Below are 103,426 nucleotides of genomic sequence, written 5' to 3' on the forward strand. Positions count from 1 at the left end.
TCAAATACCATAGAATAATTTTTTTAAATATTATTTTCTTAGTACTTTATAAAAATGTTTAGGTCATGAAAAATATTAAGAAAATGAAAAAACTATACTAAGAAAAATAGTTTTCTTTTATTTAATTCATTAAACTTATGTATTTTGACCGCCTCCCTAGAAAAGGTCTTATCCATTCAATCTATTAAAATACCAAGCTATCTATCTACCTATCTACCTACAAGCCCACGGTTTCATTCCAATGCTTTGATTAGTTACTAAGACTTGAACCTTTAAATAGAAAAATTCAAATAAATGAATATAAAAATAATTTATTAATTTAATTTCTTTTTTTTTTCTTTCCAATATTTTCTCGAGGAATCCAAGATTATTTTGTCGCATAAAAATACAAACACTGCCAAATGCATTGTTTCTATTCGTCATGGATTTAGTCTATGTCAGGTCACCGTGGGCAGAACGGCAAGGTATTTTGCAATCAATGGACCAACTTTATTAAATGTGATTTGGTGATTGTTGCATCCATATTTTCAATGTCTTCTACTATAAGCTTCATTCTTATCAAGACTTTATGAAATTATTATAATTTTTACATTTTATTACAATGGTGTCCAAAATTATGAAAAAAAAAAAAAAGCATTGACTTTGACAAATGAAGAAGTGAGAAAATTACTATTTTCACCGATGTTTTTATTTTACATGTTAGGTGAATAGTAATAGAAGTGGGGAAAAAAAAAAAACCAAGGAAAGAATATCACACTAATTTAGCAAAATTAAGAATCCCAAAAGAGAGTTTCAAAGCTGATCGGATCACCGAAATATGCACAAAAGTTTTCTTCCGCCGTAGCCGGCGGTGGATACAACCACCCCTCCACGGAGTCGGCCAATATAAACTCGTTCCTCGACTCGTCCGAGTCAAGCTCGCCTTCTATATTGGGCAACTCAACGATCTGACTCAGTTCATCCGACGTGGACTCCTCCGACGAAGACGACAACGACGATGACGTTGTCGTTGTCGTTGTTGTTGTCGAATTTAGCGTCTCCATTGCCGCAGCTTTGGCCGCGGCAGCCTGGACGTCGCGCGGGGAGAGCGTCACCGGCCGGGGAAGCAAATGGGCGAGGTCGGGGAAGTTTAGGATCGCTGAGTCTCCCTTGATGCTCAAGGCGGCGGAGTCATGGGCTCGCGCTGCCATTTCCGGGTTCGGGAATGTGCCGAGCCAGATTCTCGATTTCTTGCGCGGTTCTCGAATTTCGGACACCCATTTGCCCCAGCTCCGCATTCGAACCCCTCTGTACACTGGGTGTCTGTTGCAGTCTCTCCCTCTCTTGGTGGCTGGGTTCTGAGCTTTGACTTGTTTGGATGTGTCAGAAACCGAGTTGGGAACAGACTGAGAAGACCCAGATGAAGATGGCGAAGATGGAGAAGCCGAAGCAGTACTGTTACTAGTACTCTCAGCTTCCGAACTTGGTCGCTCCCCCATTACCAAAAGGATAAACCCACCTCGAATCCTTCCAAGAAAATGAATACAGCAGTACAGATGATAATGTAGAGACGTCTCAAAGAGGCCAGAGGTGAAGAGATGACTACAGCAATGGAGAGAGAATCAAGTATGTATTGAGAGAGAGAGAGACAGAGAAACAGAGAGAGAGATTTGAGGGATTGTTGGTGTGTATTTGAGGTGGGAGAAGGATGGGGTTTTAAGGGATGGAGACGCTCCTTTTCACAGCGACACCCAACCTACCAATTTCATGTCACTACACTACCAAAACCAGAGTCTTAAGAGTACATACAAGAGAGAGAGAAAAGGAGAGAGAGAGAGAGAGAGAGAGAGAGAGAGAGAGGGACCCATAGGAAGAATGGGTTGAGCCAAGAGAACTGTGGGACCAAGGCTGTGGCACAAGGCAGACCCCCACCTCATTAAAACGCCCCTTTTCTAACTCTTCACCTCCACTGCCCACGTCCACCTCCATTTGTCCGTTAGGGCATTTTCATTTGTCTCCACCCATCTCAGTTGCTCACCACCCTCTCTCCCACTCCCATATACCTACAAAAGGCTACAAACGTGGATCAACCCATCCTCACTGCTGCATTTTCTTCCCTTTTCACTTATTGGGAAAGAGATGGAGGTCGCTAGAATTTACTTTTTTTCAACCTTTTTCCATACAAGAGCTACCATATCTCTCCATCAAATCACTTCTCCTTCATCTCTTTTAGTAACAAAATCTCCATGATTTTCCCTTCTTTTCTTTTCTATTTCACATTGTTTATGTTTCTCGGGGAACAACGTATCTTAAGTGTACTATTGAAACTTTTGCTAAATATTTATTTTCTACCAAGTCACTTGCCTTGTGTTGTCATTTTCAGCTTACAATGCTTATTTTAATTTCCGCTTCCATTAATTTAATGCCCAATTGCCTCCATGATTTGAACTCCAAAGGTATGATTCCATACGTTCATAATTCTCTTGGAGATCCATCAAGTTTTAGCATATTGGAAGATCAAGGGTCAATTTAACTTCAAATGCCCACTCTAATAATTCAACCAACTAATAATTTAGTTCATAATTTTATTCATTTTGCTTAATAATACCAATGGGGACAGTGAAGCTTAGTTTAAGTATCACTTCAATCACAAAATCATAATTAAATAATGCTAATATTTTTTTTTTTTTTCTTTTGAAAATTTCAACTATCTTGAAGTTTTGGCCAATTTTGTTTTTTCATCTAAAGAGTATTAGCCTTCAAAATATGCTTTATGCCATTAATATTTTAAGTCAAATCTTATTCCTAAATATTTTGTATCATGATAAAAATAGAAAGTTTTAGATTTTGTTCGGTAATTGTCTTTTAAGAATAGTTTTCTATTTGTTAATATAAAAAACAAAAATCATAACTAACAAGTAAGAAACAAAAAAAGAAGAAGTAATTTTATGTATTTAAAAATAGAAAATAAGGTATTTTTAGGTATTTTTTTTTTTGTTTTTTATTATTTTTTTAAGATTATTTTAAAAATAATTATATAATATAAAAATAAAACATTACATATAAAAATTATTTTTAAAACATAGAAAATAAATAAATTAATAATATTTTTAAGAAAAATATGCTTTCATACACTGATATGAAAAAAAAACTATCAAATAGAAACTCAAATTTATAATATACAAATTTCAAGTAATCGTTTAGAAATAATTAACATTTCATGTATTTTTTTTTTATCAAATGGATTATCTTTGAGCATTTAAGTACTATCTTTTAATGATATAAGTACTATTTTTAGTCATCCTCGATACTATTTTTAGTCATCCTAGATACTATCTTTGACTATTGAGTCATAAAGCTTGAATTATTTCTAAAGGGTTTCTATTTTATGATCATTTTATGAAATCACACTTTTCGTAACATTTTTTTTTTGAAAAAAAAAATATATATTTTATTACAATGGAGATGTACATTATACCACAAATGAAAGAGAAAAAAAAAATATCTTATTACAATGGAGATGTACATTATACCACAAATGAAAGAGAAACGAAGAAAATGGAAAAGAAAAATGAAGCCAGGGATGGAGAAATTGAAGGTACACACACATGGTCAACAGGCTCATAGCACGAGGACTGTATTGATTCGTCCCAGCGCATGGTGGCAAAAGAACAACTCAGAGATTTCATCGATGGGTCCATTTTCATGAATTATGAGATCTGCACACGCCAACACCACCCAACTGAGATAGATCTTTTGTCTTTCTATTTCAATTTTTTAATGGGGTTTTTTCTTGATATTTTATTATTTTATTATTTTTATTTTTTGTTTCGATCGGTCGTAGCTGGCACTGAAACCGCTGAGAAAGTGAAATCTGTTTTCCCAAATTACTTCATTGATCCATTTTTTTGTTTCCACTTTTGCTATGGTTTTCTCATATGATTGAATCACATGGTCTTATTTTAAGTTTGATGTCACGTATGCTTTCACATGATATACGGTTACAAGAAAAACAACAAATTTTTTTTTTTTTAATATATTAATGTTTTATTGTTTTAAATTTATACGTGATTATGTCATCCACCACTAAAGTTAGTTGTAAAATGAAAAAAAAAAACACAAATAATATATTCATAATAAAAAATATAAAAGAAAAATCATATATTCACTCTTAAAATTTTTGAGAAAAATGGAAAGAAAAGAAAATATGTTGGAATTGAATTAAGATGCCAAAAGGACTCACATGCCTACTCAATAAATGAGAGAAATAAGAGAACAGTTTCTCGAAGTTTTAAAACTATCTAAAAACTGTTATTATTAAAAAAAAAATTTCTATGAGAGCAATTTCTCTTTGAAAAACAAAAAAAAATGAATATGTTTTCTTCTTCTCTCTTCTTGAAAACAAAAAAATAAAAAATACGATTCTTCTTTATAAAAAAATAAAAATATTTTCTCTTAAATTTTTTTTCTTGTTTTCACTATGAGAACGAAGGTCAAAACTCTTATATTGTGAAAACGATTAATTCTCGTATTTATTGTTTAATTCAAAACGAGAAACAACTCATTGAAATTCCTTGACATCTCAAAAGATAACCCCAAAGCTTTATTTTATATTAAAATAAAAAAAATAAAAGAAAATTATTATATTTTTTTTAAACCCATTTAACTTACTTCAATTATTTTATACAAAAATTAAATAATTTGAATATAAGTTTCTCATTCATTTTATTTTTTATTTTTATAGAAAAACTAGATATACAAAAATTCATTTTTATCATCTTTTTAATACTTTAAAACCAAACATATGTAAAAGTTGTCCCTCTTTTTGTTTAAATTTTCCTATTTATGATCGTATTTTTCCTCACAAGAGGTTGTACCAATTTATTAGGATTATATGACTCTCAACTATCGTATACTTTTCAAACCACTCTTTTTGGTATGATAATCCACCTTTCTTACTCAAACATGTGCAATTTGGTGCTAAAACTTCAAATATTTCTAAATTTTCAATTCTTTTATTCAATAATTTTTTATTTTTCTATTTTCCTTTTGTCCAGTTTTTCTTGTCGTCATCCCTTTTGGGATACTTCCCTCCCCCCCCCCCCCCAGCCATCCCTAATCCATGTTAAGGCAAAAGGCTTCAAGAAATAGACTTTCTAGAATGGATGACATAGAAAAGATTAGGTGGGTAGGGAATTGAATTAGTCATCTCAATGACTCATCCAAACACACACCATTATCTCCTCATTAATTTAAACCTTTTCACAAAGCTTTTACACCAATTCAACATGTCTAGAACACATCAAAATAAGCTGTACAGCAGTCCTTTTAGCCCATTATGATGATTTCAAAAAGTGCTTACAATTAAGCTTTGGGGTTTGCAAAGTGTTGTGCAAGCAAAAGCTTTGATGTCAATAATGTTAATTCAAAAACACAAAGATAAAATAATCACACATACGGTACATGATGTTTTAACATGGTTCGACCAATCATACCTACGTCCACAGATGAAAGAAAATGATTCCACTATATAATAAAGAATATTACAGAAGACAGAACCGATATACAATTATTGGGTTTCTGAAATATCTCATGTTTCCTCACTCCTTATATCCATATCTCACTACAAACCCTTTCGCTCCACTAGCTACCTCCCGTTCTTCCTTACATATCTATCCATCTCGTATAGTTTCTACATGTCTATCTCCATCTCATAACTTTTTTCCCTTATGACCTATAATGTTTATAAAGATATTTCCAATAATATTCCTTATTATTCTATAAGGAAGTCTAATATTATAATAATATATCAACTTAGAAATATTCTATATAATATTCTTTACAAAAAGGAATTTATACTAATTAGGAATTTGGGGCACTTTCTAACACAAAGCGAAACACCACATGAAGATGAAGGTTGGGGGGTGGGGTGGAGGCGGGAGTTAATGTGGATGCAGGTACCCAGAAGGCCCAAATCTAATCATGCAACTTATCTGTCAAGAAGAAAATGGGCGATGGACCCAAAAGCTTTAATCATCTCCAGGATATATGAGCTGTAATGTACAGTTAGATTCACCTTATAACTGTAGCTCTTAAAGACCCATGATTTGATCTTCAAATCTGCGTGCAAAGCTGTGTTTGTACAATGAAATGAAGGGTGAATGAGAAACATATGGTCTGTTCATGACTCTAAATCTAGCCCTTCTCTGCCACACAACTTTGGTTTTTTTTCTACGTTCCTTTTTTGGCGTGGAGGGAGTGGCCATGATAAGATGAAGAAGAGACAAACTAGTGATTGGAGTAAGGAGAAGGGTGCGAGCATTGAAGGTGGTGCGGGATTAAGTCGGAAAAGAGAGAAATTTGAAGACGTAATTCGTTAGTGGCCTACTTTTGCTTGATGTGGATGGAATTGGGGACGTGGTGTGTGAGAGAAAGGACTTCTTTCCGTACCTATTTATTTTAGACATGTTCTTTCATGGTTTCCATCTTTCTTTTTCTCTCCCTCTTTCTTTTATTGTCCTTTTTTGTTCTTGTTTGTTCTTCTCCTTCTTTATGGGAATATAATTTCATTTTTTTATTCATTTTTTTTCTATATTAATGATTTTGTAAAACAAGAAATTTTGTATAAGTTTTAAATATTTCAATTAAAGAAAAAATTTACTTATTAATTATAAATTGTAAAATGATTTTCAAATAATATTAAGGCATTTTGTATTCCTTTAATAACAAAAATTGAGATAAAATATATTTTTACTTTTAAAAAATATCAAATATCTAAATATATTAAATATTAACATCTTTGAAGATATATTTATCTTTTATCTTATTCTAATTTCTATCCCATTTAGCAAAAAAGGGGAGTTCCACAAACCGACATCTTGGTGCACGTGTCAACACGAACGGGTTTTGGGCTTCGTTCCGGATTCTGGAACCAGGCCTGAATCCTGATATTGGAGCAGCCAAGCCCCTGGTTGGATAGTTGGGACAAGAGTGAAATGCCACCAAAAGTCTAGGCCCAAGCTTTGTTGTCTACCTTTTGGGTCAAAAAGGCCCAGTCCAGAACCCATTGGGTGAAAGAAAAAGCCCCATAAAGATTTGCAGGCCGGTAATGAGTCTTACAAAAAAAAATTCAGTCAATACGTATACCATGAAATTTCTGAAGTTTCGGTTTAGTTGTCGGGATTTACTTAATTCTTGGAAAGAAATTCTAACTACTATTAAAGGTGGTGTTTGTTTTTGTGACTGAATGCAAATTTACTTTACTTATGTTAGTTTATATCAATATGTTACTTTTAATTAAATAAAAAAATCAAATATTTTAAATTTTTTTATTCAGTCAAAAAACAAACACCATGAGTGAAAAGTGATGTTATTAGATTTTCAACTTTTTTTTTTTTTTTTTTTCTAATATACATAGTCCATGAATTCTCTAAACCTCTTTCGGACCTTTAAACATATAGTTCGAACTCCGGTGTTAGGGTTCAAAAGAGGCTCTCAAAGGGGCATTCAACACAATTTTTATGTGAACTCACCCTTGAAAATCGACTGTCAAAGATCAGATGTCAAAATGTTTACAAACCCAACCATTAAGCCTTAGTTTGGTGGTGTGGGACTCAACCGGATTGTTACAAAATGACGGACCCAAAACCATGAAACTTGGGCGGGTCCTTTGCCAAAATGAATGACCCAAATCTAACATATTTTGAGTATCCATTGATTTTGTAGAAGGAAGACCTTGATGCAATTTTCTTTTAGGGATTTGCACTTCACCATTGCATATAATGCTATTTTATAAGCATGAGTCCAAAATTGAAATTTTAGGAATTTCTTCCAGGTGAATGGAGTAGGGTTGAAGGAAAGTAATCTTATGAGTGAGTTTGGTCACCTAATGTACATGTTCCGTTCTTGTACTGCAACTAAATCTCAATCCCTCAATTTTCTAACAGAACAACTTCCCCCAAACAGCCCTCAAGAATGTCAATGTCAGATAGCCCAAAACTTGCTTAGTAGTTGGTCATGTTGAACACCAGCTTCACCACATCCCCATTTTTATTCACATTCAATCCAATTTTCTTTTCTCCTCTTTCTTTTGGTCAATCCCATCATAGGAAAACAAAGGAATGTTGTTGGGTTGGGCCTCCTAAACCTCTTCCCTATCATAGGACCCACAAATGCCATCCAAGTAGTTTGTTTAAAAAAACTTTTGATTTTTAGAATAAATTTGAGGTATTTTCAATTATTTTTATAAAGTATTTTGAATAATAATTAAAAATATAAAAATTATTTTTATATTATATTTAAGTGCATAGCACTTTTATCGAGAATAAACCCACAAAAAAAAAACAATTTTTCATATTTGATCTCTGAAGCATGATTTTATTTCTAGAAACAATTAAAAAAATATTATTTTTAAAAACATTATCAAACAAACCATTAAACATTATCGAGCTAGACCTAGAATACAATTGTTAATAAAACGGAGATTCCTTCCATGCAACAAAATCCAATTTTGGATTTCCACTTACATGAACATGGGTGCTTTCAATGGTAAATGATCTTTTGATGATTGAGAAGATCTTCCAAAATTTGGGCTAGATATGAGGAGAGCACAAGGGAATGAGTGGTTGTGTTGCATGACACCATCATCCACTTCAATACCTACTTGCTTCATTTCCTCTCCCCCACGCCACAAAACCAGACCCATCATCTTTCCATTCTTATTAAATCATAATTTAAAATCACTAAAATTCCCAAAATTCTTACCACTTGTCAATAAAATAATTAACACATATATTTCTAATTTTTTTCTCTAAATAATTGCTAAATTTTTCTAATATATTTGTAAATATTTTTATATTATGATATCATATTATTAAAACTTTATCAACTTTTTTGCCTCATGTAAGTAGTATACACCCTTAACATAACATACTAAAAAGACCATAGCATAGGCAAATAGATTTTTTTTTATGCCCTAATCATATAATTAATTAAATATTTTTTTCATGAATTTAATGTTAATTTTGTAATTACATTTATGGATTCACAAAAATATGAAAAAGAAATAATAATAATAAAGACACGTTTGCAATGTGTGAGCAGTATATATAAAATGTGTAGGCAAAAACACACCAACGTAACTGAAACTGAACTCTCTTCTTCGTCTTCTTCATCTCAGAGTTTGGGATTTGAAAATGGACGTGTCAGAGAGTTTTGGTGGATACCGTATCGGATTGGACGAATCGTATCGGCCTCTTCCTTCTGTGTACTTGGCTTTCCTCTCGATCTGGTTCGTCTCCGCCTGTTCTTGGACCGTCAATACCTGGAAAAACCGCCATTTTCAGGTCATTTCTCTTCACTCTTTGTTTCTTGATTACATGTGGGTGGCCTGTTTGTTTTGATGGGAAATTTTTTCTGGGAAAGTTAAGTATTTGTTGGAGAAAAAGATGAGTTTTTCTGAGAACCAGAGGGGGGTGAGGAAAATTGAGACTTGCATGTTCAGTGATGGGTTTGATCTGATGATTCTGCGCCTTTTATTTTGATTAGACTTGGGAAAGTTGATGGTTTTTGTATTTTTTTTAGGGGTTTTTATGTTTTTTTTTCTTCTTTCGAAAGAATGCTCTTTTTGGTTGCTGAGAAAATGGAGGAAAAGAAAATAAATTCAAATTCTTGGTTTCTGAATTTTCCGTTGCTTCAAACCCCTCCAATCCACTGAATCCATAGAACTACTGGGGTAGTGGTGAATTTTTTTTCCATTTTTGGAAACCAGAACAGAACAACATGAACTCAAATTGCATTCTCTTTTCTTTTTCACCATTTCTTCTCTCAATCAAAAGGAGGGTTTAAGCGATTTCCTTCAAAATTATTAGCCTGGATATTTCCTGTTTATAATTTTCATTTTTTAATCACCTGTACTGTGAATTAGATTTTCATTTGATTGGATTCTGTTTTGTAATTGCTTCATTTTTGTGTCATTGTTATACTAGAGCAGACGAATAATTTGCAGTGGACACTTGCATCTGTTCCATTGATTAAAGCTCTGCAACTCGCCCTTTCCTTTATCTTCTGGTAAGCCTCATGATTAAACTGAAACGTGGTAGTGCCTATAATGAAAAAATTGAAAAGAAAAAAATGAAGTTTCAAGGTTTTTCATAGTTCTGTATTTTGGATGACAATAGCTTTTGAACCGGTTCTTCGCTGTTTTCGTTTCAAATTATCCGAGTTCGATCATTTACCGAAACAATCTTAATATTGCATTAACTGTTTTTCATATTTCAAAGCACTGGTCTTGCAGGTATTCATGCTTTAATCTTCAGATATGCTCAGTGTGGATGTCATTTGGGGTGTATGTAACTGGGGTGCTCTTTCAGACTGCTTCTTTCGTGTCTTTCTTGCTCATTTCTCATGGTTATTGTATCATGTGTGAGCGTTTATCGGTCCCTGAACGACGCACTACAGCTGCACTTGGATGTGTCTTTTACTTGACTCTTGTTGGTTACCGAGCTTCTGTACCTTACTTTGCAGTAAGTTTCTAACTATCTAATGCAATATGATCTTGAATCTGTGGCCGCATCCAATTTTTGTCGATGTCAATTTTAAAGAGTAATCCCCATTTGCCTAAATCTATTTTTTCTACCTGAAATAGTAACCCCTTTTCACTTCCTATGATCCAGGTCCTTCTTCTGCTTAATTATTTTATTTCCTTCTATGTGATCTTCCACCATATATCCCGAAATTTATTATTGTTACGGGAACAATTGAGTTTCATAGAGGATGAGGAGGTTCATGCAATGCATGATGCGGTTTACACAAAGTATATCATGTTCAAGTATGTGTTTCTGGTACTATAAATGGTCTAGCCTTTTCTTCATGGAAGAATATTATGGTCTGAATTTGATCTGCCATTTTCTTTCGTATATATAGAAAATTTCAGGGTGCAATGCAGATAGTAGCCATGGCAGAAACTGTGGTATGAATTTCCTAATCTGTGGATTCTAATTATATTTACTAATATGCTAAATACCGAAGCTCGATCGATGAGACAGTTGAGTGTTTTTCTGGATGTCAGATATACATTAACGTGGATGACTCATCAGAAAAATACTGGCTTCGCTTGTTAGTTCGAGAATGGGCACAATTCTGCATCTTTCTGTACATTGGGTATGTGTTAATCACATGATATAGTCAAAGTCTTCAATAGAAACATTTTAGTTCTTAACGATTCACGAAGTTACTAATTATAGGTGTAGACAATGTCTAGAAAACACGACAAATTTGCTTACTGGTTTTAATCCATTTTGGTTTTGTAGATGGACCTTCAGGTCACAAGACTTGGCGCCACGCTTCTCTTTTATGCCATCCTTAAAATCTAACATGGAAGTATGGTTGCCTCCAGTGTACAGCATTGTAAGTTCTTAGTCAAATTTGAACACTTCAAGACTATTGAAATAACATTTTGGACCATGCCTAACTGATCAGTCTTCCTTTTCATAGCCATATGAACCCATCATGCACAATCATCTTTTGAGGATTTGAGAAATGACGTTGTTTATGATTCTTGTTGTCGGTCTTTTTGTGGAGAGTGGGTAAAACAAGTATCATGATCAAACCATTCTCAGTCCCCAACTTCTGATTCTTAATTTCATCATCCATGGATTCTAGTTTCATCGAATATGAGGATGTATTATACATCAATGAAACTCCTATTTTTGTATTTGCCATTTCAAACACCTCGACTCAGACTAGACTCTGCCATATCTTACAGTTCTTAACTCAAAATTGTATTGGATTTCATTATTTGCTTGTTGAGCACTAACACGTCTTAGTAGTCGGTTGATGGCAGACCTGCTGAGATAGGCAGGGTTGGTTCTTATAAACAGAACCCAAGATGCAGGGTTTCTCTGTATACCTCTAGATACACAGTTATGAAATTAGTATTCTTTTTTTTCTTTTCTTCAGATAATAGTAACTCATGTTCCTGCAGGAAATGGATGCAACAGCTTTCAAAGATTTTAGCAGTCATGAATGGCATATTGGGGTGGTAAGTGATGTTAAACTCGAACCCCTTGCCTGTTTATGGTCTCATTTATTCAAATTTTTAGTAGTTTCTCCATGGATTGATGAAGCCTAAATATCAGTTATCCTATGAGCTTATTTTTTCCAAATGGCTGCCAGCATCCTTTCACAAAAGCTCTCCATTATCCTGTTTAGGTTCTTAATTTTGTGCAGTATTCAGTTATTCTATACTAAATCTGAGTTGGTATTGTTACTGAAAAAGCGATTTATGCTCTTCCAGCCATCTTCGCTTTCCTGCAATGAACGATTTAACGATTCCGTTCTAGTAGTAATTCAGCATCCACATGCACATAGGCCAACTTCAGCAACGCCCTCTTCCCCAACTCCAGCTGGTGTAGCCTCTTCTGCAACTGACTCCAGTTCAGATTCATGTCCAAGCAAGAATCACGAGTAAAATTTACTCATAGAATAAACTACTGCAATATGCTCGCTAATGTTCTTCACAAAAAATTTCAGCAGTAAACGTTGATCTTCCCTCGTGCCTCCGATACCCGTAAACCTGACAGCAAGAGCTGCAAAAAGGGTGGATGGTGATTCGTTGGCTTAAGCTATAGAACTTGCAGTTGATTGATTTAGTAACTGTATATTCCTCTCCCCTTTGTGTTGTTTCTTGTTTGAAGTTGTATTCCTCCTGTAAATGTAATTCTGATTTTGGTTGATGTTTAACTACTAATTTTTCTAAAAAAAATCTTACCCACAAGTGAAGAGACAAATAGAATTTGCATTTATATTTAATAGAGACAAACAAAACCCGAGACTTCTCGTCAAACCAAATTCTGACATCATGTTGAACTACTAATTTTTCTAAAAGTTTAAGTTTCTAGGGTTCAATATACATATTGTGCTCCTTAAGGTCAACTATTTTGGGCTCAAGCCCATGCTTGCCAACAAAGCTAAAAAACCTTGAGATTCCTTCATGTTTACTAATAAATTTTCAAAATTTAACTTTCACGATGTTTTCTTTAAGTATTAAAAATGGTAAAAAAAAAAAAAATTTAATTTAATTTTTATTTTCAAAACTAAACTTACATAATTTTAAATTATTTAATCTTTATATAGAAAAGTTAAAATAAGTGAAAATTATTATAAAATATAAAAATTTATCAAATTATGGTACTTGTAGATGATATTCCATATTGATGTATATCTTTTTGTAACTTTCAACAAAAGACAGATATTTGTAATGAAAATTTATTATGTTCTTTTCTACATTCAATTTTATTTCTTTTTGAGGATTTTTGTTTATTCTTCATTCTTTCTTTTTCTCATTCTTTTATTTTACATCAGAAATGAACTAAATATTATATAAAAATAATTTATTGATTTTATTTTTTTTTTAAATTTCCTTATTTTTCTTTACTTTTACTTTTTCCTTTTTATTTTTTCCCAAAATCTCCTTAAACCAAACATAAAGATAACATAGTAACTTCAAATAATTAAAATATCTAAGTTCATATAAGATATCTTGATTATTTTCTAGAATTTAGAGGAGCTTTGAAAAAGAAAAAGGAAACAAATTTAGAAGGCCAAAAAAGGGAAAAATAATTTAGAAGAAAAAAACATTAATTAAGTAAGAGGAAAAAAATGTTATCCGGGGGGATTAAGACTACAACTTGAATGGGTTAAAAGACTAACGTGCCAAACCCAATCTAAGATCGAGTTGAAAATTAGCAACCCATAACCAAGTCCATGCCCAATGCGGGTAATTATTTTAAATGTTCAAGATTTAAAATAAATAATTACCCACAAACTCAAATTTCAACTCCAAAAACATTCTAATAATTAAACAAAAATGATAAATATATTAGTTTTTAAGATGATTAAGAATTGACAAATCTTGATATTTTTCTAACCCATTCAAACCTTGGGTGGGTTGAACCCATCTAAGTTTCAGATGGGAGACAATATCCAGGCCCAAAAATCTATCCTACTCTCGAACCTGGGCCAACTCTATTGGGCTGGGTGTGTAGAGCCCCCCCCCGTGAATGAAATCCACCGGGAGAGCTTTCTCTCTTCTTCTCCGCAGCATTCGGGCTTTCGTGGGACGAGCAGTGAGTGCAGAGACTGAAGTAGCGTGACAGAACAATCCAAAGCCGACAAATATGAGTTCAGGTACCCTCTTATGGGGTTTGATTTTGTATTTCCAATGATTACTATGATCATGGTGTTTCGCCTTCTAGTTTGATCAAAATGCAAAAAGCCTTAATTTTTGCTTTTCTAATTCTCTGTTTGGTTGCCCAGAAAACGGAGGCGAAAGAAAATCTGAGACCCATAATTTTTTTTGGGTTTAAAAGAAAAAACCGAAATAATCAATAAAAGGAATTCCCTTTTAACTGTTCTGGGTTTTCTTCACTGCTTAATTTTTTTTTTCCTTATTTTTTAGCAACCCAAGGGAGTAGTATGATGCACAATGGATGATTTTCTGGATTTTTGTTAATATGAAGAGAAATTTTTTATGAAGGTTCTGTTGAATTGGTATGGAAATACAAGGCTTGTTTCCGTTAGTAAGAATTTAGGGTCTTCGAAACCAAACCCATTTCTAATAATTAGGGTTAACTTAAAAACCACCTGCATTTTGTTCTGGAGTCCATGATACATGTTTACGTTTTTATATTAGATTGTTCTCTTTGTTGGGTGGTTTGATTCATGAACCAGATCAGACTGTAGAAATCATTACTGTCAACTTTTCTTACTTATCAAATCTGTCTATTGAAAAGAAATAAAAATGCAGTCAAGGATTATTTCATTCTTTTTTTCATTTTATTAGAAAGTTTTTGATTTTGGCAGGTGGTGCATTTGGTGGAGCCAGGGGTGCAAGGCCAGTGCCACCGGAAAAAGGAATATTCCCTTTGGATCGCATGCATGAATGCGACCTGGTAGAATTTCCCTCATGTTTTCACTAGAAATGAGTTTTTACTTATATTTATGTTCATATGTTTTTTATGCCCTTATATTAAGCATAACAAGTTCTTGAACATTGTGTGGTTTCAACTTAAATTTCGGGTGTCTTTTGTTTCTTTGGCTATTTTTCCTTCATTTCATAGTTGCTGTTGCTGTATTGATGTGTTTCAGGAGAAGATAGAATATATCAGCTGTCTCAAATCCTCTGGTAATAATTCTGAAAAATGTAGGCACCTCTCAAAAAAGTACCTCCAATGTCGTATGGATAAGTAAGTGGATTTTTGTTTTGCTTTTCTCTTTATTGAGTTCGGAGATAAGTTCCATTTGTTTGGAGAAAATGGAGTAGTTGAAAGGGTGAACCTGTGAATGGGATAAGTGAGGATCATTTTTATTTTTAAGGTGAACTTTGTCATGACTCTACTTGGATGGTTAAAGCTCCATTGACATATGAATGTGGCCTTTCCATAACAAAACCTTGGTTCAAATGTGAAATTAGAAGGCAAACTCTTTGCCTTTCAAGGTTAAGCTGAATCAGCTTAATTTTAATTTAGAGCTGTCTCAGGGTATTAATTTCTGAAAGCAGTGTAGTGACTCTGTGCAGGTCTTAATTTACTCAACCAAGATGTTATTTGATCTCCTAATTGCATTTGGCACTATAAGTAGATTGTCATTTTTTGAAGGGTTCAATAACTAGAACTAAGTTGTCATTGATGAAGTTGCATATTGATTCTTTTTCTCTTTTTCTGTAGAAGGAGCTTTTCTTTTTTTGCAGCACCTTCAGAAAAATTGCTTATTTAGCGATTTTGTAGTTAATTTGAAGGAAAATAAATCCTCATATTTCAGTCTAAAGGATTTTACTTCTTCCAAAAGCTAGCCAATGGGATGCCATTTTGTCCTTTTCTCTTTTCTCCTTTTTTGAGTCAACAGTAGTGTTATTGGAGTGAAAACATGTCTAATTGCTAAAATTTTTAACACCAAAATTTGGATAAGGAGTTCCATATGGATTTTAAAGAAACCCTATTGAGCGGAATATTGGAACTGTTGCTGAGGGAGATTTGCTCATACCTTGTCCCATCTGAGTTTGATACAACTTTCTCTCTAATTGACAAATATAAAAAATGTGTATGTTACAAACTTAGGGTGATAATTTTTCTCTCCACTGATTCTTTATCCTCTAAGATTGAGATGTTAGTTCATGCCAATCTTCCCAACTTAGGGTGTGTCTGTAAATATGTCCAAGGAAGAATAACTTGGATAACCATTAAAGCATATTCTTCCTAGTGTAATACTGCTTTTATATGTGGAGGATTGAATATAATGGTGAAAATAAACATAAAGTAGCTTGTTGGTGAAACTCACTACTCTCTCTGTCTCTCTCTCTCTCTCCCTCCCTCTCTCTGAACACCACCGCAGCCTCCTAGCTTCCCAGTTCAAAAAATATAAAAAAGAATAGAAAAACAAAAACATTTCTCCTGACTAGAGTGGTTCTTATCTGAAATGCTGTCAGACTAAATAATAATCTTTTGATGGGATCTTGCAGGAACTTGATGGCAAAACAAGACTTGTCAGAACTTGGATTCAGAAAGGAAGCTGACACCGTATCTTCTGAAGGGAAAAATGATCTGAGGATTGATTCTTGAAGCCCATCACCATTTGTTTTGAGAGCATGACAGTAGTTTTGCAAAGTGGAAGACCATTTCCCTAATTTTGATTAGTTGTTTATTTTTTGTTCTTTTGATACAAAACCATGTAAATGACCTAAGAAATCTGAGGATTACAAGCTTTTTACTGCGACAGCTATGCTCAAATTTAGGCTAGAAACTACTAGGGTAACCCTTTACTATTTTCTTGAATTTTCCCTGAATTTTGTTGGATCCAGCAACATTTTTGGAAATTGTTATAAATATGCAAATAAAGGATGCACTGAAGCCCATACTCTGGGTTTTAAATGGAAGTGAACTCTTTATTCTTTTATTTCTGGAGGATGATATTGTCTGGGATTGTTTGCATTATAGGTTGGATACTGAGGAAGCTCTTACTATTTTACTTTTGCGCCAATTCTGCTAGCATTGATGGGGATGAAGTATGGAGCAGACTGAAAAAGGGTCTTGTTTTGGGAAACCATTGTGTTTTGAAGCTCGATATGTCATTCTTGATAATAGCCTACTTTCATGGAATTCTTTAAAAAACAGTTTTTCTTCTGGTTTTAGGACAGAAGAGACATATGAGATAGTGTGGGAGATTTGGGTTTGAGCACCTATACACAATAAACTTCCCTTCCAATAAACAAATGACAGTTCGTATACTTCAAAAAATTTTGGGCTGGCGGGAGACAAACCCAAGAAAAGAGACAAATATTTTAGTAATTTCTTTATTATTTTCCAACCATTTCTCTGTGGTCGCCCAACCTCTCCATTTGTTTCTGCGCTTGGTCCTTTCCTTCTCTCTCTCTCTCTCTCTCTGGTTCCATGGCTTTCCTTCTCTCTCTGCAACTCCCCCATTCATACTCGTAATCTCTCTCTCTCTCTGAGAATCTCACTCACTCTTTATATATATATAATGAAAGTTAATGAATAAGTTCACTTTTCAACTTCTATACCAGTAAATGTATGTCTCAATTGATTATCAGCCTTTTATATTTGTAATATTTAGTCTGTTGTGTATCATCCATCTGTTGAATTTTGAGTTAAAAACTGCTCTCAGAACTTTGTTTTTCCAACTGGGTGTAGTGTTCATGAACTTTCCCAAGTTTTTGAGATTGCCATAGAGTTTTGAAATTCTGGGGAAAATTTTAATGTAGCTAGCATTGAAGTAATTAGGCTTGTTCATTTTATTACTTATTTAATTTTTTGGAGAGAGGGAAAAATCATAGGCAGTATGTTGAGATCTCCATTACTTACCTAGTGTATATTTCTTGAAGTTAATTGGTGTACAAAATTTTCATGACTTGCTGATGGTGATTCAGTTGGAACTTCTCAACATCTTGGTTTGGTGTTCCATATCTATATGTAAATCAACTACCCAGAAAGGTAGGAAGGTTGCAAAGATGTTTTTATATCCAAACATTTGGTCTTGGACTTGGAAAAAAAAACGAAGCTTCCATGTATTTTGTGTTAATTGTAGCATTACATTGCCTTCTGAATTCCAGGACTAAAAGATTCATGAATTTTTTTTTTTTGTGCCCCAGAAACTTTGAATCAGAGGACAGAAGAACAGTAAGGAGCAATGCACCTTATTCTTCAAAGTTCAATGGCAAGAAGAACAGAATTTTGTTTACATATTCCACTTATTCATCAAGGTGGTTTTCTTCTGGGGTGCCATCATCCATGGTTTCTTCAGCTTATTCTGATCAAACCAATAATAAGAACGTGCCTCCTCCGGTTAAAGCTATCAGTACCAAAATGGAATTCAATCGGGTGAATTGTCTTGTGTGGGTATTGCATGAGTCTGCTAGGAGCTTTTCCCACACGGTTGAATCTTTTGAATTGGCAAGATGCGGTCCAGAGCTAGCAATGGCTTGGGTGGGAGTTGATGTGCATGCCTGGCATAAGCGCATTGCCCATCAGGTATGCACTTACACAAAAACCATTAGCACTAAGTGATTAGGGTTCTTCCTCCATAAACTGATACAGAGTATTATGCTTGTACTTTTATGACTTTCTTGTTGGCAAGATAAATTTAAATAAGAATTATACCATTGTGGTAGGACAGGTAGCAGTGTATGCTTTGTTAAGAACTGCAATTGAACTGGAATTCTTCCTTTCTCATGGACGCTGCAACAATCCTTCTCTAGTTCGTGAGATGTAAGTTCTAAAATCGTCTTTTAGAAGTCTAATGTTAATGGATTTGCTTTAGTCCTGGAAGTAGTAGTTGGTTAACTAGTGAAACTTGCACATGCTATGCCTGAAAACATCTTTTTGAAGTTTTGTTTGAACTTCCATACATGTTGATATTCCATCACTTGTGGCTCAGTTTTGATGTCTCTTCCTCACTTCAAAGGCAAACGGTGATTGCAACCTTGTATGCTAGGACTAAAATTTTGTTCCTTCATTTCATTCAGCTTGTCCCCAATAATAAACTCGATCGAGCAGAACATAGAAAGCCAGCTGAAGGCAAGGCACCCAAAATTGGTTGAATGGTTTAGAATGGTGGAACTGCCACGTATAGCGGGATTTTTCATTCCATTGTTGAAGAAGTGGTCTATGGAATATGCTGGAAGGTTAGCTCACAGAATTCTCAGCTTTTAGTATAACATTGTTGAATCTTGGACAAATTCCCACTGCTTTTCCAGGTTTATTTTTTCACCTAGTACCTTGAATTGGGAAAATAGTATAAAACACAATAATTTTCAGTGGTGTTGCAGGGATTATTCTGGCTATAAGCTGCTGTGTGGCAGTAGGAAAATTGGGTTCTGGCCATATTTCCTGCCCCTTGTTTATATCGTCTATTGAGGACGCATTAATAGAGCTCATGAATTTGTCACATAGTCTTGTTTCAGTGGATAAATTGCACCAGTTAGCCACTGAGGCAGGTTTTGAACAGGAGTTCCTGTATAATTTTGGTACAAAGATTCTGCCTAGCCAGAAAAGTGAAGATGTAGAATTTTGGATTGGTTTGGCTCAGAAAAAACTCGCTAAAGCAATTCGCAGAGAAAGTGTATTTTCAGGCCTTCAGACTTTTCAAGACAAGGTCAGTTCAGTGATTCATGTAATAACCTCCTGGCCTTTGTCATGGACACTCTTGGACAATCCCTAGATAATTTCATTTTCAATTTACTGAACCATAAGAGTTTGTTCTAAAGGATTCCATCAAAGCTAAGTGTTCAAGTTCTACAGAAGCAAACATATAGTTATCATCCCAAATGTCGATCCCTCATTCGGAATTGTGAATATTTGAATGCTAAGGGAAGTATTTCTCATGTTCTAAGCCCTGGTCTTACCTTTCTCTATTAATGGTTGACAGGTTCAAGAGAGTAATTGTCTGGCTACTCTAGGAATTTTTGCATTTCTGGGAAGAAAAACAAGATTATTTTTGTTAGGAATGGGAATAAAGGATCTTGATGAGCAGGTTAAGGACTTCCTCAGGTACATCACTCTGCATTTTTTTTTTATAACCCTTTTAAACTTCTCAACTTTATCCTTAGACTCCAGTAGGTTCAATGCTTTGATTTCAGTTACTTGGAGTGTGGTAGCCTTTTCATTTACCCCAAGTTTTCTTCACTCTCTGTGTATCAACTTTTCATGGAGGTCAGTTAGTTTCAACACACTTACAATAGGGAAGGTAATATATGAAAATATTCTAATATTCAAACTCTCTTTACAGGTAGTAGCTGATGAAATTGGATGGCTTGATTTTTATGCTGCATTTCCTTTGGGATTCAATCAAGAGAGAAGGAGGTCCAAACAGCATGCCATCCAAGCAGAGAAAGAGATTATTTTACATACTGTTTTTACGGTTTGCTATGATGTTTTCTCTGGGTTTGCACATTTCAGCAGTTCAACTCAGCAGCCCTTAAATGCAGACTTGTTGGCATTCTTGCTCCGAAGGTAGTAAGCATAATCTCAATTTTAAATTTTCTTTCCTGGAGTTGCCATGATTGTTGATTTATTTTACTTTTTATATTTTTTTCAGTCAAAGCCTGCTTACTAGTTGTCTGGAAGACTACTGGGCTGCCTATGATAGATCAGGGTATGATAATGCCGATTTCTCAAGCAGTCAGCTGCAGAAGATTGCAGAAAGAAATGCCCTTGACCAAACACAATCCAGTGGAACTAAAGACACTACAAGTTCATCAGTAACCTTGGATGCACAACAGAAGGTGACTGACTTAATGGCAAGGAGAAATCCAGAAAAAATACCTCAGTCTGGGAATAAACTGAGCAAGGTATGAGTCCTCAGTGGATAGATGGACCCAACAACAACTGTGAAACACCATTCTGAAATTATTCTTTGTAAATAAGTGACTGCACTACACAATTTTAGGCAACAATTACAATAATTTGCTGCTGGCAGGCTAGCTGCAAAGTGGGGACAGAGACAAGAACCCTGGTGGAGGCAGGAAGGACAGCTGAATCAGAGGCTCTGCATCAAAATTTACTCAGGAAATCCAGCATGAAGTTGATATCTACAAGCTCTGTAAGTCCAATGATCATCTGACTCGATGATTAGTAAAAAAAAACCATCTCAAAGTTCAGATGCTAATGCTTCAAATTGAACTGTGTTTAAGGATATATGGATGGGCACTCAGCTGCTCTTCATAGACATCATGGCTTCTCTGGAGCTTCTACTAAAGCAAATGCGTGGCCGCAGGGTTACAGAAAGGGAAAGAAAGAAGCTAAAACAAACACTAGCTGATATTGCTTCACTTATCCCAGTTACAATTCTAATGCTACTCCCTGTAATCACCTACTCATCAACTCTTTATTCTCCAATTTTTTATCTTTCATCATTGGCTGAAGTAGCAGTTGGCTTTCTCTTTTCATATCCATGTTTGTGACTTTTGATCAGACAAAATGAATTATAATTGCCATAGAAGACAATTTATCTGGGCTTGCATCAACTGTCAAAATAATTATAAGAGAGGTGCTTTAAAATCCTTTTATCTTTTTCTGTGATCCAGGTATCTGTTGTAGGGCATGCGGCCATCTTAGCAGCTATAAAGAAGTACATGCCATCCTTGGTAATTCTTGTCACCCTTTCCCTCACATTTATGGTCTTATCCTTTCTTTCTGCTTATCCTGTTTCATTGATGATACCGGATATTAGATCCCATCTCCATATTCCTCCGAGCGACTGGATGTTGTAAAACAACTGAAAAGAAGCAAGAAGATGGAAGTTCAGACACTGAGCAACCAAGAGGATGCATCCTCTGCTATCTCTCAAAAATAAATGGTTGATGCTAACGTGTTGTCCATTGATCACTTGAACATGACATGTATACATTTCTATGAACATGTGGATGCTTACATATATTCATTGGTGATGATCAAATTCGTAGTGTCAAGACAAATAATTCTATTATTCTAAAGTAGATTTTGCTTAAACAAATAACTTTAGGTATTGTTCACTAGGATGACGAATATATTTGGTAATTAAGAAAGAATATCGTGTGAATCGAGATGGCGATGATAAAAAAGGGAGACGGTGAAAAATCATATATGAGATTTGAAACAAAATATATTAATGAAAAAACACTAAGATTTCAAATTCATTAGAAATCAATTTCGATATTAAAAAAGTTAATAAGATGTATAATTTATCAAGTTAGGTTGAACCGTTGAAGACCTTAAAATGTCATCTAAATTGATATTTAATTTAACTTTAAATTTAAATCCATTAAAATCTCAAATTATGAATCTTAATTGCTTCGATCAATTATTCACAATTAAGCTCAATTTATCTTTAATTACCTTCTAATAGATCTTATAATGACTCTTTATGATTTCATCTTATCAATATTAAATATTTGGCAAATTGATTAAGATTATTATATTCTTTATTAAAGGAAATTAAAAGATATTATTTTTCTCAAGTTAATCAATTTATTCAAGACTACCTTTCAATCTTAGTTTCAAGCTATTAATTCATCATGTATCTTGACTCTAAATCCTTCCTCCTTTGATAAAAATAAAATCTAGTCACTCATGTTTGAGAGATTTATTACAAAAAAAATTTATTAATAAAAAGAAAATGTCAAAAAAATTTATTACAAAACTTCATTTTTAAAAGATATAAAAATGGTCAAAAGATTCAAAAAAAAAAAACTAAAAGATAAAAAAACTAAAATGAAAGTTTCTTATAAGCCATTTGATCTGTTAGCAAGTATATGTGAAATTTCCATGATCATATGCAATGATGAAAATATTAGTTTTTACTAAAATATACAAAATAAATATCACTAAGATGAGATTAAATTGATAATAATACATATTATATATATATATATATATATATATATAATATATTTTGTGACTTTAAGTAATAATTTTGTCTTAAAAATATATTTAAAATAATTAATTTGAATATGCTTAAGAATATATATCCACATAGCAAGGGAGATTTGCCTTCAAGTTCTAATCTCTTCCAAATTTGTAGTTTGGACTCCTTTGGCATGATAATAAGAAATTGCAATTTCTTCTCTTTTAAGCATTTTTCAATCTTCACCCAAGCTATCTCTTCTCTATCTAACAATTTTCAATCTTCTTACTAGACAAATAGACTTCAAATCATGAGAACTTAATGCCTTAATATTTGTAAACACGTTTATTAATTTTTAGCATATAATTTGGAATTCAAGAAATAATCCAATTACCACTAAAAAGTACAAACTAAAACTAGTTCAAAATTAATATTATTTCTTCTCTATACTCCATTATATTTGTTATAAAATTTTAAACTAAACGAATGAACTTCAAATAATGCATTAGATCTATTAATGAGTAAATTTTTAAAAATACTTTGGAACTAAAAAATATGCCCAATAAATACCAAAAAGTGAAAGACCAAAACTAATTTAGAATGAGTCACAACTTTATTAGTGCATGTAATTATACTTTTATGAATTTTTTCGTTAAAAGCAAATAAATTCAAAGTGAAGTGAGATTTAATGTTTTAATTTTTTTTAAATAAATCTATTAATTTTTAAAAATAATATGAAATATGAAAAATTTATCCAATTAATTACATATTGAATCAAAATTAGTTTAAAATACTGTGTATGAGCACTAAATATTTATATACAACGAAAATTTTCACTTATGTATAAAAAAGGTTATTGTCAGTTTTGATTTTTCTATTGAAATCTTTATATTTAGTTTGGATCATGAAAATACATAAGCAAAGGGGAAAACACATCATTCATGCAACTTACAAGTCACTGAGTTCAAAAGAAAGGATAAGAATTGAAAATGGAGCTTCAATGATGAAAGCAAACAGTAGGGGCACTAACATGGAAAAGATGAAAAAGAAGAAAAAGTGGTGGAACCCAACATAAAGTAAACATCTCCTTTACAGGCTGTTGGCCACAATTTATTGCCTGCTAAAATGTCTTGCATAATCCATGAAATTAATGTTCGTCTAGTCTCCACAATTATAGCTGCAAAAAATTTTTTTCTGGGTGCCAAAAATCTCTCTTAACAGTTGATGTTCAGGTATCCAGAAAATTAATCATAATTACCAAAAGGAGCAGAGCATGACTGGTCGAATCTTTTCGGGCTAAGAATGAAAAAAGAAGAAGAAAGCAGCATATGTGGGACAGGAGAACCAACACTCCCATCTATCTCTTTGGATTCCCATTACAAATTGTCTACCACAATGACCCACCAACGCGTCTTGCATAATCTACCCACGAAAAAGTTTTGATGTGGGAATCTTTTTTCTTTCTTTTTTTCTTTTCTTTTTTGGTGGGCTGTTAAGCAACTGTTATTCATCAGATCCATTACGGCAACTCACCCATCTCCTCTTTTGAGTTCTTCAGTTGTCTTTCAAACTCATCTTTTTCCTGTCATCCCCTGAAGCAATGGATTGTGTGAGCCCAATCCTGGACGTCGCCACCTGCTTGTGGGATTGCACCGCCAAGAGAGCAGTTTATATTCGTAAGCTTGAAGAAAATCTCAAGTCTTTGGAGAGCTCAACGGAGGAACTGCGCAACTTAAGTGAGGATGTGATGGGAAGAGTCGAGCGTGAGGAGCAACTACAGAGTAGGCGTACGCATGAAGTGGATGGTTGGCTCCGCGCTGTACAGGCCATGGAAGCTGAAGTGGAAGAAATATTGCAAAATGGGGATCAAGAAATCCAACAGAAATGTCTCGGAACCTGTCCTAAGAATTGCAGGTCAAGCTACAAGCTGGGGAAGATTGTGAGAAGAAAGATCGATGCTGTGACTGAATTAAAGGGCAAAGGGCATTTTGATTTTGTGGCTCATAGTTTGCCTTGTGCTCCGGTGGATGAGAGACCGATGGGGAAAACTATGGGCTTAGACTTGATGTTCGAGAAGGTTCGGAGATGCCTGGAAGATGAGCAAGTAAGAAGTATTGGGTTGTATGGAATTGGGGGTGTTGGAAAAACGACCCTCTTGCAGAAAATCAATAATGAGTATTTTGGTAAAAGAAACGATTTTGATGTTGTGATGTGGATAGTGGTGTCGAAACCAATCAACATAGGAAATATTCAAGACGTGATCCTAAATAAATTAACGGCCCCAGATGACAAATGGAAGAATCGAAGCAAGGAAGAGAAGGCTGCAGAAATATGCAAGTTGTTGAAATCCAAAAACTTTGTGATATTGCTTGATGATATGTGGGACCGACTCAATCTCTTGGAGGTGGGGATCCCTGATTTGAGTGATCAAACTAAGTCCAAAGTAGTACTCACTACCCGATCTGAACGAGTATGCGATGAAATGGAGGTTCATAAGAGGATGAAGGTAGAGTGTTTGACACGGGATGAAGCGTTTTCTCTGTTTCGCGACAAGGTTGGTGAGAATATCTTGAATTCACATCCAGATATAAAAAGGCTTGCTAAGATTGTTGTTGAGGAATGCAAAGGATTGCCGCTTGCCCTCATCGTCATCGGGCGAGCAATGGCTAGCAGGAAAACTCCTCAAGAATGGGAGCAAGCAATACAAGTGTTGAAGAGTTACCCAGCAAAGTTTTCAGGTATGGGAGATCAAGTATTTCCGATTTTGAAATTCAGTTACGATCACTTGGACAATGACACCACCAAATCATGTTTCCTATATTGTTCGCTATTCCCTGAAGACCATAAAATTTGGATTGAAGACCTCATAGATCTTTGGATCGGGGAGGGGTTTATGGACAAATTTGTTGATATATATGAAGCACGCAACCAAGGAGAGGAGATTATTAGAAGCTTAAAACTTGCATGTCTCTTGGAAGGTGGTGTATCGGAACACACTTGTAAGATGCATGATGTGATCCGTGACATGGCTCTATGGTTATCATGTGATTATGGGGAAGAGAAACACAAAAGTTTTGTACTAGATCATGGTCAATTGATTGAAGCATATGAAACTGTGAAATGGAAAGAAGCTCAACGGATTTCACTATGGTATTCTAATATCAATGAAGGACTCTCTCTATCACCCTGTTTCCTCAATCTCCGAACTTTGATTTTGAGAAATAGTAACATGAAGTCACTTCCAATTGGATTCTTCCAATTCATGCCTGTCATAAGAGTTTTGGATTTGTCGTACAATGCAAATTTAGTGGAGTTACCTCTGGAGATTTGTAGATTAGAGAGTTTGGAATTTCTTAATCTAGCAAGGACGGGTATAAAAAAGATGCCTATAGAGCTGAAGAATTTGACAAAACTGAGGTGTTTGATATTAGACAATATATGGAAGCTTGAAGTAATTCCACCAAACGTGATATCTTGCCTTTCAAATTTGCAGATGTTTAGGATGCAATTATTAAACATTGAAAAGGATATTAAGGAATATGAGGAAGTTGGAGAGTTGCAGGAGTTGGAGTGCTTGCAATACCTGAGTTGGATAAGTATCACGTTACGTACAATCCCAGCTGTTCAAAAATATCTCACCTCCTTGATGCTGCAGAAGTGCGTACGACATTTAGCGATGGGCAACTGCCCAGGTTTGCAGGTGGTGGAGTTGCCACTTTCAACTTTGCAAAGACTCACTGTGCTTGAATTTCAAGGCTGTTATGATTTGGAACGTGTTAAAATAAATATGGGACTGTCTCGAGGTCATATCTCAAACTCAAACTTCCACAACCTTGTTAAGGTGTTTATTAACGGGTGTCAATTCTTGGACTTGACCTGGCTTATTTATGCTCCAAGCCTTGAGTTGCTGTGCGTTGAAGACAATCCTGCAATGGAAGAAATTATAGGGAGTGATGAGTGTGGAGACTCAGAAATTGACCAACAAAATCTCAGCATATTCTCAAGACTTGTGGTGTTATGGTTACGTGGTCTCCCAAATCTAAAGAGTATCTACAAGCAGGCCTTGCCATTTCCTTCCCTCAAAGAGATCCATGTGGCTGGTTGTCCAAATCTAAGGAAATTGCCATTGAATTCCAATAGTGCCACCAACACTTTAAAAGAAATTGAGGCGCATCGAAGCTGGTGGGAGGAGTTGGAGAGGGAGGATGACAACCTCAAGCGCACTTTCACTTCGTATCTTAAAATATGAACGTGGTGATTCAAAGGAGGAGATGGTTCTAGAGTTGTATGTCATGGAGGTTTGCAGGAATTGTTGGGTTTCCTTCACTTCCTTTAATTTCCTCCCTGTTTTGTGAGAAATCCATTGGTCTTCCTCTGCCAGGTACATTTTTCGTTTTTGCTTCCATTTGTTTAATGTTATGAGAGATGTTTTAATGCAACGAAGAATTGTGAAAGAGGTGAGATTCTCATGATAGGCAAATGAATGATTGTTTTTGTAGGACAAGTTGGTGGTGGGTGATTGGATGCTGGGAATGCATAGCAAGAATAGCATAAATAATTGTTGAAAAGAAAGAACCTTTCGTATGGTGATCAATTTCCTATGTTTCTATTGCCTCATGTGTTTTATCTATAAAATTTGACCATTCTTAGCTTAAGTTTTTTGCATTGAAATATTCTGAATATTATCTTAAGGCAAAAACGTCTTATAGTGTGTGATCGCTTGGGTGGGGTGAATAAATACCTCTCCAATTTAAAAAGTTTTGCATTTTTTGATTCAATTATAAGATTTTGCTTACCCTAAACATAATTCTCTTTTAGAATTTAATATTATTTATAAAAAAAAAAAAAAAAAAACAAGTGTAAGGATTAAATTAAGCTATGGGTGAAAGTAGATGAGTGATTTTCTGTAATTTAATCTAAGTAGATGAGTGATTTCCAATAATTTAATCTACTTTTTATTTATATAATTTTATTTTTTATTTTTTTGGGAAAATAAAATAATAAAAATTCATAATTATATAAAAACAAAATAAAATTATTTTTGATGATTTTTAGTAATTTTTTTATGAGCTTGGAAAATTTCATTACATTATATCAATATTATTGGTTTGGTAAAAAAAATGGAATAGGTGAAAATGAAGTGTCACTTTCCTTCTTCACAATTTTTAAGAAAATTAATGAAGTAAAGAAAATTCATAGTTAAAATAATTTTAAATTGTTTTAAAAGTTATGATTGTAATAAAATCGAAACATACTTCATCTTTTTTCAGTGAAATTTAACATTTTAAATTTATTAGCTTTTATTTACTTACATGTAATAAAATGTAGGCACCACCTTAAAAAAATAATGACTTAAAAAAAGTTAAGATGCTAAAAAAAATTATTATTTCAAAATTTAAATTTGTAAAGGCATAATCCAAATTTGTAAAAATTAAAATTTTATAATTTTTTAAATTGTGATTTAAAAAAATCAAAAATTAAAATACAACCAAACAAACCCACAATCAAAATTGACATTTTTCTTACTTTTTAGTCTCCCTTCCTTTTAAAGCTTTGCATTTGACCTAGTGCCTGGAAGTATACCTTATCTTTTTTTCAGTGAAATTTAATATTTTAAATTTATTAGCATTTAATTACATGTTTGTCTTTTAAAATTTATTTATTTGAACATGTTAAAGCATAGAAAAACTTCTTACTTTAATTTTAATATTTAATTTATGAAATTCAAAATCATTTACAATATTTATGAAATATTTATTTGTTATTATTTAGCACTAAGAAATAATGGTGATTTTCTTATTCTTTATTGTTACCTGGTTTACATCATTTTTTAACTTCAGAAAATATAGACTCTATCTAAAAATTGACTCAACTTTTGACTAATTGTTTGTATGTTATATTTACTTGTGCCGTGATTAAAAAGGTTTAGGGGTGCAACTTGTCTAAATTGACCCAACCTAATTTGAATCTAATTCCCAGGTTTGAACAATTATTTTCAATACTTAAGTTGAATTTGAGTTAGATTTTTTCATCACAAACCAATTTAGATTGAGTTCAGGTCAAGATTCAAATAACTCAAGTCTTACTTACAACCAATTTAATGTTTTTATTTTATTTATAATACAAAATATTTTATATGATAATATTTGTTTTCTTTTTAGATGTTTAAGAAAAAATATCAAATTATATTAAATCAAACTTTCATTTTTTTAGAATAAAAATTTGTCTTTATTTACTATCGATCCTAGTCTAACCCAACCAAAAATATCACTTTTTTATTTTTTTTTTTAGAATGAAATTTTGCTTTATTTACTACTAATCCAAGCCTAACCCAATCAACCAGACCAAATTAACATAAATGATGTTAGGTTGGACTTAAGTTGAATATCTTGAGTTAAAATTGGTTTAGGTAAGACTTAAGTTGAATATCTTGAGTTAAACATTGGTTTTGGTTGAACTCAAATTGATTATTTCCTAATTCAGACTAGACTCGGATTAATCATCAATCCTATCAACTCGCTCAAATTACAAACTAATTAAATTTTATTTTTGGGTAGCCCAAAATCAAAATAGTAATAATAATGACCCATGCCTTTCTACGTAGGGCAAGATGTCCCATAGATAGAACCAAAATTTGTTAGTTACTCCAAAATAAAAGTTTGTTATACTTTGATTGCATAAAAGTATTATCTAATATCTTTTCCCTTTCCTTTTTCAATCACATTTTGAAATTTTAACAGTGATCAAGAAATTTCACCGGTGATTAAGGAATTTTAACGTTTGGATGGCATCAAAATCAAAATAGTAATAATAAACCAATGCCTTTGGTTTGTACGGCAACATGTCCCATAAATTTGAACCAAAACCTGTTAATAACTGCAACATAAAAAGATGATTATGCTTTGATTGCTTCAAAGTATTATCCAATATCTTTTTCCGCTTTTTTTCAATCACATTTGAACCTGATTTACATCGACAAATTGCAAGGAAAGTCGAAAGAAACAAGTGACTCAATAATCTAATCAAATAATAGATTGGGTCTGAAAGTGTGTTGAATCAACATAAAAACAGATCCCTCAATCCAACAAATGTATCTACCACAAGCATTCCTCATAGAAGAAAGGTTATAAAGAAACAACTCTACAAATCCATTACAATGTAAAGAAAAGCAAGGAGTGCCTCCACTTACAGAATACCCAAAGTTGAGAAACCAAACTTACACAACCACATTCTCTCACTCTTCTTCCATCTTCCACTACACCACAAATCTGCAATTTTTCCACTCTCTTTCCTTTTCAGTTGTGGGATTTTCCCCGTTTTATAAGTTACAGTCCTATTTTCATTGAAACATGACTCTTTTAACATCTCCAGATGTCCCATTATTGCAAAAGAATTCAGCTTCTCAGTTGAAAGAAAATAACCAGCTGCGATATACTTGCCTAAAAATAAACATGTCATCATTGACGTGTTCAGCGTAAGAGCTCCAATTCAAATCACCCTCTTTGGATCTCGAGCAGCAGCCAGATGATCCTGCAGAACAGATGGAGAGTAGCACAGCATGCATGATATCAGTAATACAGATCGAAATGCTGCACAATATTTCTCTGAGAAAGTGATGGAAGGATTTCGTCCTTCTAATTTCTAGTGCATGTATCAAGTGCCTGCTCTACTGCAGCATCATCCCAACCCATCCCACTGAAAATAATAATAATAAATAAATAACTGGTAGCGAAAAGGTAGGTCAAAAACTTACAGAGATAAAATCAAATGCTTTTGTCTCCTCTTTCTTTGAACTGGTCATTACTGCAGTGGGACTTTGAGTAGGAATATGTGGATGAAAAATGTCAGGGAGGGGTGAAGAATATCCTCCTTCCATTGTTCCACCAGCATGACCCATGCCAGCACTTTGAGAAGTCAGGTTCCCCAGCTGCTGAAAGTTGGACATTGCTGCTAGGAACTGCTGCTGGGCAAAGAAATTCCCCATGGCACCATAATTCATTGGTTGAGAAGGAAAAGCTGGATTGAACATAATGCCTGGAGGGATATTATAGGGCATTGAACCCAAAGGAAACATGGCATTTGCATTCATGCCAGCCGTTTCAGAACCAAAACCATTCAAAGCATCATTGGAGACTTGCTTGGGGGAGTAACTATTTGAATCTGAGAACACAGTCTCAGAGAGTGCCCCAGGAAGCATTCCTTTCTGTGTCGTATTTGAGACATTTCCATTAATGGATAAACCAGCCATTAAATCATTAACATCCTTTTTATGATTTTCTTGCTCCTGAGGAAGTTCAGCATTTGACCCAAAAATATCAAATAGTTCAGGTTCATTACTAGTTGCTGCCTTAGGAATCTCATTAGCACCCACTTTATCATCAACAGTCATTCCTGAAAAGAGGTCATCTACCTGTTCTCTAGCCTCGCCACTGAGAAATGAGACATCTGCAAAGGGATCGTCATCATTTTTTTGTTCACCAGTGTTCTCACTAACACCAAGACCATCTCCAAATAAATCATCAATTAGAGGGCTGGTTGATGTTGTCAAATTTGGTACACTTTGATCACTTTGGGTTTTTATAGAATCTTCTGCCCCATAGTAATCATCTGGACCACCAGTGTCTATTAAGTCAGGCATCTGAACTGCAGGCACTGTCTCAGTCTTCAGTGGCTTTTCAGGAGGGCTCATTGTGCTGCCTGTTTGCTCTCCACCCAAAAGGCTTAACACCTGTCAATTAAAATCCAAATGTCAACCACAAAATGTACTCCGAGGATTCATGGAAGTGAGTTTCTGGCCCCACTATAGGTTTTCTTATTCAATGTTTTAGATCAGGTATAAAGTCATCAGGAAGACAAATTTTGCCTCATTAAGAAAAAAAGAATGAAAACAAAAATGAAGCATGATACATCTTGCAAGAATGCCCCACCCAGTGTGTGGATTTCCTTTGAGATAGAAAACTTGTACAATAATTCCTGAATCAGACTCAACTTTCAATCAAGAGACTAAAACATGCAAGAAAATTTAGAAAGAGAAGTGGGAAAACTAATTTTTTTAGGAATCTGAAAGACAAAATTAGAAAATAATGGCTTTATCACAGAGGCAGCAAGTAAAGCTAATGCAACATTTTGAACTCTTGATTTTTTTCCCTTAATATAGAACTTGATTGTTGATATTTTCAAATTGCAAATGTGAAATTTGTACAGGCCTTGTTACCTAAAGAGGCAATTGTTAGTCAGTCACTATTTCATAGTCAGCCAGAAACTTTTGTAACCATTTCAATGATTCTGAGCTTTACCTGGTTGAATAGTTGGTCAATGAGATTATCAATGAATTCAAGTTATTCAAAACCCAGTTAGCTTTAGCACAATTATTTTACCATGTTCAATGTCATTCACTGCTATGCATGGACCCCAACTATCATGGAAATTATTATTCCATTTCCTACTACTAATCAAGAAATTCAATTTGGTGATAGAAACTCAAAAGACTGGCATCACTCCCACAACCTACCAATATACTCAACAAAAGACAAGCATCCCTCCTATAAGGATTCATGAAACAACCTCAAAATTTATCAAACAAAGAGGCCAACTGACAACTTAAAGACAGAGAACTAAAGAAGAGAGAGAGAGAGAGAGAGAGAGAGAGAGAGAGAGAGAGCAGATCTAGCCTCAACGATTGATAATTCTTCAATAGCGATTTTTCAGTATAATCTGAATTTACCCCTCCTTCCACTATTATATGTTACTAGTCCTCCAAAATTCTCCATATCTCCCTTTGTATTTCATTTTTCTTTTACTTTTTAAAAATAAGTAAAAATACTTACATGCCTTTAGCCATCATAACTACAAACCAAACAATTCTATCACTAAGAATTCTGAACGCCTAACACCATATCATCTTATTAAAGACATGCAAACATCTATTATTTCCTTTTCCTGTTAAAAGGGAAGAGAAGAAAAATGAACCTCAAAATACATTTCTAACGTAAAGAAATTTACCTTGTTTGCCTTTTCCCTCAGTGAAGCTTGGGGAGACTCGCAACATTTCAACACAACATCTTTGTTTTCACAAAAATAAGATGCTACAGTTGAAAACTGTTCTTCATCCTTTTTCCTCAAAATTGAGTCAAGCACACAAACAGCTTTCATCCGCACCTGACAGGAAGGCAGTACTGTACTAATCAAAAATGAAAATAAAAAAAAATGGGTATGCATTCATTTCATTTGAATATTGATTGCTAGAAAAATTGCACCATGTTTGTTTTAAAATCATTTTTAGACACCAAACCATAGGAATTTCAAACCAGTTTAAATGTTTAATGTTGAATTAAAAACCTCCACAAGAAAATTTTGTTTGTGGAAGGGCATATAGTAACCAGTATATCAATATAAGGAACATACCTGCCACAGAGGAGAATGGAGCTTTGATTCAAGGGCATGACTTAACGCCAAAGCATCCAACTTTGCAGCTTCTATGAGGAAAATCTGAATAGCATCTCGAGTGGGCTGCAGACGTACACCTCCTGATGTCACTATTGTTTCCAATAATCTCTCCTCACGGGTCTTACTCTCAGCAAAGCTTGAACTGGAGTCTCCGTTGGTAGTTTCTGACTTGGTTATTCGTACATCCTGGTTCCAAGGCCCACCAGAAACATTCTTTGAGCTGCCAAAACTACTTTGGGTTTCATTTTGATGTTCAACTCCTTCATATCTATCTTGGTACTCAATTTCTGTAGTCAATGACCTTCGAAGATTTGGACTCTTGTAGCTTCCATTATCATTCTTCCTTAGCGAATGACCTTGTGTGATACTACTAATTCCCTGTTTGATAGATGTACTTCCAAGACCAACTACCTCACTGAGAAATGATTTCTTATCTTCTGATGGCATCTCATAGTTTGTATTCCCAAAACCTTGAATTCGTCTATTAAGATCTTCTGAAGGTGCTGGCTTATTTTCCTCTGCAGCAAAGATAGCAGAGATAGTTTCTTGAGCCGTGTCTCGAACAGCCTTATTAAGGGCATCCCCCTTCAAAGCATCTAACTGGCCCTTGTAATGGAGTAACTGTCGCACAGCCACTGAGTGTCTTTGCATTTCCCTTCTAAACTCCACACCTGACTTTCCCACCGCATATTTAATCAGCCTTAGAGCCTGTACAATATTCAAGAAAAATACAAACCAACATGACTTATAACTCAACGGAAAAAGCCAAAATACATTTCTTATGATGGCTGTACAATAATCCATAAAAACTAATATGGAAAAGAGCACTACTGAGATGAACTGTCACAGTTGTCAGTCATTTTTCTTCAAAGTGAAAAAGAGAAACAATGAGGCATAGGCTTTATGAATTTCCATTATAACTTGTTTGTTTACACTATCCTAAAACTCAACTGCTCCATATCTGCGTGACATGCTAACCCAGAACCAAGGCCCAGTTTGGGTCTATGAAAGTGCAGGCAGAAGGAAAGGAAAATGGTTAAAATTACTAAAAAATTGCTTCATTTCTAAAGACATTTCAGCATTTTCCTTCCCTTTCCCTCATTCTTTTCAAGATCCAAATAAATGCCTAAACTTTTCTGGTTTAAACAATTGTAAAGGGTATAAAAATGAATATATTTTGCAATACCGGTACCCTGTAAATTTTTACATCTTAATCCAGCTTGGCAGCCTAGAAAATGCAGGGAAATCAAAACAGATCAAAATTTTGCATCTTATAGTTTTTTTATTCACAAGCCGTCACCGGACTGAACCCAATGCAGCAATTTGATTTAATTAACATAAGCCCATCAACTTTCAGATACCAAAACAAAACGAAATCCAATACGAAAATTAGAATTCCTTACGGTCCCTGCAGTTTCTCATCACCCAAATAGAAAGCTGACTCTCCATTAATTAAAAAACAGAGTTTTCAACTATCAAGATCCACCAAATCCCAGTTCCCAGCCTATCAATTTATAACAATTAACACGAGGCAGAGAATCCAGAATTCCATACCTTCTGTCTAACAACTGGGCTCTTATGATCGAGCCGTTTCAAAATAAACTCAGAGACTTCCTTCACAATACTAACATGCGAAGACCGAAGGAGCTCGCAAATCTCTTCTAATTTGTAAACAGGCGTGACCTTGTCTTCGTCAGACGTTGCTCCATCAATCATTCGCGATCTCCAGTACGATTCCACAGCTCTCCTGCTCGAATCCATCCCTCAAACCCCCTCAAAAAAACTCTAATCTCTAGAAACTAATGAATCTTGACCCAATTCAAAACCCTAGAAACACAAACCCCAGGAAAGATCATGCATGTGCCAATACAGAATTGGGAGTTTCAGATCGAATCACAACCGTACAAAACCAGGAATATTCAAGAAAAAGGCACCGATTTGATGGAATAATCGAAATGATTCGATGGAATGATCAAAACCATCGGACTATAGGGGCTGATGCACACAATTGGAGGATTTGGGTGGATGAAAATTAGGGTTTATGAGGGAGTTAAAAGAGAGTTTCAGAAAGATATGGAGAGAAATGGGGGTTTGATGATGGGAGAGGGGAAGAAAGGGTTCACAAAATGCAGACAGGTCTGGGAATTGAGTCACCGATCTGTTGTTTACGTCAAGAGTTTGGTTTCTTCCACCCGCGTACGTTAGCACTCGCGGCCCCAAATAGTGGTTTTGGACCTCATAGGTTAGAAATTGAGTCGAAATTTTTATTTACATTTTCTCAAAATAGAAACTTCGAAAATAATATAAATTAAAATTTTATTTTTTTAAAAAAATACAATCAATTTTATACTAGACTTGATATAACATACACACCATTGTGTAATTATACCCATCATTTAAGTATTGAAAATAACAAAATCACATTGATAACATTTTTAACATTTTCCTATTTTATTTTATATATATAATATTTTTTAAAAGAAATTTAAAATATTTTTAATTTATTTTTAAAATTTTTAAAAATAAATTTTATGTTTAATATTTTATTTATTTGATTACTTCAAACTTATTTTACTTATTTTAACTCTTTAATATAAAATTTAAATAATTTAAATATATATAAATTTTAATAAATGCAACCATACTTTTTTTTTTTTTTCTTAAAACAAAACCTATTCTAAAGTGGTAAGAAGATGATCCACAGAAGTGCAATCTCAAAATGTCAAATGCCATTACAGTCAACATCCCACTACCACTCCTGTTGATTGCTTTGAGCATGGAGTCTACTCATCATATATTCATATTCCCTGATATTCATGTTGTGAATGATACCAAATACTGAAAGGCCCCCTACCAAAAAGGGACACAACCCAGATGCAGAGAGAAGTATACAAGCAGCACATAGAATCAAAACCTTACAGAACGCAAATTTCCATCAACATGATGAAGAATACGCTAATTATATTGATGATTGAATCATTTTTCTCTTTTGTTAAGAGGCCAAACCTGCAGAAATTACATCATCCAGTTCGTCAACAGTCATCTCATTCCTAAAGAGGAGTTTAAGGTATGGAAGAACTTTTGGGAGGACAGGCAAATCTGCCATGTTAACACTCATCAGGTCGAAGGCAATGCATGTTTTGTGCATATGGGCATCATCAAAAACTGGAATTTTTGGGTATCTTTGGCTGAAGTGGGTAAGGATGATCCGGTATGCGCCAGCAGAGTTCCCAACTTCGATTGCTTCATTTGTTGTGCTGTGGTTTCTTGCTATTGCCTCATCCACCATCCCCTCCTCAAAAGTTGCCTGCAACAATCACAAGAACAAGGTGGTCAATCATATTTTTCCTTTCTTTTGCCTCCCTTTTTACCAACAAAGGTTGAACATGGTCCTTCACCTTAATAATTAATATTTTAAATCATGTCATAACCTTGTTATGAAATCTCTATAACAAAAAAACCATGTAGACATCGAGAAATCATTCCAAAGCAACATAACTCTAGGTATCAAATCTAAGCTTCTTCCTAGAACCCTAGGTTGACAATTATGTCAGAGGTAATAGTCTTCATAAAATTCTGTTATATTACTTAAAGAAGAAAATGAAATCTAAAAAATATTATATTATGAGATGAAAAAACACAAATTCTTGTGAAAACTTGCCTCGTGTATAAGAACTGTTGCTCCACGAGCTGCTTCTATTAGTTCTGGGCAGGGCCTAGTGTCACCAGAGTACACAATCTTCCACCCTGGTATAACTTTTCCAACACTATTGATTCTCTCTGATGCTTTCAAGACAACACCGAATGCCTGGGGACAGTGCACAACAGGAAAGCTGATCAAAGCCTCCAAACCTGCTTCACAGAGCACTTTCTTCAAGTTCTTTAGGATTGGGAAAGCCACGCTATGGTCAACAGGACTCCCTGGTCTCTTCCAATAGCTCTGCATACGACTTCCTTTAGCAAATAAAGAGGAATCAATATTTTGATTCATTAACTCAACTGTATTTCTATTGTTTACATCCTCAAAACTGACTGGACCTTCTGGAGAAGAGTGTTCCTTGTTTGTTTCAAAACTGCACTCGAAAGCATTCAGTGAAACTTCTGTGGTGTGCCTGCAATCAAGGAACTGCATATCTAGATCTTCAAGTTTTTGGTATGCATCTAGATATCTCTTAAGCTGCCTTGGCCCAATAACAAGCAAAGGTTCATGAGGTACTCCCTTCAACAAATCACGTCGCAAAGTAAGTATTCTTGCCAGACCCGCATGGTGATCAGCATGAATATGAGAAATCCAAATACATCTTAAACCCCTCACAGCATTGTCAGCACCCTCTACACTAAATCTGTTCTCAGAACACATAAAACCATTCAAGTGTTAGGGTAATGGAGAAACTAAAACAACAGTATTGTGCATTTAAAAATTCATAAACAGTGATTTTTACCTTCGTTTCAGTTGTCCCAGGGTTCCTTCACCGCAATCTAGGAGCAAACTTCCCTTTGAGAAAAGATTAATATAAATAGAAGTAACATTTCTGTATTTAGATGGCTGGGAAGAACCAGTCCCTAGAAGAACAATCTCCATGTCTTCTCTTGTTATATTCTCCAAACAACCAGGAAGAGTATTCCAATTCAACCATGGTTCTTCAATCATAACTTTATCATCATGCATGGGAGTTATCTCCCCTTTTGCTTCTCCAAACCCATTCCAAAATTGGCCTACTTCTTGGGCAGCATCTACAACCTCTGGGATCTCTGAAACTAAGTCATCAATTATTTCTGAGGGAGAGCTCAAACTCGGTATACCAGATCTATCCAAACCAAGCTGTGCATATGGGCGCAAATGGAACTGTCCCACATAGGGGAGAATGTTATTACTATCTCATCTGCTCTCATTAAATTAAGCTACCAAGTTGGTCCAACGTCATAAAATTTTCATACCTTTAGAAGATTTTCAGCAGCAACGCTTTCACAAAGCTTTGTAACAGAACCCTGGAGACAAGAAACAAACTGTTCAATTACCCCAAATCATGATAAAATGTAGCTACTAAAAACTAATCATTGCCGTGTCAAAACAATGTGATAACAAACAAACCTCACTTGAAGCAATCAATTCTGGAATTGAGTGGTTAAGATGCCGAAGAGACCAAAAACCTGGGGCTGGAAAGAACCGAGGACAAAGGTAGTTAAGTCGTGCTGCAATTCTTGCACTAGATTTTAGAATCGGAATTTCCACATTCTTCCTGCACATAAAACGAGAAACATTAATTGCTGCATTAGCAAACTAGTAGGAATCACTAATCAAATATAATTGCTGCATGAGCAACCACGTAGGAATCAGTAATCAAACTACCAAAGTAAGGAAATATATGCTTCTGAAAGAAGGAATTACTAAGAAGATGATGATGATGATGATGATAATGATTGTGTAGGCAATAAGTAACGTACATTTCATGTCCAGCCATGATATGTTGGGCAGCACCAAATCTCTTCATCCACACTTGGTAATTGGGAGCCCTTACAACAGATGCAGGACTTAAGTGAATTACACAATTCACTGTTTTGGCACTCTCTGGTGGGTTGCTTGACGAACCAGCATAATAACTACTGAGGGATTCCACGGATAAAAGGTCCTGTAGATATGATTCCGTTGGGCAGTCTACAAGCAATACAAGAGGACCAGGAATAGAAGGTCCCATCACATCACTTGGATGAACCTAAAAAATAAGAAAAACAAAGCTATGGATCAAAACAAATGGTATGAAACATACATAGAACACCATAAGTAAACCCACCATGATATTTTTTCGATCTGACACTACTGATTTCCCAAGCTGTAATTCACGGTATTTTGGCCCAGCTTTCAGTCCAAGAGCCACAGCTTTTTGAGGGTCAAATTTCCCTTTAATCTCAGGCAATTCACAAACATAAATTACAGAAATATCACCAGGCTTCACCATAGCACCAGCTTTGCTGTCTTCACCTGCTGAATGTGGTAAAATTGGTTCCTGAAGATGATCCCTTCTCCCTTCTATGCCTACTTCAGAAGGATATAGCATGTTGGGTTCCTCTGTCACAATCTGAGATCCTTTCAGGCAACTTGGTCGCAAGAGAATGGCTGATATTTTCACAACTTCATCATCAATGAGAACAATGGGATCTGAAAACTCCCTAAGATCAGGAATAGGAGCACCATCAGAACCAAGAGCTTGCCCAAAGCTACGAGTATGGACCATGGCAGCATTTGGGATAAAGGATCTCATTGCATCAACTAAATATTTAAGATCTGAGGGACCCCAAATATTGACCTTTAAGGCAACAGAAAGAAGAGATTATAGTCATACATGTTAAAGTATTAATCTGACCAACTTCTATGGAAGAAAATGAACAGAGATTAAATCAATCTGGTACTTACAGACATTCCTTCATCTCCCATGCCAGCCAAAGTCAAAAGAAGCCCTACGATATAGAGTAACAATGGAACAATTCAGTTTCTCTTGCAGTCCTCACTTTGCATCAAAATCAAAAAATGAAGTAGAGTAGTAATGCTTTTGAAAATGTGATTCCACCCCGAGTATTTCAAATGTTCTCCTTTTATAAGTGGAACACAGTTGCAAGTGCAACTTAAAGAAGACCATGAAGGCACAGACCTGGAAGTCCACCAGCCGTTTCAGAGCAGACACGAGACAGAAATATGTGATCAATCTAAACAAAGATAAAGTGTTAAAATGCCTTCCTGCAATTAGAGGAATAATTCCCTCCATCAAAGATGAAGGAAACTTGAAATATAGACCCAAAAGAAGGAACAAAATATGTATTCTCAAGTATTTATACCTTTGACAACTTAATCTTATGCTCTGTGCAGAAACGTTGCAAGCCCTGGAAAGAAACTAATACGTTAAGAGGTTAGGGATATAATCATTTAAGAGGTTCATAAAATTCTCTAGCAGAAGCTGCCAAATCCAAAAGTAGATTGAGTATCACTTTATACACAATTTTACAAAATATCAAAAGGGTCTTTACATCCTTCAACCTTGCCTATTTTGGACCATCCATATGAGGAATCAGGTTACCAGAACTTGAGTTCCAGTTACATAAATCAACAAAATTTTGATAAGCAAGCAACCAGTGTCTGATAATGTAACAATAATTATTGTAAAGACTAAAAGAAAACCAGGTTACTTGGTTATATGGCAATCATCTATGGACTCTGCCATCAACTGTTGACATTTGAAAAGCATTAAATATGAGGGCAAAACATCTTTCAACGAGGGGCAGTTTCCAAGATAAGTCCTTCACTTATATCAGTTTACAGTACAGTGGAAAAAGACCAAGCAAGCTCAAGTGTCAAAAGGACTCATTTTGGTTGTATGATCCATCTATGCTTTTCAAGGAAACTATTTTCTAAATCCATGTAAAGACTCATTTGGAGGTAAAATAAAGCATAATAGCTCACAAAAACTATTTTCAATCTCGGTTTTGGATCCATGCTTGGCAAATCATTTCATGGGTTTTTTTTTCTTTTTCAAAGAATAAGAAAGAAGAAAGTTAATTCAAAAAAAAAAAATCCATTGATTGGGATACAAAGCGTCAGTAGATAAATCCATCCTCTGAGATTGGAATTGATTAATATGGCCTTCATTTTATTCCATTATGTGAAGAGGATTCTTTAGCCTTACAAGCAGTAACAAAGTAGTTGCCCCATGGATGTAAACAAGAAGAGCAAAACAAAATAAGTCTTTTATGGCTCTTCCTCTAAAATTCACAAGGAACTTTCTTTTTTGTTTTATAAGATAGGACCAAGACCTCATGGTTCAATGCCACAATACAACTGGTTCATGTACAGGTTCAACCAAATGTAAACAAGTTCACTAGGATAAAAGTTTCAACATGAAGAACACTAAGTGACAATGAACAGCATGAAACAACCCATATAAGATGTAAACCCAACAGAAAGGCACATGAATCATAATTGCGTGAATTGCTTCTTCTTTTCTAATCATAATTAACCAATTATATCATCAAATTTAAGCAGTGGATAAAATTCCTCACTGCTGCCAAATGTTTACCTCTCCAGCATTGAAAATAAATCTTTGTTTATCAAAGAAAAGCAAGACAGAAGACGAAGTATCTTGTGTATCCATCCCAGTCCCCAGAATCTGCAATCATAGCAAGTAAGAAGATATCAAATATTTTTAACCACAAGACATCTTGGATACTTCAAACTTTTAAGCTATGTTGGGTTCCCCAAAATTTTGAAAGAAAAAGCAAGGGGAAGAAAATACAGAGGAGAAGTAGAAGGAAAGAAAATGAAGAAAAATAAAAAATAGATTTAAATGCAATAAACTATTTTTATATGTTACTTCAAATTCATTTCACTTATTTTAACTCTTCTATACAAAGACTAAATATTTTGAAAATACAGAAGTTTCTAACTAATTTAACTATATATGATTTTCTTTCAGGTTTTCCACTAACAAACCAAATATGAAAAAATCATTTTCTTTACCATTTTTTTTCTTAATATTTTCCTGGATTCAAACATAGAAATAAATAAAACAATCTCTAAATCCTAGTAAATGCCCCGCCAAAATAAAATAATTTGCAAGTTGAAACATTTTCCAACACCCTCTTCACTAAAAAGTGAAGACAATATCCTCCAATAAACTAGTTCATGGAAACACCATTATGTATCGTTTGATTACAGGGTTTATCTTATGCAAATCAGGGACAGAATCCTAAGGCAATCAAAGTATGTGTTTTTCTAGCATAGTAGTATCACTAACTGAGATCCTGGACTCTCAAAAAAAATTTCCCAAATCACAGCCTTGTCCTAAGTTTACCGCTTCTCAGCACAGCCAAATCACAGTATGCTAAAAGCAAACTTCATAAAATTATTCACTAAACTGGTAGTTGGGTTTCCCCAACTGGAGCAGGGAAATCCTACTAGATGACTTCGGTATGTTATTCCACGCAATAATGACAAACCCTTGTTTAATTTTTGGTTGATTGTAGACAAAACCACCACAATATATTCTTTTGTGCTGAAAACTGAGAAAGCTCTCATCTTTGATATTATGAAACAACTAAAATATATCATTAGAGAATTTATTCAAGCCCGTCTAGCTCAGTCAGTAGAGCACAAGGCTCTTAACCTTGTGGTTACTTATCAAAAAATAAAGATAGAAGAAGCTGATTGATACAGCTTACTTCCTAGAAAGCCACGTTCAAAAATTTGAAAAAGAAGCCAATTTCATCATCTTGAAGATGTGCACACTTGTCCCATTTGGATTTGCTTTCGTATGTGCCCATTTGAATTCACCCATATCCCAAATTAACTAGAAAATTTAAAACTTTGAAATACTCTCCAGTGCAAGGAAGCACCTGTAATTAAACCCCAAAATCCAAATTAGCTACCAAAGTTAACATTGAGAACCCAAATGAACAGGAGAATGGAGACACAAATTACACAGTACACAATAACCATTAAAGAAAGCTCACAAAGACAAAAACCAATTCAGCCAATAATTGCACATAAATTTGAATTTATTTCAAATATTTCAGTAACCCAATCCCAATTCCCAAGTACCCCAAAATTCCATTACTCAAATTAACCACAGAGTAGAGAATTTTCCAAATACCCGCTTCTCCGAGCCATAAAATACAGCAAACCTAGTCCACAACATCACCATTAAAGAATCCCCAATGTCAAAACCCAAAAATTACCTGAACATAGCATATGGTATTGACAGGATTGAGTTTCCGAGCTTTCAACTGAAGGGTCTTGGGCCTGTCATTCTTGTCTCTCCCCTCAGCCCTCCTCTTGTTAAACCCAACAGACCCAGACTCAGTCTCCTCCGTTGACATACCTTTGTCTCTCCTATTAGTCTCCCTGAAAGAACTGCTATTCCTTCTCCTCAGATGGTGGGGGTGACGACGGAGTTTAGGATACCTTCCAGACGAAGAAGAGAGGACAGTGAAGAATGAAGGAGGATTGAGAAGAGGGGACTTGGATTTGGAGAGGGTGGAGAAAGAGAGAAATGGGGATTTAAATGGAGAAAGGAGAGGAGAGCAGTACAGGAGGCGGAAGCTTGTGAGATGGGGCATTGTTTTTGAATTGGATAGGCAGAGGGTTTTAGGAACCCAGCACAAAACCCTCTCCTCCAGTCTCTCCGAAGATTTGCAATTTTTTTTTCCTTTTCATTGACTTATCATCCAAACATGCCCTAAAGTCTAAATACCATGATGTCTCTACATTTTTGAGAGGACAATATTTTCATGGAAAATTCTTCCTAACCTACTTTCCATTTGTTCTTTCACTGATCACAATCTTTGACATTTTTTCACATCATTCCTACAAAGTTATCACAAGTAATCTTAGTAATGTCCATTTGTCAAAAGCAATTAGCATTATGGACTCCCAAATTGTCCTTGGGTCTCTTCATATTAAAATTTTTTAAGTCCAATTTGTTATGAAGTCTAAGTCACGGTAGTGTTTGTTTTTTGGTTGAACATAAAAAGTCAAAATATTTGATTTTTTCAATTCAACTAAAAATAACTCATTAACATCAACCAACATAATTAAACTAAATTTATTGATAATAAGTTTACTTTAATTATATTAATTAATATTAATAAGGTACTTTTAACTAAATAGAAAAAATCAAATATTTTGACTTTTTCTATTTAGTCAAAAAATAAATACCACATATCTCATTCAAAATTTTAGAGCTAAGTAGGGTGTTGTATATTTAACATTATCTTAAGCCAAACCCAACTTATTTTGCAATAGAGGCCTTTGTACGATAATTTTTTTGAGGATTTGGTGAAACTTTTTCTGGTCTCCTTCTCTATCATTAGATAGCTGCCACCCCTCATCTTTTGACCATCTTCTCATTTTTTGGGGGTTTAGGGTTAGTCAAAAGAAGTGTAATTGGTGTTGAGAGAAGATAGGTGTTTATGATTGAAGCGGGGAAAGGGGCATGAAATTAGGATGAAATTATAAAAATGTCATTCTTAATGGTCAATGAATGAACATTGCTTTAAGATTGTGTTGTAGCATTTGGTAAATATTAAAAGTAATAAGGATAAAAAAGGTAAAAAAAGTTGCAACAAAACTATATTTTGGCTTTTATAATATAAAAATTTATGCTATTTAATAAAAAATATTAACATATTTATATTTATTCTTATCATGATATCAAAAATAAATACTAAAATACTATATTTTTAATTTCTCATAATTATTTATAAATTTAATAATATATGTAAATTATATATTTATGAAATCATTCTAACATCATGGTTGTATTATAGTTGAATATTGACATGATCCTTGAATTATGATTTAGTAACTTTTTTTATTTATGTGATGAAAACAAAAGTAACAATCATTTTTTTGGTTGGCTTTAGGGATTGATTTTAAGGCTATTTTCAAAAGTTGCTATGCCTAAGAGTATTATTATTATTATTTTTTGGATGAGTTTATTTCAGTCATAAATATATATAAAATAAAAAAATAATTTATTTTAATAATAGAAGAAATTGCACCAAATTGACGGCAGGTAAAATCAATTTAAAATATAGAGTGAAATAATTTAATATATCATAAATAATAATCAATTAGCACTGCCACCACAAAGCTGGAATAGCTCAGTTGGCTAGAGCGTGTGGCTGTTAACCACAAGGTCGAAGGTTCAAGCCCTTCTTCTAGCGATTTGTTTTCCCATTCCCAACCTTTCATTATGTTGACTTTTTCCCTCTCCTTTCCAATCACTACCTTCCGCCCTGTTGACTTCTTCTCTCCCCTTTCCAATCATCACCTTCCATTCTCTTGATCAACGGTTAAGACCTATCTCCTTAGGGTCCCCCACATCACAAACAGATAAGATAAATATAAGAACCACCACACAAGCCATCCTCCAACCCCAAATGCAAATATCCAATTAACCATTACAAAACAATCTCAATCCACACCCCCTCTCCTCCCTCCACTTCTCTTCAAATGGGTACTCTTCAACTCAACTCATATGGCCTATCTTCTTTCTCACTCACCCAGAACTTCACCTCCAAAACCCACAAAACCCTTAAACCCTTCAACCCTCCTTCCTCCTCTAGACCCAAAATCAAGGCCATTGGGACCATCCCAGAAAGCCAGTCACAGGCTACCCCATCAGATGAACCACCTTCCGTCAACTTTGCATTTGTCAATGTAAGTTTTGAATTTTAACGGATAGTTCTTTTGAATTTTGTTTTACATATGCCCTTAGGCAGTGGCAACTTAGTATGAATTGTGGTTTGTTTTCAGTCAGTGTTGCTCCCTGATGGCACCCCGGATGTACATTTCCGATCAGCATGTGGTGGCCAAAAACTTAGGGACATAATGTTGGATTCTAACATTGATTTATACGGACCGTATGTACGTATTCTTGACTCATATACGGTATATGTATGTGTGTACCATTATGATTTTGTGTGCTTTTGTACCAAGTGGTTTGGTTGTACATTGGTTTTCAGGCTAGGCCTCTGTTAAATTGTGGAGGAGGGGGAACCTGTGGGACTTGCATTGTGGAGGTGATTTTTATGAATTTATAAGCAATTTTGGAATTTATTTTAGAGGAATTATGCAAATACAGTAGTGGGTATTTATGAATTACCATTATTTCATATGATATAAACCCTACATTCAAATTTAGAGATGGGTATGTTACCCTAGGTCCTCTTTTCACATGGTCCCTTTTCCTTTTTCTTGTTTATAGGTTATTGAAGGGAAGGATCTCCTCACCCCACGGACAGACAAGGAGAAGGAAAAACTCAAAAGGGTAATTATTTTGACAATTCCTATAAACTTGAATGATAAACTTTCAGAAGTCAATCTAAATAGGGTCTTATTAGAGTGCGTTTAGGAGTGATTTTAGAAAATTTTTTTAGCATTTTTAATACTTGAATGATAAAAAATTTTAAGTGTTAGAAAGACTAAAAACGTTTTCTAAAATTACTATCCAACGAACTCTTAGTATTGTTTGTCGATAAGGTTAATAATAAATTACCCTAATACTAATATTAACTTAATGATAGCAAAGCTATCTTAATAGGTTGGCATGAGAGCTTGAAGCTTAGAGTGTGAACAAGAACAGTTGAACATGTAGACTACTATCATAAGACCCTTGTTGCATTAGGTTTTTATGGAGTAAAAGCTCTTTTGTGATCTAAAAGGACTTATGTTTGGCTAAATGGGCTATTGTTTGCAGAACCCAAAAACTTGGAGACTTGCCTGTCAAACCACAGTGGGCAAGGCAGACTCAAGAGGCCTGGTTTGTCATTAGACTCAAGCCCACTTCTCAAATCTTAGTTCATGCCCAATCAAATTGCTTACTCCTTTTGGGTCTTATGCAGGTGGTGATCCAGCAACTTCCCGAATGGAAAGCCCATGAATGGACTTATGAAAAAGAATTGCCTTCGGAAACTTGACAACAGTTTTCTTTTCTTCTTTCTTTCTAATCATGTAAATTTAATATAATTTGGAATACAACTTTGAGATTTTTTTTTTTTAAGTTTTTATTTTAGCATGACATGCAATGGAAATATGAAGGGTGAATGGAAGGTTAAAAATGGAAATGAAACAAAGAATTTATATAAGCCCGTGTTGTTTGAATTTGAGAGCTACTCAATGATAGTAATGGAACGAGTTTTTTCAAATACATGTCTGATCCGTCTCCAATGAGAAGAGTTTGGGATAAAGATAAACGAGTTTAAGGTAAGTTTAATAAAATTTTAAAAACCTGGGATGAGTTCAAGATGGGTTCGATATGACTTTGTCTTGTCACATCCCTCAATTATATATAATTTTAAATACAAAATTAATTTTATTGATTTTTTTCATTTTCAACTTTTTAAACATAAATAAAATATTATTTTTTATAAAAAAAAATAAATTGTAAATATTTACAATATTTTTATTTATAAATTATATTTATTTTAAAAATAAAAATTTTGAAAAAGTTCAAAAAATTTAAGTGGGCTAAGGCGGGGCAGGGTGGGTACAAGAATTTCCTATACTCACCTTGCCTCACCCCGTCTCATCTCATTTATTTATTTTTTATTTTGATAATAATGGAAATAAATATAAATAAATGGGACAAAGTTGAGATAAGGTAACCCATACTAAACTTGTCCCATTGTCATCCTTAGAACTACCCCTATTCAAAGGCTTCCAATATCTACCGTTGTTCCTAGAATCAACTTAAGGAAGAAAAAGAACTTGAAGAGAAAATCCATGTCAAAAGGATTCAACTTTGTCTCAGTGAACAGTTTTGTTATAAATATTTGTGTCCTAATCTAAATAAATGTACACATATTGCAAAATTATAAATTAAGCTGATTGCAGTAAAAAAGTCTAAACAAGCACTTGGTTATATTCCATCACATAGCATTATTATCTTTTGGTTCCATTTCAATTGGCTTGTAAGATGATCTATTTGGAGCAAAGACTTTTATACTTGATTAGAAAATTCTCCTAGAAGTTTATTATAACTTATATAATAAGTCATAATCAAACTTAATAATCAAGCAAAAAAAAAAGCTCCACTACACACATCTTTCATCTTATTTTGATGTTAACAATTCATTTTAGATGTGACATGGTGCATTTCCTCTTTCTTTTTATTTCTTTCTTCTTCTTTTTTTTTTCCTTACTTCTAGTATGGATTTTTAATTTTCAAATGGTCTCACTCCTTTGAATAATCAATAGCCACCTTTGATTATTGAAATTTTCCCACCTTAGAAAAGTATGTTTTCCCCTCAATACAAACAAACCTAGCCCATACATCATGGATGGTAGTATGATACCACTTGCTTTAAGAAAGAAAAATTCTTTAAAATATATCATTTAGAAACTATTTTCAAATGTGAATTGAAAATCATCTTTTGAAATGATAAGTTTTTATTTTATTTGTTCTATTTTAAATCCCCACTAGGCTTCCCTGTAGCCATTATTGGCATACGTTCAAAGGAGGTTGGTTACATTATTAGCACATAGGTGGGCCACACTACTCCACTCCACAACAAAACCCACAAGGGAAAAAAAACAAAAACCTAGAAAGCAAAGTGGCTGCACATCACCAACCTCATTCATATGCATAATTGCATCTTTTACACAGCTTGAACCAAAGCAAGGGCTTTACAAATCCAAAAGGGAGAGAATCGAAGAAGATCAAAGAACAAAATACAAGTACAAAAAGAAAGAAGTAGCACAACTTGCTCTTCCTCCTTTTTATTTCAAAGGGAAATGGGTTGAGACAACAACAAACAATTGAGTTCCTGAAAAAAACTCAGCTTAGAATTCGCTGGACGCTAGTGGTTGATGATCAGAGCCCATGTACATAATTGCATAGACAGATCCTCCCATGCCACCTCCAATTAGGGGTCCCACCCAGTAGATCCAGTTGTCCTTGAAGTCGCCGCTGACGACGGCGGGGCCGAAGGAGCGGGCGGGGTTCATTGATCCACCGGAGAATGGGCCTGCAGCCAGGATGTTTGCACCTACAACAAGACCTATGGCAATGGGTGCAATGATGCCCAGTGAGCCCTTCTTCGGGTCAACCGCCGTTGCATAGACGGTGTAGACCAGAGCGAAAGTGATCACGATCTCGAAGACAATAGCATCAATGACTCCAACCCCAGCTCCAAGACTATGGACGGGAGTCGTCTGCCACAAAAAAAAAGAAAAAAGAAAAAAAAAAGGCCATTTATAATTAGGGTTACATTGAACTTCACCAACCAAAACCCAATCTCAAGGAACCTATAGGGTTCAGGAAGGACAATCTTTCTAATTCAAGAAGGAGCTTTAACCATAGCCCCAAACTTACCAAGCCTCCTGTGACAAGTTTGAGTAGGAAACATGCAAGAATGGAGCCAACAAGCTGGGCAATCCAGTACAAGATGCCAGTGAGAATGGTGATCTGACCACCAACAACCAGCCCGAAGGTCACCGCAGGGTTAACATGGCCACCGGAGATGTTGGCGCTAATAGCGACTGCAACAAAGAGAGCGAAACCATGGGCAACAGCAACCGCCACCAGCCCCGCCGGGTCAAGAGCAGCGTCTGATGTCAACTTGTCTGCCAAAGAAAGAAGAAACCCTCAATTATACTGATCCAGTTTATCATTGACTAGTCCTTACAGATGTTTATAGTGTATGAGAGTAGTAGTAGTGCTCACTGTAAGCCATGACTGAACCGACTCCAGCAAAGACGAAGAGTATGGTGGAGTGGAACTCAGCAAGGTAGGCCTTGAAGGAGGCCAAACTGAAGGAATCATCGAAGCGGCCGAAGGCTATTTTAGGCATTTTTTGGAAGCAACTATTGAAGATGAATGAAGAGATGAGGATAGGAGAAGGCTGAGATAGCACAAGAGCCTTTCAGGGTCACATATATATAGAAGAAGACGTATGGCTATTGTATAAGGCTATAAGGCTTATCGTACATATTTGTTACTGTAGTAAGAAAAAAGGAATGTGAAAATGTTCAATATATCCATGCATATCCAATTCGGTTTCTCTCTGGCAATCCTAGCTGTCACTAACATGCTTTAATGGAAGTGTCGCGAAGCTCATCAATGAATGTCCATGTGAGCAGCCGAGAGAAGGTGTTTGATGGGGCCCTCTGAGAAGGAAATGATATAAAAAAAGGGAGGTGATGGAGGCATGACTAGCCCTGGGCCACCAATTGCACCGACCATGTCCGGGAATGGGCTAAACTTTGCGGGATTAGTATAATATGTGGATAGAATTGATGGGGATTATGACTTTTATTAATGTAATTGTGATAATTTGGTGGTCATTACCTGCTTAAAATATGGAAGATAGCCGACTGAGAGCGACAGCTAGGGAGGAATCTTTAGGGCTTTTGGCCTGTTTGCTGGTTTAATTTGGAGGACTTTTCAATAAAGAAAACGGGATTTGATTGTTTAATGGGATCCTTTTGTCTTATGGGATGATGAACCAAAAAGTTGTAGTGAATAGCTATGAGAAGCTTAGTGGCTGGATGGTCCATTCAATAGGCAAATATCAAATTTTTTTAGAGTTGGGTTAGTGGGGATGCCCATCACACTGGTCCATGTCGCTGAAAACCAAAAGAATGGAATAGCTACATTGTCCCCCCCCCCATACATTGTTCCCTGGAAGAACTATTGATCAAGGACAAAACCTTGGAAAATCTGCACCCCGTTGTGAATATTTTGTGGTCACTGGTCACAAGCCTGTGAAGGCCTTAATTAATGGAAAGGGTATAACCACACCCCTAAGGTTTTGATCATAGTACAAAAATGTACTTTTTTTTATATTTACAAAAAGACTCCATTAATCAATTGATCACGTATATATTATTTTTTACTTATCAAAAAGACATTAGTGGTATCACATGCACGTTTTTAAGTCTCGTCCATTACATCCTAATTTTATTTATTTATATTTTTATATTTTGATTTTAATCATTTTTTTTATTTAACGATCTAAATCTCATCATACATATTCAACGATCTAGATATTTTTCAGAGATTTTATTCAATGATATAATACTATTATACCTTAACATTTTCCCAATGAGAAAGTCACATGACAAAATTGAAGGATTATGCTATTAGCCTAATTTTGAATATCACAATTATGGTCTGCATTGGTGGCACGCAACTTCTTTGTTCTTTTAGAGGATAGGGCCAAAGAAACTTCACATCATCCAGGCGGGAGCAGCCATCAATGTTGACAGTGTCAACATATGAATACTAGCCACCTTCCTCAGTGGGTATTGTACATTGTTAGACCCAAGGCTGGTAGAAGACAGAGTAGTTCATGTTTCTGCCACAGTTGAGTACAGACTGACTGATATTACAGAGCAATCCTGCAGTTGCTTCCGGAATCACCCAAGAAAGGGTGGGGGGCTCTTTCCATTATCGCTCAGGGTGTAACCATGCCTCCTGTTTTTAGATCGGATTTGTAAGTTCCAAATTAAGTATATGATGATTTTAGCAATCCCAAATGGTATACCTTGTTTGTCAAAACTATGCATAAATTAAAATGTAGATTGTGTATTAAAATCAATATATATTTTTTATTTTCGTATTGGACTTTTCTTTGAAATTGTGAATTATTTTAGCAAATTTAGTCAAATAAGTACAACAGGTTTAATTAAAATTGAAGAGAAAAAAAAAAAAACCAAACAAGGCCTCCTCCCTTACTGTGCACATGCGTTTCCAAGATGATTCATAGACCAGCATAATGTACAAAATAGAAGTCCGTGGCGGCCAATAGCTGGCATGGATGTTGAAAATAAGTGAAAATGCAGGAGAGGAAGGGAGGCGGACCCAAACAGGGAACTGAGCTCGTCAGATAATTGTCAAGAAATGGTCTGGCCCAGTGGAAGTCGGACACAAACAGGGAATTGAGCTCGTCAGATAATTGTCAAGAAATGGTTTGGCCCAGTGGAAATTAAGGGCATGATAAGGACCAATGCCGGAATGTATGAAAGAGGCACATGGTTTCCGGTTCAATTCCTACAACCATGAGTCCCTAAATTAAAATTTTAAACAAAAGAGAAGTCAGAGAGAGAGAGAGAGAGAGAGAGAGAGATTATATGACTAACAGCCTGTATACAAGACCCTATTAGGATAGAACAACCAAAACCTGAATGTAGTTAAATAAATCAGGCCCCCTCCCCACAGACTCAGAAGCTTAGTGATGACTATGAGTTTGTTTCGAAAACGTAGAGATCACTGAACTGGAAGAGCTTTGGTGAGATAATTAACAAGCTGATTGACAGAGGGAGCATAACCCATAACAAGAGTTTTGTGAACCACATTTTTTTGAACAAAATGAAAGTCAATCTTAATATGCTTCGTTTGGCCATGAAAGATTGAATTGACAATCATATAGTTGGCACTGATGTTGTCATAGTAGAAATAAGGAATACAGTTGATGGCAATGTTGAGTTCTAGAAAAAAAAGGGCCAACCCAACTCAATTCAACAACACTACTTGCAACAACCTTGTATTTAGACTCAGCAGTAGAGCGAGATACAACTTTTTGCTTTGTAGAAGTCCATGAGATGAGATTAGAGCCCATAAACATATAGTAGTCGCTGGTACTTCGATGATCATCAGGGCTGGAAGCGTATTCAACATCAGTAAAACATGTTAAATTGTAATATGGAGTGGCTTGGATTGAAAGGCCATAACGAGAAGTCTCTGTCGGATAGCATAAAATGCGTTTTACAATTTGCTAATGAACGTCAAAAGGGGAATGTATAAATTGGCAGGCTTTGTTCATAACAAAGGAAATGTCAAGCCTTGTTAATGTGTAGTACTAAAGAGCCCCAACTACACTTTTGTATGCAGTGCCATCTACAAGAAGAGTCCCGTCATGAATGAATTAAGCATAATTGGAAGCCATAAGGAAATGAAATGACTTAGAATTAGTTATGGAGGTGTAGGTAAGAAGATCTGTGATGTACTTATGCTGATTGAGATGTAGACTAGAAGCAAAACAATGCACCTCTATGCCTAAGAAATAATGAAGAGGTCCCAAATCTTTAATTGCAAAGTGATGACCAAGTGAAAGGATGAGCTGGGAAATAGAGTCAGAATGAGTATCTGTGACAAAGATATCATTGACATAAATGAGTACTATAAGAAAAGCAAAACTTGACTTGTAGATGAGTATGAAAGAATCTGCAAGAGAACTAGTGAATCCTCATTGAGAAAGAGCTTGGCGAAGTTTGGTGAACCAAGCATGGGGAGATTGTTTGAGACAATAGAGTGTTTTTTCCAATTTACACACATGATTAGGGAATTTGAGATGAACAAAACTTGGTGGTTGCATCATAAAAACTTCCTTGGTAAGGTTGTCGTGTAGAAATGCATTTTGGACATCTAACTGTTGGACAAGCCAATCTTGAAAGATGGTAAGGATGAGAACCACACAAATCATAACAGGCTTGATTGCCAGGTTGAAGGTTTCAAAAAAAATCTAAGCCAGCTATTTGGTGATAGCCTTTAGCTACCAAACGTGCTTTGTATCAATCAATACTATCATCAACTTTCACTTTAAGCTTGTATACCCACTAGCAACCACTGACTTTCCAATGAACAAGGGAAGGAACCAAGTGCCAAGTTTTATTCGTAATCAAAACATCATATTCAACTTGCATAGTTTGTTGCCATTGAGCATTTTTAATGGCCTGGTTGGTTTAACTTGAGGTCCTACAATATTGTTCAAAAATAGCTTAGGCTTGTAAAGTCCAGACTTAGATTGTGTCACCATGGGGTGATCATTGTGAGTTGGTGGCTACTTTCTTTGGAGGGATATGCAAGTCCTCTACCAAGGGAGTTGAAAAGGTAAAAGGTTGTGATGGTGGAGGAAGAGATTGTGTAAAGAGGTTGTTGCAATAAGTGGATTAGGATGTGGTACATATGGAGAGATGGAAAAGAAGAAAGGAAAGGAAGAAGAAGAGAATGAGGAAGTAGGTGTAAAGTTTGAGATGGAAGGGGAAATATGAGTAGTAGAGGAAGGAAAAATAGGAATAATGATTGGAGAAGATGGACAAGCTGTACAAGGAGAAAGAGACTGAATATTAGAAAAAGGGAAAGAGAGTTCATTGAACACAACAGGCCTAGAAATATAAATTTTGCTCAAGATGTGATCAAGACATGGATAGCCTTTATGTTATGAAATATAACCAATGAAGACACATTCATGAGACCGGAATTTCAGCTTGTTATCATTGAAATGTCGTAAAAAAAGAAAATAAGAGCAATAAAAAATTTTGAGATGTGAGTAAGATGGTGGTGTGTGATAGAGAAGAAGGTGGGGAGATTTGTGAGCTAAAATTGGAGTTAGCAGCCTATTGATAAGGTAATAAGCAGTTTGAAAAGAAAAGGTCCAACAACTGAGAAGCATATGAGCATGAGCTAGGAGAGATAATCCCATTTCAACCACATGGCGAATTTTCCTTTCTACCCTACCATTTTGTTGTGAAGTATATAGACATGAAATTCTATGGAAGATACCCTAAGACTCAAGCAATTTGGAGAAAGGCATATATTCCTCACCCCAATTAGATTGAACAGATTGGATTGTAGCATTGAATTAAGTTTGAATCATAGCTTGGAATTTAAGAAACATGGAAGAAGCCATTAGATTGAACAGATTGGATTGTAGCATTGAATTAAGTTTGAATCATAGCTTGGAATTTAAGAAACATGGAAGAAGCCTTATCTTTTGTGTTAAGTAAGTAAAGCCAAGTAGACTTGGTATGATCATCAATGAATAATAAGAAGTATTTAACACCAATAATGGAAGGAATAGGTGAAGCACCCCAAAGATTTATAAGTATTAATGGAAAAGGTCTTACAGCCCAAGATTAAGACAAATGAATAGGAAGACTATGACTCTTAGCAAACATACATGAATTACAAAAATTGAAATTGGAAGCTCTTGGTTTTTGAATATTACAAATATAAAAAAACTTATACCAGATGTTGTATCTTTGGTTTGAATGATGAGGGCTTTGGAGATAGAAAGTGAGATGGATTAGCATGAGGAGGATGGTAGTGAGCAAACTCTGTAGAGGCCACAATCAATGTGTCCTTGGAGGAGGATATTATGCGTGTCTTGATCCTTCACAAGAAAATAATCAGGATGAAATTCAACAAAGGCCTTATTGTCTCTACACAATTTGGACACACTGATAAGATTATTTGAAATGATAGGTGTGTGACATATGTGATTAAGTAGAAGAGAATGTGAAGAATTTGGAAGAGCAACATATCTAACATGAGAAATTGAAATTTCTCACCATCCCCAACTGCCACTTGATCTGACCTTGTGAATGGTGTTGCTGAAGTCAACTTGGAATAATCTGGTGTGAAATGATGAGTTGCCCCCAAGTCCAAGTACCAATTATTATCAACCACAAAATTTGTAGTAATGTTGCCAGACATCATGTTGAACATTAGAGGATTGGTGTCCTTAGTGGCCTTAGTTTAGGGAAAAGAGAAGGTATTGAAGTTTTTAGGGGGATGTTGGGCTGGTTGGTAATTCAGATTTGTCCTGTGATAACAAATGTTAGCTATGTGGCTAAGTTTGCCACATATTTGGCCTTAAGGTTTAGACTTGTTTGGGGTGGATTGAGTGGTAGGTACACAATAGGATGAAAGGGAGTTGCCTAAGGCTTTGCCAAGGAGACTGGGTTGGTTTGGTGAATATTTGTTCTGGTTAGGAAATTTACCATGTCCATGGTATAAGGAATTAAGTTTGAAAGTTTTTTTTGTTCAAGTTGAGTTGAGACAAGTTGGCTTGAAGAGAACTCAATTAGTCATCTGAATTTGGTGAATCCAGCCTAAACTCATAACTAAGCAACATACTATGTATCTCCTCTATGCTTGGTTTATCAGGTCAATTGATTATGAGGTAACAAATGGATTATAAGTAGGGTCAACACCCTCAAACAGGTAAAGAAGAAGGTTTGTGTATGAAACATGCTCACCTATGGTAGCAAGAGTATTATAGAGATGCTTTAATTTTTTTAATATATTCCATAGCAGTCATTCCCCCTTTCTTCAGGTTTTATATCTTAGTACGAATCTTAGGTGGTGTTTGTTTTTTTGGTTTTTTGCTGAAAGCAATTTATTTTCAAAATTTAGGTTGTTTGTTTTTCTATTTTTTCATGACTTATTATAAACTTTTTACTAAAAAAAAAAGCTAAAATATGTAACTTTTTCTAAATAGAAAAAATAACATATTGATTTTTCTTTACTTTTTAATATTTAATAAAAATAAAATACTACAAACACAAACAACATAATATTTAACACTATTAAGTATTAAGGTTCTATTTAGAATTAAGTGAAAAAGCAAACACCACCTTAGTCAGACAAGCCATGAACGCGATAGAGTAGATTTGGTTGAGAGTATTCCAAATCTCTAAAGCAGTTGAATAGCCAACAATTTGAGATAGCATCCTTTCAGTCAAAGAGGCATAAATCTAGCTCATAATGAGCTTATTAAAGTGATGCCAAGTAGTGAAGTCTAGATTAATTGTTTGCATTTGAGCACCAAGAAATCTAGTTGAACAAGGTCAAGACCCATCAATAAAATCTTCCAATCAATTTGCAATGATGGCATTGAGTAGCTGATTTTTCCAAATGAGATAGTTATTTTCATCAAGCTTCACATTAAGAGATTGATTCAAGGAGGGAAGGTTTGGTAATGGAGGAAGAACTGATTGTGTACCAACGAGTTGGTTCTAGGCTTGCTGGGTGGTTTGGGTATTTTGGTGAGTCTCTGGAGCAATGGTAGATGCAGATATGTTATCAGTACTGGTGATAAGCCCAAGTGATGTCATGGATTAGTGATACCAAGAAAACTTTTAAGCTTGCGAAGAAGAAAAGAAAGGAAAAAAAAAAAAAAAGACGGGAAAATAAATAATTTTGGTGTTGAAAATAGATTTATATTTTTCAAAAATAAAAAATAAGATGTTTTTGAAAAACATCTTTTAATTGTTTTTAGTTATTTTTACTTGTTTTTTTAAATTTGGTTTATAAAATAATTATATAAATATAAAAAATGATTAGAAATAAAGTAGTATAAATAAAATTGATCCTAAAAATGTTTTTAAAAACAAAAAAAAAACATATTAAAAATATTTTAGATTCCGGAATAAACTTTTGTTTTATAAAAAAGTTAGAAAATAATTTTTACAAACTATTTTTTGGAACTATTTTCAAAAGCACTTTTCTAACAGAGACGCATTGTGAATTAGAGTATCATTTTCTTAATCATTGACAAGAGGGTAGAAAGAAATAGTGTGCTCTTAAAAGAGGATGGATGCACACCGAAACAGACAAGAAAAGCTTGATTATTATGGTAGGTAGCTGGGAAGCATAAAGCAAAAGAGAGGTAGGAGATAGCAGTCAAATCGAGTTGTTACCTCATCAAGTGTCTTCAAGTCTAATTAGGGGCAGTTGTGGTGGATTCATCTGATTCAGAAACAGTCATATAAAACTTAAATAAAATCAGATTTTGCATTGAAATCTCTCTTATGATTCAAAATCCTGGTCAACATTATACCCACTAAGTTAATTAGAATGTATAAAAAGCCCATTGGAATGACCCCATGGCACCATCATTTAAAGCATACGTTTATTGGTTCATGTGTTGGTAAGGAAATGCTTTATGGGTCAAATCTTGGTTATGAAAATCTCATTTCTTCCTTCATTTTTTTTGTTCCTCAAACTCATCTGATTGTCACCCCAAAATTGATTTCTTACTGTTAGATTTGGTGAACCCTTCAATGCTGTAAAGGCAGAAACTGGCCCACTGCATACAACCACCTTCTCTACAAATTCAAAACATATGCAGAAATATGTCAGCCCTTGTTCACTCTTAACTGTGTACATTCTATTCATATCTGCCATTCCTTTTGCTCATCTACTATGGAGTTCTATGGCAAAGGAAACCTTTGGAACTTCGTTGAAGAAGAAAGGAGGAACATGCATTTTACCAGGAGCCTCTCTTTCAGTACTGATCAAAATGTGTCTGAACCCCATGAATCCCCTTTTGTTTCTCCTAAGGCTTCTTCGGCTTCGGCAACATCGATCCCATTATCGCCCATGAGCCCCGAGACTCCATGGAAGCTCTCCCCCATGCATGCATCTCCCTCCCCATCCCTTCTCTATCACTGCTTAGCTTCACTCCATCGATATGAAGGTAACGTCTTTTCTATTGCTATTTCAAGGGATTTTATCTTTACTGGTTCCGAGAGTAGCCGAATCCATACATGGAAAAGGCCTGATTGCACTGAAGTTGGTCACATTAAGGCTAGTTCTCCTGATGTGCGAGCCATCTTGGCTCATGGAAGGATACTCTTCACAACACATGGTGACTGCAAAATCCGAGTATGGGATGTTTCAGTTACTGAGAAATTTCGACCGAAGAAGATCACTACCTTACCTCACAGAAATCCATTCTTCTTGTTTCCAAAGAAGAACTCTCACCAGCACAAAGACTACATCTCTTGCCTGGCCTACAACGATGGAGAAAAGCTTTTGTACACAGGATCATGGGATAAATCAGTGAAGGTTTGGAACATCTTCGAGAAGCGATGTGTTGATTCATTTGTGGCTCATGAGGGCCATATTAATGCAATTGTGATCAACCAACAAGATGGGTGTGTTTTCACTTGCTCCTCTGATGGTGCAGTGAAAATATGGAGAAGGGTTTATGGAGAAAGCTCACATATCCTCACCATGACACTGAAATTCCAGCTTTCACCAGTCAATACCTTGGCACTGAGCTCATCGCCCAGCTCTTGTTTCCTCTATTCAGGCTCATCTGATGGCCTAATAAACTTCTGGGATAAGGAAAAGACTTCTGGTCGATTCAACCATTGTGGGTTCTTACAAGGTCATCATTTTGCCGTCCTGTGTCTAGCAACTATACGTGAATTAATCCTCAGCGGTTCTGAGGATGCAACTATAAGGGTGTGGAGAAGAGAGGAAGGGCATTGCTTTCATTCATGTCTGGCAGTTATGGATGGACATCATGGGCCAGTGAGGTGCTTAGCTGCATCTTTGGAAATCGAGGGGTTGTTGGTATATAGTGCAAGCTTGGATCGAACTTTCAAGGTATGGCGAGTTAAACTTTTGACACCAGAGAAGGCAGCAATGGAGGAATTAGTAGTAACAAATGATCAGCAGACAGAGATTGAGGAGTGTAAGATGAGTCCAGTTTTATCTCCTTCATGGGTAGAGAAGAAGATTCAAGCCAACCATTTTCAGTAGGGGTGAGGAGTAGAACAATAAAAATTGAGTAGAATTCAACCATGTTGGCCTAGACTTAAAATATAGATGTACTTGTTGGGTTGAACCACTAAATTCACCTAGTAGCTTTTTCTGTGATAGTACAGCCTTCAAACTCTGACTACGGAGTAGCATTTCTCTTGGTAGTTCCACAAACTTTATTGCAATATAGTACTAATGACTAATGAGTTCAAGCCAATACAGATGCTTCATGTGCCCTAAACTTAACAGAATTTCACCTATCAGGTCTTTCTTGCTAAGAAGCTATTGCAAAACTTACCAGAACAACCATGCTCTTTCACAGATAAAAAATGTTCTCATATCACATGCAAACTAGTTATTCGCAGATTATCAAGTATTAGAACTAGAACAGGTAACATGTTCATTGTCATATAAAAATTTCCAAGATGTTTTGCTTGTTATAGACATCTTCAAGCAAGAAGAAAAGACTAACAGGCATCAGAAATGCACACTTCTAATAGAAAACCATGTATATACCGTAATTTTCAAGCACATATCACCATTATTGTTTGTTACTAGGGTTTTGGGGAAAGGGTTTTCTTCCATGTTACTAATTTGTTGAAATCAAGTCATAAGATCCAACCAAAAGGATGTTGGTTGGGCAATTGTCACCTACTGTTCTGGTTTTTGTGTTAATTGATGGCAGTCCTCCATCATGGTGTGGTGGTCCATGGTGTGGTGCTCTGTGCTCTCTGAATATATATCCGGATCTCTACACCAAATTTTACTATTGTGCAGTGCAAAGCCCTTGTGCAATGTCATTGTGTGGTTGACAGGGTCTGGGTTCCTAATATGGGAAACTTTGAATACCCTTAAAAGCCTAAACTGGTCCCCCTGCAAAGGCTCATCTACAAATTAAATACCATGCAGATAAAGCTTAACACTTCGGTTCCATCTTTCAGTCTCTACCCTTTTCATCTGCCATGGAATTCTATAGGAAAAGGACACTTCAGAGCTTGATGGAAGAAGAAAGGAATGGTGTTTGGTTACCTAGTAGAGCCTGCTTTACTGCCCATCAAAATGTGTACGAACCTGAACCTAATTCTCAGTTTGCTTCTGCTAGAGCATCCTCTGCTTCAGTGATGTCCATTCCACTATGCACTACAAGCGCTGAGACACCTTGGACGCTCTCTCCCATACACATGTCTTCCCCCAACTCACTTCTTTATCAATGCTTAGCCTCGCTCCACCGCCATGAAGGTGACATCTTCGCAATTGCAGTTTCCGGTGATGTTATTTTCACTGGCTCAGAGACTTGCCGAATCCATGCATGGGAGCAACCCTACTGCACCAAGATAGGACACATCAAGGCTAATGCTAGTGAAGTTCGAGCCATCCTGGCTTATGGGAAGGTCCTCTTTACCACCCATAGTGATTTCAAAATTCGTGTGTGGGATGTGTCCATTACAGAAGGTTTTCATCCGAAGAAGATCACTACCTTACCTCAAAGAAGCCCATTCTTCTTATTTTCAAGAAAGAATAGCCATCAACACAAGGACTACATCACTTGCCTAGCTTACAACCATGTCGAAAAGCTTCTATATACAGGTTCATGGGACAGGACTGTTAAAGCTTGGAAGGTCTCAGAAAACCAATGTGTCGATTCATTCTTAGCTCACAAAGGTCATGTTAATGCAATTGTCATCAACCAACAAGATGGATGTGTTTTCAGTTGCTCCTCTGATGGCACAGTGAAAATATGGAGAAGGGTTTATGGAGAAGGCTCACATATGCTCACCACAACACTCAAATTCCAACCTTCACCAGTTAATGCATTGGCATTGAGTTCATCATCAAACACTTGCTTCCTCTATTCTGGCTCATCAGATGGGCTTATAAACTTCTGGGAGAAGGAGAGAATGTCAGGCAGATTTAACAATAGAGGATTTTTACAGGGTCATCATTTTGCAGTTCTTTGCTTAGAGGCTGTAATGGAATTACTCCTCATTGGCTCAGAGGACACAACCATAAAGATATGGAGACGAGACGAAAACCATTTTCACTCATGCCTTGTGGTCATTGACAGACATCAAGGGCCAGTGAGATGCTTGGCTGCTGCTTTAGAAATGGAGAGTATCGTAATGTGGTTGTTGGTTTATAGTGTAAGTTCAGATCAAACTCTCAAGGTATGGCGAGTCAAGTTCCCCACTGAGAAGAACTTGCAGGATTCAGAAGTGAACGAGCAGTTGACAGAAAACATCGAGTTCAAGATAAGTCCAGTTTTATCACCTTCATGGGTAGAGAAGAAACTTCAAGGCAACCATTTTTAGCAGAAAAGGGAAGAGGAGATATAAGAGAGAATTGATACTATGTAAGCTTTGATTTAACATAGTTGTTTGTTTAGAAAATAGAATTGTATTCATGATTTCAACATGGTAAGAATGGCAAGGTGAGGGACTCTAGCGTCTCACCCTTTTGGGCAAGAAAAATTCATTTTTTTGCCTGAGTAGTCTCAACAAAGCCTTAATCTCAACTAGTGGAGGTCACCACAAAGCTTTGTACCAAGTACATGAACCATTTCTTGTCCTACTGCTTAAGCCCTAATGGATCAACTTTGATGAAACTCAACGGGTTTTCAATGCTATGGACTGCCTCACCTGGATTAATACCACCCTCTTTAGTTTCTAACCTCAACATATTTGCAACCTGGAAAACCCTTCCTCACCAAATCATTTAATCATCAGTGTTAATAATATTTTTTTTGATAGGCTCATCAGTGTTAATAATATAATCCTCTCAACCTGACCAGACCCACCCAGTTTTCATTAAGTAGTACTAAATCATTGGCGAATTGTAGGATTCACTCAACTAACTGAACTGATTATCAAAGGGAGCAATCAAGAAGCGAATTGTCCAGATTATTAATGGGCACATTTATGAACCAACAACAAGTTTACTGATTACTGGTCCCCCTATGAACTGGCCTCTGAAACTGGCACTCCTACATATTGAATCAGTTTTGTGAGTCACTGATACCAACCCTCTCCATCGCCACTCTTTCAGCAACCATTTATCAAAGGGGGTACAAAAGGCTAAATTTGTGTGGCTGTGATTGCACGTAAACAACTAGAGTGAGCCAACTCGAGTTCAGTTTTGTCCAATAGGAACATAATAACTCAATGTCTTCTAAATCCTCTGCTAATAACACCATATCAACAACAATGAAAGTGCACATACTATTAATGTCCAACTTTGAGCCAGAAAATAAGCATCAAACAAGCAAACACAACCAATAGTATCACACCACAAGGCCTCAGCTGTACTTTAGTCCAGAAATTTGGCTGTAGGCTAGCAGGTTCGCACTCCACAAATTCTGGGATCAGGGGTCTCTTCAAGGACACCCTCATACCCATCCAAGGGAAGCCTGACTTGCAGGTACTATTATGACTAGTGAAAACCACATTTATTACGATGAGGCATAGATAGGTAAACTGCAAGTAGACTTGAATTCTAGTCACTCTTTTCCTCCCCAAACTAAGCTTAAATTACGGTCACTCTTCTCTGTTCTTGATATAAAGCTAGGACAGGGACATATAACCAATAGAAAAGGACTGCTTTGGATTGAACACTATTAAATGAACTTTACAAAAGTTGCTTGGCAACCCAGTAATGAAAGAAGAAAAAAAAAAAAAAAAAGAATATATTTTAGCACTCACTGAGTACAAATGGTACAAATGATGGAAAATTAAAAAAACAGCAGCAAAACCGAACTCTACTTGAACATAACTAAAATTATGACTGAAGTTATACTTGGCTTATCCATTTATTCAATTTTCTACAAATAAAAAAAAAGGGGGGGGTAATGAATGCAAACCGGTGAATCTTCAATACCAAAACTCAATCAACTTGCATGTTTTCGGGAAATGGAATTGAAGCACAACAATGATAGTATCCGTTTTCATCAAACACAAACCTCTGTGAAAGATGAGCCTCACGGATAATATAGTCTCCCCACTCCTCAGATCCATATTGCTTGAAAATGCCACGTGCATCAAAGGAATCAGATTTTCTTGTCTTCTTCTTCCTGAATAAGTACAGTTTTGTATAATTAGTTACACCAGTGGTAAAGAGAAACCAGATGCAACAAGTAGACAGACAGCACATGGGGAAAAAGTAATACGATAAAGAACCACAGAAGAAACAGGAAAGAGAATTACACCTTTTCCTGTGCCTCGCATTCATGACAGTGGCATGCAACTGCATTTCAAGGAAACAACAAAGCCTCAGTATTGGTATTTGTGACACCAAACTGAAGATCTATCCACAAAAGAAGTAAAATGAAGCAGAAGGCAAAACCACAGCAAGACTTGAGTGATCTGGTAGTAAACAGGCTTGCAGAGGTGCAATTTAAGTGGTAGACACCCTTGGAGTAATATGCTTGATACAAAACTTTTATCACAAGAGATTGAATAGTTTTGACATACAATGCAGGTAATGAATCATTTCTAAAGATACAGGGAGGTTAAAGTCATAATTTATTTCCAATCTGCCTCCAACAGAAAGCTAAAAATTTCTTTCTTTCATGCTTTCTTTGAAGGCATAAAATGGGCTTATAGTTGGCCATGCTATACAATCCCTAACCAAAAGTACAATTTTGATGCTACACCCAAATATACAATAATCACAACTGAACCACAGAATCAGTGTTTCAAAACCAATTAGTCCCACACAAAGTACAAACAGCTATTTAATATATGTAGAAAAGATGGTTGAGAGTAGGATACACAAGAATATTATTTCCAATCAAGCAATCCTTTCACTACATATGTAACAGTTTAGAGAGGTGCCTTAAAACCTGAAATCACCTATTGGGTTGACCAGGTCAAATTAGATAAGCCTGGTTAAATAAAGAATCTTATAAAATCTTTGTTTTCTGAGTAAGGCCATATTGGAATAAATAGTTCAAATTTTTATTAAAAAGTCTTCCATTTGTTCTTTTCTAAATATTTCCAGGATCATAGATCATCCAGTTAGGCCAGTTCACTGATGCATTCAGACCTTGATCTCCATCAGTTTTTTTCCCCCTTTTATTTTATTTTATTTTGTCCTGGCAGGCAAACAGAGAAATATTTATGAAAGGCACCAATCAAAAAGAGGGAGTGTGACATAGGTACATTGGTAGCACATAAAGCACACCCAAAAGGAAAAAAAAAAAGAAGAAAAAAGGCAATTTAGTAACCTAAGACTCTCCCTAAACTATGACCCACAACAATGATGGTTCAATAAAAGTCTGAGGTTCAAATTAAAAGGCAAACCAGATGAGCATCTTAAGATGCACTAACTTTAAATGATATAGAAAGAACCTATTATAACATGAACTGCAAGGAAAAAGATCAGACTTTGAAATTCAGGGTATGGACCTAAATGCAAAAAATGTAAAGCTTGAATTGAAAAGAGAATGAGAATAAAAATGTGCAAACCATAAACAAATTGAAATTTTAGACCACCTAAGGTAAGATCAACACTATAGACCAAGTCATGAAGCAAGAAATTAAAGAACAAAAAAGTAACTATTCAGGAAAAAAAATTGCACCACAAAACTTCATAGAGACTCTTAAGAGCAAACAAGGAGTGTTATAATAAGCAAGATGTTAACAACTCCAAAAACAGCATTACGATGCCATCAAAACAAAGTGAAACATTATAATATAGGAGGACTAATTAATAAGAAATGGATATAATCAAAAAGCATATGTTATACCTTCAACTTTTGTCCTCTGTCTTTATCAAGAACAAGACCAGCTTCAACATATGCATCGATAATGACTTCTAAGAAAGCTAAAGAAATTCTGAAGTATAAATAAGAATAAGACATACAACCTAGTTTTATGATACAGATGCAGCATCTCTCTTTTTCCTAGAGCAGGAGAAGTCAAAGAAATAACTAGATGCTAAGTAATATAGGATACGACAGGCAAGTAAAAGTCGGTCCTCACTGCCAATTTCCACAACAGGAGCATAGAGAACACGGGCTTTGGACAGAGAACCTCTCATACAATCCTGCAAGGACATAAAGGATATTGTCCTTAATAGTTATCATGCATGTGGTAATTAGTCAATAAACAAAATGATAAATATCCTAGAGAAATAGGAGTCCATGCACATGCAAAATGATGAAAAAGCCCTCATCCAAAACTAAATAACATAACCCATGATATTACATGAAAAGTGATAGGGTATACATTGATCCAGCTACCCATGTTATGCTATTCCAACCATGAAAACTAATCACAGCACAGAAAAGAACCAGATTAATGTCAAGGTCTAAAGTTCCTAAGATTCTAACTGGACTACTGTACATCTTCTTGTATTCAAGTACAGATCTTCTAAGCAGTGCTTTAACTTAAAAAATATCTTACCAGCCCCTTCAGCCTTATAGAGACAGGCCGATCATCCAGGGCCTCCATTACTTTTGAGGAGATATTCTGGACAGAACCATAACAAAATTTAGCATCAAGCAGCAACAATCTCACCCACTACCATTTGATGTATTGAAAATTTACCTGCAAAACCTTTGCAGCTGCATCAACTCTCTCCTTGTTCCACAGCTTCAGCATGAGTACAGTTAGGTGAAACGTTTTTGGTTTAATAAATATGGATTTTTCAATTCCCAATTCTGTTGAGTGAAAAATACTTAGGTCAGCTTTGGTTTGTTTTCATTTTTGTTTTTTATTTTCAAAAGAGGAGAAAAAAGAAGAAAGAGAAGCTCAAAACAAATACAAACAAGTGAATTTCAATGTTCATAGGAGGATCACTTATGAAAAAAATAATAATGATTACTCACGATAATGTATCCAACTAAAATAACTAAGTAAACTGACCACCAAATGACTTATAAGTAGCAAATGGAATTCAGCATCCAGAAGAAAAAAAAAACCTAATAAAAGAATTAATCCTGATAATGTACCCAACTACAAGAACTAGGTAAACTCACAAACAAACAACTGTGAGGAAAAACACTAGCAATGAGCCACCATCACACCTTGTCGTACTATGCCCCAAACCCCTGCTCCTCCCCCCCCCCCCCCCCCCCCCCAACACAAAACGTCTTTAAGCCATTGCATCCCACATAAATTATAATAACTTTACCAAATGAAACAGAAATTTAGCAGTGGTCCATCACTTGGCAGACAGCTGCTCCACAATATTAAATTGTAAATTTCCTTAAAACCAAAGAATATAATTGCTTTCATACCAGAAGGGGCTGAAGGCTTCGATGTTTTAGGTGGGTAACTTCTAAGAGATATGTTAGTTATGTCCACTTTAACATGTTTGCTATCATCTTCAACTTTAAGTTCAACTGCAACATCAAGTTGTCTGTCTAATTGTTGGTCTTCATCATCTGAAGTCTCTTCATTTGATTCACTATCCAGATTCTCATCTTTGCATGGATTTCCCAGTATGGAGTTCTGAAAACTGACAAGCTTATCAACCAGTTCAGGGTATATAGCCAATGGAAGTGATATGAAGTGAGAGTAGTCAAGATTTGGGCTTTTAACCACCTGTAATGGAAAACGTATATTTGTAAATTATATGCTTAACAGTGCATGTTATGTAGAAAACAAGAGATCTATCCTAAAAGGGAGAATTTCAACAAGGACCACATATAGAAGTAAATAAGAATAAGCTCTAAAATACACAAAATAAAAATGACAACACATACGTCAAACCCAAGTGCATGACATGAATATTCAAGAAGCCAAAGAAAAAAAGGGGGGAAAGAAAGGAAACAAATCTGCATGAGAGAAAGAACAAAAGGAATATTTGCTATTCTATGCCAAACTAGGCTTCATTTCCACACATTTCATGTGACATTTTTCCTTGATAAGCAATAGTTAAGGCATTTAATGCCACCATAGAGTTCCTCTTTGATATTGCTTCACATTCTCTGTATGACAGAAATCATAATCCACTGAGCATCAAATAATGAAAGCTTGAAAGTGGAAAATAGCTTTCCCATTTGAATCAGGATTTTTGTGCAATGATGTAGTTTGTTTATACAAGCTTATAAAACAATGTGTTCATTTACACAAACCACAAGGAATTTTTAAAATTTGCATTGATCAATAACTGACCTCGTCAATTATAACCTGTATTTTCTCTGAGGCTCTATTTATACCTTCAATAGAATCGCCTTCAATGACTGCAAAAAAAAAAAAAATGACCTTAAGAAAGTTACTCCAACTTTGAACATTAAACCCATCAACCTTTAGATAGCAGATCAAAAATTTTAGTTGAATGTAGAAAGCCATATACAGCCAAGAACATGAAATATAAAGCATGCAGGCAGAATCAGACACACACTCCATAACTGGATGTCTCGTGCAAGGCCTCAAAGAGTAATGATTGTTTCAGCTTGCAGGATAACTCTTCAATGCTCAAATATAGTTCATTACATGTATTTTATAAAGTGAGGATAAATCTCAAATTAGATGAGCATTTACTTATTTATACACATCTTTTTTTACTCTTTTTAGTCTTTAAATAATGCAGAACAATGAAGTAAGGAATGTGTATTAAAAATTTTGCAGACTATTTATGTTTTTTCTTATATGCATGAAGATATATTAAGAATGATAATGAGGAGCAAACTGTGAGTGTTTAGCTAGGTTGGCAATTCCGGACAAAATTCCTAAGTGTCTCTTAACTCGATTTTTCCAATCCTTCTACGGACTACTTGGCTAATGGAGATCAATTTGTTGAATTTGCCAAAAGACCAAGGTTTGTAGTTGAGGTTGGAGTTGGATGGATTTGAATCAACCATTGTATTTAAATGTTGTTTTTTACTTAAAATATTTTTTAAGGAGTTAGGAAGGTTTAGGAAGCATTTTTTTTTTTTTTTTACTAAGTGTTCAAAATGCCCTGTTCCAGGATCGATTTAGCTTTAGGTCGGATCGATCCAACTTACACTTTTTTTATGAAATCTCATCTATTAGATCAAGGGCTTCCTTCATTTAAAAACCCAAAACTTGTTTCCTGTGTTGTAAAGAGAGACACAATAGTAGCCATCCCCTTTGGTTATCCTCTCATTTCCTATTTTGGGGTGTTTGGTTGCCAAGAAAATCCAACTTTCCTATTATTTTCCAAACTGTTTTCAATGGATTTTCTTGAGAAAAAAATGGGTTGATTCCTTATTTCATTCATCTCTCAATTTCTAATCTATTTGGGTTTGGGTAAAAACTCAATTTCTTCTTGTGTGGATTCAAGAAGAGGTCAAGATTGAGCTTGGTGTGGACTCCAAGTGTGCTCCAGAAGAAGAAGGTGAGAAGCTGAAAGTGGAAGGTACTAGTCAAGTGGTCCAGGAAGGATTGGTAGACTTGAACTAGGTAAAACCTTGTATTCAGTTTCTCTTCTTCATAGTGGACGTTTTCGATTGGTTGTAGGCCCATGATTTTTTATCTCTTCGAAGGTTTTCCACGTTAAAATTTGGTGTCATTGTCTCTTTCTCTCATTCTCTACTCTTTGATTTATTTTCAGTTTTTGATATCATTGGTTACTTGGGCATATATGTCGAATGAAAGAAAAATGAGTTGAAATAGGTGTGATTATTCATTGGATATCTTGAATAATTTTTCTATTCATTTTGGTTAATGATATCTTGTAGTAAATGGAAATGAGTTTAAGGAGAGAATTGTCTTATGAATTAATTTTGAGGAGTCTTGAAGCATTTGCATGTGAATTGCATTTATAAATTGTTAGGAGAGTGTTGTTGCATTCATACTTGCTTGTGAATTTTATGCTTTGTTGAAAAGTTGTTGGAAGATAAGTGTATGGACATTGAGAAATTGTAAGGTTGGGTAATTTTTGTTGGGAGATTTTTTAAAATTGTTCAACAACACCTATTCACCCCCTCCCCCCCCACCCCCTCTAGGTGTAGTCCATTATTGAGATTCACCTTTCACAAACCATTGTTCACAATAAGTACACAGAAAAGAATACAGCAAACAAAAAGGGCACTAAGCAAGTGCTCAAGAAAGGGGGCCCACCTAGGTATACAGGACGTGAACAAGGAGCAACTGGAACCCAAACAGGAAATTTTTTTTTTTAAAAATGCACACCACTCCTCAATAGAGAGTTTAAACCAACCTATTTGTAATAATAACCTAACAGAGAGAGGCTCCCTTCCCATCAACCACTCAAACAGAATTTCATAAAGAAATCTTCCAGCTTCAGAAGCTACCCCTTCAAAATCCTTTGACTCTGCTCTTTCCACAAACTCTTAAGATACTCAAAGGGCTCCCTTTCCATGCTTTGGATATTAATAGGTTTAGCTTGATTTTGTATTGAAGTGACTAAGATAGTGACCCTGAAACCAAAGCCCTAGGCCACTGTTATAGGCAGTTGTTATAAATGTTTCCCTAGATCAGGCAGACAGCAATGAGAGGGAATGGAAGAAAGGTAACAAACCTAGGACAGGATTTAGAAAATAAATAAATAAAAACAAAATCCCCTAAGACTTTGAAAAAAGTATAGAACCTAGGCTACATCAATTGAACAAGATTGAAGTTTTAAACCAACAATTCAAATAGAATCCACATACAAGGTAAATATTACTTATCAAAGCACCAAACAACATACCAATAGAATCCTCCTTCTTTGATGATGGAAATATAATTGTAACTCCCATCTCCTCTTCAATGTTTTTCTGTGTAGAACCTCTGATGGGTAAAGTTAAAATATAAGTACATAACCATAAATTTTTATTCTAAAAGAGATCACTTGCAGAATGTCGTACCCTTTTCCTTTGATGAATCGCATTAAGGAAGCACCTACCTGCATAGAAAACATAAAAAGTGAGGAAATAGATTTTTTTTTTTAGGAACAAAAAAAAAAAAAAAGGCAACAAAGGCAGAGTGATCAGTAAGGTTGCAAGAAATAGGGATGACAAAGGTATCCAGATAGAGAAGAGGAGCGTTATAGTCAACAGAACAGTAAAGGAGGGTAACTTAAAGGGCTAAGTAGTAAACTGGAAGATGCATCCTATTTGATACCAGATCTACCCTAACTCATATACTACAGATTCACTAATGTTGCATATATAAGATTTCAATTATGGCAACAGCATTAACTCATACATTGATAACTTGTAACAGGAAAGGCTATCCAACTTTTCAGAATAAAAGAATGAGTGATAACTCATAACTAGTGATTCTGCATAAGTCAAATACAGAAATAGGAGAAAAAAGACAGAATACAATCATAGCTTGCAAAAGGTATCACTCCTCAGAGCACATCTTGAAAAGCCCTCCTGTTTGATAAAACAAAATAAAGTGCACATGAAATGATACGCTCATTTTGGTGCAATGATTAACTATCATCAGCAAGCATGATTCAGAAAAAAGAAATGCATTGCAAGGCCCGATATTGTAGTTGAATACCTATGCAATAATTAGCAGAAATTAGCTCATGACTATCATGCAAATGAGACCCGATAAACAGAACTATTCATGAACAGGATAAAATTCACAGGATTCAATGAGCAAATCTTACCTCAACTGAAATTGAATGCTTTAAATCAGAAAGTATCGGTTCTTCTTCTATAGCTTTATTTTCATCTTTATCCTGCAAGGCCCTGGAACTAGTAACTGAGTCAGCTATTTCATTTACAGCTTCAGCATCCTCATTGACACATTGAACATTTGAAACACAGCTGGATGTGTTGTAGTGCACTTCTTGACTTTGACTTCCTTCTTCTAACTTGTCAACAAGAACTTCATGCTGACTTTCACATTCAACCTTCACATCCTTCTCAAAGCACTCTGCAAATTGAAGACAAACTAATTGTGGGCAAGGCTGGATTTTTAATTAGATGAACACAATATTCAATTAGTTGGATTACAGTCTATCAGAACTATCAACCCCATGATGAGAGAAGATCAACTGAAAATTTAAAAAACATAATACAATTGCAGAAAAAGAGAACTACATATACTGCTCTGCATCTAAACCTATTAAACAAGAATTAAAATTCCCAATTGGAACACAGAAATATTTAAAGACATCCATGAGTTGATTAAGACAAGGTCATGAAGGTTTCTAGTTTCATTACTGGAAAAGCTATAAACGAAGATGAACTTTTGGTTCATCAAAAGCAGCAAATATTCTTCCCACTTTTGCTTGAGTTGCATAAGACAAATCCGAAGATTAAGAAACAAAAGAAATACAATGTCCTGAAGGTGTCAGATAACTAATCAAGTATTCTTAACCACAGTTGCTAGGTTATACCTAGTTGATGCTATTCTAATATGCATATGCATGTACCTTTGCTTTGAAAGAAAATAAAGAAGAAGAGAAAGAATAAGTAATAACTAATAAGGTAATGGTATTGCAAATACAAAGGAAATCAACCTTCATAGGAACTTGCTTGTGTACATACAGGCCTCCATACCCGATTAACAGTTCTTCGCTTTTTATTCTGATCAATAGCACCTTGCATGCCTTTTGCCCCACTCATTTTCCTGTTATATCTCAAACCATGATAGTGACAGTGTCCCTGCGGTGTCGGGTGTCTCAAAGATTAAGCAAACACCCAACTTGAACAAGCTTCAAAGCAGCAATAATAAGTTCACATTCATTCAAATACAGTGAAATTTTCAATAAATCATTTCGAGGTTCAAAACATTTCTGAGCATTAAAAGAATCCATAAAACCATAATATAAATATTTAAAACACTTGTTCAAAGAGAAGGATAGGGAGGACTTCTTCTGTGTTTCTAAGATTCTCAAAATTCTTTATTTCACCAAACAACAGATATTTCTCAACAATTCTTAACCCAATACAGTTACTTCAATGGAGTTCACAATGAATTAAAAAATAAAAATAAAAATAAATTTGTATGAAATATATACAAACTCAGAATCATTTTTCACTAGGAACTCAGACACTAAAGCAAAACAATGTAAAAGCTCCAAACCTGAAGAAAGTAATCTACAGCACTCGAAAATTTCCCAACACGATCGACTCTGCAGAGGCAATTGCAGAACGTAATTGAAACCATTTTCTTCCCAAATAAAAACGATAAAAACAGAAAATTTTCAGGTTTCGCAGCTTGAACTGAAATGGTTCAGCAGGAAACTTCCACTACAAAGCCAAATGTTATCACATTTGAGAATCAGTAGAAACATGGGGCTGAGCAAAAGTGAAATTTCTAAAGCTTTCAGGGTCGGAATTTGGGGAAATTCAGGACGATTAATAAATTGAAATTGATGAAACCAAAAACCTAGTACGAGAAGAGAGATATTTAATTGATGAAGAAGTGGGGTTTGAAGTAGGGTACCTGAAGAGAGACCTGCAAGCAATCATTCGTGTCTCTGCTGCTTCTCCTTCAGGCTTTTGGGTCCAATCTCTGCTCTACAGTATCGCCTTCAACGGATTGCCGCTGAAAAAATAAAAACAAAATATAATAAGAAATTTATCGCACAAAATATGTTAATTGAATGATATTTTTAGAAAATTAATTATTTAAAAAAAAATAAAAAATAAAAAATAAAAGGTATTTATATGTTTAAAGAAAAAAATTTTTATCAAATGATATTAAAAAAATTAAAATTAATTAAAATTGTATATATTTCAAATTATTTAATCTTTATTTCAAATAATTAAAATAAACTAAATATATATATATATATATATATAATTTATTAACTTAACAATTAAAATAAATAATATATATATATATATATATATATATATAATTTATTAACTTTAAATCCATATTTTATTTTCTCCACTTTTTCCATTCATCCACTTTTTCTTTTTATTTTTCATCTCAACATTTTTCCTCATGTTAAATATAATCGACTAATATTTTGACATGAGAAATAGGCATTGATATTAAATAAGAAATAATATTGCATATCATATTTATTAAATTAGATTGTTTAGACAGAAATTTTGGTATTTAGAAAAGTATGAACAAAAAAATTATGGGGAAAAAATAGAATATTATAATGTTTAATTTTAGATGGAAAAATAATTCGAATAAAAATTCATATTAAAATTAATAATTCATGGGGTATAATTTTGTGGTAATATTATTTTATAAAAAAAATATTTTCCACTTCATTTACCTTGATCTTCACAATTTAAAAGACGATAACAAAATTATTTTTTGAATTTCGATGACAATTAAGGATTATAAATTATTTATTTTCAAATGAACTTGTTGAATAACGAAAATGAAGGATAGATAATGAAAATATTTTTTTTGTTTTGAAAGTTAATGGAGGACATAAAATAACTTTGTTCCGAGGCAAAAAAACGTTTATATTATAAATACATTTGAATATATAAAATTTTCATTTTTTTTGTTTTTTTGGGATGAAAATCAATATTACAAATCTTTTTTTCTTTTTTTTTTCCACAAAGAGGATGAAAATCAATATTGCAAAAAGTAGTATGGGAGTTCACAAATATCCACAATGGAGGGGCTCCTAATTTTCTTCTTTCCTCCTTTCTTTTGTGACCCAAAAACTCTTACAAATAATGATTCCATACTTTGCCCAGAAGCCAACCAACAGTCTTATCAGAAGGCAAAGAATACACCGCCACCCCCACCACCACTATCACCCTTTCCCAATCCAAAAAAGAAAGGAACCTAGTCAACCTAGTCAAAATTGAAAACCCCTTGGTTCATGTTCCTCCCTCACTGACTCACCCATCTCATCTGATCATGCGTAGTCATGGTCTGCATAGGAGGACTTATCTTTGGCTGCAAACGGCCTCACTCGGCCGCCGCCTACTTCCTCTCGGCCCTTGTGGTCATCAGCATTGTTGTGGGTCTACGTATTCTTTGCTACACCATATATCGCTTGTTGAATTCTGATCATCAACAACCCCCAGGTGACCATCACCACCAGAGTACTTCCCATGATGGGGTGGAGATGCAGGCTAATAGATTTTGCTCTAGGAGAGCTTCCCCAGACACCAAGTTTGTGGCTCTAGGTGGAGATGGTGGAGATGGTGATTCGTCTTTTCTTGTTCTACATTCAGAGTTTCAGGGCACCCAATTATGATTGTTGAATTGCTTTCTTATTTTCTTGCTTGGTCTAGAAGTTCTGCTTTGATTTGATTTCTATTTTATTCAATTTAAATACTATCTGTATCTTTGATTTATCCATATTTTTTACATACGGAGAAGAAGGTTGAATGTTGGACAATTATTATTTTTGTGTCTCTAATCAGCTAAGCATAAGAAATGGGTGTTGAAGGTTAACATAAAATAACTAGACAAAGTTAGAAAAAAGTTTCGGGAAATAATATATGAATAAGTTTCTCTTAATCTTATACAATTGGTAATGAGTGTTTAAAATGGTATAAGCCCATCTAACCCTTCGGGGATATTTGTCTATTTGGTCCGTAATTCTATAAGACACAATGAAGACATTGGATCTATACGAGAGGGAATTATTATAATATATTGAAAAAAAGTTTCTAATGCTATTTATTTGAGTTTTTTTTTAACTTTATAGACAGTTTTAAAACTGTTTGGAGCGGTTTCATGAACCCTAACAAAGACAAAAAAAAGTCTCAAGGTATAAGAACATAGAAAGGTGAACTACTAGTACTACAAGCTTGAAAAGCTCATATTTCACATAATAATACACTGTACAATTGTAACACAAATCTTCAGTCCGTTAGACCTCAAAATACTCAGCCATTCTGTGGAGAACGCCTCCCTGCATTGCCCTTGGGGCTAACATGCCACACCTTTAGGATGCCATCAAGGCTTCCAGTGCAAATGCTGCAGCCATCCTCACCATCATCCCTAGCACGTGCTGGCAAAACGGAAACACACCTAACAGGACCTCTGTGACCTTGCAACACTGCTAGGCACTTGTGCTGACCATCCTGCTCTCTAGTCCAAACCCTACATGTAGAGTCAGCTGAGCCACTTATAACATAATTGGACACACTGGCTAAGCACATCACCGCATGAGTGTGGCCCTGGAGGGCACCACCATACTGCAACTGGCCTGAGAACCAGCCCTTGTGCCAGTAATGTATGTAGCCATCAGTGCAGCCACCATACAAGACTGCCCCATCACCAGTTAGGCTCAGAGTCTTCACGGGCGAGTTCTTGGCAGGGAGGGTGACAGTGAGGGAATGAGGCCTATCCCCGCTGCAAAAATTGCGCCGCCAGACTCTCACCGTGGCATCATCGGAGGCAGTGTAGAGGACTCCATCATCAGCCACCACAATGGCATTGACTGGGTCAGTGTGGGCTTGGATGGTCTCAATGCATTTGTGGTCTGAAATCCTCCATACTTTCACTGTTTTATCAAGGGAAGCTGAGTACAAAATATCATCAGATATGTTGATTGCCAGAGATGTTATAGCCCCCATATGTTTCATCTGTTCAATGGACCTTGAAGATTCAGTTATACTCATCTTTAAATAGTAAGACAACATAAAAGGAAGGCTTTTCTATACAAAGATTTAATGGAGATGAATGAGCTAAAGTTTGATGCAACATCTTTATAGAACCAATGAAGAAGATGGATGAAAGGTAAGAGTAGCTATAAATAAGAGGTTGGTGTGTCTCCATTATAAGGCTGAAGAACTCTTACATGCAGCATTAAGTGGAGCCCTGCAGCTCAAGGATAAAACATTAAGTAGTTATAATTGAGACAGTTGAATCCATTAACGGCTTCCTTATATTGCTTCAACTAATATCACCCAATTCTCACTACAAATTTCATAAAATCTAATGCACCAATCCAACAACAAATATGAAAAGCTTCTGCAATTAATCCCCCACATTTAATTACTATGAACAAGAGTTGGGTATGCATTATATGCTAGTTAGGTCAAGAAATTGGTGGAAAGTTCACTCCTTTTGATCCCAGAGGGTATCTAGACATGCCTTTTTTAAAAAGAAAATTTTAACTACTAATATAGTACCTCTTGTCCTTTACAATCTATATAATAAAATTTAAGTCATTATATAAAGATATAAATAAACGAGACTAAAAATAAATTAATAAAGTCAAACTATAAAAGAATAGAATCAAAGCATAAAACAATGAGCCGTAATTTTGATATAAAACAATAAGTCTAAATTATACATGTAACACATTATGATTGAATTCGCTTTCTAATAAATACTGATTTCTAATGGGATGGTTCCAAAAATACTTCTCAAATGTCCTAAGAAGTCTTCCATTGGATAATAAAAGTAATAGGTGGGTTAGATTTGCTTTTAATAGCTTGGAATCTAAATTTAATTTGCCTTGAATTAAAGCTATCCTATCAAAAATTGAACAGTAGTGTCCCTCCTTAAATTTTTTTATTAGTGATGAAATTAAAACCATATATTATATCTCTATTCAAATTTTGCTTAAGTGTGGACCTCCTTGCATAGAGCCCTTAATCCTTAGCATGCTTTAGGACATTTTGAGTAGGTATAAGAGTAATTAGTTTCCAGTTTCGATCAAACAAATCCAATCACTCACGATTCTCAATTCTTCATGCCAACGTTAAACATGAAGATTGAGACCCATCATGGGCTCATGCAGTGACTGGTTTCAATCATCACGACCTGAGTCGTGTTTATGGCTTCAGCTACCACTTTTTTTTTTTTAATACAAATAAATGTCAAATCTCTCTTTTTTTGGTAAAGGGAAAAGAAAGAATTGAAGAGGCATTAATGCAGCATTACCATCTTGTCTTTGCCGGAGATGTAGCCCCGGACATAGATTCCAGTCCTGGGAATAGTGGCCAATCGGACATGCTTGGGAGCTCCGTCCCAAGTCCGGCGCCAGACCCTAATCTTGGCGTCAGCATAGGCTGCATAAACCCTGTCATTGGAAACCTCAAGTGCAACCACCATGCAGGCCTTGGTCTTGAGCTGGCCGCACTCGGTGAACTCCGGCAGCTTCCACACCCTCACGAGATTGGTCTCGGAGCCGGTGTAGACGAGGCCGTTGGAGGCTGCTATGGAGAGGATCTGCCCGTCTTTTTTGAGGACAGAAGAGACGCACCTGTGGGAGGTGGGTAGGTGGTCATGATCGAGCTTGAGCTTGGTGGGGGCGAAGGAGTGGCGGGGAGATGAAGGGAGAGAGGCGGTGTGGTGGCATGGGGAGGAGAGGGAGCCGGAGCTGAGGCGAGATGGGGTGTGGGGAAGCTCTGAGAAGGAGGGTTCCTTGGTGGAGATGCTTCTGAGGAACCTGTTGTGGGTTTCATCTCTTATTGCAAAGGAAGGACATTGAGGGGAGTTGGGGGAATCTATTGATGAACCCATTTCAATTTTCTCACTCTTTCTCTCTCTTTCTCAGTGTGTTTGAGGGAAAAATTGGGGTTGGAATGGGGTGTAAGTGTGTTAGAACTCAGAACTACAATGTATTGATCCAAGTTAATGCCATTGGGACACTGTTTAAATGCGGACCGTTCGAAGGCTTTAAGTGTTTGGACCAAACATGTGGAGCTCATCTTAGACTTGGTGGATTGGCATTCACTTTCCATTCATTCATGGGATGTTGTTGGGTTCCAAGGGCTGAATTATGAGGTTCATACCTTTAGGTTGCTCTGCCAAAACTTTACATGAAGACCTACCCTAGTGCAATTTTTGAACCGAGTCTAACGTCCTCATGATACTTTGTATGTGGGTGGGTGTGGTATTCAAATAACCAAGCCCAAGCCCCAAGTCCGAAGTTTGGGCTACGCATCCTTTGCCTTGCCCGAAAGCTAGTTTGGGTCTGGTTGAGCATGAATCAGGGGTGATGAGTTAGACACGAAAGCTAGTTTAATCTTTTTTCAATGTAGGATTTCGCCATCAATCATACCTCATATAGACACGAAATTCGCATTGTATTACGAAATTACTTAAATAAATATCTTTTATGAGACCAAATAGATAAAATCTCACTCTAAAGTTGGAGATCGTCATTAATATTATTTTATAACAATTTGCTTCCCCAATATAAATATTATTTGAACCTATAAACTCTTATAACTTATGATACGTTTACAAGGTTAAAAGGATTCTATACATAGATAGTGTTACAAATTTATTTCATTATCTAATGTCAAATATCTTATATCTAACTAAACATCTAAATCAACTTTTTTTTCATTATAAACTTTGTTCGGTTTTGATTTAACTATAAGTTGACTATATTGGTTTGACCAATTTTTTCTACAAAAATTAACATAATCATACCTCTTTGTACCCTTATATATATAGGTATAGTATATATGTTGGTGTTGGTTAGTCGGTTCGTTTAGGTTTATTTGTGTGTATATGATGTTGATGAGAACATGTTTTATTTTTACTTTTTTTTATGATGATATAGGTTTTATGGTTGAGTTTTGTTTGCATTGGGGAAGTCGTCTATTTGAATAAAGGAGTTTAACCATATAAAGTCATGACCCAAAGGGATGAGTTTAAGTAAATGAAAGATTGAAAGAATCAATCCAATTTGTCTCTTGCATAGATTAGTTTACTTCGAGCCTAATTAACATTTGCACCTTTCCTTAAGTTTGTGTAATACAAAATTGTCCTAAACTAGGAATTATTTTAAAACTATCATAAAAAATTGTATATCACCATATTTAGAAATGTAACTGCTAGATGAGTTTAGGACAAATCACTTTAACCTTGATTATTTACACTTTATTTTTAATTTTAATTTGAAAAACATAATTTCAATAGGGACACTATAAGTTTTTTTATTTTAAAAAATCAATAATATTAAAAATAAATATAATTTATAAATAAATAAATATTATAATTTTTATATATATTTTATTTTATGTGTTGAAAGGGGAAAAATAAAAAATTAAATTGTTTTTTACTTTATTGTATATGAGTGGAGTGGGAAAAGCTAATAATCGAACTTTTCCAAATTTTTTTAAAAACTCTCTAAACCATTCCTAACCCGTACATGTTCTTCTCAGATTTATTTGGTTAGGGGTAATATCCATGAATTTATCTTCTTTTTTTTTTTTTTCAAAAAATCTAATGTTTTGTTTTTTAATTGAATGCATGAGTGAAGTTCTAATTTAAAAATAAATAGATAAATTTATACCAAATAACAAATAAGTAAAAAAAAATTATCAACACTATAAAAATATTCAGAATGCGTTTGATCATGATTTTGAAAAAAAATTATAATATTTTTAATACTTAAAAAATAATAATTTTTAAGTATTAAAATTACTTCTCAGAAAATATATTTAATAGTGATTCTAAAAAATATTTTAAATTTTTTTAACATTCTAATTATAAAAATTTCAAATATTAGAAAAATTAAAAATATTTATTAAAATTCACTCTTAATTAGTTATATTTTATTATTATTATTATTATTATTAATTTGATAATGACAAAAATTAAATAAGAAAATCCACAGCAAAAACTAAAAGGGCAATTTACAAATTCTAATTTCCTAATAGAATCCAAAAGTTGAGAGGGTAGATCTCAAGGTGAGGGAAGCTCTCTAGGCCTCAACATCTCGATCATATGACTTCACTCACTGTCCAACCCAGTTTCCAACTCTACTTTGCTTGCAATTCCAAGACTTCTCCGAGCAAAAATGCTTGAGAGAATGCTCTCAGCGCGTAGACCGCCGCTTCACAGCGACGAAGGAGAGGTTGAAGACGACGAGTCCAAGACCCGAAAGCACATCTCTTTTGCCATTAGGGTTTCCACCTATTTGACCCGACTGGGTTACCTGTTGCCTTGTCTCCTCCTTGGTGTTGTCCTCTCCTGCATCATCCTGGTTTCCACCTGGTCCCGGAGACTGGCGTGTGCGCCATCGAGTGACGCCGCTTCTCGATTCAGCTTCTTTGGCTTCGACGGCCCCGACTCAGATTTCGGATCCCTTGGCGTTCCCTGGTGTATGGATTTGTTTATTTGTTTATTTTTTCTGTTTAGTTGATGGGAAAATGTGGGGGTTGGGAAATTTTTTGGTGGGTGTTTATTATGGGGAAAAGGTTATGCGAATGGGAAATAATTAAATCTTGGGTTGGGTTTATTTAGATTTTTTGTGTGGTGGGTTGTTATTGTCTGATTGAGATCTATGAAAATTTTGTTGTGTGGTTGATGGGAAAATGATGGAAAAGGAAAGAAAGTGAATTGTTTTGGAGTAATTCTTTTTGGTCTAGGCTGATCTGTTGCTGATGAGAAAATTTAGGGGAAAGTAAACAAGATTATATTTTCTAAGTTTTTTTTCTCCTTTTAGTCTCCAGAAAACGAAAAGCAAATGCCATAACCTGAATAGTTGCATAAGGCTCAATTAAGTGGAGTTTCGTGTTCTAAATATTGGAGAATAGAAAAGTCTAAGTTTGATTAATGTTCTTAGTTTGCCCATTCCTCAGCAAACAACGAGAGGAGATTAGTATACCCTTGGAGTTGAGTTTTTAAGTTTTCGTTGTTGTTTTAACGTTTTCCCTACCATTTCCACCATTTCAGGCCATTATAAGCATTTTGTTGCAGATGGGTTTCTTTAGAGGAGTATAAATTCTTGGATTTTCGTGATATTGGACTAGCTTTTTAGGCATTTGAACAATATTGTTGATTTATTCTTGTTTTCCACATTTTTTTATATTATACAATCAAAACTCAAGTATTGCAGATAACTGGGAAGTCCCAAATTACTTAAATTTACCCCAAATATTTATGGAATGGCAACATGACCTTATTTACTTCTTAAAAGGCATGATTCTTATTCTTAAATCTGTACATGATTCTCTGAATCACATCCATTTTTGCGTTAACTGTCTTCCACACTCTAATTATTTATGGCTGATACAAATTTGTTAACATACTTCTCTCTAGTATTCTTTGATTTTTGCTATTGCCAAAATTTTGTTCTTGTTAAACTAGATTAGCAACTGGTTATCTAATCTTCTCCTGGAATTTCTCTCTGGTTGTTTTCTCTACATCCCAAGTTTCCTTGTGAGGATTTAGTTTAATATTTACACTTTTTATAATTGCCCATATTTCTTTCCCTTTTTACTTGCTTGCTTGGTGGTTTTGCTTTATTACATTGTAGAATTGGGTAGTCATAAATCAGATCTTAATGAAAACTAGTCTCACTTTGAAATCTGTAACTTGTGTCTGTAATAATTAGTTCTTACAGTCTATGCCCATTTTAATTTTTATCCTTGGTCAAAAGGCAGATCGAAACATGGTAAAACAGTGCAGTGGACATCCAAGGATTTACTCAAGGGCTTGGAAGAGTTTGTACCAATATATGAAATGCGGCCTATTAAAAATAACATGTATGGTATGGGTTTTGACCACAGCTTTGGGCTTTGGTTCATGGCTCAATGGCTGAAGCCAGACTTGATGATTGAGAGCGGTGCATTCAAAGGGCATTCCACTTGGATTTTGCGGCAAGCAATGCCAGATACTCGGATTGTGTCACTTTCACCCCGGCATCCAGAGAAATACTTGAAGAAGGGGCCTGCTTATGTTGATGGGAATTGCACATACTTTGCTGGCAAGGATTTTGTGGATTTTGGAAGTGTTGATTGGCGGAGTGTGATGAAGCAACATGGGATTACCGATCTCAGTCGGGTTCTTATCTTTTTTGATGACCATCAAAATGAATTAAAAAGGTATTGGAGTAAATGAAATTTTTTATTCTTGTTCCTTCATATATTACTTATGCTCCTTGCATGAATTACATTCCAGTATAATTGCTAATTCATGATTTTTCATATTCATGCTTTGATGGGCAGAATAAAGCAGGCTCTGAAAGCTGGATTCCAGCATCTGATTTTTGAGGATAACTATGATACCGGAACTGGAGACCATTATTCCTTGAGGCAAATTTGTGATCAATTCTATATTAGAGGTGCCTGCTCTCCCACTTCGCCTTTTATTTTTTTAGTACATATTGGAATCATAAATCCCTAGCATTTTATAATACTCTAATGTTCTTGCATTGTCCAAAGCAAGGAATTTTCACTTTCTTCTGGAAAGAAATTGTTTTAGGAGTGTTAATGGCTAACATTAGTAAAGAGTCAAGTTTTGATGAAACCAAGCAACAGTATGTTATGGTTGTGGAGTTTATACAAAATGATATTAATAATGAATTACTGTAATACCATTATTTGTGCTCTAGCAAAAAAAGATGGGCTCTACTACAGGAACAAAGTTTTGTCTCAGCTACTTAGAGTTGGAAAAACTAATCCTTTTTTATGATTATTTTGCTTTATTTGCAGTATATCTACTGCAAAGTCATAGGAAATGACATACTTTTTGGTACCCTCGCATCCTATTTTTTACTTCCCCTTGTTGTAGGATCTTAGACTGAACCACATGCTTCCTCGTTAGCAGTCATTATTATTTGTTGCATAAGAAAATCATTTCACTTGAATTCCTTGCATCTTTTGCCTGGGTAATTTGATTAAGGTAAAACAATGTAATTAAACTTTTAGGCCTTTTGTTGATTAACTCATTTGTTCATAATCAATATAAAATAATGATGGATAATGTTGATGATCGGTGTACTCCTATTGTGATCGGAAGTTCACTTTTCCTGCACCAGTTGCCAAAGTTGGTCACAGTAAATCTATTTTTACATCCATTTGTCTTATAGAACCAATAAGATGCTCTGTTTCTGAAAAAAAATAAAAAAATAGAGATGGTAAACATCTTTTGTTCTCTGCATTAGTCCCTAAAAGAATGATGATTAAATAAAATAGTAGGAAGTTCTTTGCTTGTATTTTGAAAATCCATGTGTAAGTTGATATTTCTTATGGGATTGCATCTTGAAGTCCTGGTTTACATTTAGTTTTGATGATATAGACTACTGACCCACACTGAAATTCTTATTCCATTAGTTGAAGAAAGGTCATTGGTGAATCGACTAGGTTTTACTTCAAATCTTGTAAGTTTACAGATTCACTTCATTTTGTGATGGGCTTTTTAATTCAGGAGGTGGGCATAGTTGCTTTAGAGATAGTGATGAAGCCAGGGAGAGAGCAAAAAGGAAGAAATTTTGGGAGAAGGCGGTGGACACCGACGAACTATGTGGGGCGGGTGAAGAATGGTGGGGGGTTAGAGGACAAATGAGGGACAACTTCAACCACAGCAACAAGGATATTTCCTACACAGAACATTTTATGAACAGCAGATTTGTGGAATCAGTGCTTGATGTCTACTGGGAACTCCCTCCAGTGGCTGGTCCTTCACTCACCCATCAGTCAAGATACGACCCAGCTCGGGTATCCAGCCCCATTGTTGAAGATGGCAGGTTTGGGTTGTTCCGGAGGCTGGGTTTAGGTAGACTTGAACCTTTTGTATTTAATGGATACACTCAGATGGTATATCTTCAAATATCTGAACAAGAATCTTAAAACCATGCTCAGAATAGATGCAAAATGTTTTGTTGTTTAGTTCTCCACTTCCTGGAACCTTGAGATTTGTTTATATGGTTCTTTAGTTTGGTGATACTTGATTTTTTTTCCATTCAGCTTCCTGTGACATTCTGAATGAACACAATTTAATGATTTTTTACTGTCAATTGCATCTGCAGAAATTCTCATTCCCTTTACTGTAATTTTATTGAACTAATGAAAAGTTGAAAACTAGAACATTCAATCCTTCATCAGTTGGTATATGTGAGATTTTTAATTATTTTATTTGTATTTTCTCTCATTCTGCCACTCAGTAAGAAATGATTAGAACTTGTCTAGTACTGTTTTTTAAAATTGTTATAAAAAACAATTTTGGAGGATAATTTTTTAAACTATCTGTCAGTTATTTTCAAAATTTTACTTGAAACCCAAATGTAAAAAATATTTTTTTAATTTATTATACATGTAAATACTAAATTTATATACAATAATATTAAAGTTTTAAAGTTTTCATATTTTCAGTTAAACAACCATTTTGTGTTTTAAGGAACAAAAAATTATTTTCAATAAAAATTCTTTATATTTTCTTATTACTTATTTAAGGGCATTTATGTAAAAAAAATGTTAAAAAACTTGAAATATTCTTATAATATTTTTATATTTTCAAATATTTCTTAAAATAATTTTTTTATATAATATTTTATTTTCAATCATTCTTTATATTTATAAAAAAAAAAATTATTCAAATAGATTCTTAAAAAATACCTTACATCTTAAAATAAATTCTTGAAAAAAAAAAAACTATGTCCTACGAAAAAAGATTTCCAAACATTGCTATGTTATGATTCTCAAAAAGTGCTAAAAAAATCTATTAAAAATATAGTAAAAAAAAAAGTCAAATTTATTTAAATTAATAAAAAATTTATATAAAAAGGAAACTTACATATTTTTAAATTATTTAATTTTTATATAATAGAATTAAATAAATAAAATAATTTTAAAATAAAATATAAAAATTTATTAACTTTAAATCTATTCTTTTAATTACTATCACTCTTTCTTTTCTACTACTTTTCTTCTCCATTTTCTTTCCCTCGCATTTTCCTCAAACTTTCCCAAAACCAAACATAGCTTTCAAAACATGCTCATTTTACCTCAAACTTCCCCAAAACCAAACATGATCTTCCAAAACATGCTCTTGGTTTCCCTTTTTCCTAGCCCGTAGTTTCCTTTCTCCTATGAGATGGTCTGCTGAGGAATTTGTGATGAGATCATTCAAGACTAGACATTTCTGAAGAATGAAGAAATGGTCTATACACACACACATACAAATCCAAACCTATTTAAACATCAAACATCACATAAGACAAGTTTAAGTGTGGGACTATCTAATAGCAAAATGAAAAGTTCTGTTTTTTCAAAAATGAAAATAATTTGAGAAAAATTATTTCCTATTTATGATACCAAACAGGACTTTAAAAACACCCCATCTTTATTTTATTTTATTCTTGATTTTTATAATCTTGACAGGCGCATCTCTTTCTTCCTCTCCTTCTTGTTAGGAGACATCATTAGATGCAACAAGACAAAGCTTAGATAGCAGTTCATTTACATTACCATAAAAATACAGACATACAGACACAATATAAAAACAAGCATCAATAATCTGGATAAGCCTCCAGTCATACTTTCTGCCTAGTAGGAAGTTTTCCCAATACATGAAATACAATTTCCAGTACATCATCAAATACACCAAAACTAACATATTTAAAACTATATATGTAGGATTCCGAAACATACTTTCCAAACTTTAAAAACCTTTTAATGGCCTTTCAGTCTTACTCACAAATGCCTCTTCTTTTCTCGGTCCCGCTGGTACCCTTATGCTAGTTTCTGTTCTTGCATTTTTCCATGGCCCTTGGAGCTGCAAGCAAGGAATATCAAATTATTTCCGAGATCACCCACATGAATAACTAGAAGTTAAACATAAACAAAATTCCCACCAAGTCAAGTCGATATGGTTTTTGAACTCCTAAAAAGAGATGAGGAGCTGTGGATGATGCTCAAAGAAACATGGGTTATGTTTGAAATGCTTTAAACAAACATGATGCCCTGATGCATTTTTCTTTTCTTAGGATGACAGACAAACCTAGCCCAATTGCCTCTGAACCCTTCATGATCCTCAATCTCTTGCAAGACTCAGTGAACATCCTGTAACAAGAAAAATCAGGAGGAAACATTTTCAAGATTGAGCTAGCCGATGACAGTTAGGAATCTGATCGCAAAATTCAGACTAAGTTGGCCCTTCCAGGTTGCATGTAAACGACTCAAAAGCAATTTGTTTTGCATTATACAGACTCTGTAGATCTTCTGAGAAATAAGATCTAAAGTGGTGTACAACAGAAGGCCATCCTAAGATTATGAGCATTAGGTACTCTGAATTGGAAAAAGAACTTACTCCCAGGGGACATCTCCAACAAGCATCCAATCTCCATCCTTATCCTCGTATGTCAGCACATATTCAGAACCATGAAGAAGATCCATTAAGTGACTCTCAGTCAGCCCATCTCGCCCTGGAAGTCCATGAGAACCACACTGCCCTGCAGGACAGACACACAAGTCAAACCCTTTTTGAGATATCTTACAACAGTGAATATGCCATCGTGCAACCTTGTGTATGATGTGAAAGTTAGACCAACAAAAAAATTGTGCTGATTTAGAGAATAATTTTGATTCTCTTCACATTCAACAAATTCTTATTTGAGAAAAGTAAAATATAATAATAGAAAGAATACTAGAACTCCTATCCTACATGCACTATTGTTGTCCTTTAGAAAGAAGAGAAAAAGCAGAAGAAACGAAAGAAAAAAATCATTCTTCCTTGCAACAGATCAACAGTAAAACCTCAAGCAACAGAAGCAAGAAACTTTTAAGAAAATGCATTAGTTGCTAAGATTAACAATATGCCTTCTGTATATACTATTTTGTCAGGGGAGTCACTGTCATAGGTGAATTTCTTATTCACAGGGCCCACACCCCAGCAGAAAATTTCAGACTGAATAATAAAGTTGATTTCAGAATTAAAACATTGACTAACCACAAAACTTGATAAGTTTATCATTGGACCTACTTCTACAACAATGGATATTGTAATAGAAGTATATAGGAGAGAGATTTCTTTACCAAAGTACATGAAAAAATTGGGAACAGGTTAAAAGTTTTGCCTTATCTGCAAGAAGAAAATGAAAGTCATAATTCTTCTTGCTATGCAGCATTGCAGATACCTCAATAACATTATGACGCAAAGGTTATCTATGAATGGACAGTAGGTGTGTTTATGAGGAAGAGAGGATACCAATTGTAAAGCAGCTGAACATCTTCTCCAGAGCCGATGAGAGTTCCATATAGTTGCAGTAGATTTTGAGGTCAACCTTCCTCAGGTATGGAGCACCATCCATGCTAACTTTAACATAGAGGCAACCCAATCCTGATTTGCCTTCAGCATCTTCATTATTCTTCGCCGAGCTGGCCATGGTGTTCTTTCGGAAAGACCGAATTGGTGGCCATCCTACCACCTGTGCCCTGTTACAGAAACTCTCCACTCAGTTGTTCATTCAAATGAAATATTATATATGCACCAGAAATTGAACTCTACAAAGATATAGCAAAGAAAAAATATGAAAAACTTTGGGCAGGAAGAAAAGCAAACTAAAAGAATATTAATACACAATCTTAGAGAAACCCCCATGTTCACCCTTGGAAGAGCATTTATATCATCCAGATCAATTATTTAAAGTTTGTTTGGTTTCCCTACAAGTAGTCAAAAGATCAAAATTTTGAATCTTAAATTATTTTCACTGAGGATCCCAGAAAACAAGAACTATTATCGATTGATCCAAATATAACTACTATTTTTTCAAAACGAAAACAACAGAGGAAGAAGAGTAAAATTTTGTTGTCCTTATCTTTTTCGTCTAATTTATCTGCAACCAAACAGAGGAATACTGAAGACCTTATGAAAGCACTGTAAAACTATCAAACTTGAGATATCCTGACTAAAAAAAAACCAATATTAAGCAAAATAGAAGCATTAACCCACTAAGACTCATTTACATGTAAAACATGATAACAATTATCCTAAGAGGCAAGAAAACAATCCTAGATCAAAAGAAGCAAATAAAGGAAAGGAAAAACCGAAAACAACAAAAAGAATGAAGAATATATGGTCGTGAACAGAAAAAAATCAGTACCCAATACCAACAACAACAAGATGAAGTGTTTGGTGGATGAGAAAGGTTAGACGAGGAAAACAATTTAAATCTTAGATTATTCTTGATCTGGGGGGAAAAGAAGACAAAAAACTTCCTCATCTATGCCTATACCAACTACTCGGCTTTGTTGAGGTAAGTTTCGTTTTTTCTTGGAAACCAAACCCATGTAAAACACAGAGTCAAAACTGTAGTTTCCTATCATTTCCTCATTTTCTCAGAAACCAAACAGAGCTAAAGAGGGGGGGAAATCAAAGAGAAGAGAAAGAAAGCAAATAAAGAGACCAATTTACAAATGGGCAACTCCATTAATTACTCTGCTCTCTTGCATTCATAACTTGACTCTAGAGTTTAATAACCCTTGTCCCAAGAATCCTGGAATTGAAAGGAGGTGACCGAGAGACAAAGATATGCTTACTTTGCAGCAGGGGCACTTGCATGCTCGTTTGCAGCAGAGGCCTGAGGCTTCTTTTCCTGAACAGGCTTTGGTGATGAAGGAGCAGCAACATCTTTCATGGCAGGTCCAGGCATACATGATTTCTGGGCACTATTATTGTCCAAACCACCAAGAGGCTTCACACCATTCCCACCTCTAGGTGAGAACAAGACAGCTCCTTTACCCAAATCAACTTCAGATCCACCATTGACAGAGAAAACCCATTTTCCAGACCCATCGATGGCATCAGAAAAACCCCTCTTAGCACCAGACACAAAGCCCTTAAGAGACCCGAGGGAGTACCCATTAGTCTTGTCCTCCAAATCCTTGCCAAAAAGAGAGACTCCTAGCTGAGGCTTCCTCTCAGGAGACTCAGAGCCAGGCAAGCCAAGTCGGAGCTCAGTCTCTCTGAGGTTGAGAGCAGTGCTCTTCTCACTCTCACTGGAAATGGTAGAGGAGGAGGCAGATGAGATCTTGTCAGAGGCCCTCTCCATTGAAGGAGCCTCTGATAAGCCTATGTAATCATGTTCTAGAGGTATAGACATCAAAGTTGAACAACAACACGATGGAAACTCAAATATGCACCAGAGAAATGGTTGGTAAATATATCAACAAGAAGGGAGAGAAAGAGAGAGAGAGAGAGAGAGAAAGAGAGAAGAATGGAGAGAGGGGGGAATGGTTCTGTGGTTACAGGTTACCCCTAAAAGAGCTGGTTTTTGTTGATGCAGAAAAGAAGCTTCCTTGGCCTTTCTGTAGACCTTTTTTTTTTTCTCAAGAAAAATACACAAATAAAAGAAATAATTTCATCCCTTACTCCCTATTGTAACAATAGGTAAGACGAAGAATCGTACTGCAAAGCAAAAATATTCCACAATGGACATGACATATACATAATTTAATCACTACCAACACCATAATCATATTATTACACCTATACAGCATAATCAATAAATCTATATATTTTTCAATTGGGTGATATTAAATCAGTTCAGTTATCATGTCAAATGATAAAACAAATATCATTCTTATTTTTTATATAATCTAATATTTCATGCATGCAGCATGGAATAAAAAGAGGGAGGGAGAGAAACTCTCTCTTCATCTGACTCAATGACACCAATTATAACTTTTTGGTAAACACAATCACACTGTGTTTTGAATCCCCAATTCCATGCCCCTCATCATGAAATGAAATATTTTCTTTTCTTTTCTTTTCTATCAAGAATCTGTAGATACTTTCTTTTAGTTGGGTTTTAAAAAAAAAACATTAAATTGGGAAATATGATCCAGTCTTTCTCATTAGAAAAGCAAGAGGAAAAGGGGAAGGAGATGAGATGAAACATGGAACCGGAACTGTATTTGGATTTATATATAACTTGGATGGCTTTTTGCTTTGTGCCCACCTTTTTCAATCCGGCATTCCCACCGACAGCTCACTGAGTTATTCCCGGCAACCTTTTACACACTGTTCTCATCCCCGCCACCCCCTTTATTTTTTATTTCCACCCTTTAACAAAACAGTTTTCTAAAAGGAAAAAAAAAAAAAAAAAGACAGGCTAACATGCGCCTCCCTTCAGCTAAACTGCACCCCTGAAGGAGTCAGTGAGAGGGTGTTTAACTGACCTTGGTCATGTGTGCTAACGTGTGCCGGGGCAATAAGCTGGGGTGGTTTCTGTCAGCGGGCTAACGTGCACCAGAATATGCCAAAATGCAGCATGCAAAGGGCATTATGGAGGGGGCTAAGGTGCGCGGGGAATATGCTAAAGTGCGCAGATGCAAACACACGGCTGAGCAGCGCAGAGACTCAGGCGAATCGCACGGAATGGGAGAGAGGGGATGGGGAAAGGAGAGAGAAAAGTGGGAGGCGGAGAAGAAACACTTGGCAGAGAAAGTGATTGAACGAGAACCAAACGCTGTCTTAGGTCTCGACTCGAAGACAAAAAAATACGGAAAAAAAATATATTTGAAAGGAAAATTTTTTTGCAGATCTGCCATCGTAGCGCTTTGAAGATTTGCTTGGGATCCCTTCTCCATTGTGTAGTTACGTTCGTTCAGGAAAAGAAAAATTTTCAGGACAATTATAAATTAATGGATTTTTGAGAATTCAGCGGCTGTATTGAAACCGACATGGTGGATCCAAAACCCTAGAAAAATTGAATGGATTTTGCAGAAACAATCAGAATCAGAGAAAAAACGGCAGTTTAGACCAGATTCTTGTCTCTGCACCATCAACTCAGTGGCTTCTCTCTGTAAATTTCTTCATTATTATGGTTAATTGCAAATATTTTTATAAAATTAGAAAAATTTAGAAATTGAAGAGGAATAACAGAACACAGGTGTACTTGGATTTGAATTTTTATTTTTATTTTTTATGCAAAAAACATTAATAAAATTAGTATTTTACTATTTTTATGTGTAAAACTTTTAAGTTAAATTTTATTTTCACATATTTTGTTTAAATATAAAAAAATTTAATTTTAATTTAAGAAAAGAATTAACTTTTAGATAATATGAATTCATTGATTTTCCAAGAATAAAAATTAGAAGAAAGGTAAAAGTCCTGGTTAGTAATTATTTTTTAAAATAAATTTTTATTTTTTAAATTAAAATTTTGTTTTTATGCTTAGAAAATATGTATGACAAACTTTTGATAGAATACCATCTTTTAAAAATTTATCTTCAAATTTAGTGTCTCGTTAAATCATGTTTTCTAAAATTTGTTTTTGAAAAACAAGTTTCAAAAACAAATTTTAGAAAATATGGTACAACGGACTCATATTTTCCTTTTATTTTTCAAATTTTATGAAAATAATTCATACTTATTTTTTAAAAATTATTCTCTATTTTATTTTGTTTTTAAAAATTATTTTTAGAAAACAACTATAAAACAATGTTAGAAAATTTAAAAAACAGTAAAACTATTTTTAAATCACATGACGATATAGGCTTTTAGGGTATATTTTTCTTGAAACTTGTTTTAAAAATCTACTCTTTATTCTTTAATTTAAAAATAACTTTTAAAAATAAGTTTTAAAAGACATGCCCAAATGACCCATGTATTCCTTTTGTTTTTTAAGAACCAATTAAAACAATTTTTATTTATTTTCTAAAAATTGTTTTCTACTTTACTTTATTTTTAAAATTTGTTTTAGAAAACACGGTCAAACAATGTTAAAAATTCTTAAAAACAAAAAATCGTTTTCAAATTACAAAATCAAATAGACTTTTAGTTTTTTCTAAATAATACATATTAAAAATTTTTGTATATTATTTGAATTCGAGGATGGGTTTATAAAACGTTTTTTTAAATTTAAGTTTTTAAATAAAATTTTATTGGAACTATTTTTAACAACCATTTTCAAAAACTATTTTTGAAAATATTTACAAATGGAATATAATATTTTTCATCTAATATTAAACAAAATATTTTAAGAAAATGCGATATAAATAAATTGAAGAAAATTGTTAAATAAAAACAAAAAGCAATCCAAGAACAAGAAAGAACTTTTTCACTTTTTAGGGTATTATTTGGACTCAACTTTAATGGCAAAATTCAGAGGATGGAGAGGGCGGTAATTTTGGGAAATATGGAGGAGGCATGGAGTAATGGGGCATGAGTGACTTCCTTTTTTACCACGCCTGTATCTTTAGTAATTATTGTGTAATCCAAAAGGTAAAACCGGCGTGCCATTTCATCAGACCCGTCAATCACTAAGTACTTGAATTAGTCGGCCCAGATTGACCCACGTCATCATTCTTGGTTGTTAGGGGACATAACGGCGTTTTGTTTTGGCGTTGACGGAAGTCAACCACCACCTCGCCCCTTCCCTGTCAACGGCTAACTTTGACCGCCTACTCCAGGTAAACTTTCACTTTGTACAAATGGGTCATCCATAATTGACAATTTTTTACTTCATAAAATTAGTGGTATTAAATACATGAAATTTTAGTGATATTTAATAAAAGGGGTTCTCTTCTCAATTATTTTCAAATATAAAAATAATAATAATTTTGTTGGTATATACTCCTCTATGTATTTATTTATAATATATTTTTTTAATTATTTTTTAAAATATTTGAAAATTCTCTAATTTATTTTTAAAACGACTTCTTTTATAATAAATTCTCAATATATATTTTATATTATTAAACCAAAATTTGCACTTAAAAATAATTTTTTTAAAAATTGGTATTAAGAATTTTTATTTACAGAATTAATTGATTAAAAAAAATAATCATCATATTTGTAAATTTAACTTTTCTTGTATTTTTAATTTAAAAGTAATATGCTTTTATAAATATTTTTTTTTCATTTCAAGTATTTACACATAATTTTAAAATAAATAATTATTTTTATTAGAAAAAAATGATGACGAGGATAAAAAAAGGTTAAATTTTTAAATCTGGGTTTTTAACTACTATTTTAATCAAAATAGCCCTTATTTATAGCATCCAATATTTTATTATTTATGAGAATTATTTTTGTTAATCTACTTAAAATATCTAGCAATGATATTTAAATAAATATTCATGTGTTTATTCAAAGACCCATGTTTTTAGTTTGTAAATAGTGAAAAACACCAATTTGTTTGATAATTATTTTAAAAAATAATTCTAAAAAATTATTTTTGAAATTTTTTTCTTTTTATTTTTATAAAATAAAAATTTGTTTGAAAACCTAAAATATTTTAAATTCTTTTTAATATATTTTAAAAATAAATTTTATATCTATTATTTTATTTTTAATCATTCTACATATGTGTATTATCATTCCGTAAAACAATAGAGAAAATAAATGAAAACAATAAAGTAATTAAAAAATATTGTTTGAGAAACAAAAATAGAAAATAGTTTTTAGTTGTTAAACATTTTTTTTTGTATTTATTTTATTTTGAAAAACTTAGAATTATTATAAAGACAGTTCTAGACCGTACCTAAAAAGTAAAAAATAATAATAAAAATTTTGAAAAAAAAAAAAGGGAAAATGTGGCATGTACCAAAAATTCCACGATAGATATATTGGTGCAATATTCCAAGTGAATAGTAAAAACAATGAAAGCATGTTTCCCCTAAAATAAGAGCAAATGATTGAAGTTTGAAAGTTGTTACAAGAGAAAGGGTGGCTCGGCATTAAAATATATATATAATTAGAACGGGGGCCTTTTTGATTAAATGTTGGGTTATAATAATGTTTGGCACGCGGCACAAAATCTGGACAAAAAGGATCTTGTCATCCCCCTACTTACAAAAGTGGTTTTTGCATCCAATTATCACATTTTTGAGTCTAGGAAAATTCTGCTGTCTCACTCCTTGCGGGCAGTGGGCACAATAATTTTTGTTCCTCTGTCAATGTGTTCATCTTAGTGGGTTTTGGAAATTTTTTTTTTTTTTTAAATTTTTAATATTTTATTATTTTTTGTGGGGGTTGTTTGGGCTCTATCCTAATTCAATTTGGATTAACCTCAAGTCAATTTTGGATATGGGTAAAGCCACATTTGTTGCTAGTCCAATTGTGATCGAGTGTTGGTTAGGTCACGTACTGATGTCTTCATGTCACTGGTCCGCTAGATAATTATCATGATCCCAAGAGTTAAAAAATAATATTATTTATGGGTAGTCAACGTGTAGTGTTTTAATAATAATGTTGGTACTAGTGAATAATAATATGGTCTATGTGTTAAATTTAAGTGCTGCTGCTGCCTTAATATTGGTATGGTCATGTCCTGAATTGAATTCTATATGGTCCGCAAAATCTATAGTGCCATGAAATATTCGTTATACGTACAAAAAAAAGAGGGGGGAAAGAAGTGGGCATTTGATGTGCTGCCACTCTTACCAAATTGCCATGACCTTTCCATGGGTAGGTCTGCATTATGGAATCCATGACTAAGACAACTCCATGCACTATCTAATCCACTATCCAAAAGGGTAGACCTACCCCTCTTCAACCTTGACCCAATTCTATCTTGGTTCCCTTTTTTTTTCCTTTTTTCTTTAACATGAAAAAACTAATGTGCCCAAAGGTTAAAATGTCATAATTTTTGTATCACGACCTTAGAACTATGGGTTTTAGGAAAACCGAAAGTTTTCATCATCTAGTATTAGGTTTGAGTTAATCGAAATTGGAATGTCATAACTTAACTGTCAAGGTAAATAAAGTATTTATAAAATTGTCAAGGTACAAATAAATAAGACAAATATATAAAGGATGAAACTAAGATAAAAAACGATAAAACCTTAAAAGTGATATAAATAGTGAAATTCGGTACAAAGCCACAAAACCTAATTTGTGATGCTTTTTGATAGATACAAAAAAATCATCCATCAATACTGGTACAACCCTTTGAATAATTTGACTTCGTCATGTTCGAATTTATCGTGAAAAGTCTTAATTCCGTGTGGAGACCAAAAGACTTTAAAAATATTCTTTAAAAACTCAAAATTTTGACATTAGTTGTTCGATACAATTATAAAATTTAATAAATAGTTCTTTATAAAGAAAATATTTTCCTTTTTTTTTTTTTTTGACATAGACATTGAATTGCTTTTAACCCATCAATGCTAGGAATATGCTTAAAAACTTTGATACTACGATGGATACATAAAAAAAAAGGGTAGTAGGGATTGTAGGTAGGTTGTCCCAATAGTTGGAGCATGTCCCCATTGCATATTAATCAAAGGCGAATAAGGCTACAACTTTATTTAGCAAGAAGAATAAAACCCAAAAAAAAATAAAAATGGTCCCTATATGGTCATTTGTGGGCACTAGGACACTTCATTAGGGATGGCTTGATTATGATAACATGAGAGGTATTAGGTATTTTGGTGTTTATTGCTAACAAATGTTTCGATATTATCACCTATTAAAGGCATTGTAGTTTTCAAATTAATTCCATTACGGCTGCATACCATCCAAAGATTGTGATAGTTCGAAGAAAATCATTCATTTTAGAATGTCTCATACCATCTTTAATTTTAGATGTACGTTTTTTTAAGTAGAAATGATAATGAAATGTGTTATTACGGTTTTGGGGTAAATATAAATGAGAAAGCGGTAAGTTTGAAAATATTTTAATAAGTTAACCAGATGGGTTGGGATCGACTATCGTCTTGTCTCACCCCACTTGATTATAATTATATGTATAATTAAATGAAAATGAATTAAATTTAACTTAATACATTTCTTATTTTTATTTTTGAAAACAAAAAATAATAGTAAATTTTATATAAAATATAACAGGTGGTCGATGTTTTATTGAAAAAGTAATGGTTTGAAAATTTGTTTGAAAAAATTAAAGCAAATTACATCAAATTTTTAATTTTTTTAAAGATATAATGTAAACTTATATTTTTTATATAAATTATTCTACTTTTTATATTAAATTTATTACTATATTCTATTTTTATTTAAAGAAAAATAAGAATTGTAAATTAAGGAAACTTAATTTTTTATTTTTTATTCAAATTTACTTTTTATAAATAAATATTAAAATTATATTTAATTTTAATATAATTATAAATTATAAAAAAAAAAAACAAATATTGAGTGGGATGGACCGATGGAATCAAAGTGGGGTTGGGGATCAGATTAATTTGTCCTGAATACATCCTATCGTCATCTCTATTTTTTGTATTTTTACTTGTATGATCCAATCTAGGTATATTCCTCTTCAACGATTGATTCAAATGAATTTTAAAACATAAAAATTAATATTTAAATATTTTTATAGATTTTAAAACTACTACTAAACATATGGTAACAAACATATTTTTTTATTAATTTTAATTTTTTAATCTTGAAAATAAAAAATTGGAGATATTTTCACTTGACTACTCCCATCAATGCTCTACAAGATTTTACCGGATTCTTGACCAAACACACTGATCCAATTATACATTGGATAAAATATTTTGTTGTAGGAACAAAGGGAGAGAGGAACTGAAAGCATGATTTTGATGTGATGTTCATATGGTTGATTATAAAACACAACACTCATCATGGCTCAAATCCCTTTGAGTTTTGATATAGTATAAAACAAACCCATTATGAATATCAAAAGATATTGTTATAAAATTTATCAAAACTAATATAAAAGAGCTTTGTGAAGCACCCATGATAACCCCTCAACATTACTAATTCAGGGTTCATCAAACCTTCTTTAGATCAAAAAAGAATATTTAAAAAAAAATAGAGAGAGAGAGAGAGAGAGAGAGAGAGAGAGAGAGAGAGAGAGAGAGAGAGAGAGAGATGTGTCCATTTTCATAATCAAAGACACTAAAATCACCTTTTAGAAAGAGAGAATCTTCTCACATATCTTCATTTCATTTGACTATGAGCATACCTAGCTGCACAGGCAAGCTTGGGGCCCAAGAGCCAATGTGCTTGCCACCATATGGAGGGTGGGGTCCTCCTAAAGGTTGTAGCTGGGGTTTATCACCCTGTGCCCTTCCTGTAGGGTCACCACCCCACTTCAAAAATTAAACAAAAATAAGAAAAAAAAAAAGCCCTTTTCAATTTTGAAGGTCCAAAGCTCATCCAATATATCTATAAGTTGATCCCAAAGTCTTTAAGGTTGATACTTGTGGGTTCCACATGCTGCCCACCATTGCTACAGTGGACACAAGTGGCTAATCCCACAGCCTAAAAAGGGGTTCTACTTGTTCTTTCTCAACATATCCCATTCACAAAATTCTCTCTATTGTCACGGCAATGCTAACATTTCTTCCTTTAATTCTTTTGGGGTCTAAAGGTTAATATGTGGTCCATCAAAGTTGATATAGCGATGGTGCTTTCCACCGTCCATTTTGGTCCAATTTAATGATATTTGATTTTTTCCCCAATAATCAATGATCAAGCACCAATGATAAACAATTGATTCCAAAAGTGTTAAAAAGTGTATCAAATTCCTAATTAATATTTATTTTTTTCTGTTAAAAATATTGTATAGAATATTTTCTAAGATGTGATGATAATTAGATTCTTAATAGAACATGTACAACAATTAAGAATATCGTTATAAATATTTATAAAATAAGATAAAGATGAATTTCTAAATATTATAAGTAGTGGGTATAGATGTGAGGAACAATGAAGACATTAAATAGAATAAGAGGGCTTTTGACTTGTAATTTAGGTTATAGATATAAAAAGTAAGGAAATAGGGAATGTTCGGGACTTGATAATTGTATCTGATTCTATCAATAATATTCTCTGCTCGTTAACACAACAAATAATAACAAAACTTCTATGAACCCAATAAAAATGAACACGTAATTTATATATCAATATGTATAAACCATGCATGTGATATAGAATATAATGTTTAATCCGAAATGTAGCATAGAGGACGTAACACCTACTATGAGTAGCAAAATTGTGGAAAATTTTGAAACCATGCATGTGATAGGTGATTCAAAATGGAAACGGTACTAGAGGTGATGTTTGGGAACCAAGTTAGGCCCACCCAAACCATGCATGTGTGATGTGTGATTCTAAATAAGAATAGTGGAACCCGTGTTTGGAAGGCAATGCTAGGCCCACATTTTGTGACGCAGCCTAGGATAAGGTTTTGTTCCTCCAATTATCAAACCTTGGAACCCCATTCCATTTCAAGACAATGGGAACTTATTTCTTTTGAAATTCCCACATAGTTCCACTCATATTTCCACATCCTAGTCTCACAAAATTGACATAAATGGAATTTTTCCCCCCTTGATCGCGACTCCTCGCTGTTAGAGGAGTCGTTGTGTTTTTGTATTAGGTACAATGGCGGGGATAAATAAGGTCAAAATCAAACCCAAACTTTTGGGAGCAAACCAGTATCTACAAATGGTTAAATTGAACAGCTAGAAACCAAGAAATGTGAAACTATCTATAAAAATGGATCCATTCTCCAAGCATTTTGTATAGAAAAAAGAACCAAACATGGTGGTCTCGGCCTTAGTAGCAAAATCCCAAATGGAAAATCTGGCTAAGTCAATGGATGAACCAGCAGTTCTGATTTCCCAACAGCCCCCAAGGCACAAAGGGTTAGGATCATTGATCATATATATATAATCCATGTGGTTTGAATTGGGTTGGCAGGGCACTAAAGATGGAATGAATTATTGGGGAGGGCCTAACTGTGTGATGCATCACCCATCATTCAATAAAGGTTGCAAGTATGGGGTCACTGCCATGATCCAACTTGACAACGATAATGGCGGGTCCCTGGAAATGACCTGAAAAAGGCAGGTGTTAAGAATTTCTAACCCCGTGTTTCAGTAAACTGGTACTTGCAGTGCAGGAGAAGGGGCTTTTGTAATTCAATTGGGAGGTCAAAGATAGTTTTTTTCATTTATGTACGATTGGTTTTGGCCATTTAATATGGCTAATCCATCACAATAAAGGTTAACAGAAGACAGATCGTGAAGCGCAAGTGCGAACATGATGAAGAAAGGACATTCTTATTCCTTAATGCATCAAAGATAAGGATGGAAACCTAATCAGATTGCAACAGAGACTGAAAGTTATGGCATAGAAGCTAGACCACAAAGTCAGTTCACATAGCAGTGTCATATTGAATGGCTTTAGATTACAGTTGTGTTCATATCTGTAACACATTAAAAGCTGTCACATTTAATTTGGGGTCACAAGATGTTGTTGTCAACATGAGGTTCAAGTCGAAAAACAGACAGCTAGCTTACACTAAGCCACTGCTAACTGATCAGGAAGTGGAATGGAGTATCCCAGTCTTCTTCCCTTGGGGGGCTTAAAAGCCACAGATGGGGGGAACCCCACCTTGATTTTACCTCGAAACAGATCGATATGCAGCTCCCTCTGAGCAAAGAGCCTCAGCACCCCTTTTACCAAGCATACCAAACGTATAGTCTGACTAAAGATGAGCAATACATCAGATGAAAACACAAAAGATGATATTGACAAACCATCTACTTTTTGGACAGAGCTTGTAAGTTTTTTGATTCATGGCCACCCTGCCAAATGCTCTAGTGTCAAACAAAACTAAGCAGTTTCCTCCTCCACAACAATTTTATCTTCTAACTAAGCAGTTTCTTCCTCCACAACAATTTTATCTTCTAACGCAGGGAAATTATTACTTAGAATCTTTCTCCTTGTTGGAAAGAATCTGGGGGCTCCTATGGTTTTTGGTAGGGATAAAAAGGAAGTGCACTTTTATTACAACCCACTTCAATTGTGCAGTTTTAAACACTATGCAAACACAATATCCTCGTCGTGTCTCACCATATTGTATACAAGGTCAAATAAATTTGCGAGACCAAACTGTTGGGGATAGGACCTGATACTATTTATAACGATGTACTTAAGCATTTCTAACTATGAAGATATTGTTTGCTCTAAATCCAAAGAGCTTCACAACATTATATACAAGGGCAAACAAATTTGTGAGGCTAAACTGTCAGGGATAGGACCCAATAATATTTGCAATGATGTACTTGACTCTTCCCAATGGTGAAAATATGGTTTACCTCGGACCCAAAGGGCTTCACAGTATTGTACACAGGATCAGACACAATTGTGAGGCAAATTATTGGGGATGAGATTTGATACTATTTGTAACAATATACTCAACCGTTCCTAATTGTGAATATGTCGTTCACTTCGGACCCAAAGGGTCTCATAATTTTAAAACGCGTTAGCAAGATTAAAAAAAAACTCATACATGTATAACGTTAATTTTTTTTTTTTCCCATATATGATTACTTTTCTGACTCTATGAACGTTGAAATCAGTCATAACTCAATCACTTTTACCGAATAGTGAGTAAGAAAATTTTTCAATGGAGGCTCCAGAATGTCAACAACCAAGGCTTGGTTCATTACCGTATCAGGAAAAACCATTTCCACAATGCTATCAACTAAATGTGACAAGTTTTTCTTAGTGGGAAGTTAGTTCTGGAATCTTTTATCAGCAGAGAAAGTGTCAAAAGGTGAAATGATAGATATCGCGAACACAAGAATTCAAGAATATCAGACTTGTCGTAATATGATTGATCGCAGGCTAATAAACAAATGTTGGAAATTGAGCTGCCAATCACTTAGAAGATGTTGGCTTTCGATCCGTATGCGAGTGCTTGGTATTGGAGAACATGATAGACATTGAAATTGTGTACAAGAATATTTTCAAACACATGCATTGATGCCCTTCTGATTTTTTCCTTTTCTCCTCAATATGAAGATGATGTGAGTTAGTTTTCAGAGTTGGTATATATCCTAATGCTTTTAACATAGGGCATTTCCTATTCAAATTTTAGGATTCAGGGAAGTGTATGAAGGGGATGATACTGTTTGGCAACCAAGAAAAGAAGGGGGGGAAAGGGGAAAGACCCATGAAAAAACATGTCAAGAAATAAGAGTTACTTGAGAAAATAAGTCGCTTCCTTAATGCTTTCCAAGTAGCCGTGGAAACATAATCATAGCGCATAAGAGCAGAAGTTATGGCAGATATGTGTTAGGCAAAATAAACCACAAGATCATGGTGGCGCAGTCCAATCAAGCAATAAGTTTATATCCATATAGTACGTAAACTTTATGCGATAATTATATCACAAGAAAGCAATCTCACTCGACTGATAATAGATTAATTGGGTTTGTACAAACGTGGTTCCATTAGGTTAATTTAATCCAGTGGGGCATCTAATAAGTTGCAGTCTGAAAACCATTAAATTCAATGATCCATCAAGTGGGTCTCTCCACATGTGATTCTATTCAATTAGACCACCAGTATCTAATAAATTGGAGCATGCAGACACATTTCCTCTGCAGATCATAACAATGGTGAATTTTCTCCTACTTGTGTCTCACACTAAGTGGTGATGCTAGTGTTAACCTAGCAATAAAGGCAGCATCATGTTGCACATTCGTCACCCTTGTTCTTCCAATGTCTCTTTCAGACATTCCCATCAATTTTCTCTCCCACGTTAATGAAGACAGATGCCTTCAACTAGATTGAGACCATGGAGACCCAAGCAAACATTCTTTCACAAATGTGATTAGTATTGGCTAGGAATGAAAACCAATGCGAAGAAAGGCATTAACTAGAGATCATCATCTATATGCATGTATAATTAACCGTCCAAGTAAGCTACTTAGTCACGTTAATCCAAAGCATGGATTAAAAATATTTTTGGTGAGAATATTGGATTGTGAAGCTTGAACTAGTCTGGTTGTGTCATACAGAAGATATCGAGTGTCAACAACGACCCTAGATAATTTTTATTTATTTATTAAATAATGAATTCACATCAATTATATTTAACCCTTTTATGATTTAGGGTTTCATTAAAGAGTACTGAAAAACCGTGTGCAGTCACAATTGTGAAGAGAACGAGAGTCTCTCATGAGTGTTGTAATCCTTCTATTTTTTTTTTTATTAGTAGAATCTTAAATGTTGATGCATTCTGTGAAATGTAAAGATTGCATTAATTGTGAACCCCATTAAATTCTCGCGTTTTTTTTCTTATTTATGCTCATGTGATTAGGTGTGTTATTGAGGACAGTGAATTTGATTCTCCATGAAGCTCTTCTTCTTGATGCATTATTATTTCCTAGCTTCCTTTCAAAGGGCTTAATAAACATTTAGCCAATAAAACTTCTCTTCGTATGTGAAAGAGTTAGGAAGAAAATCCAAAATCGTTTCCCCAAGGAAAAACCATATTGCTTTAGTACAACTACATGTGTTATGAGTTCCAAGTAAAAGTCATATTGGAATCTTTTTCCCGCAAAAAGTGCCACCAAAAGCTCAGAATTGCTAGACTTCAATAGGATGATCAATCAAACGTCAATGAAAAAATTGAGTTGCATATCACTTCGAAAATACTAGAGATTGATGTTGATGCAAGTGCTGGACATTCCTCAAATCGACATGACTGAGCATGGTGTACAATCTAGTAAGCTCCTTTTTCTTTTCACTTTGAATCTTACAACATAAGCACACAATAACTATAGGTTAAAATATATACTTTTTTTAAAATAAAATATAAAAAAAAAGAACCCCAACTTGTTGACCTTATGGTACAATGGTGAAGGGTACTTCTCACCCTTCTGATTTTTCCCCTTGACTATGCTTTAACCCTATACACCTCCCACCACCCCCACCAAAGAGAAGAAAGAAGAGAATTAGTAGGGCATGTTCCACATTGCTACAAAAAAAAAATTGAAAAAGAAGTGTAATAGTGGTAGTGAGAAGAGGAATATTGCTGTAGCAAAGTTAGGATCCGGACGACAATGAAATCCACCCCATATGGAAAGACAGTGATGTTACACTCCAACTTGATAGGAACCATTACTTTGCCTTGGAACCCTTCCACTTCAAGGGAATATGTTTAATAGTGGACTGCAGTAATTTGAATGAAACTTAACAAATAAAGTACTAAGCATTTTAAGTATACAGTGAAGTTCAAGTCTTGTAGCCCACTTTTTCCCATCTGTATGTTATGACTTACTATGGTGCCGTGAAATAGGCGATCGTAATGGATGTCGGCTCAATCCGAAGGAAATTATGCTAATCTTTTCTGAATTATTGTGAAGTTATACAACTAGGAATTGATCCCTATGATTGAAGTTATGTACTCCTTAACATAGGGCTTATCTATACAAGTAACGGAGAGCATATGAAAGCTTGAAATATCATTTTTGGGCATTAGAATGAAACCCGCTCTTACCACAAGCTTTTAATAATATGGTCGTGATCTATCATTACGTGCAACTATGTCATTAGTGGTACTATCACTAGTTCCGTAAGAGATTTTGTTTCTAAGTTGGGAAGATAATATCACTCGTAGAGATCATGTTTGGAATTTTGGGATGGAGAATGAGAATAAAAAATCAATTCTATTCTTATTTATTGATGTATTTAATTTTTTAACATGTAAATAGGACTAAACAAATTCGGCATTTTGATTCATTTTTTTTCATAGTATTTTGATTCACATCTATTCTAATCTTATTTTCATTCCTATTTCAATATTGAAAATGGGAATGGATCGACAAAGGTTTTGGTTAATTAATTATAAGCCTCATTCATCAATTCAATGAGTTTTTTTTAACTTATACAGCTAGTTTAAAAAATAATTCTTAAAAAATGGTAAAATGGTAGTTTGGAAAAAAAAAATTAAATATGGTAGTTACAAAACTATTGATATATTTACAGCACTTTATGCTACTTTGAAAGGTGTTTCTTGAAGAAGACATCTTCTATATTTTATATATT

The 103,426-nt window shown here is 34.6% G+C and overlaps 15 protein-coding genes and 1 non-coding gene across 19 annotated transcripts; 9 read left to right on the plus strand and 7 right to left on the minus strand.

Moving 5' to 3' along the window:
* Positions 1–641: 641 nt before the first annotated feature.
* Positions 642–1,868, minus strand: LOC100243009 (dehydration-responsive element-binding protein 3). The gene has a single exon (XM_002278870.5). It carries the CDS (start codon positions 1,476–1,478, stop codon positions 771–773), a length of 708 nt encoding a protein of 235 aa, XP_002278906.1. The 5' UTR covers positions 1,479–1,868; the 3' UTR covers positions 642–770.
* A 7,172-nt stretch (positions 1,869–9,040) lies between these two features.
* Positions 9,041–12,713, plus strand: LOC100256719 (uncharacterized). 2 transcript variants are annotated; one of them, XM_002284118.5, is made up of 9 exons: positions 9,041–9,323; positions 9,971–10,047; positions 10,274–10,502; positions 10,653–10,807; positions 10,903–10,948; positions 11,048–11,139; positions 11,289–11,385; positions 11,963–12,019; positions 12,275–12,713. In XM_002284118.5, exons 1-9 carry the CDS (start codon positions 9,174–9,176, stop codon positions 12,446–12,448), a joined length of 1,077 nt encoding a protein of 358 aa, XP_002284154.1. In that variant the 5' UTR covers positions 9,041–9,173; the 3' UTR covers positions 12,449–12,713. The 2 variants fall into 2 exon arrangements, with proteins under 2 accessions (XP_002284154.1, XP_019077549.1); XM_019222004.2 differs by having other exon boundaries at positions 9,077–9,323; positions 9,966–10,047.
* Positions 12,714–14,014: 1,301 nt separating this feature from the next.
* LOC100251595 (cytochrome c oxidase assembly protein COX19) lies at positions 14,015–16,909 on the plus strand. Its single transcript, XM_002284132.4, has 4 exons — positions 14,015–14,166; positions 14,842–14,930; positions 15,127–15,224; positions 16,496–16,909. The coding sequence occupies exons 1-4, from the start codon at positions 14,157–14,159 to the stop codon at positions 16,593–16,595; spliced, it is 297 nt and encodes a 98-aa protein (XP_002284168.1). The 5' UTR covers positions 14,015–14,156; the 3' UTR covers positions 16,596–16,909.
* Positions 16,910–17,004: 95 nt separating this feature from the next.
* On the plus strand, positions 17,005–21,945 carry LOC100855084 (uncharacterized). Of its 2 annotated transcripts, XM_019221946.2 has the most exons (12): positions 17,005–18,521; positions 18,667–18,758; positions 19,016–19,174; positions 19,308–19,662; positions 19,918–20,039; positions 20,129–20,201; positions 20,278–20,501; positions 20,587–20,839; positions 20,968–21,090; positions 21,182–21,352; positions 21,575–21,634; positions 21,721–21,945. In XM_019221946.2, the coding sequence occupies exons 1-12, from the start codon at positions 18,057–18,059 to the stop codon at positions 21,841–21,843; spliced, it is 2,220 nt and encodes a 739-aa protein (XP_019077491.1). In that variant the 5' UTR covers positions 17,005–18,056; the 3' UTR covers positions 21,844–21,945. The 2 variants fall into 2 exon arrangements, with proteins under 2 accessions (XP_019077491.1, XP_019077490.1); XM_019221945.2 differs by having other exon boundaries at positions 19,308–19,644; positions 19,918–20,501.
* Positions 21,946–24,057: 2,112 nt separating this feature from the next.
* LOC100260098 (probable disease resistance protein At5g63020) lies at positions 24,058–27,527 on the plus strand. Its single transcript, XM_010656339.3, has 2 exons — positions 24,058–27,253; positions 27,372–27,527. Exon 1 carries the CDS (start codon positions 24,473–24,475, stop codon positions 27,119–27,121), a length of 2,649 nt encoding a protein of 882 aa, XP_010654641.1. The 5' UTR covers positions 24,058–24,472; the 3' UTR covers positions 27,122–27,253; positions 27,372–27,527.
* Positions 27,528–29,878: 2,351 nt separating this feature from the next.
* LOC100246260 (protein MODIFIED TRANSPORT TO THE VACUOLE 1) lies at positions 29,879–35,552 on the minus strand. Its single transcript, XM_002284147.4, has 5 exons — positions 34,873–35,552; positions 33,277–34,026; positions 32,875–33,030; positions 30,626–31,600; positions 29,879–30,402 (listed from the first exon to the last, which is right to left on the minus strand). Exons 1-5 carry the CDS (start codon positions 35,077–35,079, stop codon positions 30,361–30,363), a joined length of 2,130 nt encoding a protein of 709 aa, XP_002284183.1. The 5' UTR covers positions 35,080–35,552; the 3' UTR covers positions 29,879–30,360.
* Positions 35,553–36,259: 707 nt separating this feature from the next.
* LOC100254820 (tRNase Z TRZ3, mitochondrial) lies at positions 36,260–43,659 on the minus strand. Its single transcript, XM_010656340.3, has 12 exons — positions 43,042–43,659; positions 41,385–41,474; positions 40,150–40,194; positions 39,966–40,020; positions 39,731–39,774; positions 39,111–39,623; positions 38,764–39,032; positions 38,411–38,558; positions 38,257–38,307; positions 37,761–38,164; positions 36,980–37,661; positions 36,260–36,625 (listed from the first exon to the last, which is right to left on the minus strand). Exons 1-12 carry the CDS (start codon positions 43,420–43,422, stop codon positions 36,311–36,313), a joined length of 2,997 nt encoding a protein of 998 aa, XP_010654642.1. The 5' UTR covers positions 43,423–43,659; the 3' UTR covers positions 36,260–36,310.
* Positions 43,660–44,956: 1,297 nt separating this feature from the next.
* On the plus strand, positions 44,957–45,030 carry TRNAN-GUU (transfer RNA asparagine (anticodon GUU)). Its single transcript has one exon. It is a non-coding gene; the product is annotated as a tRNA-Asn (tRNA).
* Positions 45,031–45,231: 201 nt separating this feature from the next.
* On the plus strand, positions 45,232–46,953 carry LOC100241139 (photosynthetic NDH subunit of subcomplex B 3, chloroplastic). The gene is made up of 6 exons (XM_002284170.5): positions 45,232–45,526; positions 45,623–45,733; positions 45,832–45,888; positions 46,074–46,136; positions 46,566–46,628; positions 46,711–46,953. The coding sequence occupies exons 1-6, from the start codon at positions 45,320–45,322 to the stop codon at positions 46,783–46,785; spliced, it is 576 nt and encodes a 191-aa protein (XP_002284206.1). The 5' UTR covers positions 45,232–45,319; the 3' UTR covers positions 46,786–46,953.
* A 1,634-nt stretch (positions 46,954–48,587) lies between these two features.
* Positions 48,588–49,679, minus strand: TIP2;1 (aquaporin TIP2;1). Its single transcript, NM_001281029.1, is given in 3 exon segments — positions 48,588–49,021; positions 49,182–49,432; positions 49,533–49,679. Coding segments are annotated over 3 exon segments (750 nt in total). The 5' UTR covers positions 49,660–49,679; the 3' UTR covers positions 48,588–48,649.
* Positions 49,680–57,751: 8,072 nt separating this feature from the next.
* Positions 57,752–59,361, plus strand: LOC100249690 (protein JINGUBANG). Its single transcript, XM_002278941.4, has one exon. The coding sequence runs from the start codon at positions 57,798–57,800 to the stop codon at positions 59,142–59,144; it is 1,347 nt and encodes a 448-aa protein (XP_002278977.1). The 5' UTR covers positions 57,752–57,797; the 3' UTR covers positions 59,145–59,361.
* Positions 59,362–60,107: 746 nt separating this feature from the next.
* LOC100244541 (protein JINGUBANG) lies at positions 60,108–61,602 on the plus strand. Its single transcript, XM_002278957.4, has one exon. It carries the CDS (start codon positions 60,143–60,145, stop codon positions 61,451–61,453), a length of 1,311 nt encoding a protein of 436 aa, XP_002278993.2. The 5' UTR covers positions 60,108–60,142; the 3' UTR covers positions 61,454–61,602.
* Positions 61,603–62,717: 1,115 nt separating this feature from the next.
* LOC100266864 (uncharacterized) lies at positions 62,718–72,587 on the minus strand. 2 transcript variants are annotated; one of them, XM_002278973.4, is made up of 14 exons: positions 72,461–72,587; positions 72,098–72,146; positions 71,532–71,676; positions 70,674–70,942; positions 69,919–69,956; positions 69,762–69,841; positions 67,259–67,326; positions 66,379–66,685; positions 65,687–65,799; positions 65,543–65,608; positions 65,093–65,183; positions 64,885–64,952; positions 63,343–63,380; positions 62,718–63,207 (listed from the first exon to the last, which is right to left on the minus strand). In XM_002278973.4, the coding sequence occupies exons 1-14, from the start codon at positions 72,484–72,486 to the stop codon at positions 63,021–63,023; spliced, it is 1,545 nt and encodes a 514-aa protein (XP_002279009.2). In that variant the 5' UTR covers positions 72,487–72,587; the 3' UTR covers positions 62,718–63,020. The 2 variants fall into 2 exon arrangements, with proteins under 2 accessions (XP_002279009.2, XP_019077958.1); XM_019222413.2 differs by lacking the exon at positions 72,098–72,146 and having other exon boundaries at positions 72,461–72,569.
* Positions 72,588–74,580: 1,993 nt separating this feature from the next.
* On the minus strand, positions 74,581–77,687 carry LOC100256579 (protein JINGUBANG). Its single transcript, XM_002279003.5, has 2 exons — positions 76,844–77,687; positions 74,581–75,537 (listed from the first exon to the last, which is right to left on the minus strand). Exons 1-2 carry the CDS (start codon positions 77,423–77,425, stop codon positions 74,836–74,838), a joined length of 1,284 nt encoding a protein of 427 aa, XP_002279039.1. The 5' UTR covers positions 77,426–77,687; the 3' UTR covers positions 74,581–74,835.
* A 1,844-nt stretch (positions 77,688–79,531) lies between these two features.
* On the plus strand, positions 79,532–83,660 carry LOC100258278 (uncharacterized). The gene is made up of 4 exons (XM_002284236.4): positions 79,532–80,022; positions 81,303–81,747; positions 81,871–81,986; positions 83,072–83,660. The coding sequence occupies exons 1-4, from the start codon at positions 79,719–79,721 to the stop codon at positions 83,491–83,493; spliced, it is 1,287 nt and encodes a 428-aa protein (XP_002284272.1). The 5' UTR covers positions 79,532–79,718; the 3' UTR covers positions 83,494–83,660.
* A 1,409-nt stretch (positions 83,661–85,069) lies between these two features.
* On the minus strand, positions 85,070–88,982 carry LOC100253148 (auxin-responsive protein IAA27). The gene is made up of 5 exons (XM_002284246.5): positions 88,180–88,982; positions 86,849–87,075; positions 85,952–86,093; positions 85,643–85,704; positions 85,070–85,417 (listed from the first exon to the last, which is right to left on the minus strand). Exons 1-5 carry the CDS (start codon positions 88,740–88,742, stop codon positions 85,380–85,382), a joined length of 1,032 nt encoding a protein of 343 aa, XP_002284282.1. The 5' UTR covers positions 88,743–88,982; the 3' UTR covers positions 85,070–85,379.
* Positions 88,983–103,426: the final 14,444 nt, after the last annotated feature.

The sequence above is a fragment of the Vitis vinifera genome, chromosome 9 (assembly GCF_030704535.1).
Source record: "Vitis vinifera cultivar Pinot Noir 40024 chromosome 9, ASM3070453v1".
NCBI classification, from domain to species: Eukaryota; Viridiplantae; Streptophyta; class Magnoliopsida; order Vitales; family Vitaceae; genus Vitis; species Vitis vinifera.

Bases quoted from the DNA above. Each gene is read 5' to 3' on its own strand.
- LOC100243009 (XM_002278870.5), bottom strand. From the start codon at position 1,478: ATGGGGGAGCGACCAAGTTCGGAAGCTGAGAGTACTAGTAACAGTACT.
- LOC100256719 (XM_019222004.2), top strand. From the start codon at position 9,092: ATGTGTAGGCAAAAACACACCAACGTAACTGAAACTGAACTCTCTTCT. The intron at 10,048-10,273 runs GTAAGCCTCATG...CTGGTCTTGCAG, and splicing joins GCCCTTTCCTTTATCTTCTG to GTATTCATGCTTTAATCTTC. The intron at 11,386-11,962 runs GTAAGTTCTTAG...ATGTTCCTGCAG, and splicing joins TGCCTCCAGTGTACAGCATT to GAAATGGATGCAACAGCTTT.
- LOC100251595 (XM_002284132.4), top strand. The intron at 14,931-15,126 runs GTAGAATTTCCC...GATGTGTTTCAG, and splicing joins GCATGCATGAATGCGACCTG to GAGAAGATAGAATATATCAG. The intron at 15,225-16,495 runs GTAAGTGGATTT...GGGATCTTGCAG, and splicing joins CTCCAATGTCGTATGGATAA to GAACTTGATGGCAAAACAAG.
- LOC100855084 (XM_019221945.2), top strand. From the start codon at position 18,057: ATGTATTTTGTGTTAATTGTAGCATTACATTGCCTTCTGAATTCCAGG. The intron at 19,645-19,917 runs GTCAGTTCAGTG...AATGGTTGACAG, and splicing joins TTCAGACTTTTCAAGACAAG to GTTCAAGAGAGTAATTGTCT. The intron at 21,353-21,574 runs GTAATCACCTAC...TCTGTGATCCAG, and splicing joins CAATTCTAATGCTACTCCCT to GTATCTGTTGTAGGGCATGC.
- LOC100260098 (XM_010656339.3), top strand. From the start codon at position 24,473: ATGGATTGTGTGAGCCCAATCCTGGACGTCGCCACCTGCTTGTGGGAT.
- LOC100246260 (XM_002284147.4), bottom strand. From the start codon at position 35,079: ATGGATTCGAGCAGGAGAGCTGTGGAATCGTACTGGAGATCGCGAATG. The intron at 34,027-34,872 runs GTATGGAATTCT...AATATTGTACAG, and splicing joins GCCCAGTTGTTAGACAGAAG to GCTCTAAGGCTGATTAAATA. The intron at 31,601-32,874 runs GTAAATTTCTTT...TTTAATTGACAG, and splicing joins TGAGGGAAAAGGCAAACAAG to GTGTTAAGCCTTTTGGGTGG.
- LOC100254820 (XM_010656340.3), bottom strand. From the start codon at position 43,422: ATGCCCCATCTCACAAGCTTCCGCCTCCTGTACTGCTCTCCTCTCCTT. The intron at 39,624-39,730 runs GTAAGTACCAGA...GTTGCCTTAAAG, and splicing joins TGGGAGATGAAGGAATGTCT to GTCAATATTTGGGGTCCCTC. The intron at 39,033-39,110 runs GTGGGTTTACTT...CTTATTTTTTAG, and splicing joins CAGATCGAAAAAATATCATG to GTTCATCCAAGTGATGTGAT.
- LOC100241139 (XM_002284170.5), top strand. From the start codon at position 45,320: ATGGGTACTCTTCAACTCAACTCATATGGCCTATCTTCTTTCTCACTC. The intron at 45,889-46,073 runs GTGATTTTTATG...TCTTGTTTATAG, and splicing joins GTGGGACTTGCATTGTGGAG to GTTATTGAAGGGAAGGATCT. The intron at 46,629-46,710 runs GTTTGTCATTAG...GGTCTTATGCAG, and splicing joins AGGCAGACTCAAGAGGCCTG to GTGGTGATCCAGCAACTTCC.
- LOC100249690 (XM_002278941.4), top strand. From the start codon at position 57,798: ATGGAGTTCTATGGCAAAGGAAACCTTTGGAACTTCGTTGAAGAAGAA.
- LOC100244541 (XM_002278957.4), top strand. From the start codon at position 60,143: ATGGAAGAAGAAAGGAATGGTGTTTGGTTACCTAGTAGAGCCTGCTTT.
- LOC100266864 (XM_002278973.4), bottom strand. From the start codon at position 72,486: ATGATTGCTTGCAGGTCTCTCTTCAG. The intron at 71,677-72,097 runs GTTTGGAGCTTT...CCGACACCGCAG, and splicing joins CTGTAGATTACTTTCTTCAG to GGACACTGTCACTATCATGG. The intron at 65,609-65,686 runs GTAAATTTTCAA...GGTTCTGTCCAG, and splicing joins CAGCTGCAAAGGTTTTGCAG to AATATCTCCTCAAAAGTAAT.
- LOC100256579 (XM_002279003.5), bottom strand. From the start codon at position 77,425: ATGGGTTCATCAATAGATTCCCCCAACTCCCCTCAATGTCCTTCCTTT. The intron at 75,538-76,843 runs GTAATGCTGCAT...TCCATTGAACAG, and splicing joins TCTCCGGCAAAGACAAGATG to ATGAAACATATGGGGGCTAT.
- LOC100258278 (XM_002284236.4), top strand. From the start codon at position 79,719: ATGCTTGAGAGAATGCTCTCAGCGCGTAGACCGCCGCTTCACAGCGAC. The intron at 81,748-81,870 runs GTATTGGAGTAA...TTTGATGGGCAG, and splicing joins CATCAAAATGAATTAAAAAG to AATAAAGCAGGCTCTGAAAG. The intron at 81,987-83,071 runs GTGCCTGCTCTC...TTTTTAATTCAG, and splicing joins TGATCAATTCTATATTAGAG to GAGGTGGGCATAGTTGCTTT.
- LOC100253148 (XM_002284246.5), bottom strand. From the start codon at position 88,742: ATGTCTATACCTCTAGAACATGATTACATAGGCTTATCAGAGGCTCCT. The intron at 87,076-88,179 runs GTAAGCATATCT...TTTCTGTAACAG, and splicing joins GCAAGTGCCCCTGCTGCAAA to GGCACAGGTGGTAGGATGGC. The intron at 85,418-85,642 runs GTTTGTCTGTCA...CCTTGCTTGCAG, and splicing joins TTCAGAGGCAATTGGGCTAG to CTCCAAGGGCCATGGAAAAA.